At 45.0% G+C, this 144179-nt stretch overlaps 2 protein-coding genes and 1 long non-coding RNA gene across 4 annotated transcripts; all 3 read right to left on the reverse strand.

Moving 5' to 3' along the window:
* Window positions 1-227: 227 nt before the first annotated feature.
* SRPRB (SRP receptor subunit beta) lies at window positions 228-14577 on the reverse strand. The gene is made up of 7 exons (XM_084846954.1): window positions 14358-14577; window positions 11142-11236; window positions 10587-10664; window positions 7482-7564; window positions 5116-5252; window positions 3851-3905; window positions 228-2362 (listed from the first exon to the last, which is right to left on the reverse strand). The coding sequence occupies exons 1-7, from the start codon at window positions 14491-14493 to the stop codon at window positions 2146-2148; spliced, it is 801 nt and encodes a 266-aa protein (XP_084703080.1). The 5' UTR covers window positions 14494-14577; the 3' UTR covers window positions 228-2145.
* A 3693-nt stretch (window positions 14578-18270) lies between these two features.
* Window positions 18271-29854, reverse strand: LOC146351259 (uncharacterized). The gene is made up of 6 exons (XR_014789564.1): window positions 29732-29854; window positions 29336-29438; window positions 20745-20809; window positions 19522-19706; window positions 18971-19154; window positions 18271-18525 (listed from the first exon to the last, which is right to left on the reverse strand). It is a non-coding gene; the product is annotated as an uncharacterized LOC146351259 (long non-coding RNA).
* An 11387-nt stretch (window positions 29855-41241) lies between these two features.
* On the reverse strand, window positions 41242-91578 carry TF (transferrin). Of its 2 annotated transcripts, none has more exons than XM_084846953.1 (17): window positions 91454-91578; window positions 84968-85134; window positions 83914-84025; window positions 82807-82995; window positions 81009-81141; window positions 79407-79462; window positions 77184-77356; window positions 73090-73267; window positions 69438-69589; window positions 66623-66713; window positions 63910-63954; window positions 63045-63209; window positions 60855-61011; window positions 54904-54968; window positions 53657-53841; window positions 53110-53251; window positions 41242-41478 (listed from the first exon to the last, which is right to left on the reverse strand). In XM_084846953.1, exons 1-17 carry the CDS (start codon window positions 91494-91496, stop codon window positions 41438-41440), a joined length of 2094 nt encoding a protein of 697 aa, XP_084703079.1. In that variant the 5' UTR covers window positions 91497-91578; the 3' UTR covers window positions 41242-41437. The 2 variants fall into 2 exon arrangements, with proteins under 2 accessions (XP_084703079.1, XP_084703078.1); XM_084846952.1 differs by having other exon boundaries at window positions 53110-53293.
* Between the last annotated feature and the right edge of the window lie 52601 nt (window positions 91579-144179).

Consider the following 144179-nt stretch of genomic DNA (forward strand, 5'->3'; position numbering starts at 1 on the left):
TACCTCAACATAAGTCTCTACAACATCAGTGCTGCTTTCATGTATGCGGTTTAGTGTCTAAAAATGTGTGTTATTCAAACATGTTAGGACATCTTGTAGCTGTACAAACCTTTTGTAGCAAGAGTAATAAGATCCTCTCAAAAGCACAAAGCCCTGTGTTTGAAAGTGACTCTGGACGCAACGCTCCTTCACATTTGTAGAAATTATTAATGATGACAATAAGGGATATCTGAGGTGCATTAGAGAAATGCCAGCCAAAGGTTAGTCAAACAACTTTATTTATAGATACCTGCAAATAATAATTTAAAAGAGAGGGACGCATACATCTTTATAGCTTGTGAATGCAATCCGTGCAAGACAGCTTCTTGCCTCTTGAGCCATGATCATGGCAAGTATACAAGGTCTGAATCTTTTCCTACTGTTGTGTGGATCTGGCAAGAGGCTCATGAGGGGAACTGCACTTCAAAGCAGAAGAGCGCAATACCAACACCATTCCAGAGCTCAAACAGATTTGGAGGTGGGATCATGCTGCTCTATGCCCCAACTTGGTTTCTCAAAAGTACAATGCCAATTCTCAGTAAGTCCACAGTGTGGAGCAAATCATGGAAGGTTTGCCAAGCCACTAACAATGAACACAAATATGAATTTTGCTGGATGTACATAAAACCTTAGGGCTGTTTCACACAATATAAAAAAGGTATTTTTGCAGCAAGTTCAATGAATAGGCATGGCCTGTGAACATGTGGGTAAGAAAACATCCAGAAGCAGAAAATGGATATGGTAGTTGCAGACACATATCTCCCACCCAAGCAGTAGTGTTCACTGCTGGGATATGCAATCCATATGCAGCAAACATCTTTCATATTTATGAAGAAGTTCTACATCCGGTTTGTGACATGTTGAAGAAATTCTAAGTAACACCTTTCTGTTGTAAAAATAAGGGTATATAGCAAAGTACATTGTTTAACATGAATGTTATTTAGAATGGCTGTGTCTGGTTTGATAGTCAAGCACAGTTCTGACAGTTGTCCTTTCTAATAATAACTCAATTTTTTATTGCAAAAGCACCTTCTGGCATATGGGGGACCGACAGATCTTAAATTAAGGCACTGAGGGGAGACGCAAGTCCACCATGGTGTAGCACATCCAGAATGCAAAAACATCACATACTCAACATCCCCTTTGCTTATGGTTTATGTGGGAATGTTACTTTCGCAAATGCCAAAGGAATCAAGCATAAAAAGAGAAGGGACTCTGACCACATGTGCATCAGCCACAGAATAGGGGAGAGTCTGTCAGACAGACATTTCAAATATAGTAATATTAACCAAGCAATATGTAATATATCACATCATTTCCATCCTCCCTGTCTAGAAGTGCATGGAAACAGAACCTAAAAACATTCTCATCGGCTACTTGGATTTCCTGGCTCGCTGCAGCAGTTATTCAGGAACAGTTCACAGAAGCACCACAAGCTACAAGCCAAACGGGAATAGCAATGCTACACATTGCACACACAGTCAGCCCCCGCTGAGGCATCTTAATGGCTAGCAGCACATAGTTTTCACAAGAGCTCACACCACGACAGAGAAGAAAAAAGATTCCAATCATTCCACAGCACTGAAATGCTTCCCAGACAATAAAAAGGAGAAGAAAATAAGATGAGATGAATGGGCAAGTAAGTATTCTCCATGCATGAGAATACCAATGGAAGGCAAGCAGAAGTAGAGAAATTCTGAACACAGAACAATAGTCTGGAATAACTCCTCTCGTATCTTGCAATTTTGATCCAAGACAGAACCCCGCATTTAAAGCCTCCCTAGACATGACATAGTAGGAAAATGGTTGAGGGGAGCAAGAATGAGACATACAAAAGAGACTGCACTTCGCTGGGATATGTTTGGAGGACAGGTATCCTTCAACAGAGCAATACTGTAACAATGAAGTGCAAGCAGAAACACTCCAAAGCAGGATACAGAATGACCTTGCCATTGTTACTGTTCTGATTGCTCCCCTTAACGCCCCCTGCCGCCCCCCATCTAGGCTGTTTCTGAGAACTTAAGCCCTTCCCCTATTAGACATTGTGTACCATTCCAATTCATACTGTTTTCCCAGTGGCTGCCTTTGCTGCCTCCCTCCTTATGCTCATGCAATTTTTGCTAGCCATTTTTCCAAGTCCTCAATGTCAGCACTGCCCTCTTCTCCCTTGCTTCCTCTGGCACTGCATTCAACAAATTCCACTTTCATGGGCAGTTGAGAGAAGTCAAACTCCTTGCCCTTCTTCCCAAGCTGAGAGGCAGATCCAGAGTTTGAACCATCCAATGTGCTTGGGGCAGCTGAGAGAGTCATTCGTAAAGTATTGCTGTTGGAGAAGAGAGAATACGTTTAGAACAATAGAACTAGTCTCTGCAAAATCAGAGGCCAACATTGTGTGCAACCCACATTGCATTTAGAGATATGCAAGTTAAATTAGCAATGATGATGTTCCTACTTCAAGAGATGCCCTGCTTTACTAGATCAGAGAAATTTGTGGTCAAAACTTACAGAAATTTAGCAAAAGCAATCCATAATTACATTACATGTAAACTTCTTAAAGATATTGACTACCCAAGAGTCTTAGCTCATCAGTGAAGTAAGCTGCATTTTACAGAAAGAAAAGCATGGGAAAAACAACCATTCAACCATTTCCCCTGAGCTCCATGTTTGTAATACGTTGGCAGTTCTGCTGATAAACACAAGACTATGATGATGCAGGTATTGGTTTAAGGATCAGTTTTATCCTCCTACTTGTATGGATAAAAGTGTCTAAACACATAAGCACACAAGCCCAGGAAACACAAGTAACTATTTTACACACATACAAGTGTTTAGAATTCTACATTGTATTTTATTTTTTATGTTTTTGTTTTTTGTTCAAAAACTTGATACTGTTTGATGAACAGCGATTGGGGGTAATAGGCATGTGAGACTGGGAAAGCACTCTTGATTCTCAACCTTATGGTATCCCTCCAACTCATTTAAGCTGCTATCTTCACTGGTCAAAACCAGAAGTCTACTCTGCTAAAGATGAAAATATATTTTCAGTAATGCAATTAAAAATTACCAAACCAGCACCAGGTACCACCAGGTAACTGAAGTGTAACAGAGCTAATGCAGATTTTTTACATGCCCAACCGAAGTTACATTACTACCCCCTGCTGGCCATCAGAGGGAAATCAGCAGCAATTAATCTGTTGCCAAACTAAAAAATATGAGATGTTTCTGAAATAGATCTTACAATAATCTGAGGATAATCTGAATTATTTGATACCCATGAACTGATTTGATTAAACCAGCTCCAATGTTGCCATTCAGCAATCCTCCTTGCTTCATGCATCAAACTGAGGGTCCATAGTTCAGTGGTAGAGTACATGCTTGGCATGTAGAAGATCCCAGGTCCCAGCATCTCCAGGTAGGGCTGGAAAAAATCCTGCATGAGACCATGGGGAGCCACTGCCAGTCAGTGTTGACAATACTGGGCTGGATGGACCCATGGTCTGACTCAGTATAAGGCAGGTTCCGATGTTCCTAAACAGTTAGGAAATTCTCACCAGGCAGAACTACCAGTAGTATGGGCTTTGCACCTCTTGGCAAATGATTGGCTTGGTGTTCCTTCACTTTTTGCCACCTCATTCCAATCAACTGTGAAGCATATGGAGATAATATGGAAGTAATGGCAGGTGTGGGCAGGAACCCTGAACACCAGGAGAGATCCACCAATGAGATTTGACAAACCAATCCTTGCAACTGCCCAGAGAGCTTCGGCTATTGGGCAGTATAGAAATGAAATGAAATAACTAAATAAACTTACAGTTCTCTTTCCAGCTGCTGCTGTATGAGCTTGGAAGATTTTGCCATTGTAACATCTAAAGAATGAATAAAGGAAAATATTTTCACATTATACTGCATACGTGTTAGACAGAGGACAATGCAACACCCTTGGGCTATTTTGGCACTGAATATTTCACACAGATTGCCTGCAAACTGTGATATACTTTTTTTTGCTACTGGACACTCTTAATTTAACTGTACAAACTGTTCAAACGAAAACAGATTCAGTAGTTCTATGAAGGGGAAATGACAGAGTGAGAGACAACTGACACTTCCAAGGAAAGAAAGGAACTACTTTAAAAAATCCTTGTAAGCTTAGCAAAAGGTCACCGAAAGTGAAGAGCTCAGGGAGGGGAACAAATGGCAGCAAAAACCAACTTCCACATAACACTTGCAAGCCATTCCTTTTCCTAAATGTAACAGCACCTTAGGCCACATTCATCGTATTGGAGTCCTGATGCCATTGTTCAGTGGTTTCTGGAATACACAGGATATGGCTTAAGGATCACTGCAAACACCTTCAGCATTCAAAGCCAGACCCAGCCAACACTCAAGTGCTGAAAAAGCAGCAGCCACAGACACTGTTGCACCACTTCTTAGTTTAACTGCTGCATATCAAAACTGTCCTGTGCAAGAACTTCAGTACTGCTCCAGAATTTGGGGCAGGGTCCCTTCACACTTGCACAGAATCCTTTGAATGTTTATGGGCTACAGTAGTTGCAGACAGATAAAAATGGGGAACTGATCACTTCTCAAATCAGCTGACTTTGCCCTAACTCCCTGCAAACCCTCATACGTAAGGAATGAATGCTTCAGTGGCCTCACATGCTTCAGCTGCAACGACTCAATTCAAAAATCTTATCCATAGATCAGGCTGCCAAACATTTCTGTCTACTGAAGTGAACAGCAGACTACCAAATGGTCGTCTCCCATCAGTGTTGCAATCAACTTAAGAAAGGAAGATAAAAGCATCCTGCTGTTACAACTGGAGCTAGGAAGAGCTAGAGAGAGGATGCCTCTGCTGGAAAATTACTGGCTGTAGCTTCCTGCAGCCTCCTGCTTTGCAGCAGCCTGGGTATCTACTCAATATGAGATATCATGGGTTCCTTTGGGTACAACATAACTGCGACATGTGCAGATACTCCACATTTTAGGCAAGGAAGATATGAGAAAATGCTCATCTCTAAAAGAGTTTAACCAACATGCAAGTGGTCACAACTTTGTTTCCAGGTGGATATGCAGTACCTTGCTTGTTGCATGCTATTAGCAGGGGAGGTGAATTTTTCAACACCACATTATCGATCAGGAGCTGGTACAGGAATTCTGCCACATCTTTCATTTCCCGCTGGAATGCTACACTATCCACAACAAATACAATTGCCCTGTGCACACACAAAAAACATACAGTACATGATCTTAAATGGCAAAGTCCTTCAGCTGACAGCATCAGATGACAGTGTGAACAGATGACCTCCATGAAACACGTAACTGCATGCAAGCAGCATTGAAATGTTACTCTAAGCACAAGGTCTGATACTGTCCCTGGAAACACCTCCAAACTGATGCCAAAATAAGTTAATTACACAATGATCCTAGCCATGTTTAATCAGAAGACAGACGTTTTTCTGGTCAATGGGACTTATTCTCTAATAACTAGGTTTATGACTGTAGCCTTAGATGCATCGTGTCTGGGAACAGAAATGTTTATGCATATATTACCTCTTTTTTTCTTATTTCAACTTAAGAAGGTTTGCTGTATTTGCATCATGTTGAAAGCATAAATGAGCACCATCAAGAGTTTATCAAGGGTCTTTGTGTGTAAAGTTGTTCTACGTGAAGTTTCTACAAGAGCATACAAGTGTATGCATTTTTTTTGTACTAAGGGTCTCTGGATGAGCAAAAGTCTTAGCTGCATCTGTAGTCTTAAGAGAATGAATTGTAAGATTACAGGAGGCGCTGCTCGACCAGTTCAGCCAAAGCCACCAAACTAGCAGTTGTAGAGTTCTCAGTTCTCTAGAGCTTTCCTGAATTAACAGAGAGACTGGTTGAGCAAATATCACATTCTAGATCAGGGATACACAACTCAAATTACTCAGAGGTCTGTTTTTATATTTTTGCTAACTCAGGAGGGCTGCACCACCACATTATCAATAGGAAAGCATTTGTGTTACAATTCAGTGCATTCTTTAACACATTCTCTGTACGGCCCCTTTTTCTCTCTGCACCTCAAGAGTGTGTAAATTCTGCAGCATTACAGGTCTCTCGGAACACCTCTGTTATTAACCCTCTCATATTTTCTCTCTCCACTCCATAACATTCTCGTCATTCTCTGCACAAGTCTCTTCCGCATTCTTTTCTACTCCTTATTTTACCCTCTGTGCCCCATCTCAGTTCCCCCATTTCATTTTAAATGCAGTCTATTTTTTTCTTTGTTCCCTCCCCAACCTTATTTCCACACATCTTTGCCAAGTTCAGCAGCAAAGCCTACCAAGATTTAACTGTCCTAGCAATTCACACACGTTAAGCAGTCTCAGACACATGCAACCTGTGCTGACTAGCCACCATTTATTTATTTATTTATTTATTTATTTATTTATTTCTATACCGCCCAATAGCCGAAGCTCTCTGGGCGGTTCACAAAAACTAAAACCAAACAACACACAATAAAACAATTTAAAATATATAGAACATTAAACCATGAGCTTGAAAAACTGGCACCAACTCCTCCATGCCCCTCTGAATCCAGGCTGTGGAGGTGTAATGCAGATGTAGTGACTTGTGCATCCTCCCATCCCAAACCCCACTTTTGAAAGGCTTGGAAGGGCCTTAGATGATTCACAAAGATAAGGGAAAGAAACACTAACAATGAGTATTTGGAATTCTCCCAGAGTGTTGCAAATACACAGGAATGGGTGTGCAACAGGTCTACAGATCTTACGTTGCCTAGCCCTACTCTAGATTGTTTCTGAAGTGGCTCCTGGCCCTCACTGGAGCATTACATATTCTATAAAACAAGGGATTCTAATGTCACATTCCCTCAAAAGTAATCTATTGGGGGCCAAATGTCACTGATGGGCAAGACCAAAGCCAGCGGTGGGCAGGGGCAGAGCCAAAAGTAGGCAAGGCCACCTCCTTTCTCCCTCTTCCCCTGCCACTCTCTTTTCTTTCTTCCCCTCTTCCTCCCCACCCAGTGGGCTGCTGGAGGAGGGACAAATCCCTCTTCCCGGATGTCTTAACCAATCGCTTGCAGGAGGTGTCTGAAATTAGGCTAAGGCCCATGTGTGGCCCAGGTTGCTCCCCACTCCTAAAATTAAACCTCCATGGAAATTGGTCTCTCCTCAGAAAAGCTCCTACCAGTCTCAAATATTTCCTGTCTAACCAGCTTAATTTCTTATACGATTTTTGTTAAAAAGAAGCCTACTGCCTTTCCTTCACCCAACCGGCCAGGCAGAAAGGTTCAAAGCAAAGGAGGCACACAAATGAGCTCCACAAACTACTTCATTAGGTGCCTACATTTATTTACAGCAATCCCACAAAATGCTCCATCTCAAGTAGTGCTCTTTTGGGTTACAATCTGAAAGCAACCAAGCATCCAAACCTCTAGTACTTACCGAGCTGCAGCCTTGAACCTATCCAAGAACTGGAACCGCAAGCTCTCATGGCCTGGAAGGTCAATTAAAGTCACATTTGTGCTCTGTAGGAAAAAAAACCCAGTAAATATCTTGATGAACATCTAATGAGACAGACATGGTTCTTTTAGACTGAAGATCACAGTCAGCCTACCATATTCTGCTTCGGTCCATAAGTTCTTTTTACCTTCACATTATTATCAATTTCAGTTTTTTCCAAGTTTTTAATGTACATACATTTTTATAGGCCTAGTAAAGGCAAGAAACTGTTATAAACTGACATATTTAATTTTTTATCCCATCAACCAAACCTCAAGAGACTGAGAAGCAGCTAACCTAGGAACAATGATACAAGTAGATAATGATAGCCACTAACTCAGTTTACAAAATAACGATACGAGTCTCCAGATTATATGGCTCTACTGGTTCAACTCACAACCAATTGAAGTGCCTCACCCAACAGATGTATATATATGAAGAAAATGACTAGTCACAGATGCTGTAGAAGCAGCTAAGCATGTAGCAGAATCCTAGGATGTTGATGACTTAGATGAAACTAGAACATTTGAAGATAGCAGGACGAAAAATGATATATATTTTTCTAGGAAGACAAACACAAAATGCCAGAACTGAAAGAGAGAAATTACTTTTATATCCTGCCTCCCATCAAGGAACTCAAGGCAGCATACATAGGGCTTCCAGATAATCCACCATCTAGGCACTCACCAGACACAGACCTGCTTAGCTTTAGCAAGGTTGCTGCATCAGATGCCCTCGGACCACACTTATGACTTCAACACAGTTTCAAACATGATTAAACTCTCAAACCTCAGAAAAGGCTTCTGTCATAAAGAGAGACCAATTCCTCTTGGCCAACAACTTTATCACCACTGCGGTTGATAGTCTAAAGGCACCTGACAAAGTCTCAAAAAAATAAACAGGGGTTACACCACCTTCTACAGCTCTGCAGAAAATAGGCAATCTCTTCACACTTATAGGACTGGTTCACACTTGCCGGTGGCCTGAAAACAAGCGTGTGTGGAATCTCTGATGGGCTCACAGCTGGGCCACTATTTGTGTGAACTGGCTTCAAGAGGGGTGGGGGACTTGTATATTCAACCACTGCAATTTCAGTGACTGCAAGGGCTTGTCAATGTGCCAATGAGAAAAGGGAAATTACAACATGGGGCTATATATACAACAGCCCTACACAGAGGAACCATTGCTATGAAACTGGCCATGTACGCTGCTGGAGCTGTTCATGTTGTGGCCAAAGGAAAGTGTGAACCAATCACAGTAGTGGCCTACCTATGCCATAAATTGAGTGAGGTAGAGTCTATTAAGAAAACACCATCATATTGTTTTTTTCATGCATTCTGTAAGTGTCCCATTATATTATATATAAAATATATATATTTATATAAAAATTACTATACAGTTATACATCAATTATAGGCATGAATCCAGAAAGTCTGTTAAGCTATATATGCTATCAGAGTTTTTACTAATAAATTAACCAATTCAAATATTACATCTCAATACAGATTGTATTTGCAAACAGGCATCTCCCCAAATACTAATAATACAACAAGGTGGGCAACTGATACAATAGTTTCAAAATAATTTGGACATGATCCGTTCCCCCTCATGAGTGCAAAGATGCATCTGCAGGAGAAGATACCCATCAAGTGTTACTGAGCCCTTTCCCCTGCCCTTCAGCAAAGCACCCAGCAACAGCCATCTTACATGGCTGTCATGGAGCATGAGTAGCCTGCATGCCAGGTCCTGGGAAAGAATGGGGTCAATGGATCCCTCTATGGCAGGTTTGGAAAGGTCTGGCATATAAAGTAATGGCCAAGCACATCACCAAGGGCTAGAAAGAAGTAGGGATGGGGGAGAATTTCTCCCCGAAACTTCGGGGGGCCGAGTGCCAACGTGTTCGGCCCCCCGAAGTAGTTTCGGGGAGAAATTCGCCCCCCCCACCCGGGACGGGACTTACCTTTCCCGAATGTCCCTCCCGGCGCCGGGTCCCGGCGGCGGTTCATCAGGTCTTCGTCAGGGGTGGGGGCGGCAGCCGGTCTTTCGACCGGCTGCCACCGCCACCATTACAATAAAAGTAAAAAAAAAACGCCCCCGTGATAGGCTACATGACGATTACCGTAGCCTATCACGGCTAGATCTGCAAAGTCAGCCGTGATAGGCTACGTAAATCGTCACGTAGCCTATCACGGGTGACTTAAAAAAAAAAAAAAAAGCGCGTACGCAAATGGCGGCCCCCATAGGGAGCCGCCATTCGCGTTCCTTATTTGGTCGCTGTAGTCTACGTAAAGATTACGTAGGCTACGGCGAAAATAAGGGCAACGCTATTTGCGTTGCCCTTATTTTCGCCGTAGTCTACGTAAAGATTTACGTAGACTACAGTGACCAAATAAGGAACGCGAATGGCAGCTCCCTATGGGGGCCGCCATTTGCGTACGCGCGTTTGTTTTTTTTTTTTAAGTCACCCATGATAGGCCAGGTGACGATTAACGTAGCCTATCACGGCTGACTTTGCAGATCTAGCCGTGATAGGCTATGTTAATCGTCACGTAGCCTATCACGGGGGCGTCTTTTTTTTAAAAAAAACTTTTTATTTCGCGGCCGGGCGAGGCGCCTCCTCCCCGGCCTGAATTTCAGCCAGGCGAGGCAGGAAGCATCCCCCCCGGCCTGAATTTCGGCCGGGCGAGGCGGGAAGCCTCCCCCCCCCCCGGCCTGAACTTCGGGGGGAGCAGCGAAGCGCCTCCCCCCCACCGCGAACAAGCTGCGAGACCAGGTAAGTGGCTTTCGTGCACTCCTAGAAAGAAGTGGGAGTGGCTTCAAAATGCAATTGTGGGTGGAAGTTCACTTTCAGTTTTTTCAGAGAAAGTATTAAGCTAAGCTTATAAAAAAACAGCTTACAAAAAAGCAGCTTACATAGGCAGAGACTAGGACTTCTGTTTTAACTCTTTACAAATTATTAAGTCAAAAACTTTTAATCAATTGTTACAGCCAGGAAATCTGTATGATAAGAATATTATAGAACACAAGACATGACATCTCCATTCTTACCTTGTCATTTTTTACTCTGTACAAGGCAGAGCTATCTGTTATGGAAGTCTGCGTATTTCGGAAATTTGCTGTTAACAGCTATGAAAATTAGAAGAAAGCAAAGAAAAGTGAAATATTCCAGGACTAATTAAAATTATTTGCCTGTCATCTAAACCCCAAGTGAACATTAGAAAAATACATTTCTTTTTCAAATAATTGTCTCTAGAATTTAAATTAGCCACTTAACAAAACTCATCCACAAAGGAACAAGTCACTAATCACCCCTCTGAGAGAGGGAACACTTTTGACAAACATTTTTACAAATTTAACGTGCACACCTAATCTATGTTGCCCATTACTGAGCTACATTTAAAACTAAAATCTATAATTTAATACTCCATGCTTCTATTGTCACTTCATAAGGACACATAATGTTTTTTCAAATCTTACATCTCAGATTGCTTTAAAAACAAGAGGAGACTAACGTAAGGAGCTCTCCCTTCTAACAATATAGAAACAACAACGATATAGAAGTCTGGGAAATGATCAAAAAGAAATTGAGAAGAACTCACATACCCTAACGAACAGAAGAGTTTTCCCTGACTCACACAGACCCACCAGAAGCACTGCTCTCCGACTGCTCTTTCTGGTCTGGAAAAGTTTCCAAATCACTACAAGGAGAGAGAAAAATTAGGAGTCTATTTATGGTTATACTCAAGGCTATTCATAATTTTGCCACCCATAACTAAGGTGTTTTACACACGCATCCTCTAACTAGGTCTAGAACTAAAGTCACTTCCAGTTTTGTACAAAAAGTGTAAGTTATGATTTTTTGGTCATGATGCGTGAATTTTTCCCATAAGCACATCTCCTGTCTTTGACGCAGGAAGTTAATTTATCAGAATAATGTATGCATGAATACAAATAAGATGAGGCTTCCTGGTAGAATTTGCCTCTTTCAACTTTCTAGGTAGCTTTCTCATACTAAGCCTTGCCTGTCTCTCTTAAAATCCCATTCTCCAGCTTTGGAGACACATGCAGCCCAATACTACACACATTTACTCGGAAGCAAGTCCCACTGTATTCAATGGGGCCTACCTCCTAATAAGCATGTTTGGGAATGAAGCCCAAGTAATATATCACATCTTTCTACCCTGCGGCTGCTTACAAAATTTTATAAGAGTTTAAAACAAAAAGAATTACAATTCAAACAAAGACAAAAACATTAAATACAGAGAAGAGTAGCAGTAGCAAGTTAACAGCTCCTCCAAAATAACATGTAAGCCAACTGTCAAGCATAACCTCTTGCCAAACCTACCCACCAAAATTCTCTGCCATATGGATCTACCCCCTTCTCACTGAGGGCTCACCCACCAACCAATTCTTCCACCTCTGTTCTTTCCAGAGGGCAACAAAATCCTCAAACTAGGCCCCAGACTAAACAAAAGGGAAACAGGACGACAGAGGTACAGCCCTTGCTTCACCCTGAAGCAACAACCCCAAAACAGAAAACCATTGTCAGTGTCAACCCACTGGTGGCCAACCACCACTCCCAGCAAATAAAAATATCTGGGCCCCCTGAAAGTAGTTGCCTAGCCATCTCAGCAAATGGGGCCGATTTCAGAGAGTAACACTGGGTGACCATACCTCAGCCCCTTGGCAATTGAGCTATAGGGTTCCGCAGGGTACCATCTTGTCCCCAATGTTAACATCTATATGAAGCCGCTGGGAGCAGTCATTAGGGGATTTGGAGCCAAGTGCCATCAGTATGCCAATGACACACAGCTCTATCGCCCTGTGACATCTGAATCAGGAGGGGCTGTGCAAGCCTTGGACCAGTGCCTGAACTCAGTAATAGGCTGGATGAGGGCCAAAAAACTGAAACAGAATCCTGGCAAGATGGAAGCACTGTGGGTGAGTGGTTCCAGAGCCTGGGAGATAGGCTCATTGCCTGTTCTGGATGGGGTTGGACTCCCTCTGAAAGATCAGGTCCATAGCTTGAGGGTACTCCTAGATCCATCATTGTCGCTAGAGGCCCAAGTGGCCATGGCAGCTCGGAGTGCCTTTTGCCAGCTTCAGCTGGTTCGCCAGCTACAGCCTCTCCTGGGCAGGGATAGCTTGGCCACAGTGGTACAGGTGCTAGTAACCTCAAGACTGGATTACGGCAATGTACTCTATGTGGAATTGCCCTTAAGGCTGCTTCGGAAACTGGAGCTAGTGCAGAACGCAGCAGCTCGGCTGTTGCCAGGAGCTGCCCCTTTTCAGCATGTGACTCCTTTGCTGAGGGAACCGCACTGGCTGCTTATCCGCAACTGGGCCAGCTTTAAGGTTTTAGTACTAGTGCACAAAGCCCTACACAACTTGGGACCAGGATTCCTGAAAGAGCTCCTTCTCCCTTACCAACCTGCCCGGTCACTAAGGTCATCGGAAGGTTGCTCCTGCTGGTTCCACATGGACCTATGGTCCAACTGGAGTACACCAGGAGATGAGACCAATGTGGTAGCCCCCTCTCTTTGGGACTCCCTGCCCCTGGAGGTTAGGCAGGCACCAACACTGTGTTGTTTCCAGTGCCTCCTGAAAACAGCAGTTCCAGGAGGCATTCCTAAATTGACCAGTCATGGTTTCTATTGGCATTCTGTTTTTAAAAAGCATGATTTTAAGGTGGTGTTTAACCTTTTTATTCTTTCACTGTTTTATCTTGTGTGTTCAGCACCTCAAAATCTGTTTTAGATATAGAGTGGTATACAAATACTGTAAGTAAGTAAGTGAATGAATGAATGAATGAATGAATAAATAAATAAATAAATAAATAAATAAAATCAACCTTGGTGGCACTTCTAAAAGCCCACCAATAACTCCTTGTTCTCTCTAGTATGACAGGGAGGGAAAAGCCCCCCCCCCTCACACACACACACACACACACACCTCCAAATGGTCCTGTTGCTGCTCTCTAAATGCATGCTAACAGACTAAAGGTGAAATGCTATGTATGTTTAGACAGACATAAGTCCTACAACTCCCAGCATTCCCCAGCCAGCCATGGGGAACACTGGGAGTTGTAGGACTTTTCCCCCCATCTAAACATGCATTGCATTTCACCCTAAGGGATGAATCAGGAAGTCCTCACTTCAAATCTTGCCAGTGCTATGAGCTTTCTATGTGCTCTTACACAAACCACTCTCTCTCCCTCCCTCTCCCACAGCCACAGGCCCACTTCTGTACTACTAGGATAATAATATTAACCTACTTTACAAGGTTGTTGTAAGAGTTAATGAAATGCATGTGAAATCCTTTGACGACTCTAAATTTTAAAGCATGACCACAATAATCTCAACATTAAATAGAAGAGAAACTATAGAGCTGAAAAATTTGGCTCTGCAGAGCGCAACTGCGCTATAATCGCTAGGGAAAAAAGGACTTAGCCAGTACATTCTTTGGAAAAGTCACAGCATGGAGTAAGGGCGATTCCCACAAGATAACAGCAAGAACTACTTTTTCATGGATGAGAGCTGAGCTCTGAGCCTTTAAGGAGCTGCAAAAAGGGCAGCTGTTCAACAGGTGCGTCTTTTCCCAGCATGAAGATGCCGCGATACAAACGCTACACCCGCCGAACGCCTGCCTGCCAGGCAGCTCTTCTAGTCACCGAGCTGGGCGAGAGCTCTGCGACCGGAGAGGATCCCCTGGTAAGCCGGGCTCCCCTTCGGGCAGCGCCCGTCCCTTCCCTGCCACCTCTCCCGGCTGAAAGAGTCCGCCAAGCGGGACTAGGGCGTGAGGGGAAGCGCCGAAACCCACGCAGAGCCACGACGACGAGCACGGCCACCGCCACCGAGACCAGGAGCTGGAGCCGCGCCGCGTCCTGGGCCGGCAGCGGAGCGTCCTGGGGAGGGGGCGACCCTTCGCGCGCCGCCGTCACTTCCACGGTATTCATCTCGACCCGCCGGCCTCGCGCGGCAACCGACTACGGGTGACGTGACGACGTGTCCTTGCCGGGGACCGTCACCTTCCGTTCTCCACGCGCAGCGGCTGCCGGGACGCACGTTCGTCTCCCAGGTGCTTCATGGGGATTGTAGTTCGCTACTCCCGGGCACTCTTCCTCAGCCTTGCACCCTCTGGATGTGTTGAACTACAACTCCCAGGATGACAGATAAGCTTGCCGGGAGATGCTGGGAGTTGTAGTCCAACACATCTGGAGGGCACCAGGTTGGGGAAGTCTTGTTTACATACATCTCCCAACTGAGGAATCATAGGGTTGGAAGGGGCCTGCAAGACCATCGAGTCCAACCCCCTCCCCCAATGCAGGAAGCCTGATTCCCAGGCGGGGGCCCATCCAAGTACTAACCAGGGCTGACCCTGCTTGGCTGACGAGATCAGACGAGATCAGGCGCATCCAGCCCTTTGCTCGATGAGAACGCTTCAGGTGCCAGATGCATTGGGCTGTAGTCCTTGAAAGCTTCTGCCCGACTAAATACGTTAGTCTTGGGTAAGGTGCTGTGGAACTAATTTAAGCGTTGCTACAACACTCCGGCTCCCCTCAAATGTGAACATTGCCACACCAACTTTCGCTTGCCCTATAGCAGTCGTGGCACCCTTTCGCTTGCCCTATAGCAGTCGTGGGCACCTTGTGGCCCTCCAGAAGTTTAGCCTACAACCCATGATCCCTCACCAAGGGCTATGCTGGCTAGGACTGATAGGAGTTGTAGCCCCCCCCCCCCCCGCAAAAAAAAAAACCTGGAGGGCCACAAGTCATATGCCCTCTTTCACAGCCTTCCCCAACCTGGTAATCCAACACACCTGGCGGGCACAAGGCTGGGGAAAACACTCAGGCCCAAAGGTCATGAAATGAGGAAATATTCAGGACTGTTTACTGTTGATCTGAAACTGGGCATTATTTAGTCAGAACCCAAAAGGAGTCTTGAGCATGAAACTACAATTTTTCCTGATCCACAGCCTGCAGTGTTTTTATTAGGAGCAACCAAAATGTCACATAATAGTGAGCAAGTCACTTTGAGACTGCTTTTTGTAGTGAGAAGCAACACATAAATGTTATTATTCTTATTATTATCATTATTATTTTTAATAACAACAACAATAATAATAGCACACCTTATGGCTACAACATCCAGCCATTTCCCCCTCCCCCTTCCCAACACTCCCAGCTCCATTAATATCCAGCCTGAAGAAGGATCCTGGTTTGCTCATATTGTGACATTTTGGGTGGTCCTAACTTGTAATAATTCAGCAGTGTGTGAACCAAGAACTACCGGAAGTACAAGCTGGGTTTCGAAGAGGCAGAGGAACTAGAGATCAAATTGCCAACATTCGCTGGATCATGGAGAAAGCAAGAGAATTCCAGAAAAACGTCTATTTCTGCTTCATTGACTACGGTAAATTGTGTTTGATTGTGTGGATCACAACAAACTGTGGCAAATTCTTAAAGAGATGGGAGTACCAGACCACCTTACCTGTCTCCTGAGAAACCTGTACGAGGGTCAAGAAGCAACAGTGAGAACCGGACATGGAACAACCGATTGGTTCAAAATTGGGAAAGGAGTACGACCAGGCATTGTCGCCCTGCTTATTTAATTTATATGCAGAGTACATCATGAGAAACGCCGAGTTGGATGAATCACAGGTCGGAATTAAGATTGCCGGGAGAATTATCAACAACCTCAGATACGCAGACGATACCACCCTAATGGCAGAAAGTGAAGAGGATCTAAAGAGCCTCTTGTTGAGGGTGAAAGTGGAGAGTGAAAAAGCTGGTTTGAAACTCTACATTAAAAAAACTAAGATCATGGCATCTGGCCCCATCACTTCCTGGCATATGGAGCGGGAAGAAATGGAAGCAGTGACAGATTTTACTTTCTTGGGCTCCAAGATCACCGCAGACGGTAACTGTAGCCATGAAATTACAAGACGCTTGCTCCTTGGGAGGAAAGCTATGGCAAACCTAGACAGCATAGTAAGAAGCAGAGACATCACCTTGCAGACAAAGATTCGTATAATCAAAGCTATGGTTTTCCCAGTAGCAACGTATGGCTGTGAGAGATGGACTATAAGGAAGGCTGAGTGCTGAAGAATTGATGCTTTCGAACTGTGATGCTGGAGAAGACTCTTACGAGTGCCCTGGACTGCAAGGAGGTCAAATGAGTCAATCCTAAAGGAAATCAACCCTGAGTGCTCATTGGAAGGACAGATACTGAAGCTGAAGCTCAAATATTTTGGCCACCTAATGCGAAGAAAAAACTCACTGGAAAAGACCCTGATGCTGGGAAAGATTGAAGGCAAAAGGAAAAGGGGACAGCAGAGGATGAGATGGCTAGATAGCATCACCGATGCAATGAATATGAACTTGAGCACGCTCCGGGAGAGAGCGGAGGACAGGAAGGCCTGGCGTGCTATGGTCCATGGGGTCACGAAGAGTCGGACATGACTTAACGATTGAACAACAACAACAACAACAACAAACTTGTAATAAAAGTATTGCTGAATTATGAATTTTGGACCTATTATGGACCAATGCAACGTCCTTCGTTTTTTGTGTACAGTTTGGCAGTTAGTGGCAATTGCTTTAGGGCTCAATCGAGGCTAGGTGATAATTCAATATAACATTGCCGCATGGGGTGTAAAGATAGATAAATATCTGTTGTGCATCTAATCAGACAGTCAGATTGTATATATGCATTTATGGGAGAATGGGTAAGAGTGTGAATGAGAGATTGTGGGTGAAAGGGGTGGGAGAGCAGTATATATGATGTATGAGATAGCTGGCTCACTTTCAAGTAATCTTTGCCCTGGATTGGATGCATTGGTTGTCTTTTAGGCTACAGACTCTCATCCTTCGTGTTTCTCACCTGTAAAATGAATAGTGTTTCTATAATTTCTTCTAAATGCTTAATTTCTTAATAATAATAATAATAATAATAATAATAATAATACCAATACCAATACCAGAGGTAAAGCAGAAGTGAGAAAACCCAGACCAGGGAGCTCTTGCTATCAGCTCCTGAAGGGACCATCAATGGCCTGAAAGGTCTGTTACACCTGTGTACCCTGAGGGAAGGCAGAACAGAAGAAACCCAGGCCCCAGAGACCTTCAGCTGGCCTGAGAGAACTCTATTCTGGTGTTTGTTTGCTGGGTGGGGGTGATTGGTAACATTTGGTTGTTTGTTCCCATGTTTAAAATGTGTAAATCATCTTGGATTCCTTGGCAGAAAGGGGGTCTGGAAATGGGTTAAATAAATAAATATGATTAATTTGGAAGGTTAATACTCTTGTGAGAGGTTCTAACAGCCTGATTGTCTATTTTATTGTATTTTAAATATATTGTAAGCTGGGTCTACTCTAACATTGGCTACTACGTATGAGCTTGAATTCAGACAAACAACCGTGCAACTAGTGCTGTACAACCCAAGAAAGGTTTAGACATATATTTCTTAAACAACACCCCCCTTCCCCAAGGACACATGGCTAATTTGTTTTGAAGTGGAGAGGAATTTCAAAAGCAGTTTACGATATGTCATGGAGGTCTGCTGTGGAGCAACAGAAAAGTTAAGAAGTTGTATTAGGCATGCCCAAGCCCTTGGGTGAACCTACATCAGTCTTTGGATCCCAGCAACTATTTTCAGCCTTGGTAGAATGTGAAGGTACTCTGTTGTAAAATGCTAATACATGAAGGCAAATACTAAAATAATCAGCCATCATAGAAAACAGGAAGGAGTAAGTTAACTTAAGTTAACTTTATTTTTTATTTTGCATCAGTGACACCAGGAGTTACAAAGCCATATGCAGAAAAGCTTGAACATTTTGTTGTGGTGTTATGGAGAAAAGAGTAAGTCGGACAGATCCCCAAGTCCAGACAAGAAAGAATGAAGCATCCAATTTTTCTGTTTCTTTGCAAGGAATTGCAGTCCATCTGATTAGTCATCTAGATGGGTGAAGGTACAGGCCTTAAGGAGTGCTGTCATGGAAAAACAGAAAGAAAGAAAACACTGAGGATCAGTGGATCAAAACAAATAAACTCTATCAATGTTCTGTAAGATGAGAAAAGGCCTAGAATCCATTTTACCCCCTGGAAATTTGCATAGGAGCCTTTGCACTACTAGCAACTCAAGCCTCAGCTAGAATCACTCCTAGAGTTGAACAGGAGAATAGAGAGCAGGAAAATGATTTTGTTGTTGTTGTTGTGACCAGTTATATTTCATATTCACCCCAAATAGGTCAGAGGTATGGGTCCTTGATACTTACCTTGTGGCATCACTTAAAATACCCTTTAAACTAAGATGTAGAAAGAAGGATGTAGAAGTATATAACCGTTTGCTTTACACTGTAAGAGAATCATGTCTAGACCCAATTTATGCCTATGAAGCGGACTGTTGCCTGTGTTCTCTCTGTGTGATTGGTACCTGAAGGTGAGCACTTCTTGAGTCCATCAACAGAATCCAGGTATTTCTGGCCAAGATAGCTCTTGTGGGTCGTTCCTACTGGAACAGCTAAGCACAGGGTGCCATCTTTGAACAAACTATCTTTGGCTTCCGATTGGAACAACTGGAATTCATCTTTTCGTGATCCAGTTCTTCCGAACAACCTCTGCAATAAATGAACAAAAACAGAATTCAGTTAGCTATCAGTTACGTTTACCTACCTCTTTGTAAAAAGATTGTAGTGGCCACATCCCATTCAACTTCTATGTCAATAGTTTCACTACTGTACTCTTTTCACTGACCATTTCTTAATGATTTAACTACCCCAACTCTTCCCTTGTTCGCTTTTGTGTGCCGTTTTCGCCAGGAATTTTGTTGTTGTTAGGTTACTTTAGGTACGTCTTCTTGAGCTGATGTAATATTTTAAAAAATTATATACTATTTTAAAAAATAATTTATCCTGTCATTCTATTAAACATATCAACATCCATTTAATTTAGCATGATCCGGGGCGTCCCTAGTTCAAGTCTCACCTGTTGTGCAAGCAGTACATCCCAGACATCACTTGCTCTTTCAGGACGTGTTACTACTCCATGAGTGGGAACTGTGGCCAGACCGCATCTTAGGAATTCAGAAACTGTGCGACGTTCACCACTGGTACTCAGCAGCACAAAATCATCAGGCCCATAGTCACCTATCCAAGCAGGTTTGTTGGGCCCTGCAAAAAAGAACATACAAGATTATAAGGCTTTTGACAAGAAGAAGAAATCACTCTATTCCTATTCTTGTATTCTCCACATGAGCGCTAACGCACAGAGGAGGGAGTAGGACCATGGCTGCTGGCCCCATCCCTGACATCGCAAGCCCCATGGACCATGCACCACACATTGGCATGAACGCTGCACCTATTTCTGTGTTCATGCAAGAGGGAACCCTGATTACCCAGTGTTCTGGCTGATGCAGGGGGCATCATCAGCACGGCGTTGCTATGAACACTGGAAGGGTGGCTGGGGACCTTGCTACATTCTGTGTAGTTTGGTGTGCTATCATTTCCTTCTCAGCCTGGCAGCTAGCAGAACAGTGCATCCTGGAGAAGCTAGTTGACATTACAGCCAAGTATACGTAAATGATCTACTGGCATGACATGACCATTCAATTGTTCTGTATCTGTCATTTGTGTTTTGACTTCTGCTTTCTAATTCTGCTTGCTTTTAAATCACAGTTCTTTTACATTATAGCCCTTTGTAATAGAGTAGACTTGAGCACCATTTTCTTGGTGGAAAGGCAAGGTATAAATTCGATGGATGGATAGATAGACTGACTATGAACACCAAAACTTCTGACAGTGGTTTTCAGACTGATATTTCCCAGCAGCCCTCCACCAGACAATGACAACCGTTAAAGGGATCTGTGGTGCTAGGCTGTATTTTGATGGTGGCTGGGCGCCTGGGCATGTTGAGACTAGCAATACTAATGTTGAGACTAACAATAATACAGAGCCTAGCAGCAAAACAAATTCCTACAAATGCATGCTCCCATGTTCTAGTGTAGCTCAGCCAGTAGCTAAGCCTAAGTAACTAAGCCTACAACTGAAGCAACCTCATCACGCTTCCCTCTCAATCTTCTGTTGTTTCCCCAGTGTCTCATTTTAGATTGTAATCTCAGGGCACTGCCCTGTCCTCTTTCTTGTACTCTGTAAAGTACCATGCACGCTGCTGGCATTACATAAATTAAATACATAAATAACATAACTTACCTTCTGTGTTATCTGAGACTGTGGTATGTTTAACAAAGGTTACATCTCCCGACTCAATCAAACACCTAGAAAATACAACAAAAAGGATGGGCTATGCAGCACTCATTAGTTTCTGGTCTGTACGAGACTGTAAATTCTTTATTTTCCTTCTCGTACTTCAGTTATGTTGAAATTGATTCAAAATATGCAAAGACAGGTGAAAGACAGAAGTACTCCTTTCACTTGTAACTTGTATGATTCAGCGATCATGGGCCAGTTTGCACGTCACAATAAACTGTACTGAAAATAAGCCCTGGTGGGTGAGTTGTTCAATCGCTAACCCATGTTACTCCCAACAGATGGTCAGGTGCTCTGTGGCTTGCCGTGGCTTGTTTCTCCCTTCACACACTATGCTGAGGAAACCACACCAGATTTGAACGTCATGACAAGACACCCTGAAACAAATAAGGATGACAATCTACCATGAGTTGTCGTATCATGCGAACCAGGTCACTATTTTAATTTAATGAGAGGTATAAACATCTGTGAGCAGCGGTTCAATTCTATATTGTTGATATTACTGTGATATGCTGGTGACTGCTTTCCAAATGCCAGCCTGAACACATATTTTAATAGCAATGTGGGAAGTACAGACTAGCAGTGAAGTGCATATTATTTCATAGAATCATAATAATAGGGCTGGAAGATGGCCTACAAGACCATCGAGTCCAACCCCCTGCTCAATGCAGGAATTCAAGTCAGCATCCCTGACAGATGGCTGTCCAGCCTCATCTTGAATGCCTCCAGTGTGGGAGAGCCCACGACCTCCCTAGGTCATTGGTTCCATTGTCGTATTGCTCTAACAGTCAGGAAGTTTCTCCTGATGCTCAGCCAGAATCTGGCTTCCTGTAACTTGAGCCCATTATTCCGTGTCCTGCATTCTGGGATGATCGAGAAGAGATCCTGGCCTTCCTCTCTGTGACAACCTTTCAAGTACTTGAAGAGCGCTATCATATCTCCCCTCAGTCTTCTCTTCTCAAGGCTAAACATGCCCAGTTCTTTCAGTCTCTCTTCATAGGGCTTTGTTTCCAGTCCCCTGATCATCTTTGTTGCCCTCCTCTGAACCCTCTCCAGCTTGTCTGCATCCTTCTTACAGTGCAGTGCCCAGAACTGGACACAGTACTCCAGATGAGGCCTAACCAGTGCTGAGTAGAGGGGAACTAGTACTTCCCGGGATTTGGAAGCTATGCTTCTATTAATGCAGCCCAAAAGAGCATTTGCCTTTTTTGCAGCCACATCACATTGTTGGCTCATATTCAGCTTGTGATCGACAACAATTCCAAGATCCTTCTCACTCGTAGTGTTGTTGAGCCATGTATCCCCCATCTTGTAACTGTGCATTTGGTTTCTTTTTTCTAGGTGCAGAACTTGGCATTTATCCCTGTTCAATGTCATTCTGTTGTCTTCTGCCCAGCGCTCCAGTCTATCAAGATCACTTTGAATTTTGTTTCTGTCTTCCAGGGTATTAGCTATCCCTCCCAATTTTGTGTCATCTGCAAATCTGATCAGCATTCTCTGCACCTCCTCCTCCAAGTCATTAATCAAAATGTTAAAGAGCACTGGGCCCAGGACTGGGCCCTGCAGTACCCCGCTCATTACCTCTCCCAGTTTGAGAAGGTCCCATTGATAAGCACTCTTTGAGTCTGATTCTGTAGCCAACTGTGGATCCAGCTGATCTTTGTTTCATCTAGCCCACTTTGAGCTAGTTTGCTCATCAGGATATCATGGGGCACATTGTTGAAAGCTTTGCTGAAGTCGAGGTATATTATGTCCACAGCATTCCCACAGTCCACAAGGGAGGTTACTTGATCAAAAAATGAGATCAGATTCGTCTGGCAGGACTTGTTCTTGACAAATCCATGTTGGCTTCAAGTAATCACTGTGTTGTTTTCAAGGTGCTTACAGATGGATCACTTTATAATCTGCTCCAGAATTTCCCCAGGGATTGATGTCAGACTGACTGCTCTGTAGTTCCCAGGTTCCTCCTTTTTACCCTTTTTGAAGATAGGGACAACATGAGCCCTCCTCAAGTCATCTGGCACTTCACCCATCCTCCATGATTTCTCAAAGATAATAGCCAGTGGCTCTGAGAGTTCTTCTGCCAGTTCCTTTATTAGTCTAGGGTGCAGTTCATCCGGCCCTGGAGATTTGAACTCATTCAAAGTAATTAGGTGTTCCTTGACCATATGCCTATCGATCTTAAGCTGCAATCCTGCCCCTTCAGCCTGTACTTCGCCTTTGCCAGGGGCTCATAGACCCTCTTTCGGGAGAAGACTGAGCCAAAGTAGGAATTGAGCACTTCTGCCTTTTCATTGTCAGCTGTTATCATTTTGCCATCCTTATTTAATAGTTGAACAACCATTTCTTTCCTCTGCCTTTTACTACGCACATATCTGAAGAAAGCCTTTTTGTTGCTTTTAGCATCCCTCGCTAATGTCAGCTCGTTCTCAGCTTTAGCCATCCCTGCAATTCTGTGCTACCTGCCTGTACTCTTCCTTTGTTGCTTGGCCTTCTGTCCACTTCCTATATGTGTCCTTTTTTGTTTTCAGGTAATCTCTAAGCTTTTTGTGAAGCCACATTGGCTTTTTTTGTTGTCTTCCACCTTTTTTTCTTGTTGGAATTGTTTGTAATTGTGCCTTGAGAATTTCCTTTTGTAAAAGCTCCCACCCATCTTGGACTCCTTTTCTCGTTAGCGTCGCTTGCCATGGGACCTTACTGATCATTGTTCTGAGTTTATTAAAATCAGCTTTCCTAAAATCCAGGGTACGCGTTTGGCTACACTCGGCTTTTTCTTCCTTTAGAACCAAGAACTCAAGTATGACATGGTCACTTTCTCCCAGAGTTCCTGTAACTGCTACTTTATCCACTAGGTGGATTTAAGCCACTAGGTGGAGTAGGGACTGCATTTGAAACAGGATCCCATCCATGTGGTTGCATGGAAAGGTTTGCTCACTGGTTTTGTGTTTTGGCCAAACTAACTGAAGTACTGAGCTGCGGTTAGCTGTGTTTGTCCCTGTTGTGGAATCATTCCCCAAACCAGCAATCGCTTGTGACCCTCAGGGCCAGAAAGGTTTTTATACCCCTGCACTAAAGGACATTGAACATTTCTTGTGAAAGAGCAAGTAGCCGTGGAAGCTGGTGGCTCCAATGTCAGTGGAATGGGTTTCAGTCAGAACTCTAAAGGAGCTAACCAGGGGTAAAGTTTGTGAACTTTAAACCTTGTGAAAGTTTAAAGTTCACAAAATGAAATGGGAGCATTGAAAGACAGCTGTGCTAATGTCACAGATGATGGCTTGTCATTAAACTGATGGTTTGTCATTATATGCAAACAGCCCCTGAATGATGGGAAAAGATTCACACTCTTTTGCAATATATTCTGCTTCAATTTGTTGAGAATCATATTGATCGATTGATTGATATTTATCAAAATATTTATAGATCACATTTTATCCATATGGCCTCAAGGCAGTGTACAATGCATATATTAAAACCATTTAGAACACAGCAAAGATTAAAAACAGAATACTAAAAACCTCCAAAATAATAAAACCAGGTGTTAGCCCTTTAAAACCCAGAACCGCTGAGAAGAACAGGAATGTCCTTATACCCACCAGAAGCTAAACATATTGGGAGGGGCTTATCTAACCTCCCTAGGGAGTTCCAAAATTGAGATGCTGTCACAAAAAAGTCCCTGTCCCAGGTTCCTACCAACCTATTCTCTTTCAGTCGTGGGACATGTAACACATCCTTGGATGAAGATCATAAGCAGGTTCATATGAGAGGAGTCAGTCTTTCAGATATCCTGGCCTGAAGCCATTTAGGGCTTTATAAGTAAGAAACAGAACTTTGAATTGGGCCTGGAAACAGAACCAGTGCAAGTGATGTAGGACCAGTATAATATGGTCTATAAAGTGCACACCAGAAAGCATTCTGGCTGCAACATTTTGCACCAGCAGCAGTTTCCAAATACTCTTCAAGGGGAAACCCACTTGGAACATGTTGAAGTAGCTGGGCAAGGAGTGACTAAGGCATGTGTCACTGTGGCCACATCTGTCTTCTTTGGGAAGGGGCACAACTGGCACACCAGCTGAACCTGGGCAAAGGCACTCCTGGCCATGGCCACCATCGAGGAAAAGAGTGAGAACGAGGAACACTTCCAAGCTGCATACCTGTACCTTCAAAGGGCACGCAACCCAGAACAGGTTGACCTCCCAATCCCAGATCAAACTGTCTATTATGTACTGGTTATCAAGATCTCTGTCTTGCAAAAGCTTAGCCTCATCCTGTAAGCCCACATCCAATCCATTATGCAATCCAGGCAACAGTTCAGGATTTCCTCAGCCTCCTTGGCATCACTTGAAAAGGAGAAGTACAGCTAGGTATCATCAGCATAATGATGAGACCCAACCCCATGATCTCTCTCATGGACTTCACATAGACGTTAAAGAGCAAATGTGATCAAACCCCACAGGCCAATGGCCAAAGGGCCAAGCAATAATCCCTCAACACCACCTTCTGGGAACATTATGCCAGATAGGATTGGAGCCAATGCAAAGGGCTCCCTCATGTCCCATATTAGCCAAATGCCCAAGAAAATGCCATGGTCGATGGTATCAAATACTGCTTAGAGGTCCAGAACTCCCCCTGTCCAGTTCCTAGTGTAGGTCATCCACCAAGGTGACAGAGGCTGCTTCAGTCCCCAAACCAGGCCTGAACCCAGACTGGAAAGGATTCAAATAATCAGTTTTATCCAAGAAAACCTGGAGCTGTGGTGCCATCACACACAGAGACACTGGCATTAGGACTTTATTCAAAAGAGGAAGACTGGAGACTGACTGATCATTATCCAGCATGATGAGATAGAGTGATGGCTTCTTCAATGATGGCCTCACAACCACCTTTTTTAGGGAAGTGGGAATGGAGCCTTCCCTCATACAAGCATTTACAACTTCCACAGCCCAGTTGGCCAGTCCCTCTCTGGCAGCATTTATCAGCCAGGATGATGGACACAGGGCCAATAGGCAGGTAGCAGGCTGGTTTCACCCCTCCCAATAACGTGTCCATGTCTTCAGATCCATGTTGGATCAGTTTACAGGAATGTATTACTGTTTGTTTGTTTATTGCATTTATATCCTGCCTTTTTTCCTCTTACAAGGAACTCAAGGTGGCTTACATTATCCTCCTCTCCATTTTATCCTCACAACAACAACCCTGTGAAGTAGTTGGGCTGAGAATCTTTGACTGGCCCAAAGTCACCCAGTGAGCTTCCATGGCCAAGTGGGGACTAGAAGCCGGATCTCCTGGCTCCCAGTCCAACACTGTTACCACTACACCACACTGGCTCTCTATATGTTTAGCTTTCCTACTCTCCATACAATGTTGTAATACTTAGGGCCAATTTATATTACCATTCCAGTCCACAGCCATTGTGGTTTTTATTCATCCTGTGCTGAATTGCAGCTGTGTTGCCACAAGCCAAGTCAGTTGTGTGACCAGAGGCATGACATACTGGAGTCAGCAGCACAGATTATTTCACCCTCTCCATCCCAAATGCTCAAAAAGCTGCAGTCATCATGGTCAAGCAGGCAGGGCCAGCCTGAGGCATTTTGGGGCATGAGGCAGAAAATCTAGATGGCCCCCTGACATAGACACACACATACTCAAAACACCAGTGGAAGCTTTCCTTTTGGAGTGAATACATAGAAGCTTTGGCTTGGGGAAATTTATATCGGGACCACAATGTGAGGGGAAAGTGTGGCCCCCCCTCCACAGTCGCCACAATTCTGATTCTGATCTCCCCCCTTGCACTGCTGCTTATTTACATTTTAAGAACTAGATGTGTTAATTGCAATTGTGCTATTAACTGGGGCTGTGCACCGACCCTCCGCTTCGGATACTGATTCAGACCTTCCAAATCAGCCCCGCTTTGCTTTGGATCAGTTCGGACCCCATCCACTTTGACTTGGATCTGAATCTGAAGCGAGATTCGAATATCCAAATCACTCGTTTTGGGCGTTTTCCCATTGTCTTGCATTGGAAAACACAAAAGGCCGTAACTGTTTCAGTTTTCATAATAAGTACAGTAGGGAGGGCGGAGAAATCCACCATAGACTCCAGTGAGGCCGGATTCTTTAGAATCCAGTCCCCCAGAGTCCGTGGCAGAATGGACTGCTCCCCCCACACCACCCTGCGAAGCCCGGTCAGGATGGACCCTACCTGGTGCCGGCCAGTCCGGGTCCGTCATCTTTGCTCCGCAGCCATCTGCTGCCGGGCTGCGGATGCAAATGGCATCCGGCTTAGCAGACGCCACTTGCGTCCCTGCCCTTATGTAAATATTTACGTTTCATACACCCCAGTTTCATACACCCCTAAAATACAGGAAATTTGGGGGCTCTCAGCCCCCATGGAGGGGATCCTACCTGCCACATGTCAGACAGTTTGGCTTAGTAGCTTTTGCGGTAGGCGCAGGTGAAATTTGATTTTTTCAAGGAAAACTCTTGAGGCAAAGAGCTATAACTTTTCACAGGCTGTACAGAGATGCATGAAATTTGGAGACCCCTCTGGCCCCATAGAGGGGATGTTGTTGTTCAGTCATTCAGTCCCACCTGCCAAATTTCAGACAGTTTGGCACAATAGTTTTTGTGCTAGGTGCAGGTAAAGTGTGTTTTTCTCATTAACTCAAACCAAACTCAGAAGAGATAATAATCAGAGAAGTTAGGTGTTGAAGCAGAGGAGGTCACTCTCCCTAATCTCTGCTGTAGGTTTCTTTGAAATGCAAATAACCCCTCTCCCCTAGTTGTTGTTGTTGTTCAGTCGTTCAGTCGTGTCCGACTCTTCGTGACCCCATGGACCATAGCACGCCAGGCCTTCCTGTCCTGCGCTCTCTCCCGGAGCGTGCTCAAGTTCATATTCATTGCATCCGTGATGCTATCTAGCCATCTCATCCTCTGCCGTCCCCTTCTCCTTTTGCCTTCAGTCTTTCCCAGCATCAGGGTCTTTTCCAGGGAGTTTTCTCTTCGCATTAGGTGGCCAAAATATTGGAGCTTCAGCTTCATTATCTGTCCTTCCAATGAGCACTCCCCTAGTACTACTTTTCTATTCAGCTCCACAGTGGATGACCTCAGGCTCTCTTTGGCAGAATTTGGAATGCACGTTACCTGGGAAAACACTGGCAGGCAGGCTGGCAGAGTCAGTTTTGTAGTAATGTCCTTTTTTTTTAGCCCACACAAAATGAATATTTTATATTTATTTTATATTTTAATAATAAAAATTAGCCATGCCACACCTGCCAAAGTTCAGATAGTTTTTAATTAAAGAAATGATGCAAGTGAACTGAAGGGACTGAGAGCGTAGCAAAGTGCACATCATTATCCAGTTTATATTTATATATGCAGCTGGTGATCTGGTTGGGCACTGGAAACCTCCACCGTGTGGACCCATACTTCCCCCACCCCATCTCCTCCATGGTGGCCTGCCTAAGCCTCTTGGGAGTGAGAGATGGAGAGCTTGCAGGAGTTCCAGCACTACCAGCCTTCTGCTTGCCCCTGCCACCTACCTGCTGGGATGTGGGGGCCTCTTCCTTGAGCAAGACCGACTAGTACTGCCTCCTTAAGTGCGGAAGCAGGCTGCTGGTGGTATAGTGCCCTGGCTGTTTCCCCCTGCTCAGAGACACCTTGGAGTGGCAGCAGACAGCACTAGGATCCGCTCCCACCTCAAAGAGGTCCCACACGATGCTGCCCTGATGTTTCTGTGCAGACAGAGACTGCCTGCCTTGAGTCTCGGGGGTCACCACAAGAGCAAGGGTGAACAATGAAAGAGGGGTCGGGTGCTGGAGCCTCTGCCTGCTGCTCATCCTCCCCCACACTCTGGAGGATCTCCTCCTCTTCATCCTCCACCACGCTGAGGACATCAGACACCTCTGACATAATTGGAATGTTCAATGAAATTTAACAGAACCCTATCTACTCCAACACACACACACACACTGAGTATAACGCAGAATACATAAGAGTATATTCGTGGCTTGTGCAAAAGAAAACACCATCGAGTGAGTATATATGGTGTAAGGCACCTGCAGCGACGTGCAAAAAGTAATTAAAGGGACCAGTTGCTGTTTAAGGTACAGTCTTAGCTATATCTGTGAAATCAAATACCAATTGATATGAGGGAAATACATAAATATAATGGCTGGAAAAAAGACGAAAAAGAAACTTAATTACAGAAAAACTGACAGCTCTAACTTGTCATTTAGGCCCTTTGGGGCCATAGAATTTTTATGTATATATCCAGAAGGCTTCCCTCTTAGCCAATGTCTCTGTCAGCACAGTACATTTAAAAGGAATCTGTTGTATATGTTCCAAAGCAAAAAAAAAAATGAATCAGGTAGATGACTTGATTGCATGAAGTGGGGAGCTTCCAAGTTCTGGGTGCATATTTTTCTTTTATATTCAGTAATCCTTAGCCTGAGCAGTCTGGAAGTTTGACCCACATATAACTTAGGGCAAGGACACATGACGTAAATGACATGATCCAAACTGCAATTAGTAACTGACCTTAAAGTGTATTTCTTTTTGTCCACTGGATTGCAGAAGTCCTTGATCTGTCAGAGATTGTGGACAGCACATCCAGTATCCACACTTACAATGGCCGCTGACACTGTGAGCACAGGAAATGGCTGTGAGCAACGCTGGCTGGGGAATGCTGGCAGTTCTAGGACTTTTTTCTGTTAAACATGCATAGGATTGTGCCCTTAGTGTCTAAAGGCTCGCAACTCAATGGCTTCATTTCTTTAAAAAAAAAAAAAAAGGAAAGAAAAGAGGGTGCCATAAAGATCGCACTATTTTAAAGGTTTGCAATGGAAAAGGGGCCTCTCTAATTACTCCTCGCAGCACGCGCCCCCTGCAAAGTTCCTTTGATTTTCCACTTTCTGCAAGCCTACATTCACTTACCCAGCAGTCCAGTGGACAGTGTGGCTTGGAGGACAAGTTTCATGGTATTTCTTCCCCCCTCTGGAGGCTCTCAGATAGGCGTTGCAGTTGTATCTGTCAGACTGTTTCCAAACATCTGTGAAGGCTTCTGACTCAGCTGCCTTGCCTTTTTATAGAGAGAGTGGACTCTGCAGTGTTAGCAGAAGCAGTGACCCAACAGTGTTTGTTCTTCCTTTTTTCCCAGTAGCTCCTGGTTTCCCCAACCACCCCCTTTTGCAGGAAGAATTTCACTTTGGCACTGAATTCACAAAGTCATGCAAGCAGGCATGAATGGGAACAGCCAAAAATGTTTGCTGGTGAGGAACTAACATCAAGGGGTTGAGTATTTCCACCTACTTCACCCACCACTTTCGATGGGATAAAGCTCCCTGAAGACCAGTGCCGGGGGGGGGGGGGACTGTTTGCTGGAGAGGAACAAACATCAAGGGATTTCCACCTGCCTCACCCCACCCCACCCATTGCCTTGAAGCCTGAAAAAACCTGCTCTCTGAAGACCAGGGCTGGAAGGAGGGCCTGCTGGAGAGAGGCTGAGTAATATTAAAACTCTGTGGATATGTGGAGTTTGAAGAAGGACTGGAAATCTCCACCTCCCCAGTTGAGAGATAGGGAAGGAACTATGAGAGGAGATGCAGGTGGGAGCTGGGAGAGAAGGAGGCTGCCACAAGTGAGAGGTGCAATAGCCAACCTGTGCTTTAGGCTAACTGTGGAGAAGCCTCATGTGGAATGCAGATCTATTTATATTTGTTAATATTTTTGTATTTTGCTTTATTCTGTCTCCTGTTTAGTGCTCAGCTGTTGAATTAGTTTAGCTTATTTGTAATGTCTTACTGAATATTATATATATTGATATTCCTACTATGTATCTGTGATTATGGTGATTTGTAATTGTTTCTACTGTATTCTTTGAATACCATTATATTTTTTGCTGTTTGATGTCCTGTAAGGTATATTTATTTTTGTTCATTTGTTATGTTGTGAGCTGCTGTTTTGCCAAGAGGCAAAGGTTCTTTTAGGATTCAGAAGCAATAAACACACAAGTGGATAGAAGTTAAGGATTTTATTAAAGAGCAGGCAAAATGATACAGAGAAACACAAGATACTGACACTGAGCAAGATAGGTTACTTCCCTATTCAGTTGTTGGACACTGCAGGTGAACGACAATGGAGAGACCCCAGTCAAATGGCCGGCACACAGCATGCCCATGGTCCAGGTCTGCATCACTGTGGGCACCTCTCTAGTGACTTTTATACCTGAGTTCTCCTGTTGCTATTTGCAGGTTTGAGGAGCACCCTAATTAATCACACCTGGGATGATGGTCAGATTCTGAGGTCTCATGATGTTCATACATTCTTGTACCACCCAAAAGATAAGCTAAAGTAAGTGGATAGTGGCCAACCTAATTGATTCAAGGTTGTATGCTCCCAAGCAGACAACTGATCTTGGAAAGTAAAGCCCCCAGCCTAGAGGCTTGAAAGCTCTTAAGGGCACAGGGGCGGCAGGTTTTTAAGGTTCTCCAGGAGATTCAGCTATGCAAGGAACAATTGTGGCACACACTCTCCTATCTCCTCAAAATATAATGGTCTTCTGATGCATTTCCTGTACAACTGCTTTGGGCACTATTTTGTGGAAAAGCAGCATACAAATAAAAGATGAAGAAGGGTTTAAAAGGTTTCAAATGGGAAATCCCATGTCATTTTAATGCCTACTTTACCTAAGAGACTGTTAAATTGACAGGAACACATTCCTCACATATTCCACCTTCATTCCGCATTGTTGCAAAGGTGAACTACAGAATAGCCTGCTGGAGCTGACTCTGAAATTTGGCAACAATCCTACTTTGTTTAAAATGAATGTATGTGCTGCCATCTAGGTTTATAAGAACAGGATTGTAGCCTAAATCCTATACCCACTACTGACTGCAGAAGCCAAACAGGCATCAGTCAGGGATGCTGTAGTTCCATCCTGCATTGCATCGAGCTTGCATTGAGCAAGGTGTTGGACTAGACCCGAGATCTTCAACATAGTGCCCATGGGCACCAATGTGCCCGCAGACCTCTCTTGGTGCTGGCCAGGCTCCCTGCCCCTAAAAAAAAGAGATTTTTTTAAATTAAAAAAGAACACATTTTAACGGGCATCACCACTTTGCCTTCTGTGAAATGGGTATTTTGTTGTGCTTTGTGGAGACAAATATGTGATTTGGCATTTGGGCACAGACTCCACCTCTGTCTTATATTCAGTTCCTTGGCCAAGTTACTTTTCTTTTAACCTCATCACTTTGCCTTCTGGGAAATGGGTGTTTTGCGACTGGTCACATCCACTATGACAGCCATTTTGTGAATAGGCAAGCCCTTCCCACAGGAGCCTACCAGCACAAAAAGCTTAGGGACTCCTGGAATGGATCACCTCCAAGGTCCCTTCACTCTAGGGTTCTAGTTTTTTTCCCATCGTTCTCCCTCCCTCTCTCTTTGTTAGAGCAGTAATATTCTCCTTAATCTACCATTATAATAAGCAACTGGAAGGTGGTGTATGTAACGGCAAACGAACATGGAGAAACAGGTGGAACTTGCTGCTATAGCAGATTGCCTAGAAACCTGATTAGACTGTGAACTAAAAATACCTTAGGGCCTGAAGAAAAGGGCACAAGGCTTTGAAAACACTGGAATGAAAAGTCCGTCACACCTCTGGATTTGATTCAAATGAGAAACCAACGCACAAACAACCATGAGACTAAGGGCCGATCTACATTGCGCCCGCCATTGCGATGAATTTGGTGTCCCATCGGGTTAAACGCTCTCGCATTAAAACGTGATTATTCACACTCACCCATTTTCCCCGTTGCAGTGCCTCATCGAATGCGTGAGCTTGGTTCACACTTGAGCGCTGTGCTGTTTTCCTGCTGTTTTCCTGCGCGCGCTTGTCTGATCTCGGATGCTAAGTGAGGTCGGCCCCGGTCAGTAGTTGGATGGGCGACCGCCTGGGAATCAGGCTTCCTGCATTGAGCAGGGAGTTGTTCTATCCCTTCAAATGAGACTAAGTTTTACCCCCTCCTATCCCCCACTCAGGATTTTTTTTTTAAAATTAAGGCGTTATCCTCGCAGTATCGGGGCTTCTCCACCATGTTTTTTTCCTAATTGAAGCATGATCTTAGAAGATCATGCCTGAATTAGACAAAAAAAAAACATCGTGCCCACTGACAAGACTCCTGGATCTGCTCCTCCTCTTCACCTTTGTAACCTGCTTCTTCTCCTGCCTCTCACTCTGGCCCAGACAACAGTGGTGTGTGAAGCAGGAGCAGTAGATGCCACTGCCTGCATGCTCAGTAGCCCTCTTTCTGGCAAGCAAGCAGGTGGTAGCCATGAGGAAGAGGAGTGGGCAACAGTGCTAGTGAGGAGGTGGATTCACAAAGAGAATGGGGCCTGTTGAGGTTGTCTTGCCCAAGGGCCCTCCAAAGCTCGGAGCCAGCACTGAACAAGATGGCATACACACACCATTTCACCTACAGAAGCTGACTGGCCTGGCCGTTGAACGGGGGGAAGGTCAGTTCTCCAGGAATCAACCTTGGAGTGCAAGCTCCAAACTCTTCCCAGAAAACCTCATATCCTATGGCCATCTAGTTGCTGACTAGCAGCCCTAGGATTGCTCCCTTATAGTTTTAATATATATTTAGATACATTTAGATAACCAGATATCCACATATCAACCTATTTTGCCCATTTTACAGCTGGGGAGACATAGCTTGTAAAATTATTAAGGAAATGGTGTTAACCAGACGGGGCTACAAAACCCTTGGACCTGTTCCCTCTGCTGCAGATTCTCTGTTAAAGGAATGGAGAGTTCAAACAAAAATTACTCAGTTCCTCACAGAGAAGGGAAGGGGGGGTGATGTTGGAAGACAAGAAGCCACACTCTCCAGATCCCCCAGATTCTAAATTGGATTGGGCCTTGAATCTTAAAGGGAACCTCTAGGTTTATGAGAGGACTTTGGCTCTGTCAGCCTTGCAGCTGAGCAGACTCTCCCTAAGAGTTTAGTATTACATGGGCTAAATCAGTCCCCTGATGGGTTTAACCAGTCTTCTGACAAGTCCTCTGACAAGTTTAACCAGTTAGAGGAACTAATGTTAAGGGAAATCTCAGAGTTGGCCTCAAGCAGGGGAAAAGTAAAGGAGAAAGAGTCCCCAGTTCAGCTGTACATGATAAATGAAGAAGGTACCCCAATTGTAGGGTATCTTGTTACGCTAACTGAGGAGATTGAACACATAAAATCTTACCTGGCTGAGTTCAATAAACTTCCAACTATTTTGGCAGAAATTTATAAAAATGGTTAGCTAAGATCTGATAAAGAGGCGTTTGGTGACTAATATTAACAGACCTCCTACAAGTGGCATAAATATGCTGAAACAGAAGGTGTGCAGCAAGGATGGTAGCAAAAGGCAGACCACAATTATGAAGAGCAAAAATAAATAAATTTATTTATTTATTTATTACATTTATATCCCGCCCTTTCCCCTTTTTAAGGAACTCAAGGTGATGTAGATAATCCTCTTCATCTCCATTTTAGCCTCACAACAACAACCCTGTGAGGTAGGTTGGGCTGAGAGTCTGTGACTGGCCCAAAGCCAGCTCATTACAAAATAAGAAACTTCTCAAATTACTTGATAATAACCCAAAATTGAAATCCAACCAGAGAATTAAGAAGCCTTCAACGAGAAGGGAAGTAAACCAGAATAATATCAAATCCCACTCTGATATTGCAATGGGGATTTTAACCCAGCCCCCTGCACATACATCAGCTCAGATGCAGGGGATCCATGGGCTTACGTCTTGTCAGAAACTAAAACACCTCAGAAGACGACTGTAAGAGAGTGTACCTGGATATTAGTCCTGAACTGACAAAAAATAGTTTTATCAAACTACTCCAAGCCAGCAGAGCTCTTGCAAAATGAGCAAAAATTACATCTCCTGAAACTCCTGGAAATGGCTCTCCTGGGTTTCCTTTCAACAGAGGACTTGGTATGGGTAGAGTACTTATGCTTCAATGGCTCTCGTGCTCATGCAGTGGTTCCATTCTGCAAGTGGAGTTCTGCCAAGATGGTGTATGAATGTAGGGATCTATCACACAAGAGTGGTATATCAGTCTCTAGATTATTTGAGAATTGGGTTTCTCCTCTCCCTCTGGGCACCCATCTGGTAGTACATACAAAAAAGCACTCGAGTTGAGGAAGTGCTTAACCATAAAAATCTAATTATCTTGATAGTGTTGGGGATAAATCTTCCATTTGTAAAGATTTGGGCAACCCAGAATTAATGGAGCCTCAATGTCTTGTTGCCCTCAGACAACAGCTAACATCATACAAGGGGGATGAATTTTTTGACGTTGAGGAGCGGAAACTGTTAGAGTCCTCCTGCGCTCTGCACAAAATGAAATTGTTAATAGACTCGATCTCCTAAAATCGCACTTGACAAGTATGAAGTTCAGGCAAAGAGGTCCATGTGGACAAAGGGAGGCCTGCTGGACCCCTGAGAGTTCTGCAATAGCCCATCAAGTAAACTACATTGGAACATGGGAGTGCACTGAGCCGGGATCTCTGGATGAGAAGATATGCCCTCCATAGCACCAGGTTGGTGCAGAAATAAATCCACTCTTATGCAGACTTGATCCCAAATGTACCCTCAAAGATCTTGTTCCCCACCAGTTACCGTAAAAACAGCAACTATGACATTGTTGACCTGTCATCATCAATACACCTGTATGCCAGTTCATGGGAAAAACCCAAACGTGAAAAAAACTTATAATAATGCCTCTGCCACTAACATGGCATCTACATTCCTAAGAGCTTCTGCGTCTCTGGAAAACATGCAAAATCAACCACTGGCACAACATATTTCTTCCCAAACTTCCTAAGTTTGAGAAATGGTCCTACAATATCAATTTCCCTATTAAGGGCATTGGCTGTAAAGGAGCTTTGATCTTCTCAGCTCCCTTCGCAATCTTTTGACTCACATCACAGGACTTACAGTACTCAGTAATCTCTTTAGCAATATGTTAGACCAATAGCAATTGGCAGCCAAACATTTACACGTTTTACCAGTTCCCATATGCCCAGCTTGGTACATGTTGAGCTAATTTTAACAACTGTTGTCTGTATGACTGTGGGACAATCAGCTGTTTTTCAGCCTCACAACTCTCCCCTCTATTTTTTGGCAACCATTTCCTATATAACAGACCATTCTCCCAAAGGATTTGTACTTTTTGGTCTTCACTAAATGAGGATTCCTGTGCTTGTGCTCTCAATAGTTCCAAATTCTTATAACTCCTGACAGCGTTTTAGAATTCACTGTCAACTTGAGCTGGACTATTTGAAACAACTAAATCCAAGTATCAATTCCTGGCATTTCACCTTGGTTGCTAGGCCACAGCTCCACTGACAAGTCTGTCTTTCACACTGTCACCAACTCCCTTTTTCTCTGTTAACACAGAACACTCTTCTTCACTCCTTTTTGGGACCTGGTAACAATGTATATTTGCCTCTCATGAGACATAATAACTTTCCCCAAAATAAATGGTTCACATTGCTCAGAATTAACCCCTACTTCAAATTCTCCCTCAGAATCTCTCCAGGCTACTCTACTCTTACTTTTGCCAAAGGTTTTTGAACAGGTTCCCTCTTATACCTTTAATTTTAATGGTTTTCTGAGGTAAAATATTCACAGGATTAACTAGATCTAAATGTATTAAGGAAATTTCAGCACCAGTGTTAAGTACAGCTATATATTCATTTCCATTTATGGTCACTTTCTCCCTGAAAGTGTCATCAAATTCATCTACTTGATTCCACTTCAGCATATAACAAAGTGAAACCTCAGCTTGCTCTGTTTCTGCGTTCCTCTGTATTTAAACACACCTGACTGAGGTGGATTTTTCTTTCTTCTCACCCAGTCTTGGACAATTTTGTAACACTATTGTACTCTCTTTCCTGTCACCTCCTGTGACTACAAGAGTCTCTGTCTCTTTATTATTCAGTGGGTTATGATTAAATAAAAACCCTTTATCCAGATCCCTTTATTTCAGATCCGACAGCTCTACCACCACTTGTGATGTTCCTTCCGGGGTTATACCTTTTCCAGCTTCCACCTGTTGAAACTGAAAACCCCTCAGGACGTCTGCCTCCGCTTTGGTCAGTTGTCATCACTGACACACAAAGCTTCAGCCCTTTTCCTCCGGGTCAAAGGGACACCCAATATGATTAATTGGTTTCTTCTACCCAATACAGGGGACGTAACAAGGAAACAGGTTGTTTTTAAAACAATCCGGTAGCATAATAAAACAAACCAACACATGGGATTTTGTATTTATAATAAAACAGATAACGTTTATTGAACACAAAAAGATACACACACACACACTATTATTAATACATCTATGCTTAGTTCTAACCTTCTTACCTACTCTACCCCATCTAAATCCTGTTCCCCAAATCCCATTCACTAGATGTATACTCCCTCAATCACTAATCCCTATCTGGCCGCTTATCTGTCAGTTCACCTATCTTTAAACCTCTGAAACTCTAACTCACAAGCCCTCCCACCTTTCACTCACTCTCTGACACTCTTTTATGTTGTGCCATGGTTTATTAAATCCAGAATTTGCTTCTTTTAAAATGTTGTAGTTATTTTAACATGGTGTTTTATTCTTTTATCTTTGTTGTTCGCCATACTGAAATCTTTTTGATGTGGAGCAGTATATAAATATTGTAAATAAATAAATAAATAAATAAATAAATAAATAAATTCTATTAACTCTGACTTATCTGGATCACATTTTGCAAATTCCCACACATACATTTATTTTTAACAAGTATATGTTACAGTGGCCTACTACATCTTGTGGTAGTAAATTCCAGAGTTTGACTATGCGCTGTGTGAAGTACTTCCTCTCATCTGTCTGGAATCTCCCACCAATCAGCTTCATGGGATAACCGCGGGTTCTGGTATTATGAGGGAAGGAGAAAAATGTCTCCCTATCCACATTCCCCACACCATGCATAAATTTGTACACCTCTCTCATTTCTCCGCTTACTCGCCTTTTTCCAGGATAAACAATCCCAGCTCATTCATGTGCAACAATGGTATTTACTCTATATATACACACACCCCACCAGTTAATTCCTTATCTGTGAAATGGGAATTCTATTAGCCTACTGTGTGAATTGAGACACCTCCTTACCCCAGGACCAATTCCTATTCCACCAGTAGCCAACATAATGGGTAGAACTGCCACCACTTCCTCTCAGGAAAGGCACATTGAGCTAGGAGAGCTGTGAGCAACCCAACAGATCTTCTGGTAGAAAGAAGTGCTTATTTAAGTACTTCTCCTGTTCCACTATTGCTCGCATAGCATAGACAAATCAGGTAAGACACACAGGGAGTAGAGCTGCAGAGCTTATCCAAACAGCTAAGAACCCATATGACCAATTAGAAAAGAGTTGTTTTAGGATAGGATTCAGGAAAGTAAGAAGAGGGAGCATGTGATGGACTCAGCACAGCATGCTACAAAAAGAAAGCATTCTGGCCATATAGTTGACCATCTGGCAGCTAAGAAGCACAGAGTTGCATCATACTCAAAACTCAAGAGAGCTCCATTAATATCCAGCCTGATGAAGAGTTCTGCTGAAACCCAAATGTTAGCTCACTATTTTGTGACATTTTGGGTGGTCCTAACTTGTAATAAAAGTATTGCCAAAATATGGATTTTGGATCTTTTATTATGGACCAATGCAGCATCCTTTGCTTTTTGTGTAATTTGGCAGTAAGTGGCAATTGCTTTAAGGAATTTTCTCTTCTGCTACAGATGATAAATTAGCTTAGCAAAGCTAAGAATACTGTGTTATTGCCAATTGCTGTTGTTGTGAATGGTCATTATGCTTATGTTGTATAATGTATACATTTAAGCTTTGCCTAAAAATGTCACACACAGTACCTCTTGCATTTCATGGCCTTTGGGCCCCATCATTCCCATTTTTCCCTCTATACCCATGTATGTATTCTGTGTGTGTGCCTCTCCCCAAGCAGGCTCTTATCTCCAATCAGCTGATCGGAAATACATATGAAAATTCTCTCCTCCTCAGCTGATCTGCATGGATCAGCTGAAGAGGAGGGCTGGGAAGGTTTGTGTGTAAATGAATGCTGTCTGTGAGCTTTTTTACATAAGGCTGCCAATTGCTGTATGTACTTTTAGTTTCATCACAGAACTGAGATCCTCTAGGTGGCGATGTGCCATAGTGGAATAGCACAAGTACAGAAGTAGGAAAATACCCTTTCTTTCACTTTCAGAAATAATACCCTATTTTCCCCACTCTAACACGCCCCCCCCCCCCGGAAAGTGCTCTTAAAAAACAGTGGAACTGGAGGATCTATGACATCTTTATGTCATCTAGAGAACCTGTAAACAACCATGAGTAAGGAATTACAAGTGCACAATAAATGCCTTGTATAGAAAAGCTCTGTGTTTCTGTGTGAATGATGTGAGAGAGAGTGGGGTGGCCATGACCATGGCCATGTTGGGCTCTGGCCATGTCCACTGCTGGCATGCAGCTTCCCAGGCAGCTTCCCAGGCCTTGGGTCAAAAAAGGTTCCCAGCATGTGTTTCAAAGTTCATGGATTGCACCTTATAGAATCAGACACTCTGCTTTATTTTTTAAAAAAGTTTAAGTTTTATTTAAACAACAGCTCTCTCTCAAGCTGTGGCTCTCCTTCTGCAGGCCAGAAGCAGTGGGTGTTGCCCTTAACTACTTCCTGGTTGCTCCCAGGAAGCACAACCCTTTCAGGCTGAACCCAGTAGTCCCTTCTCTTCTGAGAAATAAAATAAAATAAAAATAGTAAATAGTAAATAAAATAAGATAAAAAATAAACCAGAACTTTATACATAGTCTTTCAGATGTGTAGGCCTCTTAATAACTCGCCCACTTTGAGTATATCTGGGTTCAGTGATAATATCCTTTGAAAAAATGTTATGCTCCCCTGTAGACCCCGGCTGTCCATTAATTGGACAAAATCTGAATTAATGCCTGTGGGTAGTTTCAAGTTACCCAGACTAATGGGCAATTTTGTTGGTGCTCGGAAGTGATAATTCAATATAATATAATTCAATATAAAGGACTGTTAGACCTGTGTACCATGAGGGAAGGCAGAAGAGGAGAAACCCAGCCCCGGGTGTTCATACCATCAGCTCCTGAAGAAACCTTCAGTCTGCCTGAGAGAACTCTATTCTGGTGTTTGTTTGCGGGGTGGGGGTGATTGGTAACATTTGGTTGCTTGTTTCAGTGTTTAAAATTTGTAAACCACCTTGGGTTCCTTGGAAGAAAGAGGGTCTAGAAATGGATTACATAAGCAAATATTCATTTGGAATGTTTATACTCTTGTCTTCTAATCAAAGGTCTTGAGGCAGCTTACAATACATTTAAAATACAATAAAATTGGCAATCCAGACATTAGAGTCTCTCGCAAGGCAGGGCTTGATGCTGCTGCTGCCTCTCACAGCTCCTGGCAGCAGATGCAGGAGGCACCAGGGGCCTGAACAGGCCTAAGACTCTGGAGAGCTATTGTCAATCAGAGTAGACAATAGCAAGATAGATGAACAAATAGCCTGACTTGGATAAAACAGCTTCCTATGTTCCTACAAACCTCCCCTCCATCTTCAGATGTTCCAACTCTATATGGCTTAGCTTGCTGTGTTGGCTGGGGTTACCTGCTTGAGTTATGCACTTGTAGTTCTTGCTTTACTCTTGTAGCACAGTTGGAGTCTCGATTTGTAAAGGTGAGCTGGTAGCCTGTATGGGTATTGTAAACTCATGGAATAGCTGTACACCTTAGATGACATGATGCAGCCTGCCCCAACCTGGTGCCCTCCTGGGAGTTGTAGTCCAACACATCTGGAGAGCATGAGGCTGGGGAATGCTGAGTATTTTGCAAGTTCCACCCTGAATGCATGGGCCCCACCCCTTTACCCCTGTGATCTCTGCCCCTGGGCACGTTAGCCCCACCTTTTGCTTCCAGAAGTTAATCTAACTTAAGCCCCATTCATTTCAATGGGTCTGCTCTAAGTAGACTGACATTGACTACATGAGCTTGAATACATACAACCGTGCAACTAGTGCTAAACAACCCAAGGAAGCTTTAGACATATATTTCTTAAACAACAAGACCCTCCCTCAGCGACACATGGCTTCATTGTACTGACACCAAGAGGAATTCAAAAGCAGTTTATGATATGCCATAGAGGTCTGCTGTTGAGAAAGAGAAAAGTTAAAAAGTTGTACTAGGCATGCCAAAGCCCTTGGATGCACCTACATTTGTCTTTGGATCCCAGCAGCTATTTTCAGTTTTGGTAGAATGTGAAGGTACTACGTTGTAAAATGCTAATACATGAAGGCAAATACTAAAATAATCAGTCATCACAGAAAACAGGAAGGAGTAAGTTGTGTTAGCTTTATTTATGTTTTTGCACTAGTGACACCAAGGAGTTACAAAGCCATATGCAGAAAAGCTTGAACACTTTGTTGTGGTGTTATGGAAAAAAGAGTAAGTCAGACAGATCCCCAAGTTCGGACAAGAAAGAATGAAGCATCCAATTTTTCTGTTTCTTTGCAAGGAGTTGCAGTCCCATCTGATTAGTCATCTAGATGGGTGAAGGTACAGGCCTTAAGGAGTGCTGTCATGGAAAAACAGAAAGAAAGAAAACATTGAGGATCAGTGGACCAAAACAAATAAACTCTACCAATGTTCTGTAAGATGAGAAAATGCCTAGAATCCATTTTACCCCCTGGAAATTTGCATAGGAGCCTTTGCACTACTGGCAACTCAAGCCTCAGCTAGAATCAATTCTAGAGTTGAATAGGAGAATAGAGAGAATCCTCCCCTCAAACATTCTAGATGCTGCGCATGAACAGAAAAGGCTTCCTGTGACCGGAAGTTAATGAGGGGAAACTTTATTGATATAAAAATAAATAAAATGGGAAGGAGGAGGTGGCGGCGGCAAGAGAATGTCGGTGAATTACATGGTGGAGCTGTTGTCTTACTCTGATAAGGGCAAGTGCAGCTTCCCGGATGTGAGAGAAGAGACCCCACAGTTGCCATGGAAACCTTTCAGGGCCCCCTCTGCCCCTCCCCTCCCCACCCCCCTAAGTGAATGTGAGGGGGGGAATATGGTTCACTAATGAATAGAACACCATCACCCCCCTCCTCAGAAAAAGAAATAAATGGCAATAATGCAAATTGGAATGTATAGCAAACCACCCCACCCCACAGTGCCCCTGATCTCCTCATCCTCCTACCTTTAAACTATCCCCACCCCTCAAGAAAAGGATTCCTCTTTCCTCCTCTATCTCTCAGAGGGCGCCCTGGCACCCACACCCAACTGTTTTTTTCTGCCCCCCACCTCCTCTGTCCCTTTCCCTTTAGGGTTGGGATCTTTGGTCCCCCATCAACACCCCATTGTTGCTGCTTCCCCAGTTCCTGTTCCCAAGTGTCGCTATTTGCAATGGCCACCCTAAAACAATGTTAAAATAATAATATTTGCTGAAGACAAGTGCACAGGCTGAGAAGCAGGAGCCCCCATGAGGGCACCACCTCCTTTTGGCTCTGCTCCAGCCTAGACTTGGAATGTGCATGGAGCAGAACCAACTAAGCTAAGCCAAGCTGCTGCTTCTTCCAAGGAGTGCATCACCTGCATCATCTGCTGGTACAGTGACTTAAAAATCCAACTCCTTTCAGACTTCCCAACGGGTGGGATTACCTTATTGCCCTGCACTACCCAGAATTGCAATTTGCAGTACGTTTCGCCCTCAGACTACTAGTGCCCATGGTGACATGGGCTTTACATGGGGTTTAGAGAATACAACAGGAGACAGTGAACATAGAGAAAAAGAAGGCACTAGTCATCTCTGCATTTGAAAAGGGATGTTATATTGGTGCAGTGAGGAACACAACATGTTTAGATCTCTTGTGGTATTTTTCTATGGCAGCCTTCCCCAAACTCATGCCCCTCAGATGTGCTGAACTATGACTCCCATCATGCCAGCCGACATGGCCATGGTAGTGACATGGTGTGATTTTATTTTTCCTATTTTTTCATGTTGTCTTCCTTATATCTCCTCACATCCACATATATTTCCCTTAAACAGTTAAGTTTATATCTTACTTCTAATATCTTATCACTTTTATTAATTTCTCTCATTTCTTAAATCCACCTTTACTTGATTTTTGTTAATAAAGATTGCTACTTTCTATAACTTCTCTTTCTGCTCCTAGTAGATAACCTTGTACACTTCAGGCACCACAATCTACTCTTGTTTTCTTTGCAATGTAACAAACGTGGTGTGGGGGAAAAAATAGAATGCAAAGTTTGACCCTGAATACAAGCCTGAATTGTAAACATCCTGAAATGTATTTTGTAACCCAAAACATTTAAGTGTCCATTGAGAACATTATGAAATGTGAAAAGGTTAACTTTTAACCATTCCATGTCATGTGCATATGAAGTATTCTAGCCCAGGTCAGGAAGGGGAAGTGTGAATGGAGAATGAATAGCTTTATTGCAGGAAGGCCAAACAGGGGTGCTCTGGTATGTGCTGAAGATTGCCAAAGTATCAGTTATAGAAGATGGAAATGGGCCAATAAAAGAGGAGGATGGCACGTTCTGACCACAGAAACAACCTTGAGAAATGTTGGAGAGTTGGAAAGAGATGTCAATCTGTCAGTAACGTCAGTCCTGGAACTGGGAACATGATGTATTATCAACAAAGAGCATACTGAACCCCTCTTTGATCTCATGAGCCCCAACGAGGGAAAAGGGTATAAAACCCCTGAATCTGCCATTGTTCAGTGTGGTTGCATCTGGATCATTTGTATGTGTGCACATACCAACAGTACCCTCAATACACAGGACACGTATCAAGTGCTCTGGCCAAGTACTTGGTAACGGGTGGTGAGTATGTGTTGGGTAAAATTCAGAGAAAGGATTTTACCGTCCAGGGCTTAAATAAGTCACAGTTATCTTTGTTCTGACATACTTAACCATTTGGGTTTGGGATATAAGACAGCAGGCTTGGGCTTGGCTGACACTGTATCACCGTTGCCTCAGTGGGCCATTTGCGGTATAGACCGATCTGGAGCTGAGCAATAAACAGGGACTAACTGTATATTTAGTCATTTAATGCACCACATTTGGGTAACTAAGCTCTTACCTAAGAGGTGTGCAACCTCATAAGCCTCAGAGAGCATACAACTCTCTGGGGAGGTTCTACTTTTGCTTATTTCTTTTATTCAATAAATCTCCTTTTCTTTCATCTACATTGGTTGTGTGCGTGTTCTTCTCCACCTCATAAGATCCCAAACGTCTCAGCCTGATCAACTGAGTGGTCCTGAGTAAATTGAAATCCATATTTCACAGTAGCAGGGGATGATGGAGGGTTGTAATCCAGCACATCAGAGTACACTAGGTTGGGGAAGGCTATTCTATGGAACTATCCTAAAGTATGTTGCACTTTGAAAGACCACCCCTTGTCATACTTTCCCCATTTGGAGCAACACCCAATTCCTTTTCCTACCCCATTTTTTAAAAAACATATTTTTCCTTTAAAAAAAATGTATTTGTCTTGTAACACACACTTCCATACCAGTGGGACTCCTCTTTTTAACCTCCAGTGAGTAGAGGACCAGGCGCAGGCTACTCTAGAACAATCAGAAAGCGATACACAAAAAGGAAAAGAGGCTGTGGAAGGACAAGACTCTCCAGTGGTGGTGACCTGCAAGGTGTGTGCAATGTCTGTTTTCTTGCCTGAGAACAACATGGCCTACATGTGCAACAAGTGCAAGTTGATCACGCTGCTGGAATAAAAAGTAAGTGGACTGGAGCGGCGACTGTCGACCCTCCGGGGAATAAGAGAACACGAAGAGTTCTTGGACAGAATGGGGGAAATACAGCAGCAGAGCAACAGCAAGCTGAGGCAGAAGTGGGAAATGCTGAGGTGAGGAAAAATGCAGTAGACGACACTCCTTGGAAAAGGGTGACAGTTAGGAGCAGAAGAACTAGAAGCCACTCTGCACCAGTGGAGGCAGTGGAGCTATGGAACCATTTTCAGGTACTTGAGGATGAGACTATCGCAAAGACCCATGGACTCACCAGGTATGCTGTCTCCTGGGGGGAAGGATTAGAGACGTGACTGAAGGGTTGCCTGCACTCAAAGTCCACTGACAGGTATCCCTTTCTTCTCATCCATGTGGGAACAAATGATACTGCCAAGCGGAGCTACAAAGAAATCATGTCAGATTTTGAAGCTTTGGGAAGGAACCCCAAGAACTTTGGGGCCCAGATAGTTTTCTCATCCATCCTTCCAGTAGTTAGAAGAGGGATAGAAAGGGAAAGAAAAATACTCTGGGTGAATGACTGACCATGAAGGTGGTGCCAACGAGAAGGATTTGGATTCTGGGACCACAGGCTATACTTCCTGGAAGATGGACTGTTGGCAAGGGACGAGTTGCACCTCACAAAGGCTGGGAAGAATGTGTTTGGTCACAGCATGAAGAACTTTATCAGGAGGGCTTTAAATTGAATCCTACAGGGAAGGGAGATGTAAAGTTGGGGGTAACAATGGACAAAGGCTCATGCACCGCAACAGAGAGAACAGCTCTAATAGCACCCAATAATAGTCTTCACAAACATGTAGGAAGAAAGCCAGACCATGAAGCACATGGTCTTCAATGTCTATATACTAATGACCAGGCTATGGGAAACAAACAGAACGAACTTGAACACTTAATACAGGAGGGAAATTATCTCTTGATAGGTGTAACTGGTGGAATGACTCTCTTGACTGGAATACAGCAATTGAAAGATATAACTTGTTAAAAAAGAACAGGAGGAACAGAAAGGGAGGTGAGATTGTACAATATGTGAAAAATACATATCTCTCCACAGAAATACAGGAGGATGAGCTTGGTAGCCCCATCGAGAGCATCTGGGTTAAAATAAATGAAGCAAAGAATAAAAGGAACATGGTGGTCAGAGTCTACTACCAGCCACCCAATCAAGGAGAAGACGAGGATGAAACTTTGAAAAGCAAATAGCCAATGTTTCAAGGAAGCATGATGTAGTAGTAATGGGGGACTTCAATTTCCCCAATATTTGCTGAGAGACAAATTCTGCAAAACATGGCCCCTCCAAGAAATTCCTGACTTGTGTTACTGCTAACTTCCTCCTACAGAAAGTGGAGGAAGGAACTAGAGGATCGGCTATCCTTGACTTGAGTTGATCCTAACCAACAGAGATGATAAATTCGCAGTTACAGGAACTCTGGGGTAAAGTGACCATGTTATACTTGAGTTCTTGGTTCTAAAGGAAGCAAAAGCCGAGTGTAGCCAAACGTGTACCCTGGATTTTAGGAAAGCTGATTTTAATAAACTCAGAACAATGATCAGTAAGGTCCCATGGCAAGTGACTCTAACAAGGAGTTCAAGATGGGTGGGAGTTTTTTAAAAAAGGAAATCCTAAAGGCACAATTACGAACAATTCCAACAAGAAAAAATGGCGGAAGACAACAGAAGAAGCCAATGTGGCTTCACAAAAAGCTTAGAGATGACCTGAAAACAAAAAAGGACACATATAGGAAGTGGAAGGAAGGCCAAGCTACAAAGGAAGAGTACAGGCAGGTAGCACAGAATTGCAGGGATGGCATCAGGAAGGCTAAAGCTGAGAACGAGCTGAGGTTAGCGAGGGATGCTAAAAGCCACAAAAAGGCTTTCTTCAGATATGTGCATAGTAAAAGACAGAGGAAAGAAATGGTGGTTCAGCTAATAAATAAGGATGGCAAAATGATAACAGATGACAATGAAAAGGCAGAAGTGCTCAATTCCTACTTTGGCTCAGTCTTCTCCCAAAAGAGGGTCTATGAGCCCCTGGCAAAGGCGAAGTACAGGCTGAAGGGCCTGGAGTGCAGCTTGAGATCAATAGGCATATGGTCAAGGAACACCTAATTACTTTGAATGAGTTCAAATCTCCAGGGCCAGATGAACTGCACCCTAGAGTAATAAAGGAACTGGCAGAAGAACTCTCAGAGCTACTGGCTATTCTCTTTGAGAAATCATGGAGGACGGGGGAAGTGCCAGAGGACTGGAGGAGGGCTAAAGTTGTCCCTATCTTCGAAAAGGGTAAAAAGGAGGAACCTGGGAACTACAGAGCAGTCAGTCTGACATCAATCCCTGGGAAAATTGTGGAGCAGATGATAAAGCAATCCATCTGCAAGCACCTTGAAAACAATGCAGTGATTACTTGAAGCCAACATGGATTTGTCAAGAACAAATCCTGCCACACAAATCTGATCTCATTTTTTGATCAGGTAACCTCCCTTGTGGACTGTGGGAATGCTGTGGACATAATATATCTCGACTTCAGCAAAGCTTTCAACAAAGTGCCCCATGATATCCTGATGAGCTCAGCTAACTAGCTCAAATTGGGCTAGATGAAACAACTATCAGGTGGATTCACAGTTGGCTACAGAATCAGACTCAAAGAGTGCTTATCAATGGGATCTTCTCAAACTGGGGAGAGGTAATGAGCAGGGTACCGCAGTGCCCAGTTCTGGGCCCAGTGCTCTTCAACATTTTGATTAATGACTTGGAGGAGGAGGTGCAAGGAATGCTGATCAAATTTGCAGATGACACAAAATTGGGCGGGATAGCTAATACCCTGGAAAACAGAAACAAAATTCAAAGTGATCTGGATAGACTGGAGCGCTGGGCAGAGAAAACAACAGAATGACATTTAACAGGGATAAATGCCAAGTTCTGCACCTAGGAAAAAGAAACCAAATGCACAGTTACAAGGTGGGGGATACATGGCTCAACAATACTACAAGCAAGAAGGATCTTGGAATTGTTGTCGATCACAAGCTGAATATGAGCCAACAATGTGATGTGGCTGCAAAAAAGGCAAATGCTCTTTTAGGCTCATTGGAAGGACAGATACTGAAACTGAAGCTCAAATATTTTGCCCACCTAATGCGAAGAGAAAACTCTCTGGAAAAGACCCTGATGCTGGGAAAGACTGAAGGCAAAAGGAGAAGGGGACGGCAGAGGATGAGATGGCTAGATAGCATCACTGATGCAATGAATATGGACTTGAGCACGCTCCGGGAGAGAGCGCAGGACAGGAAGGTCTGGCGTGCTATGGTCCATGGGGTCACGAAGAGTCAGACATGACTGAACGACTGAACAACAAATAGAAGCATAGCTTCCAAATCCCGGAAACTACTAGTTCCCCTCTACTGGTTCCCCAGCACTGGTTAGGCCTCATCTGGAGTACTGTGTCTAGTTCTGGGCACCGTACTTTAAGAAGGATGCAGAGAAAACTGGAAGGGGTTCAAAGGAGGGCAACAAAGATGATCAGGGGACTGGAAACAAAGCCCTATGAGGAGAGACTGAAAGAACTGGGCATGTTTAGCCTTGAGAAGAGGGAGATATGATAGCGCTCTTCAAGTACTTGAAAGGTTGTCACAGAGAGGAAGGCCAGGATCTCTTCTCCATCATCACAGAGTGCAGGACACGGAATAATGGGCTCAAGTTACAGGAAGCCAGATTCCGGCTGAACATCAGGAACAACTTCCTGACTGAGCAATACGACAATGGAACCAATTACCTGGGGAGGTGGTGGGCTCTCCCACACTGGAGGCATTCAAGACAAGGCTGGACAGCCATCTGTCAGGGATGCTCTGACTTAGATTCCTGCATTGAGCAGGCGGTTGGACTCGATGGTCTTGTAGGCCCCTTCCAACGCTACTATACTATGATTCTATGATTCCTCTTTTGTCACAAGTTTGCTAATCCTTCACCTCCTTCTTTAAGTGAAACATATACTATGGACGATCCTATCAGGACAATCCAGTATAGTTTGTTGTAGTTACATCATCATCATCATTATCATTATCATTATTATTATTATTATTATTATTATTATTATATATTTATATCCTGCCTTTTTCCCAATACTGGGACTCAAGGCGGCCTTACAACATTAAAACTGCTACAATTAAAACCTATAAATAGAAATATAAATACAACTGTATAAAAGTTAAAAATATAATTAAATCATCAATATTAAAATTGTAAAGATATTAAAACATTAAAAGACAACCAAAACAACAAAAATGATATCCATATGTCACATTTCCCCAGGTCCAGACTAGTTATCCCCAAAGGCCTGCTAGAACAAAAAAGTTTTTGCATGCCTGCAAAAACGTATCAAGGAGGGTGCCACTCTCGCCTCCCTGAGAAGGGAGTTCTAGAGCCTTGGGGAAGCCACCAAGAAGGCCCTCTCCCACGTTCCCACCAGGCATGCCTGTGATGGTGGCGAGATGGTGAGAAGGGTCTCCCCTGACGATCTCAGGGCACAAGTAGGCTCGTAAGAGAGAATACGGTCTTTCAGATAACCTGGATCCGAGCCGTATACGGCTTTATAGGACATAACCAGCACTTTGAATTGTGCCCGGAAACAGACTGGGAGCCAATGAAGCTGTTTTAACAGGGGAGTTGTATGTTCCCTGTAACCAGCCCCAGACAGCAGTCTGGCTGCGGTTCTTTGAACCAGCTGAAGTTTTCGAACACTCTTCTGAGGCAGCCCCACATAGAGCGTGTTACAGTAATCCAAACGGGATTTAACTAAGGCATGTGTCACTGTGGCCAAGTCAGACATCTCAAAGAATGGGTGCAGCTGGCGCACTAGCTTTAACTGTGCAAGTGCACTCCTGGCCACCACTGAAACTTGGGCATCCAGGCAGGGGTGGACGAAAGTCACTTACCTGTCGTCAAAGCTTGTTCGCGGTGGGGGGGAGGCGCTTCGCTGCTCCCCCCGCAAAGTTCAGGCCGGGGGGGGGAGGCTTCCCGCCTCGCCTGGCCGAAATTCAGGCCAGGGGGGAGGCTTCCCGCCTCGCCCGGCCGAAATTCAGACCGGGGAGGAGGCTTCCCGCCTCTCCCGGCCACGAACTCCAAAGTTCTTTTTTAAAAAAAAAAAAAACGCCCCCGTGATAGGCTATGTGACGATTAACGTAGCCTATCACGGCTAGATCTGCAAAGTCAGCCATGATAGGCTACGTCAATCGCCACGTAGCCTATCACGGGTGACTAAAAAAAAAAAAAAAGCGCGTACGCTAATGGCGGCCCCCATAGGGAGCCGCCATTCGCGTTCCTTATTTGGTCGCTGTAGTCTACGTAAATCTTTACGTAGACTACGGCGAAAATAAGGGCAACGCAAATAACATCCTCTGAGTCCAGGTTAGGCTTTTTCAGGAGTGGTCTAATTACCACCTCTTTTAAAGTGGCAGGCACCACTCCCTCTCTCAAGGAGGAATTTACAACCTCCTGGACCCAGCCGGACATCCCCTCCTTGTTTGATTTAATAAGCCATGAAGGGCAAGGGTCAAGCACACAAGTGGTCAATTGGACTTGGCCAAGCACCTTGTCTGCATCCTCAGGCCTCAGTAACTGAAACTCATCCAATAAAACTGGACCAGACAGTTCTCTGAACGCCTCTACCAATGGAACTGCATTAATGGTGTTGTCCAATTCATGACGAATCTGAGTGACTTATATCTTCAAAGTGCCGTGCAAACTCGTCACAGCATGCTACTGAGGGTTCCACCATCTCTCTCCCTGGGCCAGAATGTAACAGGCCGCGAACCACTCGGAAAATCTCTGCTGGACGACACTGAGAAGATGCAATGCTGGTGGAAAAGAACTGTCTGTTTGCCACCCTCACCGCCACAGAGTAGGCTTGATAGTGGGCTCCTACCTGTGTTCAGTCAGACTCAGCACGAGTTTTCCTCCACCTGCGTTCTAGCCGTCTCCCCTCTTGCTTCATTGCCTTCAGCTCAGGTGTATACCAAGGAGCTGGCCGGGCTCTGCTCAGAGGGAGAGGGCGCTTGGGCGCAATCGTGTCAACTGCCCTAGTCATCTCTGCATTCCACAGAGCAACCTGGGCTTCGACAGGAGCACCAGCCATACCAGCAGGAAAATCCCCCAGAGCCCTCTGGAATCCATCAGAATCCATTAATCTCCGGGGGCGGGCCATTTTAATAGGTCCCCCACCCTTGCAGAGGGGGAAGGCTGCCAGGAGTCTAAACCTCAGCAGGAAGTGATCTGTCTGTGACAAAGGGACAGATGTTAATTCCTCCACTTTCAGATCACCATCTTCCTGCCCCGTCGAGAAAACCAGATCAAGCGTGTGTCCTTTTATAGGTGTTGGGCCGATAACATGTTGGGACAGCCCCATGGTTGTCATGGTGGCCATGAAGTCCTGAGCCACCCCGGATACAGCGGCCTTGGCATGGAAGTTGAGATCCCCCAGGACCATCATCCTAGGGGTCCTCAACACCAAGGGTTCTTTGTCCTTTATCATGCCTGTCTTTGCCCAAAACGTTCCCTTGAGATCTCCGATTTTCTTGAAAAGATCTCTAGTCTTTCCCATTCTATTGTTTTCCTCGATTTCTTTGCATTGTTCATTTAAGAAGGCCTTCTTGTCTCTCCTTGCTCTTCTCTGGAACTCTGCATTCAGTTGGATATATCTTCCCCTTTCTCCTTTGCTTTTCACTTCCCTTCTTTCCTCAGCTACTTGTAAACCTCATCAGACAGCCACTTGGCTTTCTTGCATTTCTTTTTCTTTGGGATGGATTTCGTCGCTGCCTCCTGAACAATGTTACAGACCTCCGTCCATAGTTCCTCAGGCACTCTGTCTATCAGGTCTAATCCCTGAAATCTATTCCTCACCTCCACTGTATATTCATAAGGGATATGATTTAGGTCATACCTGAATGGTTTAGTGGTTTTCCCTATGTTCTTCAATTTAAGCCAAAATTTTGCAACAAGAAGCTCATGATCTGAGCCACAGTCAGCTCCAGGTCTTGTTTTTACTGACTGTATAGAGCTTCTCCATCTTTGGCTGCAAAGTACATAATCAATCTGATTTCGATATTGACCATCTGGTGATGTCCATGTGTAGAGTCGCCTCTTGTGCTGTTGGAAAAGAGTGTTTGCTATGATCAGCGTGTTCTCTTGGCAAAACTCTATGAGCCTTTGTCCTGCTTCGTTTTGTACACCAAGGCCATGCTTGCCTGTTATCCTGGTGATTTCTTGACTTCCTACTTTAGCATTCCAATCCCTTATGATGAAGAGGACATCTTTTTTTGGTGTTAGTTTTAGAAGGTGTTGTAGGTTTTCATAGAACCAATCAACCTCAGCTTCTTCGGCCTCAGTGGTTGGGGCATAGACTTGAATTACTGTGATGTTGAATGGTTTGCCTTGGATTCGTACTGAGATCATACTATCATTTCTGAGACTGTACCCCAGTACTGCTTTTCCCACTCTTTTATTGACTATGAGTGCTACTCCATTTCTTCTAAGGGATTCTTGCTCACAGTCGTAGATAAAATGGTCACCTGAATTAAATTCGCCCATGCTTGTCCATTTTAGTTCGCTGATTCCCAAGATGTCGATGTTCAATCTTGCCATCTCATGTTTGACCACCTCCAGCTTACCTTGATTCATTGATCTGACATTCCAGGTTCCTAAACAATATTGTTCTTTACAGCATCGGATTTTCTTTTCACCACCAGACACATCCACAGCTGAGTGTCCTTTCGGCTTTGGCCCAGCCGCTTCACTCTTTCTGGCGCTATTTGGAAATACCCTCTGCTCTTCCCCAGTAGTATATTGGACACCTTCCGACCTGAGGGGCTCATCTTCCAGTGTCATCTCTTTTAGCCTTGTGATACATGCCATGGGGTTTTCTTGGCAAGAATACTGGAGTGGGTTGCCATTTCTTTCTCCAGTGGACCACATTTTGTCAGAACTCTCTGCCATGACCTGTCCATCTTGGGTGGCCCTGCACGGCATAGCTTATGGCTTCACTGAGTTACGCAAGCTCCTTCGCTACAACAAGGCAATGATCCATGAAGGGGTCAATGGTGTTAGGAATGTTCAAAAACTGTGCCAGGATTATACCACTCACGTCCCGTGTGCAAAATTGTTCCAGAATGTGAAGGAGCACGCATGGTTGAGATTCACAAGATTAATTGACAAGCCAAAATTCAATTTAAAAAGCAACTTACAAATGCTGTGAAACCTCAACACCATCACCCCAAATAGGTCACAGGTATTGGTCCTTTAAACTAAGATGTAGAAAGAAGGATGTAGAAGTATATAACCGTTTGCTTTACACTGTAAGAGAATCATGTCTAGACTCAATTTATGCCTATGAAGTGGACTGTTGCCAGTCCTCTCTGTGCATGATTGGTACCTGAAGGTGAGCACTGCTTGAGTCCATCAACAGAATCCAGGTATTTCTGGCCAAGATAGCTCTTGTAGGTTGTTCCTACTGGAACAGCTAAGCACAGGGTACCATCTTTGAACAAACTATCTTTGGCTTCCGATTGGAACAACTGGAATTCATCTTTTCGTGATCCAGTTGTTCCGAACAACCTCTGCAATAAATGAGCAAAAACAGAATTCAGTTAGCTATCAGTTACATTTACCTACCTCTTTGTAAAAAGATTGTAGTGGCCACATCCCATTCAACTTCTATGTCAATAGTTTCACTACTGTACTCTTTTCACTGACCATTTCTTAATGATTTAACTACCCCGACTCTTCCCTTGTTCGCTTTTGTGTGCCGTTTTCGCCAGGAATTTTGTTGCTGTTAGGTTACTTTAGGTACTTCTTCTTGAGCTGATGTAATAATTTTAAAAATATCTATTTAAAAAAATAATTTATCCTGCCTTTCTATTAAACATATCAACATTCATTTAATTTAGCATGATCTGGGGCGTCCCTAGTTCAAGTCTCACCTGTTGTGCAAGCAGTACATCCCGGACTTCACTTGCTCTTTCAGGACGTGTTACTACTCCATGAGTGGGAACTGTGGCCAGACCGCATCTTAGGAATTCAGAAACTGCACAACGTTCACCATTGGTACTCAGCAACACAAAATCTTCAGGCCCATAGTTGCCTACCCAAGCAGGTTTGTTGGGCCCTGCAAAAAAGAACATACAAGATTATAAGGCTTTTGACAAGAAGAAGAAATGGCTCTATCCCTATTTGTGTATTCTCCGCATGAGCGCTAACGCACAGAGGAGGGAGTAGGACCATGTCTGCTGGCCCCATCCCTGACATCGCAAGCCCCATGGACCATGCACCACACATTGGCATGAATGTTGCACCTATTTCTGTGTTCATGCAACGGGGAACCCTAATTACCCAGTGTTCTGGCTGATGCAGGGGGCATCATCGGCATAGCGTTGCTATGGACACTGGAGGGGTGGCTGGGGACGTTGCTACATTCTGTGTAGTTTGGTGTGCTATAATTTCCTTCTCAGCCTGGCAGCTAGCAGAACAGCGCATCCTGGAGAAGCTAGTTGACATTACAGCCAAGTATAAACAATCTACTGGCATGGCAGGACCATTCAATTGCTCTGTATCTGTCATTCGTGTTTTGACTTCTGCTTTCTAATTCTGCTTGCTTTTAAATCACCGTTCTTTTACATTATAGCCCTTTGTAATAGAGTAGACTTGAGAGCCATTTTCTTGGTGGAAAGACAAGGTATAAATTGGACAGATGGATGGATAGACTGACTATGAACACCAAAACTTCTGACAGTGGTTTTCAGACTGATATTTCCCAGCAGCCCTCCACCAGACAATGACAACAGTTAAAGGGATCTGTGATGCTAGGCTCTATTTTGATGATGCCTGGGTGCCTGGGCATGTTGAGACTAGCAATAACAACGTTGAGACTAACAATAACACAGAACCCTGTCAGCAAAACAAATTCCTACAAATGCATGTTCCCATGTTCTAGTGTAGCTCAGCCTGTAACTAAGCCTAAATAACTAAGCCTACAACTGAAGCAACCTCATCATGCTTCCCTGTACATCCCTGCTGACATTTCCAGATCAATCTTCTGTTGTTTCCCCAGTGTCTCATTTTAGATTGTAATCTCCTCAGGGCAAGGCCCTGTTTTCTTTCTTGTACTCTGTAAAGCACCATGCACACTGGTGGCACTATATAAATTAAATACATAGATAACATGACATACCTTCTGTGTTGTCCATGACTGTGGTATGTTTAACAAAGGCTACATCTCCTACCTCAATCAAACACCTAGAAAATAAAATAAAAAGGATGGGCTATGCAGCACTCGTTAGTTCCTGCTCTCTATGAGACTTTAAATTCCTTATTTTTCCTTCAAATACTTTAGTTATGTTGAAATTGATTCAAAAAGTACAAAGAGAGGTAAAAGACAGAAGTACTCTGAAAGCTTTATTTACGATCAACTGACCACCAGCAAAAGACACAAAAATACATAACAATAAAATACATTCTACATCATAAAATTAAGTTACAGTGCCATAGAGGATATAGTTAAAATAACAACATTCAAAAATTTGATTCAGCAATCATGGGCCAGTTCGCACGTCACAATAAACTGTACTGAAAATAAGCCTCGCTGGGTGGGTTGTTCAATCGCTAACCCATGTTACTCCCAACAGATGGTCGGGTGTGCTGTGGCTTGCCGTGGCTTGTTTCTCCCTTGGTCCTCCTGCCTGCTCCTGACACATGTCCCATGGGCCTTTGTGGCACAACATCAGCTGCCTACTATGCTACTCCACTAAGTTTTGTAGGATTTTTTTTTCACTTTCAGGGAGATTTGCACAGATTTAACTTTTTTAACTTTCGGGGAGATTTGCACAAATTTGCTAAAACCCAGTAGTTACTTCAAATAAGCACAGTACTTACTGCGAATTTAGGCAAATCTCCGAGAAATTTTCTTTAAAATCCCCTAGGTTGGGAAACAAGGTTGTGGCTATCTAATTGACAAGTGTCATTTCAAGATGTAATAGAGAAGGGATATAATTTTGCTGTGCTGCTATACTAACAACTGTACTACTCAAGAATGTAAATAGCAGGCAGGCAAATCTGTGCACTTGCACAAAAAAGCCAGCCTGAACAACCCAATAATAAGCCATGCTTTCTCAGGGTGGCTTGTGCATGGTTAACAAACCACACTGAGGAAGTCACACCAGATTCGGATATCAAGACAAGCCACCCTAAAACAAACAAGGAGGACAACCTACTGTGGGTTGTCGTATCATGTGAACCAGATCATTATTTTAAGTTAATGAGATGTAACAGCTGTGATCGTCAGTTCAATTCTATATTGTTGATATTATTGCAATATGCTGGTGACTGCTTTCCAAATGCCAGCCTGAACACATACTTTAATAGCAATGTGGGAAGTACAGACTAAGGCTTTCTTCACATGGAGCTTTTATCCTGCGACTGCTCCTTCATGGAGGTTTGTGGGCTTTTTACATGATGCTATGAACCTCCAAGGCATCCCTGCACTAAATGCCCTTCGTTCCATTTTTAAATAGATCACAGATAATCAGCTACCAAATTACCCCATTGTGTTCTGCTTAAGTCCCCTCCATGAAAAGAGGGAAAGCAGCAAGAAGAGGAGTGACATCAATGAAAGATAGGGATGGTGCGGGCACCCAATTCAGTCCAGGAATCCAGCTGACCCCCTCCTGCTCACACCCCTGAGCCCTGCTCACCGAGCCCCTGCCCCTGCTTGCCCCCTGCCTCTGCTTGCCCCCTGCCTATGCTCAGCGAATGGCCTGCACTCACCCCAGCAGCAGTGTCGAGCTTCACAGTCACCAATTATTGAAAAATAAAATGGCAATTGCAAAAATGTGCATATTTGCACACACGCGAAAATGCGCATTTTTGAGAATGCACATTTTTGTGTATGTGCGAAAATACACATTTCCCCCAAAATGCATATTTTTGCACACACACTGTGTGCCTTTGCAAAAATGCACATTTTCATGCATACAAATTATGTGCATTTTTGTACTCGCCATTTTTTAAAATATGTGCGGAGCTCAACAAGGCTGCTGGGGTGATTGCGGGCTGCTCGCCAAGCATTGGAGGGGCTCAAGCGTGGTCCAGGGACCAGCGAGTGGTGTCAGAGGCTGGACAGGAGTCCCGAGAACCCAGACGGAGGTGAGTTAGCACATCCCTAATGAAAAATAATGGAAGACTCAGATACGGGGAGAAGGCAGGGGAAAGGGGAGGGGGAAAGGAAGCATGTGAAAAAGGGAGTCATCACGATCCTGCATTTAAAACGGAAGTAGAAAGCCCCACTTTAAATGCAGGATTTTAGGCTGGTGTAGAGATGCCCTAGAAGTGGAGTGCATATTATTTAGACCACTAGGTGGAGTAGGGACTACATTTGAAACAGGATTTGCAAGAGCTCAGCTTGGAACCTATCTTTCAAGGCATTGCCCTGGAACATATGATATCATCATCATCATCATCATCAAGTTCCTCTGCATGTGCAGAGTCCCTGGCAAATAAGAACATAGGAAGAGCCCTGCTGGATCAGACCAAGGGTCCATCCAGTCCAGCATTCCATTCACACAGTGGCCAAGCAGCTGTCGACCAGGAACCCACAAGCAGGACACAAGTGCAACAGCACATGATCGCAGCCAGATTGCTCATACCAAAGATGGGGGCAGGGGAGAATTCTAGGTCAACTTTAGGACTGGGATTTGTCAGTTTAGAAATTAAACATTACTGGTGAGGCTCATATACTGCACAAGATTCTGAATCTTGGGTATTTTTGAAAATGTTTTTGTTTTAACAATTTTGTTCAAGCGTGGGAAACAAACAGAATGAACTTGAATTCTTAATACAGGAGGGAAATTATGACTTGATAGGTGTAACAGAGACTTGGTGGGATGACTCCCATGACTGGAATACAGCAATTGAAGGATATAACTTGTTCAAAAAGAGCAGGAGGAACAGAAAGGGAGGTGGGGTTGCACTATATGTGAAAAATACATATATCTCCACAGAAATACAGGAGGATGAGCTTGGTAGCCCCATCGAGAGCATCTGGGTTAAAATAAATGGAGCAAAGAATAAAAGGAACATGGTGGTCAGAGTCTACTACCAGCCACCCAATCAAGGAGAAGACAAGGATGAAACTTTTGAAAAGCAAATAGCCAATGTTTCAAGGAAGCATGATGTAGTAGCAATGGGGGACTTCAATTTCCCCGTTATTTGCTGGGAGACAAATTCTTCAAAACATGGCCCCTCCAAGAAATTCCTGACTTGTGTTACTGCTAACTTCCTCCTACAGAAAGTGGAGGAAGGAACTAGAGGATCGGCTATCCTTGACTTGATCCTAACCAACAGAGATGACTTAGTGGATAAAGTAGCAGTTATGGTAACTCTGGGGGAAAGTGACCATGTTATACTTGAGTTCTTGATTCTAAAGGAAGCAAAAGCCGAGTGTAGCCAAACGCGTATCCTGGATTTTAGGAAAGCTGATTTTAATAAACTCAGAACAATGATCAGTAAGGTCCCATGGCAAGAGACTCTGATGAGAAAAGGAGTCCAAGATGAGTGGGAGTTTTTTAAAAAAGGAAATCCTAAAGGCACAATTACGAACAATTCCAACAAGAAAAAATGGCGGAAGACAACAGAAGAAGCCAATGTGGCTTCACAAAAAGCTTAGAGATGACCTGAAAACAAAAAAGGACACATATAGGAAGTGGAAGGAAGGCCAAGCTACAAAGGTACAGGCAGGTAGCACAGAATTGCAGGGATGGCATCAGGAAGGCTAAAGCTGAGAACGAGCTGAGGTTAGCGAGGGATGCTAAAAACAACAAAAAGGCTTTCTTCAGATATGTGCATAGTAAAAGACAGAGGAAAGAAATGGTGGTTCAGCTATTAAATAAGGACGGCAAAATGATAACAGATGACAGTGAAAAGGCAGAAGTGCTCAATTTCTACTTTGGCTCAGTCTTCTCCCAAAAGAGGGTCTATGAGCCCCTGGCAAAGGCAAAGTACAGGCTGAAGGGGTAGCTTGAGATCAATAGGCATATGGTCAAGGAACACCTAATTACTTTGAATGAGTTCAAATCTCCAGGGCCGGATGAACTGCACCCTAGAGTAATAAAGGAACTGGCAGAAGAACTCTCAGAGCTACTGGCTATTCTCTTTGAGAAATCATGGAGGACGGGGGAAGTGCCAGAGGACTGGAGGAGGGCTAAAGTTGTCCCTATCTTCAAAAAGGGTAAAAAGGAGGAACCTGGGAACTACAGAGCAGTCAGTCTGACATCAATCCCTGGGAAAATTGTGGAGCAGATGATAAAGCAATACATCTGTAAGCACCTTGAAAACAATGCAGTGATTACTCGAAGCCAACATAGATTTGTCAAGAACAAATCCTGCCACACAAATCTGATCTCATTTTTTGATCAGGTAACCTCCCTTGTGGACTGTGGGAATGCTGTGGACATAATATACCTCGACTTCAGCAAAGCTTTCAACAAAGTGCCCCATGATATCCTGATGAGCAAACTAGCTCAAATTGGGCTAGATGAAACAACTATCAGGTGAATTCACAGCTGGCTACAGAATGAGACTCAAACAGTGCTTATCAATGGGATCTTCTCCAACTGGGGAGAGGTAACGAGTGGGGTACCGCAGTGCCCAGTCCTGGGCCCAGTGCTCTTCAGCATTTTTATTAATGACTTGGAGGGGGAGGTGCAGGGAATGCTTATTAGATTTGCAGATGACACAAAATTGGGCAGGATAGCTAATACTTTGGAAGACAAGATACAAAATTCAAAGTGATCTCAATAGGCTGGAGCACTGGGCAGAAAACTACAGAATGACATTTAATAGGGACAAATGCCAAGTTCTGCACCTAGGAAAAGAAACCAAATGCATGGTTACAAGATGGGTGATAACTGGCTCAACAATACTACAAGTGAGAAGGGTCTTGGAATTGTTGTAGATCGTAAGCTGAATATAAGCCAACGGTGTGATGCGGCTGCAAAAAAGGCAAATGCTATGTTGGGCTGTATTACTAGAAGTATAGCTTCCAAATCACATGAAGTACTAGTTCCCCTCTACTCAGCGCTGGTTAGGCCTCATCTGGAGTACTGTGTCCAATTTTGGGCAGTGGGCACCACACTTTAAGAAGGATGCAGACAAACTGGAGAGGGTTCAGAGGAGGGCAACAAAGATGATCAGAGGACTGGAAACAAAGCCCTATGAGGAGAGACTGAAAGAACTGGGCATGTTTAGCCCTGAGAAGGGAAGACTGAGGGGAGATAGTATAGCACTGTTCAAGTACTTGAAAGGTTGTCACAGAGAGGGAGGCCATGATCTCTTCTCAATCATTCCAGAGTGCAGGACACAGAATAATGGGCTCAAGTTACAGGAAGCCAGATTCCGGCTGAACATCAGGAAAAACGTCCTGACTGTTTGAGCAATACGACAATGGAGCCAATTACCTAGAGAGGTAGGGGGCTCTCCCACACTGGAGGAATTCAAAATGAAGCTGGACAGCCATCTGTCAGGGATGCTTTGACTTAGATTCCTGCACTGAGGAAGGGGTTGGTCTCAATGGTCTTATAGGCCCCTTCCAACCCTTCTATTCTATGATTCTAAGATGGGGGGAAAAAAACTGTTGGAGGGGGAAGGGTGGACAGATAGAGACAATATATTGGGTGGTTTAGAGATGCAGCCCTATAAAAATTTCCCTTAGGAGGCCTTGGGGAATAGTTTTGTTCACAGTTATTTGAGGGGCAGGAAGATCTTTCCTCCAGCTCTGATTGGTTTGCTATTGGGGGGAGAGGGGTTCCCTTTTTTCCCCCTGCAGCATGTTGATTGACTGATTTCCATGAATCATCTGGAGCTGCTTGCTCTTAGGGTATCTCTCAGGTGCACCTGGTCTCTCAGCTGGGGCAGAGGATGGAGGCCATGGCCTTGGGGTCCCTTTCAGCTCCCATGATTGTATGATATTTAGGTCTGCCGTTGCAACCATTGAGAGCTGCGCATGGTGGTTAACATCCACAGGCAGGCGACTTGAACTGCAAGGGTGGGGGGGATGTGATAAATGTGGTGCTTCTCATTCCTCCATCGCCTCCCAAAGAATAGTTTGGTTTTAATACCCAAGTTACCTACCGGAAAGCACCATTGTAGCCATAGTATATCTCATTGCTGTTCGGTTTGCACTTGTTTCTGTCAGAGATGCTCCCTTCACCGCCACTGCCCTTGCACAGCTTGCAGAGCGGAGAGTCAGGCGGCGCTCCTGGTGCACAGCTTTCGCGGAAGAATTTACCTGGCATGGGAACAGAGAACAGCCATTTTGACTTCCTCTCTTTCTGTTCTTGTAAGCCAACTTAGTGGTATATTTCCAGTGAAACTGAATTATCAATATTGACACAAAAAGGATATTTGGAAAGGTATTTGGGTATTTGGTCCCAAACCCAAGAAACTGGTGTCGGCAAGCAAGCAAGCTCACTAGAAAGGTATCAGCGTACTAGAAATGTTGTCTTTTCACGATGGTTTATCACCCATCTAGTTTACCAGCACAAAGTAAGGAAACAGAACTAATTGATCGGTGTTCTCCAAGCAGCAATGACAAAAACACACACAGGTGTACCCAGTCATATAAGGTGGCAAGCTGGAATGGCAGCGTCCCAACACGCCATCCTTGCTGAGCATCACAAGAGATTCAGCTCCTGGGTCGTGTGTGTGCGCACCAAATGGCCACATGGAATAATAGTGGCAGGGCCTGAGAACATGAAGATGAGGGCAAGAAGGGCGGTGCACAAGGTAGTGGGGAGGAAATACCCCACCTTTCTGCTGCTGCCATCTGAAGTATACAATCCCGCTACTCTCTAGTGTAGTCTTGTGTATGGAATGCACGTGCCATACACTAGTCTTGTGTATGGCATGTGCCAAATGACAGACAAACTAATAATAATAATAATTTTCTGCTATCCTGGTTGTGAATGTAGCTTCAAATATGACCATAGCTCAGTGGAAGAGTCCCTGCTTTGCAGGCACAAGGGTCAGGCTCAGTCCCTGGCATTCTCCACTTAAAAGTGTCAGGTAGGAAGAGACCTCTGCCTGAGGCTCTGGACATCCACTCCCCATCAGAGTGGATAATACAAATAGTCTGACCCAGTGGAGGCTGGTGGCTCCAGTTTTGGTGGGGCTAAGCATCCATTCCAGGTTTCAGTTGGAACCAGTCGGAACCAGCCAGAATTCTAAAGCAGCTATCCAAGGTGCTGAACCTATTGTGGAGGATAGGGTTCAGCACACTGGGTAGCTCATTTAGAGTTCTGGCTGGTTCAGACTGAAACCCAGAATGGAATTACTGTCCCACCAAAGTCAGAGCCACCAGCCTCCACTGGTCTGACAGGGTATAAGGCTGCTTCCTATGTTCCTAGGACTGCAGCATTATCCTCACATGTGTAGAATGAGTAGCCCCACCCTACAGCTGCTATTTGCTCCATGAGGACAATCTCATAGGCACTTGAATGCAGGAAAAAATGGCTCCAGGGGCCAATTTAGATCAAGAAAACAGGATGTGTGCGCGCGCGCGCAGGGGGGAGTTAATTCTCCCTCCGTCAACACCATGGTCCCAGTCCAACCACCACCACCACCCCATGTGACTGTTTTAGCCTTTTTTAACAGATCCAGTCATTGTGTCTTATTTGGCTTCGAGTTGCTGAGTAGCTCATATCTAAGGTCTTACACCGCAATCCTAAACACATCTACTCAGAAGCAACCTGACTGAGTTCCATGGGACTTGCTCCCAGATAAGTGTTACAAGATTGCGGCTTTAATGCATTTCACATAAGCACATTACCTTGCTCAAAAGCCAAAGGGGAGAAGCCCAAACTGAATATTATTCAGCTCTGTCTGTATATTGACTTTGAATGTATCGCTCACTTTTCAAGCATAGGTCCTTCCAGACAAGGCTTTGATTGTGCAATTGCACTGCTTCAAACACTGAATTTTAGAGGGAGTGGGCACAGACAGTGTTGTCTTCCATTTGTAAAAAAAAACAAAAAACACCCCATGTTTTCCCACTGCTGCTTTTGTCTTTTTTCTTACCACAAAAATCCATTAAGGAGGGGAAGAGGGAAGAGAGGCACAACGACTTTTGATTGGTAGTACAAGGAGTTGCCTGTCTAGGCACACCCTAGGTGGCTTTGGACCAATCACTATCTTACCCTAATCAAGCTCACAGAGTTGCTGTGTAGATTAAAGAGGGGATATGTGTTCCGCCTGGAATCCTTGCAAGAAGGGTGAGATCGTAATGTACAAAACAAACAAACAAACAAACACGAGGCCACTCACCAAAGTCACAACTACGATTATTCTCTCGGTAAATCAAGCCCATGGGGATGTTCCAGCCAGCAGTTCTATCAATGCCAGTGTGGCAGGACAGCTTTCCTTTCAGAGTGTACCATGTGATGCCCGTATTGGTCTTCTTGGCAACAGCTACAGCAACGTAGCCTTTAACTGGAGACAGATAAAGGCAGCAAAATCAATCAAATGAGAACCCAAATTAGTTAATGAGTAGGGGGCAGACACACCCCTGTGAGCCCCTCACATGTTGGGTGAACACATGAGGGGGCTTATATGTAACCCTCTACTCTTATATTTGAAAGATCTGCATATGGGTAACGTAAAAATCCTTTGTTCATGGACCAGCTAGAAAACTGGCTTTGCCAGCGGATGTAGCCATCTTGAATTGGGAAGGCAGCATGTCTTCCATTGTGTGTGGTTTCCCCGCCCCAACAGATGGGGAGACAGTGGGATTTGAGAAAGAGTTGGCAATTTCTCAGATCAAAGCTTAAGTGCTAGATGATATCTTCAGTGCCAGTGGCCAAGATCACATTAGGCAGACTGAGGCCACTGACTGGGGCGGCAGGTGCTGGTGGACAGCAGTGGAGCCCCCCTCCCTCCGGCCATTCCTCCAGAGCCCCCCACCAATTCCCCTTAGTTGGAGGACAGCACTGTGTATGCCACAAGGCTGGTTCTGCCTCCGCCCCCCAAGCTAGCCTGATGGCTTCAGGTGCAGTGGAGGATGCTGTCCCATCACCAGTGTTGAAGTAAGACTCAACTGCACATGGAATGGGGTGGGGGGCACCATCTTGTGCTTTGCCTCAGGCAGAAAAATGACTTAGGCCAACCTTGTGTGTGTCCCATCATTACCCACCTGTTGATGGTCTTTCTGGATGGGTGCATATCTCAGTGTCGGGACCTACAAGGAGAACAAGAAAGAGACTTTGAAGACAATACTTCAGACCCAGCCTGCCCAGTTTTTTCACCATGCTGTGAGAGCAATGCAAGTAAGGCCTCTTGTGGACACAGACCCAAGGGACAAAAGCACATTCTGAAAACATAAAATAAAGGGAGACACAGGCAGAAAATGCCTGGCACACCTGCAGGGTAAACCACTCTAATTGGTGCAGGGGGGCAGGATGGGGAGAGACAAGCGATTTGCACACAAGGCTCCCTTACCATCTGGCCCTTTGCAATTCTGCAATGAGCCCTATTAATCTTACCCATTTTCCTTCAGCCAGCCTCAGATCTGTCTTAGTGAGATTTGGCAACCAGGAGGGATGTGAGGAAGGGTACAAACCTGCACCTAGCTAAGCTTCCAGGACCTTCTCTGGAAGACATGTGCCCTGGATTTCAGACTGATCTTTCTGACATTACAAGCCATTTTCTTGTAATGTGTGCATGGGAATATAATGTATAAATATAACTTCTTCATAAGCCATCTGGAATTAGGAGTGAGCAGTGAAGTAGCCAACTTTGCTGATGACACCAAATTATTTAGAGAAGTCAAAACAAAAAGGGGTTGTGAAGAAGTCCAAAAGGGTCTCTCCAAACTGAGAATGAGCATTAAAATGCACACATGGTTCAAAGTAAAAAAGTATAAAGTGATGCATGTTGGGGCACAAAATCCCCACTTCATGTACATGCTGATGGGGTATGAGCTGAGCTGGCAGTGACTGCCCAAGAAAGAGATCTTGGGGCTGTGGTGGACAGCTCAATAAATGTGTCGACCCACTGTGCAGCTGCTGTGGAAAAGGCAAATACCATATTGGGCATAATTAGAAAAGGAATTGAAAATAAAACTGCCAAGATCATACTGCTCTTATTCCAGGGGTGGGCAATTCCAGGGGTCCAAGGACCAATTCCCCACCTAGATCCCACTGGGGGCTGCATCCCAGCCACTGAATTTACCACCACTGAATTTACCACCATGCAGCAGTGTGACAGCAAAAAAAGGTCCTGATTTTTCCCTTTTTTGCTGCTGCACCACTAAATTTCAGCAGCAATCTGCAACTTGTTAAGGGAAAAATCTGCCCTTTGGAGCTGAATTGTGGTGACAAATTTGGCAGCAGCGGGGTGGGGGGGGGAATGTGGCCCACTCCTGCCTTATACAAATCTATGGTGTGACACACTTGGATCACTGTGTACAGTTGTGATTAGCTCATTTAAAAAAGGATATTGTATAGTTGGAAAAAGTGCAGGGAAAGGAATTAAAAGGACCAAGGGATGGAGCTACCCTCCGATGAGGAAAGGTTAGGACATCTGGGACTGTTTAGCTTAGAAACAAGGTGAGTATGGGGAGACATGAGAGAGGTGTCCAAAATCATGCATCATGTAGAGAAAGTGGATAGGGAGACATTTTCCGCCTCCCTCATAATGCTAGAATGTGAGGTCACTCCATAAAGCTGAATGGTGGGAGATAAAAAGACGTTGTTTTCCGGGCCAAATTCAAGGTGTTGGTTTTGACTTTTAAAACCCTATATGGTTCCGGCCCAGCCTATCTTAAGGAGCGCCTCCAGCAACACCAGACAGGCCGCTTAACAAGATCAGCCTCGGATGGCCTTCTCTCTGTCCCATCAGCCAGGACAGCTAGACTGGTGGGGACGAGGGAGAGGGCCTTCTCTGTGGTGGCCCCCACTCTGTGGAACTCCCTCCCTAGGGAACTCCGTCATGCCCCCTCTTTAATGAGCTTCTGTCGTGCATTAAAAGTGTGGTTGTTCAGGCAGGCATTTGGGGTGGGTTAGGGTATTTTTTTTAAAAAAAATTTATGGTAAAATTTTATTGTTTTAAATTGTTTTATGGTGAGTTGTACATCGTCCAGAGTGGCTGGGTGACCAGTCAGATGGGCGATTAATAAATTTAATAAATAAATAAATAAATAAAAAGAAGTACTTCTTCACCCAGCACATACCTAAACTGTGGAATTCGCTATCACAAGATGTCCTGATGGCCACCAATTTGGAGGGTTTTAAGTGGGGATTAGACACATTCACGGAGGAGAGAGCTCTCAATGGTTACTAGTCACGATGGCTGTATGTTACCGGCAGCATCAGAGGCAGGATGCCTGTGGGGACCATGACTAGGAGGGTGCTTCCCACAAGGCTCTGATTGGCCCCAGTGTGCACAGAGTGCTGGAGTAGAGAGCTTTTGGTCTGATTCAGCATGGCTGCTCTCATGCTCATAATGTCAGAAGCAGCCCTCACCATGACAGCATGGGCATGTTTGTGAGTAAAAACCTATGACTGTGTGTATGTCAAAGAATAAGTGACTAGGAGCCCATGCATACACACATAGGTTTTGCATGGTTTGCTGTTGACCGTTGGCAATGCCACCTTCTGCCCAAACAAATGATCTCTAATCCTTGTTCGAATGAATTCTATGCAGGACCAGGACCAAAAGACTCCAGTCACTAGCCCTTTTAGAATCCAAACTATGTAAGAGCACCCACCCCATCGAGCTCTATGCTTCCCCCAGTCTGAAGGCTAGAGTTCAGAGTTGAGGGTCCATCAGAGCTTATTTCTAGCTGTGTGCATCTGACAGCCAGTGCTGTCAGCCATTTGAGTCAAACAGCCATTTTTCATACTTACTGTAGACTTCTGCCAGGACTGGCACCAAGCCACACTTTCCTGCAGTGTAGATGTGTCCTCCATCCAAGCTGATAGCATCGGCCTCACCTTTCTGAAAAGAAAATCATATATACTAATAGCAAACTCATTCCCTGAGTGTGGATCTTAACATAACCAAGATGGCATCATCCACTCACAAGACGGAGGTATAAGCAGACTTGGGAGAACCCAAGGTCTGCAGAAGAGAAACAAAATATTGAGGGAAAAGGCCTAAAATGGGGGGGGGGGTAAAGGAGCCAATGCAGACTGAACATGCTCAATGGGGACAGAATGCTGGCTGACCATTGGCGGAACAAAACAAAAAATTGGGGGAGGAAGAAGGAGGGAATGGAAAAGGGCAAGGCTGCCTGGAACCCTGAACTTGCAGGTCCCACTTGTATCTGTTTTGAGAACTTGTTAAAAGAAAAGAGAGAGAAGGCTTGATCATCATTCCCTCTGTTCCTGATTCAAGTCTTCCTGTGCTTGTGGAGTTGTAGCCAAAACAACACCACCCATGTAGCAGCAGACTCAGAGTAAAGCTGAGGTTTGCAGGTGGCCCAAAATCTTTGGGAAACAAATCATAGGGGAGGAACTCCCAGAACATAGCACAGAATGTTGATGGATTAAGTGGCCAGGGAGGGCGGGGGGAATGACAACTGGGAGGAGGGAGGTATGGAATGGAATGGCTGGAAAGGGAAGAGGGAGGGATTTATAGATATAAAAAGGGTAGAATAAACCTGGTCTGTTGGAGGGGGGGGGCAGGGTGGAGGGGGAACGTAACAGAGTGGCAGAAACCCTAAACAGAAGCAGTATGCACAGCAGCATTTTGATTCAGAACTCATGCCAGTTGGCTTTAAAAAGAAAACCCGCAAAACTCCCACTGTGGGAATCCATAGGAATTTCTCTGCTTAAATGAAGGTGACCCAGCAAGATCACAAGACTGCCTGCTTATTTCAATTGGGCTTTCATGGAAGAATTTCCTCACAGACTGCCCTGATTCTCCATGTATTTTCTGCAACTTGATATCTAAGAGTCGCCAAGAATGGCAACTCTCCTGCTTCATTTTTCTGACCTCTGAATGAATCATGCCCAGTACCCTTGTCTCTGCTCCGACTTCTTTGTATGCTTTTGCATTGCTAAAGCAATCTATGAGGCTCACTAGGGATGGACGGACTCACCTCCATCCATGCTTATTTCTGTCTGCTTCATTTTTTCTGACCTCTGAATGAATCATGCCCAGTACCATTGTCTCTGCTTTAACTCCTCTATATGCTTTTGCATTGATAAGGCAATCTATGAGGCTAACTAGTGATGGATGGACTCACCACCATCCGCGCTCATCGGTCGCTCGCTGAACCACATCCGCCACCCACTCCCACTCGCTGCGCAGCGTTCGCTGTTGGAGGGTGCAGTGAGCAGCTGATTAGCGCTGTGGGGCTGCCTGTCCCCATAGTGAGCTGAGCTGTGATTATGCAAAATAGCAGGGAATAGGGGAAAATGGGGGATGGGGTCAAGTTAAAGCCTCCCCCCGCCCATCCAGCATTGGTGTCCATGATTGCTGGGAGTCTATGGTGTAAAACAGTTAAATTCTCATAATTTAAAGTCAACTAAACCCTTGGGGCTCATCATTTATCTCTCAGTGTTTCAGGCATTGAGAATGGAAGCTGACGAATAAATCGCATTGTAATATTAACACTACATACAACTTTTTGGCAGTCTCCTGGCTATCTGGATGGAAAACCCATTGAATTGAATGGCTCACCCTTTCCTGCTGCCTCTTGTTCACCAAAGCCAGCCTCAACTGGATCAGCAAGGGCTGCAGCTGAAGGGCTCTCCCCCCCCCCCCGCCTCCATGTGTGCAACTCAGTATTGCCCTTGTAAAAGCAAGCAGTAACACTTTTCTCATTTGACTATACACTGGGATTCAGTAGAAAAGGGAGCAGAATGGTGGAGGGGCAGGTGGTCAAAGGGGGCATGAGAGGAGACACTCCCACTGGATCCTCATCAGTAGTGATGTCAATACCACACCACCCAACACAAAGCGGGATGTAGCATGATGGCAGGAATAGACGGGGAGGTGATGGTGATTTCACTGTGTGACCACAAAAAATACCACATTTTCCCCATTCCAAAATAACACAGGGAAAAGGGGGTGATGACACATGACAGCAGCTGCATGGTAATGACATCATGTAAAGCACATGGGAAAAATCATGAGCAAAGAAAGATGACTGCATGGGAGAAAAAACCTGTGAAGAAGCCCTGGATCAATCCTGAAATATATTACTTCAACATCCCTCCCCAAAGTACTGGGATTGGAAAAGTCCCAGTAAAACCATTCACTGTGATTAGAAGCTAGAGCTGCCAGTCACAAAACTACACCCCCTTCTCTTTCTCTCCCTCTCCCCACCCTGGTGTTTTCCTTTATGGAGAGCTTGGAAAGAAATATATACATTTGTGGAGATACATGCACTGTCTGTGTCTCTGCATCCCTCTGAAGCCCAAATCTTCAGGAGTGTTCAGATTCGGTCTGCTTTGGAGCAGCCTCGCTTTGAGTCGGACATGTCCCAAATCTGCCCGAAACTGCCAGATTTGGTTCTGGATTTGGGATTCATCCAAATCCAATGTGCACCATGAATAGACGGACAGACAGACAGACAGACAGACAGACATGCTATAAACCCCATGAACCAAAACCACACCAGATGGAAGCAAGGAAGAAGTGCAGACATGGCCTCCATCACTGTTCCCAATGGAAAGGTACAAGAAGAAGCCACATGCAACTTTAAAGCCTTACCAAGATCTTGACAATGCAATCTTCCGTAGTTTCAGCCACAGCACAGTCAATGGCACCGCCGCTCAGTCCGCTCCACAAGTCACACTTTGTCTGCTCAGCCTTGCCCACTGCACACCACACAATCTTGTTTGATGCAACAGGAGGACCTCTGTCTATGGCAACAGAAAGTGGAAACTCAATTAACCAGGCACTCAGATGCCCCACCATGCTGCAAACTAGAGGGACGCCACTAACTTCATAACCATTGCATGCACCAGCTCTATAGTATTTAGGTCAAAATTGACTTGAATGCTACATGGAAGGCCGGCAAAGCATGATATTTATTCATGGGGAAAGGAGACAAACTGATGAACAGTCCTTTAAAATTTGAACAAGGCATCACTTTTCTTTTGGAAGCAATGACAAATCAGGCTTGAAATATCACTTGGTCCTCTGGTGTTGGCAGTAGCAGGGAAGTAGTAGTAACAGTAATTTTGAATAAGAGGTTGCAAATGGACATGCTAAAATGAATGTTCTCATCAAAAGATATTTACAAATACACAAAAAGATGAAGAGATATTTAGCCCTATTGAATTCTGGGCAATATGATCGGGTGGGCTCTGAGACAGCACCCCCAGCTGAGGAAAGATCTATTTTCATTCTATGATAGCTATACCAAGAGTCTTTCCAGAAAAATAAGTAACAACCCCCTGCAAGGGATTCAAATGTCTTCCCTGCAGATAGCACTTTAGCTACAAGGATATTTCTCTTGCCAGCCATTCAAATCACAATATTTTGCTGTTGGGAAAATGTAATACTACCTCATGCGAGCTCTCATTGCTCCTCCAAGAACTGTGTGGAATGGTGTGCGAGTGTCACAGGCACCTATTGGCAAGTAACTGGAATATCAATAGCAGCCAGTGACTCTTCTTTATTTATGCCTATACTGCTTTGTCATCTTTTTAAAAGTGTTGTCTGTTTTGGTTATTACTTTACTGGTAGCTGAATCCTTCCCCATTGTACCACCCAATGGGGAAGCATTCAGTATCACTCATCTGGCCCTTAAAAAAATTAATTCACCAAGGCTGGTGAATTAAAAATAATTCACCAGCCTTGAATTATTTATTACCTACCAGGTGCTCTAAGTACAAACAGAGGTGGGTTTGCATCTGTGAAAAAGTCCGCATGAGTCAGGTCTTGCAATTAGTATGAAGGCTTTTAGATATGGTTTTGTGATTATGTTGTATGCTACTCTGGGTACTTTTAGTAGAAGAGTGGGACATTTATATATTTATTATTATTTGATGATGATGATGATGATGATGATAAAGCAAAAGCTTCAGCAAATGGCAGGGCACTTATCCTCTGAAATGTGTTGGGCTGCTCTTGGTCAGATGGATCATAAAAAGGGGGAAATTTCATTGGTAGGTCCCCATAGTTCAATCATTTATATCTTTTAAAAAATTGTCCCTAGCCAGGAGCCTTACTTTAACCAAATTATATAGCCCAGACATAAAAAGTCATTCTGATTCTACGATTTCCCCTCTATATATGTTTCAGAATGCAGCAGTCAATAAAAGTTGCATTTAAGCCAGTATTTGAAAGACTGCATTGTCCCATATGAGCCTGCCCAGATTTTCAGCAGAGGTTCTTCTCTCAGTCCCACCACCATCTGAGGCACATTTGGTGTAGTTACGAGAGAGAGCCTTCACACAACACGCTAACCCACACTCAGTGGTTAAGTATGGGTGAAGCTTGTTAACCACCCTGAACAACCCAACAACAAACCATGGGTTCTCAAGGTGGTTTCTCTGAGAAAAATAAGCCACACCGCATAGTTAACAAGCCACCCTGTGGAAGGTGTCCTAGGTTCAGACAACACACTAACCCACAGTTCAACAAACAACACATGGTTCAACAACAACCCACACTCAACCACTGAGTGTGGGTTAGCATGTTGTGCAAACCCAGGGCGTGTTTCCACGCTATCGGCTTCACTTTGTCTGCAACTTTGTTGCGATGTTTCCCTGATCGCAGCTTCTCCTTTTCCAGTTTCCACAGTGCTTAAAGTCCCGGGTTATTATCACTGTAGCCTGGGGCTCTGTGCTGTTTCCACTGAGCTCTAATCAAATTATTTTCTTGATGGCTGGCTGAAGTCTGAGTGGAGTCTGGGTTGGGTCTGATTACCTCATCAGTGTTCCCACCTCCTCGGCTGTGTTTCTGGGACAACGGAAGAAGCTGCTAATGGAGGAGTACCGGATTTTTTTAAAGGAATCAGCTTTGCTGTGAAGAGAGGCTTTCCCCTCTCCCCTCTTTCTCCTTTCCCTTGAAAGTCCAGATGCACCTTCAGGAGCAAGCCTCATTGAGCACAATGGGAGTTACTTCCAAGTAGACACACATATGCTTGTGCTGGGAAAGGGGGGGAGAACACAAAGAGGGAAACCAGCCCCCATTTTAAACCAGAGGACCTAACTGACCAACAGGAGCTACTTCTGACAAGAGAGTAATGGGTTTGTTGGGGGAAAGAGTAGTAGAGACAAAGACGGAATCCAGCCCCCATTGTAACCCGCTGGATAGCTATAACGAAGCTGTGAAGTACTTTCTTCCTAAGGCAATTCATAAGAGCATCACTTGGTCACTTAAACGCATTTAGGGAATTGGGCTTTTAGGTGTGCCCTTTCAACTGAGGGGGAATCTCAGCCTCATCCACCACAATGAGAGTTGCTTCTGAGAAGACACTAATGGGTCTGTTGTGGGAAAGAGAGTGAAACCAGCCCGCATTTAAATGCACAGGATCTCTATATGGAAGCTGTGAATGAGTTACATCCTAAGGCAATGGACCGAAGCCTCAAGATCGCACTTCCGTGGTCATTGAGAGGGCAAGCCTCATTCAGCACAATGAGAGAAAACACCCCTTGACTCGGGTCATGGGCTCTGTTCTAGTGCATATTTTCAATTATGTTTTAAAAGTTGGTCCCTCAGCATCCTGCTCCAAAATGGCAAAGAAACTTCCGGAAAACAGGGATAGAAAGGGTTGGGTCACTGACGTCAGAGTGACAGACCTACATGCCCCATGGGCAGGACTATGATACCAGACCCAGTGCAATTGTGGAAACAGGTCAGTTACAGAGCCGCAGTAAGCTAGAAAAGTCGGACTATAAGCAGTCTCAGAAGAAGCAGTTTTTCAACAATAAAATGCGGGGCTGATGCTGAATGGCCATGATGTCATGGAAACACAGAGACCTCACCGCGCAGCCAGATTGGAGTAAATCGCTGTTGGAAACACAGCCCCAGTCAGTGGCTGCTCCCAGACTCTGGAACTCCCTGCCGAGGGAGGCCAGGTTGGCTCCCTTTTGTTGTCCTTCAGTTGAATATGTTTTTATTCAGGGAGGCCTTTGGCAGGTAAGCTGGTTTGCTGGTGAAGGGTTTTTTTTAACTGTTTGGGTGTTGTTATTGCTTTTTATGGATGTGTTTTAATTTTACTATGTCTCCTTTTAGTTGAATTTTACTATTGTGCTATTTTGAGTGGAATGGCAGGATATACATTTAATTAATTAATAAAAAATTAATAATATCACTGACAGTAAACTCAGTTTCATGGTTTCTAATGCTTTCTTCCCATTTGCTGATGTATATCATTTGGCTCATCCATGGCACCCGATTCCCTCCTTACCTCTTCTGAGGTTCAAAATTGCGGTATAGTACTCAATGCCCAGGTAGAGTATAGTACCCAGTAAGTCAGGAACACGGACAAGCTTGACAGCAGAGTCCTTAAACAACAGATCTTTGACAGTACCACTAGGAGGCCCCAAAAGTCGGCACTCTGCTCGTTGGTGCTTCTCATATTGTTCCTAGGATAGGAGAAAAATGATTAAGAACTTAAGAAGAACCATGCTGGATCGGACTAATGGTCCATCTAGTCCAGCATCCTGTTCACACAGTAGCCACCCAGCTGTCCACAGGAAACCCACAAGCAGGATATGAGTGCAACAGCATCCTCCTGCCTATGTTACCCAGCAGCTGGTATACATAGGGTTACTGCCTCTGATACTAGATTCACAGAAGAGTGAAAATAAATAAGAAAAAACTGAAGACAGGTTGAACAAATGGGACGGTAAAGAAAGGAAGAGTAAACTGGAGAGAGAAAGAAACTAGGGAAAGCAAAGCACTCTGTCTCATCCCCCCCTCTTGTACGCAGTTCTATTTCTGTCCACACAGTCTCCTATGGGTTTGCCACACCTTCTGAGGTTGTGAATTAGATAAGGAGGTCAAAGAGTTTCTGGGAGCTCACTGGCAGATATACCGAGTATATTATTATATACTGTTAAATGGGCTTATGTGATAGATACGGATGGGTGCCAAAGATAGAGATCAAGTTGCTTTAAAAAAAAAAAAAAAAGGATCATGCTCAAACTAGGGATTTGGAGGAATCCATTTGGATTGGAGCTTGGTGAATTTTCAGCTCGCTCATCCACAAGCCGGCCCAACTCACCACTCAGCAAGTCAGGCCAGCTCACGGATTACAGGGGGCATTTGTGCAAATCACAATTTGTGCAAAATCGTGGCCATAAATACTGCAATTTCCACAAAATTGCAGGCATAAATGGTTTAATCTGCACAAATTAAACCATTGCTGTCCACAATTTTGTGCAAATTGCGATTTGCGCAAATAAAAAACCCCTGATAAAGTTCCTAGGTTTCAGGAACTAACCCATGGCTCAGCTCACAAAGGCAAGTTGTGGGGATCTGTTGGGCCAAAAAGGGCTAGATTTCCCAATAATGGACAACCCTAGGTCAAACCGGTCTTCATAATTGTTATAGTTATGATGCAGTATAAAAAAGAAAATAATTGCAGCATATGCTGTAATGCCTCTGTTCTTGGTCTCCAACTGAGGCATTATAATGCACTTAAAGCACACTACTTTTTTGCAATTTATTCTTGAATGTATCCAAAAATGGGCCTGCATGTTTTCTGTCCCCCCAAAAGAGGAGAGGGGTAGCACAAGAATAATGAAGAAACAAAAAAGGGGGGATCAACAATGACAAAAAAACACTGGAATACTTTCAGAAAGGTCCTTGTTTGGGGTGGATTCTAGTGCAAATCCGGCCAATGACTGGCAGGATTTTGAATTTCTTTTAAAAATCCCACAGTGGATCCGGGTAGATCAGTGTGCATCTACATTGGTTGAATACTGTAAAGTAGGACATATACCTAGAGGATTGAGGATTAAAAAGAACCCAGGTGTTTTTGTGTCCTTCAAAGCATTGTTGCGCACACTGCATATTATACTTGTGCTTGAGGACATGAGTGTGTGTACAGTATATGTTTACTTGAAGTAAAAGTCTTCATCATTTGATTAATTAGTGTTTATATATCTATGCACCTTTTGTTTTTGCATAATATAATTGTTCTTATGGCTTATTATTATTATTATATTTATACCCCGCCTTTTTCCCAGTACTGGGACACAAGGCAGCTTACAAAAATTTAAACATATACAATTAAAACATATGAAAATGTACAAAAGTTAAAATATAAATTAAACAACAATACAATTAAAATTATATGAAAACATTAAAACAGCATTGGTTTGTTCTGTTTGTGTCTTCAGTTGAAGGACCTCTTCCTTTTGTTCAGCACTAGACTCACCTGCAGGAGCTCAAGCAGGTCAAATCCCTCTCTTCCCCTCCATTTTCCTTTTTATTTTCCATTGGTTCAGCTGTCCTCAACCTAATTGCTAGACTCACAAAGGGTGCTTCCAGACAAGGCTTTTATTATGCAACTCCCCTGCCTCATTCACAGAATGTTACAGGAGGGCCACGCGTAGTTATCTTCTACTTATAACCCTCCTATGTTTTCCCACTGTATCTTCTGTTATTTTTCTTATCGCAGGGCATTCATTAAGGAGGGAAAGATGGAATAACTGCTAGCAGTCCTCCATCTGGAGGCATGTGCAGTCTGCCTGACTTCCAGTTCTTTTAGACCCCTTTTGGAGCTCTCATGAAGAAAGAATGGAGACATTCAGACTTTTAGTATAGCTCTGATTGGGCAGCAGCAGTATGTTGTGTCCCCCCCCCACACACACACACAGCCGGTAACAGTAAATACAACATTTCCTGTCTTTAGTATACTGTGTGAACCCAGACAATGAGATGGATTACTCTAGTTAGCATTTTCTTTTCCCTATGACCTCAACATTCCATAGGTCCTGGATGTTCACTGGTCCTGGAAGCTATTTTTGTGATGGTGGGTTGTTTCTTCTTAATTTTCATGGAGTGTATGTCTGCATTTACAAAAATTATATTCTTTGGTGAGTACATTACAGGACGTGGGGGCTGATTCACTTCCAGACTAAGAAGCAATCACTCAATAAGCAATCATTTGGTGGGTTACCCATTTTTCATGGCCCATGCCTCATTGTCTGCAAGTTTTCCAACATGTGCAACATGCAATGATTTACATGCATATAGAATATTCCTCCATGGATGCATCTCACTTACATCATTACAATTTCCCTTAACTCTGACAATTTTGTTGGATATTAACGCTGGAGCTCAGAGCTTGATAATTATTATTCACCACCAAGTAGACACAGCACTGGAAATGAAAGGAGCCTCCTTCAACATGTCCTCTGTCTGATTATGGGAAATCTGAACTGGACCAGGGGAACTTGAAAATAATTGGCTTCTTTTTTATCAGCTTCTTTGCAACAGTCAAATCAGAGATAATATTTCTATCTTTGTGATATTTCCCATTTTTGTTATATATTATTATGGGTCTGCGGTTAGTCTGCATGATCCCTCAAGGATCTCCCAAACTCTGTGCTGTCTGGTTGTGAAAAGAGATTGTTAGAATGGGTCAAACTGGCTGGGCAAGTTTTGCCTGGCAAATTCCCTGAGGAGTGGGTGTCCTTAGAGATGGCCAGATATAAACTATTCTGGAAGGGGAGGTACCTTTCTCTTCCCTAGCCCTAAGGAATGTGCAAATTTGTGAAGAGGACAGTAGAAGCAAGCAAGCTAAGTGTGTGTGTGTGTGTGTGTGTGTGTGGATTGCAGGAAGTCAAGTCTCCTTCACACTGAGCTTCTATCCTGTGACTGAGATTGCTCCTTCACAGAAGTTTGCAGGCTCTTTACATGACACTGTGATCATTCAAGATGTCTCCTGCTCTAAATGCCCTTTGTCTCATTTTTAAATACATTGCAGATAATGAGCTATCAAATTACCCCTGCTGTGTTCTGCTTCAGTTTCCTCCGTGAAAAGAGTAAAAGCAGCAAGAAGAGGAGCGAGATCAATGAAAGATAATGGAAGACTCAGATACAGGGAGATGGAGGGGGGGAAGAGGAAGGGGGAAAGGAAGCACATGAAAAAGTCTGTGCTGGAAGTGGATCTCAAAAGGAGGCACAGAGCTGAGTTGCTCTCTGTAAGAAATCCTATGGAACTAAGCGTTCCCTAGAAATCTGATGAGGAACAGGAATAGGTTGGAGTGTTAATGCTGTGGACACTCCCATTATACTCAGCCTGGAATATATGTAAATGAACCTTATATCACATATATGTCACAAGTCTCCAGTGACCTCCTTCTAAGGAAACTCAACCCTGAGTAAGTGCTGCAACTCCTGAAACTTCTCACCTCTTGGAACTGGGGTGCATAACAATATTTTCCTGCTAGTGGGCATCATATATTATTCTGCTTTTAATCCTCCATACATTTTGGTTTGGAATTATTTCTCTCTGATCCCTGTTTAAACAAAAAACCCAGAAGATACCTGCGCATTTGAGAGAAGTGTCCAGATCTCATCCACCCGACCGTCGACACTTCGTGCCACAACAGCATGAGCAGGAACTCTACCCAGGAAACAGTGTCTATACTCTTCAATAGGCCTCTTGGTGCCATCATCACAGAGCAGTTCATACTGGTTCCGTTCGGCTGGACTGAGAGCTGCGAGGAATAAAGAGTGACAGTAAGATGTAAAGCCAGAAAGTAAGACAGGTTTTACCTAGAGCTGCTAGAAAATTGGAGGTGAGAAAATGAGAAGCCATGACCAATAATGAAAAACAATGTAGGTGAAAAGTCATAATCACATGACACATTCTCCCAATGGAGCTATGTAAACAGTGGAGTCCCACAGGGTTCTGTACTGGGACCAATGCTTTTCAATTTATTCATAAATGATCTGGAATTAGGGGTGAGCAGTGAATGGGCCAAGTTTGCTGATGACACCAAATTGGGGGGGGGGGGTAAAACAAAAAGGGATTGTGAGGATCTCTGAAAGTATCTATCCAAACTTGGAGAATGGGCATCCAAATGGAAAATGTGGTTCAATGTGAGCAAGTGTAAAGTGATACACGTTGGGGCAAAAAATCCCAACTTCAAGTATAAGCTGATGGATCTGAGCTAGCGGTGGCTGAGCAAGAAAGAGATCTTGGGATTATGGTGGATGGCTTGATGAAAATGTTGACCCAGTGTGTGGCTGCTGTGAAAAAGGCAAATTCCATGTTAGGCATAATTAGGACAGAAATTGAAAATAAAATAAATAAGGGGATCATACTCCTCCTATACAAATCTTTGGTGCAACCACACTTAGGCTGGTGTACAGCACACCTAAAAAAGGACATTGTAGAGTTGGAAAAAGTGGATATGATGGGGCATTTATGTCAGCTGCATTAACAGGTCTAGTTTTTTTATCAAAATTGTTTTTAGCTTTTTCAATTGTTTTAAATTTTGAATATTGAAATTTATGCTGTACTTATTATTGTGAATTCTTGTGAACTTCAGAGAGCTTCAGTTCTTGGGAGGTATAGAAATGGAAATAATGATGATGATGATGATGATGATACTAATGTTATTATGTCTACTGAGAAGTAAGTTCCATTGAGTTCGATGGGACCTACTCTCAGGCATGTGGGTACAGGATTGCAGTCCCAGATACTGCATGTTGTTGTGTTTCTCAAAAGACACAAAGCATGGTGGGTTTCTTCTAGGGTTGTTTGTTTGTATGGCCGTTTGGCCCTAAAAAGAGCCCCAACCTCAAGATGGATCTTAACAGTTAGTCAGCCTTCCCTAACCTAGTGCCCTCCAGACATGTTGAACTACAACTCCCATCATCCCAGCAGGACTGATGGGATTTGTAGTCCAACACATCTGGAGGTGCCAGAGTGGTGAAGGCTGCAGTGGTGACGTAAAGTGCCTGCCATTGGGGTCACTGTTACAGTGGGAGCAACAGCACTCTTCACCTCTGACCATGGATGGTCCAGCAGGTGTGGTGTTTCTTCCTCTGTGCATACCCCACCCATCAGTATGACCTGTATGTAATAAAGTGTGACAGCTCAGTGGATGGGGGGCTTATGGAATAGCAGTAGCTCACCCTTGAAAAGAAGCAGAACTTAATCTTGCCCGTTATTTGCAACCTAAGAATTGTAAGGTGCCTCAAAAATAATCTCACGGAAGCCTCTATATGGCAACAGGGCTCACTACTACTAATATTCACTACTATTGGTATAATAAAGAGGCAAAAGGACAACTGAAATAAGGATTGTGAGCAACTAACCAGTTAGACAGGGTCACATAGACTTAAGCCCGTTTGATCATACACTGTTGTTCAACTGAAATATAACTAGTTGGCACCTCTGAGCCCGAGCATTTCACCTACAGCTGTTGTATTTTTTAGTCAGTCTGAGATTATTCCAGCCTCAGGTGCCACCATGCACCAACACAGTTCTGTGAATGCCAATGGCATGCACAGAATGACAGCCAGTGTAGTTTTTTGCATACCATGGTGAGGGCAGTCTCAGCTCTTGCTACCCTGTGGAAAAAGCCAGTGCATGTAGATTTCTGCACACACCATGGGATAATCATACAACTACCTCAGCATGTGGAACTCAACACAGGTTGACTCAAAAATATGAATTCTATCTGCACAAAAAGTCATGAGAATGAGCACTGTATGATACTAGGAACTGATAGGCTAGACGTTACCCTGGTTCCTTACCTAATACAGTTGCGTCTTTCACAAAAGCCACGTCTCCATCTCCAGATTTCAGACAGCTTGAAGAACAAGTGGATGTGGAAATATTAGAACACTTATATTTTTGCATTTTGTTCTGCACTGTCTCCCCTTCTACACTCGCACCCCTGCTGCTCATCCAAAGGAGCAGAACAAAGGCTACAGATCCTGAGCACACGAAGTGCTGTGGCTTAACTTTGTTCAATACCAACACAGCAGTGTTATGGTGGTCCTCATGTGGAGAATTTCACAAATCATATTACACAGATAAGGCACGGTTGGTATTAGGCATGGCCAAGTATTGGAAAAGAGTGGCAAGAGTGTGGGAGAATAGGTAAGGTGTGAAGCTAAGATGGTTCTGGAAAGGCTTACCTGAAGAAGTGGTTCCCAAGGAGAGATTTAAAGGGCCACAGGAAATGGAATAACACACTACAAGTTCAGTGTTCCCAAACAGGCATCATAGCTAACATTTACAATAAAAGTCACCTTCCCACATGGTAGAACTTTACACTGCCATGTAGAAATGTTTAACCCATTTCTTGCCACTCATGATAATCAGGATGAAACATATTTTTCCTTATATAACAGAATGTAAAGGAGGTAATAAAAACCTGAGGAGATTGCAAATCACTGCCTTCCACACCAGTTCAATGCAGCACACAAGGCCACTGAGGGCCTTTCACACAGTCATGTTTTGCACAATAGATGCGCATTCGGCCATGTGTTGCTACTACACAAACTTCAAGTCTTTCCTCAAGTCCACACTTCTGCTGTAAGGACTTTGCAGCTCTCTACACTAGGGATGGGGAACATTTTCCCCACCAAAGAATGAACTGGCTCCGGGCAAGCATGTCAGAGGCTTCCGCCCAAAGTGGGTGGGGGCCCCGTCACTGCTGTCATGTGCCCCCAGATGGAGCGCCTTGAAGTGGCGGCTCCCACACAGGCTGTCTGTCATCTTTGCTCTCAGCTTCCCAAAAGGGAAGATGAGGGGCAAAAGGCGAGGGGCAAGTGAAGCGGCCTGAGCTGCTACCTCAAGGAGTGTTCCTTGAGGTGGAGGCTCAGTCAGAAGCCAGCTTTGCTCACCCCTCGACTTTCCTGACAGAGCAGGGGTGAAGATCCCCTTTTAGCCTGAGGGCCAAATTCCATTTTGGAGAATCTCGTGAGGCCACCTTCCAGTGGTGGGTGGGGCTAAAGGCAAAAGGGGCAGGGCCAAAATGTCAAAACTGGCATTGTATTCTAGCTTAAAGCTCTGACTGCTATAAGTGAGGGGAGGCATTTCAGTGCACGGCTGGCCTCCCTACCCCACAAGAAAGTGGCATTTCCAAAGGAGATGGGAGGGAGCTGGCTGTCACGTGCAGCTACTGAGCCCAAGCCAAATAGGGAAAAATATAAAGTGGAAGTCAAATCCAGGTAATGCTGCCTCTGGAAAATTTCAGTGCTCAGGAAATTGGGCAGCAAGAAACAATACTTTGTGCAAAAGGTTCTCGGGTTGCATTTTTACACCATCATATTTATATAGTCATATTTATGATGAAGCATTTATTAGGATTATGCAGAGAAGTCAACACAAAAACACATGCTACTCACTCCAAAGAGCCTGAATATCCAGCGTAGGGATCATTCTGGCTACATTTCTCAGCTCCTTTCCCAGCACATAAGCGGCACAGATTTGGTTCTTTGGCACCTGGGACACAGCTTGCTGAGAAAAACCTGGCTACAGCTGTAAAAGAAAAAAAGCACACAGGTAAATCATTGGCAGCTTCTTTCCCATTAAATCACACTCTTGTATCAGTCCACATCAGGGATTGATCAGCCACACAAATGTCTCAAACAGTCCCTATTAATACCTTTTGCTTTAATGGATTGCTATCTGGCAATATAAATTGCAGACATGGGGTGGGGGGTGTTCCAATCTGGATCAGGACCACAGTGGGGGAGATCCACCATGTTAGGGTCCCAGTCTAGATCTGGGCCCCTGCACCTATTCTAGAGGAGGGATGGGCAGAAAATACATCTCCAGATGTTTTGAACTTCAACTCCCATAAGTCCCTGCCAGCATAGCCAGTGGCTAGTAATGCTGGGGGTTGAATGCCAAAACATCTGGAGATCTTTCAGCCTGAGAGCCAAATTCTGTTTTGGAGAAGCTCTTAGGGGCCACATTCCAATGGTAGGTGGGAGTGGACTATAGGCAAAAGGGGGCAGGGCCAAAATACCAAAAGTACCAGCATAGTTTAGCTTAAAGCTCTCACTGCCAGTAACTCAGCCTTAGGAGAGGCATTTCAGCTTTTTAGAATAGGGGAAAGACCACAGAAGAGCAGGGAAACCACCGAACTATTGGCAGTTGTGGGGGGGAGTGGTTGAGCCTGGGGAATAGGGCACAACCCTCTGGGGAACCACAGAGGGCCAGATTGGAAACCCAAGTGGTCCAAACTTGGCCCACAAGCCGGAGGTTCAAAAACCTTGCTCTAGAGTAAAAAAAGAAAGAAGAGATATCGCTGTTTGCTACATCTTTAAAGTAATGTGAGCTTAGGGTATTGGACTTATCAATATTTTCAAGAGTGACAGTGGCACGCACCCTTTGGGAGGAAGCAGGCACAGCACAACATCTAGGAGGGGAACCTCAGGGTCCCCTGTGATGTCACAGAACATACTGGGCCACAAGTTGTGGCTCATATGCCACTGCACTGCCAACCGCTGCATGCAAGGTGAGAGTGGCAACCTAGCAGCCACTGCAGCATTGTAAGGGGACCCAGGGTGCACTTCTCAGGTCATGCCCTGCAGCCCCCTGGGACAGCAAAATCTGTTGGGTTAACCCTGCTTTTATCCTTGGAACACTTGAACAGTGGGTATGTAAGAAGGGATTACAGGGAGTGTTCCACTTCAGTAGGGATGGGGGAGAAATTTATCCAGTTCACATTTTAATACAAACTTTCCTAATTTCGCACATTTGAATCACTCTGTGACATGAAACTCATCCATCGTTCAAAATCCTCACTTTTCCAAATTTTGCAATGGAGTTCAATCAAAAAATGTGTAAAAAATGCATATATTAGAAAAAAATAATGTTATAATATGCATTAGATTAGGAAACCTGCTGGCGAAAAAATGTGTATATTAAGCAAAAATGCATACAAAAATGCACATATTAGGAGAAATACATGAAAGCCACAAGCATTTTTGTGTGCAACCTTTGAAATGCACATTTTCCAAAACACCAAAGAAACCCCACAAAACAAAATTTATTCTTTAACAACAACAACAACAACACAGATTAACCTGGCTTCTCTTCTGGAATTTATCAGAAGGTCTGATGAGCATGAACTTCTCCCAGGCATTTCTTGCTCACTCAGTAGCATTGCTGTCTTCGCCATCATGTGTCTCTTACCTTTCTCTACTGGTTCTGTTTCTGCTCCAGCCCATTCAATGTAGCCTTTATCCAGAAGCCTCCCCACTGGAATAGCCCAGCCTGCAGATCTGCCCAAGCCAGTGTGGCAAGATTTCTTCCCTCTGAGATCAGCAAGAGAAGAGACAGTTCCTTTCTTCACAACAGCCAGGGCAAAGTAGCTGGAAGTATCTGACAGGGAAAGCAAGAGAAAAGTCAAATCTCAGCCTGTGTGGCAGTGAGGAGCTGTGGGCCTGTGACCAATTCCAAAGTAGTCTTTTTCAGAGCTCAAGGACAAATCATGAATACAAACTAGAGCTTCCGCCACCCCTCAGTGTTGCCCGCTGATGATGTGTCATGCTGGTTTTGTGCAGTTTAGTCAGCGCCGTTGCCCTCAGGTTGCACCCCTGGGGCCGTCGGTTGAGATCCCACCCTCCTACAGGCAGAAGGAGCAAGAGCCTGAACTACGGAGCAGGACTGCATCCCTGAGCAGTAGTGCCCATGCTTTCAGGCACGAGGTCAATGCAGTGGAGGCTGGCGGCTCCGATGTCAGTGGGGCAGTGAATCTGCTCCGGGTTTCTGTCAGAACCCTAAAGGAGCTATCCCAGGTGCAGAGCCCCACTGGCATCAGAGCCATCAGCCTCCACTGGGTCAGTCCCTGAGAGCCCCAGTTAAAAGGCTCTCAGGAGAGTCCTGTTTGAAGCCCTGGGGAGCTACCGCTGGCCACTGTAGACAAGACTGGGCTGGCTTGACCCAAGAGAAGGGAGCTCCATGTGTTACTGTCCCCTCCCCTGATCTTGCTGCTGTTGTCAGTTCAGTTCATGTTAGCATTGTCACCAATTCACATCCCCAGTGGAGGCTGGTGGCTCTGATGTCGGTGTGGAGGGGAATCTGCTCCTGGTTTCAGTCACAACCAGTCAGAACTGTAAAGGAGCTATCCCAGGTACAGAAGCACCTTGAATAGCTCCTTTAGAGTTCTGAGTGAAACCTGGAGTGGATTCACCACCCCACTGGCATCGAAGCCACCAGCGTCCACTGAGCATCCCTTTGATGCAATATCCATTCTTGGGACTGAGGTGGGTCCTCAGAGTGGGACCTGTTCAAATTTACCTCCTTGATCTGTGTGATAAACTTCAGCCACAACAGGCTTCAGGTTGTAGGGCTGAAGGCCTGCATCAAAAATATGACCACCATCTAGAGTGGTGGCTTCAGCCTCAGAGTCCTGGAAACACACAACAGCAAACAAACAAATAAATAAACAAATAAATAAATAAATGCGAATACCCTCCTTCTACCTCTTGGACGTAGAAGTGACATGAATGAAAGGGGCTAGACCAACCTTCCCCAACCCGGCTCTCTGCAAATATGTTCAACTCCTCCAGGTCCCATCATCCCATCCAGCATACCCAACCATCGGTGGTGATGGAAACTGACATCTGACACATCTGGAGGAATCCCAGTTGGGGAAGTCCGGGCTAGATGGACAGTTGCACAGCTGGGACCAGAAATTAATGCCACTCCCTTCTCTTTAGCACTCTTCCTTGCAGTGCCAAAGTCCAAAAGGAACCGTAGAGCAATCGTGAACTGAGAACTGGACCCAGGGGTGGGGTGGGGGGCAGATGTCAATAAGCACTTTCTTTAGCAGTGTGGTAGCCTGGCATTTTGCTTTATGTTGCCTCCTGGCCAATATTGTATTGATCTCACTACTAAAACTGTCTTCTGGCAAGTTACCAGTACTGGGATCTGAAAAGCCAATAAGGGTGCACTCCTATGCTTATTTAGACAGAATAAGTCCTACAACTCCCAGCATGTCCCAGCCATGCTGGGAGTTGTAAGACTCTTTCCGTCTAAAGAAGCATAGGATTGCAACCTAAATAGATAAAGACTATTTTACTATTGACACCATCCTGATCCTATCAGTCTCTGCCAGCCTCTCCCATGTCCAGCCACATTCTTCCAAACTCTGCTCCCAATCCACCAAGTTATATCCCATGGCCTTGCTCACTTCTTACTCCATGCCTTCCTCCAGAGCAGGCACAAGTATCTTTAAATCAACCATTCTCTGAACAGTTGACAGATCCACCAGTGAAAGTTTAGTTTGTCTTGCACACTGAACTCAGGCATGTTCCCCAGTATTCATGTCTGGCTTCCACAGGTCACTTACTGCAATGGCCTTTATGCAATCAGTATGAGTAGACTTCATCACACAGCTGAACGGTGGCAAGTTCACAGATTGTTGGTTGCCAAAGCACTCCTGCAGCTTTGCACATTTTGCTTGCTCAGCAGGCGATCTTGTGCACCATCTTACTGGGGAAGTTGCAAGACACAGCGCTGTGGATGAAATGAAAGAGAGGTAATGAAGTGACATCATCAACCGTAAACCATGATCACCCCATCATGCCCATAATTACAAGCGATCCCATCCACGCCATTGCATGGAAAGGTTTGCTCACTGGTTTTGTGTTATTAGGCCAAGCTAACTGAAGTTCTGAGTTGCAGTTAGCTCTGCTTGTCCCCATTGCGGAATCATCCCCCAATCAGCAATCACTTGTGGCCCTTGGGGCCAGAACGTTTTTCATCCCTGCACTAAGGGACATTGAACATTTCTTATGAAAGGACAATTAACATGGTGGCTCCGATGTCAGTGGGGCGGTAAATCCAGCCCTGGTTTCCATCAGAACTCCTTGCTTTCATACCTTGGATAGCTCCTTTAGAGTTCTGACTGGTTCTGACTGAAACCCGGAGTAGATCCATTGCCCTACTGACATCAGAGCCACTAGCCTCCGCTGACAATTACAAAAAAATTAAAGTTCACAAAAGGACTGGGAGCACTGAAAGACAGCTGTGCCAATGTCCCAAATGATGGGTTGTCATTACATGCGAACAGACCCTGAATAATGGGGAAAGAATCACACTCTTTAGCAATATATTGCGCTTCAAATGGTTGAGAGAACTGTATTAATTGATTGCTATTTATCAAATTATTTATAGATCACATTTTCTCGATAAGGCCCTCAAGGCAGTGTACAATACAAATATTAAAACAATTTAAAACACAGCAAAGATTAAAAACAGAATACTAAAAACCTTCAAAATAATAAAGCCAGGTGCCAGCCCTTTAGAACCAACAACCACTGAGCAGAACAGTTTATACCCAAACTTATTGGGAGGGGCTTATCTAACCTCCCTAGGGAGTTCCAAAATTGGGGCATTTCCACAACAAAAGTCCCTGTCCCAGGTTCCTACCAACCTAATCACTTTCAAAGGCAGGCCATGTAACAGGTCCTCAGATGTAGATATGAGAGGAGTCAGTCTTTCAGATATCTTGGCCTGAAGCCATTTAGGGCTTTATAAGTAATAAACAGAACTTTGAATTGGGCCTGGAAACACCAGCTGAAACTGAGCAAAGGCACTCCTGGCTATGGCCACCATTGAGGGGAAAAGTGAGAACCAGGAACACTCCCAGGTTGCATATCTGATCCTTCAAAGGGCACGCAACCCAGAACAGGTTGTTCTCCCAATCCCAGATCAAACTGTCTACTGTCTACTACTTATCAAGATCTCTGTCTTGCAAAGGCTTCGCCTCATCCTGTTAGCCCACATCCAATGCATTATATAATCCAGGGCCCCATCTACATGAGCCTTTTACTCTGGGGCAGCTGCAAGTCGAGGTCCCTCGGGATTGATGACACAGTTACCACTTTGCAGCCATCCATGGTTTTCTCCCAGAAACTACGGATTTTGGAGGTGGCCTTTTGCTGCAATCTTTTGGGTTTGTTGTGGGCCATCTGTCCCTTCCCCGAACGAACTTCGCATTTTGCAGTGGGCATGTTATAGGCATGCGTAGTGCTTGTGTCGCTCTGTGACACCCCTTTATCCTCCACGTCCCTTCGCAGCTGCGCAGTTACAGAGGCACAGAGAGGCGTTTTCGGTTATTTCATCACACTTTCGCACATTTTTGCAGCTTTGTTCTTTGCAACAGTTGCTTTTGGACTCAGTGACCAAAGGCCAGCGGGGGGTGGGGTCTTGGGGGAGGACCATCTTCATTCCAGCCACTATTTTGGAGCAATGGGTAGGCACGTACCGCTCACGCTTGTGAGTGCGAATCATCGCGAGAGTCTCAGGCTGGGGAGCTGACAAACAGATGGCGTGGAAATGAAGGAGCACAGAACAACCAATTTTTAACTAATGACAGAGGGAAAGACACAACAGACCCCCTAAAATACAAAACAGCCAATGTAGTGTTGCACCCCCACACTCACGGGGCTGCGCAGCTGCACATTTAAGTATAATGGCCAAAAAAAGGGCACTGCGAGTCTGTTAGGGAAGCGCACAGTAAATTGCAAGTGTACTACAGGGGATGCTAGTTCGAAGCCACATTGCTGCGCAGTTGCGACAGGGTGTGTGGGGGGGAAGCAGCGCCATGTAGATGGGGCCGAGGCAACAGTTCAGGATTTCCTCAGCCTCCTTGGCATCAGTTGAAAAGGAGAAGTAGAGCTAGGTATCATCAGCATATTGATGAGACCCAACCCCCATGATCTCTCTCAGAGGCTTTATACAGATGTTAAAGAGGAAATGTGATCAAACCCCACAGGCCAATGGCCAAAGGGCCAAGCAATAATCCCCCAACACCACCTTCTGGGAACATTTAACCAGATAAGACTGGAAACAATGCAAAGGCTCCCTTGTGTCCTATACTAGCCAAATGCCCAGAAAAAATGCCATGGCCGATGGTATCAAATGCTGCTTAGAGGTCCAGAACTCCCCCTGTCCAGTTCCTAGCATAGGTCATCCACCAAGGTGACAGAGGCTGTTTGGTCCCCAAACCAGGCCTGAACCCAGACTGGAAAGGATTCAAATAATCAGTTTTATCCAAGAAAACCTGGAGCTGTGGTGCCATCACACACAGAGACACTGGCATTAGGACTCTATTCAAAAGAGGAAGACTGGAGACTGGCTGATCATTATCCAGCATGATGTGATAGAGTGATGATGGCCTCACAACCACCTTTTTTAGGGAAGTGGGAACGGAGCCTTCCCTCATACAAGCATTTACAACATCCATAGCCCAGTTGGCCAAACCTCTGTGGCAGCTTTTATCAGCCGGGATGGACACGGGTCCAATACATAGGTAGTAGGCTGGTTTCATCCCTCCCAATAACATCTCCACATCTTCAGAAAACTCACATCATTGGATCAGTTGTTCTGGTTTCAACAGCTAGATTTATGGCAAAGTCAGACAGAGTAGGAAAATGCTCTGGTGATAAATATGTGTCATTTAGACCATTGTGGGAGGTTCACAGCTGCTGCTAGGTACCTACATCCTCAGCTATACATCCTTTAGTTGCTGGTGCCTTGCTGCGCAAGTAGTCAAGATTTCTCTAAGATATGCACTTTTCAGTTAATCTCTACAGATTCTACCATCTGTACTCTCTTTCCTAGCCAATAGGCAAGAGTCTGTCTCCAGGTCTTCCACTGCATCATACTGGCCCCCAAGACAGAAAGAAGATGCTAACATGGTTTACAGGAATGTTTGACCATTTGTTTAGCTTTCCTACTCTCTGCACAACATTGTAATACTTAGAGCCAATTTATATTACCCTTTCAGTTGTTGCAGTTTTTATTCATCCTGTGCTGAATTGCAGCTGTGTTGCCACAAGCCAAGTCAGTTGTGTGACCAGAGGCATCACATCCTGGAGTCAGCAGCACAGATTATTTCACCCTCTCCATCCCAAATACTCAAAAAGCTGCAGTCATCATAGTCAAGCAGGCAGGGCCAGCCTGAGGCATTTTGGGGCATGAGGCAGAAAATCTAGATCCCCCCCCCCCTCGACATAGACAGACGCACACTTGAAACACCAGTGCAAGCTTTCTTTTGGGGGTGAATACATAGCAGCTTTGGGTTGGGGAAATTTACATCAGGATCACAACATGGGGGGAACGTGTTGACCCCCCCCTTCCCCAGCTACAATTCTGACTGCTTATTTACATTTTAAGAACTAGGCATGTTAATTTTAGACATGCTATTAACATCATGTCTAGCACAGCCCTAATGAGGGGAAGGGCTGTAGCTCAGTGGTAGAACACATGTTTTTCAGGCAAGAAGGTCCGTCCCAGGTTCAATCCCTGGCATCTCCAGCGAGGGCTAGGAATAGGGGTGTCTGTCACTGGGAAATTCAATTCTTTTTTTAAATCAACATATTTCCATGGCAGGTATGACTCACTTTGCATTTGCAAGCTGAGCCGCAGGCTTTTGTCCGAACTCTGGCAACTTTATTTGCACATTTTCCCACTGCAGGTTCCACAATTTACACAAATTTCTGAGCAAGTTGCACAAATTTGACCATAATTTGCGTGAATTGCTCAGAAATTTGCACAAGTTGCAGAACCGGGAGGGGGAGGAGGAATGCAGAAATGCCCAGAAAATCCATGAACTGGCCCAACTCAGTGCTGACCAAGTCAGGCACCACAGCGGGAACTGAAATGAAGTCAGGGAGCTGAACAGAGGAAAATTCATTGAACTCTACCCCACAAACGGATCTCTCTCTGGCTAGGAAAGACTCCTGCCTGTAACCCTGGAGAGCCCCTTCCAGTCAGCGGAGACATTACTAAGCTAGATGGACCAATAGTCTAACTCACTCAGTCTGCTTCTTCTGGTCCTAATTAGCATGGGGGAGCATCCACCTGCAGGCTCCCCCCCCCCCCGCCGCCCGCAGAAGACTTATTTAAAATGGCCGAGGACTGCACCACAGCACTACCACGTTCTGGCACAGAGCCCATGCATTCAATGGGACTTGAGAACTTCCTGGTAGATTGTGTAAGTCTCCTGCTCTGTTGCCCTTAATCATATCCTGCTTAATAATACCCTGTCCTGCCTTGATGAGCCCATGGTGAAAACCTGCATTCCACTGCAGGGATGGCTTTTGAGGAAGTATCAGAAGCCGAACCAGGCTTTCAACACAACTGTGGCAATGCAGTGAAAGTCATCACAGCATAACTTTAAAAACCTGGGTCTGCTGCAGGCTGAAAGAGTTGTGTGAATGGCCCTTTGTTTTCAACAAAAGCAACAGTTTAAAGTTGCCTGTTGAGGCAGAAGGGTTTTATTCTGAATTCCTCAAATTCTATTTAACTGTCTGAGGGAAGCTGTGTTACTGGGTCATGGTGCAGATTGTTTCTCCAGACAGACAGCTCCTAGCACTGCCAGTCAAAAGACATTGTGCAGCTATTCCATCTCTCCCTCTTTAAGGGAGTTTCTTTGATTTTTTTTAAAGATGGAAGAAGCAGAGGGAAAACATGGGAGGGTTACAGTAATGGAAGACAAGGATGGTGTAGTGGTGAGAGTGCTGGACTGGGAGCTGGGAGATCCGGGTTCTAGTCCCCACTCGGCCATGGAAGCCCACTGGGTGACTTTGGGCCAGTCACAGACTCTCAGCCCAACCCACCTCACAGGGTTGTTGTTGTGAGGATAAAATGGAGGAGGAGGATCGTTGTGTGAGCCGCCTTGGGTTCCTTAAGGAGGAAAAAAGGCAGGATATAAATGTAATAAATAAATAAATAAATATCTGGACCTCCTATAAAAGTCTATGAATGCGGGAGGGTGATACCATAAAAGCACCATAAAAGCTTCATCTGGAAGTACCTCAAGTTATCACTCCTAGCACTTATAGGGACTGAGAATCTTTTTAACTGAAACTACACATTACAGATCTTCCCAGCCTCATGTTTGTAATGCTACTGGAGTAGCAGGGAATTTGCAGAGGGGCTTAGCTGTCAGGAGGAGGCTGTCTAACCCTTTCTCAGACTTGCCCATTCTCTCCTGCAACTCCCCCCTCCCCAACCCAGCTATTTTTAAACTTTTTTCCTCACAACCAGGGAAATAGTTTGGAGATATTTGCAGGGGGTGGCAAACTTATCTCCCACCCACCAGTTCTCTCTTACAGATGCCCTTTACCTCACATTAACATTACCTTCAAAGCATATATTTCTCAAGGTAATGTATAGTCCCACCCTAATTTTCCTTGTCCTAATTTAGCTTCCCCCCTGCCCTTTCTGGACTACACAGTTGCTCACACCAATGGATAACTCATTCTGCCTTACCTCAGTTTTCGCTGCACTTAGCACAAGCTTAACTATATTTATAGTTAAGTACTGTCAGCCTCTCTAGCTTAAAGTTCAGTATGTGCTTAAACCCAGGCTTGTTCATCAGTTAGACCACAGTTTGGAGGTAAGCAAGGTGTTGGGGCCAAGCCCTCAACCATTGGGGTGACAAAAAGCCTCAAAGCAAACAAGGAGTTCCATTGTTTTTCCTAAGCATAAAATTTAGGGTACAGCTCTATGTATGTTTAGACAGAAAAAAAGTCCTATAACTCCCAACATTCCCTAGGCAGCAATGCTGGCTGGGGAATGCTGGGAGTTATAGGACTTTATTTTCTGTGTAAACATACATAGGATTGTGCCCTTAGTGTCTAAAGGCTTGCAACTCAGTGGCTTTATTTCTTTAAAAAAGAGTGCCATAAATAAAGATCGCACTGTTTTAAAGGTTTGCCTTTCTATGTGCAATGGAAAGGTGCCTCTCTAATTACTCCTTGCAGCATGCCCCCCTGCAAAGTTCCTTTGATTTTCCGCTTTCTGCAAGCCTCTGTTCACTTACCCAACAGTCCAATGGACAATGTAGCTTGGAGGACAAGTTTCATGATGTTTCTTCCCCCCTCCAGAGGCTCTCAGATAGGTGTTGCAGTGGTGTCTGTCACAGACTACTTCCAAAAGTCTGTGAAGGCTTTTGACTCAGCTGCCTTGCCTTTTTATAGAGAGAGTGGACTCTGCAGTGTTAGCACAAGCAGTGACCCAACGGTATTTGTCCTTCCTTGTTTCCCAATAGCTCCTGGCTTCCCCCACCCCTCTAACCACCCCCATTTGCAGGAAGAATTTCACTTTGGCACTGAATTCACAAAGTCATGCAAGCAGACATGGATGGGAACAGGCAAAAGTGTTTAAAAGGTTTCAAATGGGAAATCCCCCCATCATTTTAATTCCTCCTTTACCTGAAAGACTGTTAAATTGACAGGAACACATTCCTCACATATTCCTCCTTCATTCCCTATTATTGCAAAGGCAAACTCAGAAGAGCCTGCTGGAGCTGACTCTGAAATTTGGCAACAATCCTGCTTGGTTTAAAATGAATGTGTGTGATGCTATTGAGTTCTATAAGAACAGGATTGTAACCTAAATCCTATACCCACACTTGGTGCTGGCCAGGCTCCCTGCTCCCCCCCTCCTGATTTAAATTTTAACGGGGAGCATCACCACTTTGCCTTCTGTGAAATGGGTATGTTGTTGTGCTTTGTGGAGACAAATATGTAATTTGGCATTTGGACACAGATTCCACTTCTGTCTTGTATTCAGTTTATTGGCCAAGTTACTTGTCCCTGATCCTCATCAGTTTGCTTTTTGTGAAATGGGCATTGGAGGAGAGAACTGTGGGTTCAAAAGAGTGGTTCCGTGTTGGGGAGCTGAAACACCCTCTCTGCCTTGTACTGGGGCAAGTTACTTTTCTTTAGCCTCATCACTTTGCCTTCTGGGAAACACCACCTTCACTGGTGTTTTGTGATTGGCCACATCTGCTATGGCAGCCATTTTGTGAACAGGCAAGCCCTTCCCATAGAAGCCCAATGGCGCAAAAAAAGTTGGGGGTGCCTGGAATAGATCACCTCCAACGTCCCTTCCAACTCTAGGGGTCTAGCTTTCCCCCCTTGTTCTCCCTCCCTCCTTGTTAGAGTATTAATATTCTCCTTAACTTTGGGCTTCTTCACATGGAGCTTTTATCCTGCTACTGAGAATGGTTACTCACAGATGTTTGCAGGTCTTTTCGATGACATCATGAACTTTCAGGGCATCTCCTGCACCAAATGACCTTTATTCCATTTTCAAAAAGATCAGAGATAATGAGCTATCAAATTACAGCGTTTGAGTTCCCTCCATGAAAAGAGGAAAAGCCACAATAAGAGGAGCTAGACCACAGCACCATCTAGCAGCTGCATAATGAAACATATAGAAGACTCAGATAAGGGGGAAAGGAGGGGAAAGGAAGCGCATGTAATGGGAGTCCGTCATGATCCTGCATTTAAAACGGAAGCAGTTTTAAATGCGTTTTAAATGTTTTTAATGTGGGATTTTAGGCTGGTGTAGAGATGCTCTTTTCCTACCATTATAGAAAGCAACTGGAAGGTGGTGTATGTAACGGCAAACAAACATGGAAAAACAGATGGAACTTGCTGCTATAGCAGCTCAGGATAGACTATGGTCTAAAAGTACCTTAGGGCTTGAAGGAAAGGGCGCAAAGTTTTGAAGGCACTGGAATGAAAAGTCCATCATGCCTCTGGATTTGATTCAAATCAGAAACCAACGCACAAACAACGATGAGACTAACATAATGGATTACAACTGAAGGCTAATATATGCTTTTCCTTTGTGCAGAGTAACTTCCAAATGTTTAGCCATTTTAATCAGTTGCAGCAAAAACAACGGGTGTTTCAGATGAGGCTTTTAACATGCAATTGTCCTGCCTCATTCATGAAATTTTACTGGGGGTCCAGACATTGGTGTCATCCAGTCATAACCCTCCCGTTTTTTTCCCAACGCTGATTCTTTTTTTCTTACTGTAGAAGAAGAAAAAGAAGAAAAGATGGGATAGCTGCATGGTGCCTTCTGATGGTTAGCACTAAGACACCTAACAAGCACCTAAAGAGTCTTATAGCATCTTAAAGACTAATAAATGAATTGTGGCCTGAGCTTTTGTGGACTAGAGTCTACTTCGTCGCTGTTTACATTTTGGGGGTGGGGAGGTTTAATCCTCTCCTTCTGTTGTTGCAGTAGTCCCACTCTGAACTGGGCCAATGCCCACTTACACTAGAGTAAATAAAAAGCTAACCCTCAGCTACACACTTCTGGTGCATTTCCTCTACAGCTGCTTTGGGCACAATTTTCTGGAAAAGCAGCATACAAATAAAAGATGAAGAAGTGTTTAAAGGGTTTCAATTGGGAAATCCCATGACATTTTAATGCCACCTTTACCTAAAAGACTGTTAAATTGACAGGAACACATTCCTCACATATTCCTCCTTCATTCCCCATTGCTGCAAAGGTAAACTACAGAAGAGCCTGCCGGAGCTGACTCTGAAATTTGGCAACAATCCTACTTTGTTTAAAATGAATGTATGTGCTGCCATTGAGGATGATAAGAACAGGATTCTAGCCTAAATCCTATACCCACTACTGACTGCAGATGCTAAACAGGCATCAGTCAGGGGTGCTGTAGTTCCATCCTGCATTGCATCAAGCTTGCATCGAGCAAGGTATTGGATGGACTAGATCCGAGATCCTCAACATAGTGCCCATGGGCACCAATGTGCCCGCAGACATCTCTCTTGGTGCTGGCCAGGATCCCTGCCCCTCCTGATTTAAAAAAAGAGGAGATTTTGAATCTGTGAGTCTTCAAATTTTTGAATCTTCAAAGATCATGCCTGAATTAGAAAAAAAATTGCGGAGAAGCCACGATTCTTCGAAGAAAAAACGCCTTAATTAAAAAAAAAAAAACCAGCCGAAGCGGGTGATAGAAGGGGGTAAAACTTAGTCTCATTTGAAGGGATAGAACAACCCCCTGCTCAATGCAGAAAGCCTGATTCCCAGGCGGTCGCCCATCCAACTACTGACCAGGGCCAACCCTGCTTAGCTTGCAAGATCAGACACGCACACGCACATCCAGCCCTTTGCTTGTTGCTGAGGAAACACTGAGTGCTGAGGAACCTATGCGATCAGTAGCCGGAAGATGACATGGGGCCATCGAGAGCTGTGATTGGACAGGAGGGAATTACAAACACCAGACAGGCAGGGGAGGGGACTACAACCAGATACACTTGCGAAGGCGGAAAATCAGAGCACATTAAGGGGAAATACCGGGATATCAGGGTATTGAAAGCGGGAGCACAGAAGCAGGCAATTCTGGTTCCAATTCGAGGCGGGTACTGGGTAGTGTGAAAGACAGGCGGTGAAACCTCACTGGAAGCAAAAAAACCTGTAAGTGTAGATCAGCCCTATGTCGTCCCATATGAGCCTGCCCATATTGTAAGATCTTCAGGAGAGGTCCTTTTTTCTGTCCTGCCAACATAAACAAACATGTTTGGTGGGAACATCAGAGAAGCCATTCTTATTAGCTGCTCCCAGGTTCCAGAACACCTTGCTAAAGGAGGCCCATTTAACCTGTCCCTGATGATGCCCCATCACCAGACAAAGACATTTTGATTCAGACAGGCCTTGGGCCTCAAAAGCTGACTTGTTATGGCCATTGTAAATGTGTTGCAAGCAATTGCTTTAACAGGATGTTTTCACTGATTTTACTGCTGTGTTTTACCCACCTTGTATTTGTTTTTTACCTGGTGTTTTATTGCTGTCAGCCACCTTGAGACCATTTGATGGAAAGGTGGGATACAAATTTTACAAATAAATATTAAACGGATGGCCTTCAGACTACCTCATGATCAGGCTGGCTTCCTGAACTAACTGATACATAGTCCAAGAGCCAAAACAGACATTACTTTAATTCTGGATCTAGCAGCTACATCTTTTTTTCTTCCATTTTTTCTCTATAGTAGGTGCAGGGGTTCCAGTCTGAACTGGGACTCTACTGTGAGGCGTAGGGGGTCTTTAAAGATCTGGATCAGCCCCAATGTGTCTATTTAGAGTAACAATGGGAAAAAAGATATAGCTGCTAGACACAGATTTAAAGTAACATCTGTTTTGGCCCTGAGGAGAGGGTGGGATCATCCCCTACAAGTTTTAAATGGCTCATGCCTACTCTCACAAGTATCAGGTGGAAAAGATACTGAGGTAATGGAGAAGGTAGGTGGCTTTCCCTGGGACTTCCCATGCTGAGCCATGGGCACAGGAAGCTGCTTCTTGTGTAAGAAAGCCACTCAGAAACTATTTCTCTGATGGGGTCATCCAGTGCAAAGGCTTGCTGCATCATACAAATGAAACTGTACCAATTTTAGGAGTGGGAAGGGGGGCTTCTCTTTCTCAGTCAAGTTAAAGGTGCTGTGGTATGTGCATTTCTTTAGCAACTCCTTTTATTTTTGTCCACCAAGTGATTCCCATGATTCATGAAGTCATTAAAAAGGCAGAGAGAGAAAAGATGGTGGTTTGGATCAAATAAAAGGGGGAAATATGTGGACTGGTGACATTCCATGTCAAACGTCTTGCAGTCAAGATATCTATCACATGCCGTATGAATAGGACAGTTGTGGGAAGGCATTCCTCTTTAGAAACAATGGAAGGCTTGGTTTGGTCCAAAAGGGAAGGACTCTAATCCACCCAGTCAGGTGACCGAGAGCCATTACTCACTGTACAAAAGGACAGAGAACACAACATGTGATCATGAGATTGTTATGTGCAAAATACATTTATTTGAAGCACAGATGTCAAGGGAACCTCCTTCGGTGTTAGTGTACGAAGGAGCCTTAGGTTGCAGATATAAACATACTTGCTTGATCCACTCAAGTCAATTAGGTCAGGCAGGGCCAGCCAAGTCATTCTGCTGCCTGAGGTGAAGAACAAGATCAGGGCCAATGTCAAGGGTCAGCATGGTTGGGCCCCTGCACACCCTAGCGGAGTGCCCACTGACAAGACCCCTGGATCTGCTCCTCTTCACCGTTGCAACCTGCTTCTTCTCCTGCCTCTCACTCTGGCCCAGACAACAGTGGTGTGTGAAGCAGGAGCAGTAGATGCCACTGCCTGCATGCTCAGTAGCCCTCTTTCTGGCAAGCAAGCAGGTGGTAGCCATGAGGAAGAGGAGTGGGCGACAGTGCTGGTGAGGAGGTGGACTCACCAAGGGAATGGGGCCTGTTGAGGCAAGGGGCCTCCAAAGCTCGGAGCCAGCACTGAACAAGATGGCATACACACACCATTTCACCTACAGAAGCTGACTGGCCTGGTCGTTGAATCTTATTTCGACACTGGTGATGGGACAGCATCCTCCGCTTCACCTGCGAGCATCAAACTAGATTAGGAGGTCCAGGACAGGCTGCCTGGATCACACATGTCTGTCCTCCAACAAAGGGGAACACCCAGAAAGGAACAGCCAGTGGGGCCCTGCCACTGTCCCTTGCACACCACCCAGCATCTGCAGCAGAGGCAACCACCTCACACTGCCTAATGGTAGAAGTCAGGGATTCTTAACTTTGTTCTATTCTTGACAAACCATTGTTTTGTTAGAACTGACTTTCTGGGAGCAGCTGCTATGTGGGCAGCTCTCTGAATGGCCTCCAAGTTAAAATTCAACTTCTTCTGCACTCTGGAGAAGCTAAACTGAACATGAAAGTTTAAGTGTTCTTAGTTAATGGGAAGCCTTGCTATATTTGTGCCTGCTCCATGTCCTGATTGACAAATGTCCCAGTGACACAAAACATGCACAAAGCTAGTGAGGCCTATCCACCAACTAGCAACATTTCCCCTTTCCCTTCACCCCATGCATTCAGTACAGCTGATTCAGAATACAGAAGACATTGAAATTTAATTTTAAATTTATCACCATTAGCTCTGGAAAATACCTGTCAGCAGGGACATATTCAATGATTGCTAACATTTATTTTTCAAAGTTGCTAACTTTAAAAAATACAAAATGGCCTGGGCGCAGAAATAGGCCACAGAGGGAGCAATCCTATGGCCACTAGTCAGCAGCTAGACAGCCATAGGATGTGTGGTTTTCTGGGAACCGACCTCAAAGCCAAGGTCAGTTCCCAGAGAACAGACCTTCCCCCCGTTCCGCGCTGCCTGCAGGCAGAGCGGAACAGCCCTGTGCTCCGTGCTTGCAAGAGGAGGGTGGAGCAGCCAAAACGGGGCGTTCCGGGGGGGTGTTCCAGGGTGGGGAGGGCGGAAATGCCGGTACAACACATCCTATGTGTCATCCGGCAGCCTCCTCCCCTGCTCCAACCTCCCAATGTATAGCCACAAATGCAAGGCAGGAGAAGCACAAAGGGAACAATCCCCTACGTGCTTCTCCTGTCCTGCAATGGATAGGTGGTCGTGTCCGCGTTTGGAAGCGGCCGCCTTTCTGCATAGGATTGCACCCTTAAGATATCACAGGTACTCACCAATAGGTACCTATTAAAATTGTGCAGCCATATTCCTCATGGCTCTCACAAAAGGAATGGTTGTGCCAGCCTGTGGGGAAATCACAATTGCTCAGAAATTCCTAGGGATGTACGAAAGGGACTTACCTTGTCCCGCAGCTTGCTTCGCGGTGGGGGGGAAGCGCTTCGCTTCTCCCCCCGAAATTCAGGGGCTTCTCCCCCCGAAATTATTTAAAGATAAATAAATCTTTACGTAGACTACCGTGATCAAATAAGGAACGCAAATGGCGGCGCCCATAGGGCGCCGCCATTTGCATACGCGCTTTTTTTTTTTTCAAAGTCACCCGTGATAGGCTACGTAACGATTTACGTAGCCTATCATGGCTGACTTTGGAAATCTAGCCGTGATAGGCTATGTTAATCGTTACGTAGCCTATCACGGGTTTGTTTGTTTTTTTTAACTTTACTTTGTAATGGCGGCGGCGGAGGCCGGTCAGAAGACCGGCTGCCGCCCCAGCCCCCGACGAAAAGCCAACGAACCGCCGCCGGGACCTGCCGCCGGGAGGGACATTTGCCAAAGGTAAGTCCCATCCCGGGGGGGGGGGATAATTTCACTGCCAATTTCGGGGGGCCGAATGCGTTGGCACACGGCCCCCCGAAGATTCGGGGAGAAATTCTCCGCCATCCCTAGAAATTCCGCATTATTGATTTACTGGGAAAATGCAGTTTTTCCACAATAGAAGCTTCCTCTGAAGAAGCCTCATTTAGAATGGCTGAATGTGTGCTGAGCAATTAAACCACTACTTCATCTGCAAAACAGTGCAGATATCTCTGCATATTTCACAATGCTAAAGGTAGTGCATAAGCCTGGGCTGTGTTTCCAATAGTGATTTACTCCAACCTGGCTGCATGGTGAGGTCTCTGTGTTTCCATGACATCATGGCCATTCAGCATCAGCCCCGCACTTTATTGCTGAAGAACCGCTTCTTCTGAGACTGCTTATAGTCCGACTTTTCCAGCTTACTGCAGCTCTGTTACTGACCTGTTTCCACAATCGCACTGGGTCTGGTATCATAGTCCTGCCCATGGGGCGTGTAGCCCAGCCTTTGTAGGTGTGTCGCTCTGACCTCAGTGACCCAACCCTTTCCCTCCCTGCTTTCTGGAAGTTTCATTGCCGTTCTGGAGCAGGATGCCGAGGGACCAACTTTTAAAACATCATTGAAAATAAGCACTAGCACAGAGCCCATGACCCCAGTCAAGAGGTGTTTTCTCCCCTTGTGCTGAATGAGGCTTGCCCTCTCAATGACCACAGAAATAACAGAGAAGCCCCTCAATTGACAAGGCACATATCAAAGCCCAATTCCTTAAATGCGATTAAGTGCGATCTCGAGGCTTCAGTCCATTGCCTTAGGATGTAACTCATTAACAGTTTCCACACAGAGATCCTGTGCGTTAAAATGGGAGCTGCTTTCGGTCTCTTTCCCACAACTAACCCATTAGTGTCTCCTCAGAAGCAACTCTCATTGTGGTGGATGAGGCTGAGATTCCCCCTCAGTTGAAAGGGCACACCTTAAAGCCCAATTCTTTAAATGTGTTTAAGCGACCAAGCGAGGCTCCAATGAATTGCCTTAGGAAGAAAGTACTTCACAGCTTCGTTATAGCTATGCAGCGGGTTACAATGGGGGCTGGAGCCCATCTTTGTGTTTACTGCTCTCTTTCCCCCAACAAACCCATTACTCTCTTGTCAGAAGTAAGTCTCATTGTGGTCAATGAGGTCCTCTGGTTTAAAATGCGGGCTGGTTTCCCTTTTTGTGTTCTCCCCCCCCCCTTTCCCAGCACAAGCATATGTGTGTCTACTTGGAAGTAACTCCAATTGTGCTCAATGAGGCTTGCTCCTGAAATTCAGGTGCATCTGGACTTTAAGGGGAAAGGAGAAAGGGGGGAGAGGGGAAAGCCTATCTTCACAGCAAAGCTGATTCCTTTTTAAGAATCCGGTACTCCTCCATTAGCTTCTCCTTCCATTGTCCTGGAAACACGGCCGAGGAGGTGGGAACACGGATGAGGTAATCAGACCCAACCCAGACTCCACCCAGCCGTCAAGAAAATAATTCGATTAGAGCTAGGTGGAAAGAGCTCAGAACCCCAGGCTACAGTGATGATAAGCCAGGTCTTTAAGGGCTGTGGAAATAGGAAAAGGAGAAGATGTGATAGGGGAAACATTGCAACAAAGTTGAAAACAAATTGAAGCCCATAGCGTGGAAACGCGCCCCTGCTCTAAAACTAGTTTTATATAGCGAAACTGTTAACATGTTCTGACATAACTCGAAATCATATCTATTTCATTAGACATGAGTCACATTCATATGGTGAACTATTGCAGCATACAAAAGTTCATCCTGTTTCAGAAATAGCAAAGAACTGGAAATTCAGTTTTGCAACCATCATCAGGCTATTAGGAATGTGTAAATATTTCTTGCTCTGAAGAGGAACACTCCCATGTCAAAATAAGAAGTAGAAGTTAAAAACAAAACACATAATATTTCCCAGCCTCTAAGTGTAATAGTTTACCAACATAGATTGCAGGTTATATACATGCTGGAGCAAGCACTGACCTTTTTTTTTAAAATGACTAAGCACTAGCCACATAAAGTGGTTTGTAAACAAAGTTCTCATTGTGTCTCTTTATGTTTCTTTGTTTGTTTGTTTAATATACTGCCCAAGTGGCAGATACCTCCAGTGCAGTTTACACTCATTAAAAAAGCAAAATAATAAGATAACAACCAAACAATACAACAATGAAAATGACAAAATATTAAAAATATTAAAAATATTCGAGCCAACACTAAAGTTAATAATCAGAGGGATAGATTAAAGAATAAATGCCTGCTGGGAGAGGGAGGTCTTAACCTGGCATCTAAATGTATACAGTGAAGGCGTCAGACAGACTTCCATGGGAAGGGCACTCCACAGACTGGGTGGCAGAGGGGGACTACACAGAAGGCTTCTTCCCTGGTAGCCACTCATTCCACCATTGTAGATGTTGGCACCCAGAGAACAGCCTTTGAAGATGGTCTTAGCAATTGTATAGAAGCTAATTATTAGGAGATGGTGTCTTGATTTGAAAATATCCATAGTGTTGAATGGGAATGCCATTAGAGCTTGAGGAAGGTAACTCTCGACAGCAGCTACAGGGAGGGACACTGTGTGTGTGTGTGTGCGCGCGCGCGCGCGTGTCCACATGTAAGGAAACAGGAGGTTTGTAGTTTTGGGAACAGTGAAAGAAAGAGCAGTGAGTGCCATATAGGCTAGCCTTCACCAGCCTGGCCCCCTCCAGATGTGTTGGAAAACAACTCCCATCTTCTCCAGCCAGCATGGGAGTTGTGATGATGGGAGGTCACTTTCTGGGGAACTTATGTGGAGTAGTGGAACTACCGCTTCACGGTGTACCCATGCTGCTTACCTCTCCCTGTAAATAAAGCAAATATTTTTAATAGCCATACGTCTCCTCCGAAGGTAGAACTGCCCTGGAACTCCTCACCACTTGGGGAAGTGCAGAGCATGTGGCAATATGAAAAGGGCAAAGCTTAACCTCATGATAATGCACTAATCCATGTGCCTGTTTCATACCTCTGTGGAACAGCTGTGGAGAAGGGGAAGTATTCATCATTCTCTGTTAGAATACTTTCCCCTTCTTTGTGGAAAGAAATAACTCAGGGTTGAAATGGCATAATTCTTCCCCTAAAATTAGGGCGGAGGGAGACCACTCATGAACAATGGGGTGGCCATCGGAGGAAAGGCCTGGCAAGAGGGGCTTCACCCCAAAGGTGGGCGGCAAAACGATGCTGTGGTACCTCCTGAATTTAAATGGGGTGTGAACAGGATGGGCACAAAGACCTTTCGATGCAGAGAGGTCAGGAGGACCAGTAGACACAATCCTAATCCCTCCCCACATCTTGATTGTTCCCAGTTCTAGGACAGCTTCTGTCAAAGTGACAGGCATTGAACTAGTTTTAATAGAAACAGCCCCAAGACCAGGTTCCCCCATCTCTTGGCAGACACCGTCAACATGAAGTTAATAAACTGCAGCATGCTGTTTGCTCCCTGCTGTGATGAGAATGAGCTGAAGCAACCAGAGAAGGGGGAAATGCTGGTGCCCGCTGAACCAATATTTGCATGCAAATATTGCCCAACGTACAAACCACCAGAGCAAACAAAGAGGACTGTGTCTGCTTGAGATATCACCCCCTTCTCTTCCCAGCATCCCCAACTACATATTGGGGCCCATTTGACCAAAGCTGCTTAATCCTAGAGGGTACTAGGCTGCCATTTTCTTCTTCTGGCAGGCCTCCTGTGCTATTCACAGCCACGTGACTGGCTGAAATCTAAGAGGTGAAGCTTTCCCTACTGCTGCTTCTCCGTCCAATGAAAAGTTTCCCATCTCCATCACATAGCTATTAAAAGGTACAAGAGCCCTCCCCCCAAAAAAGGGGTGGTGGTAACCCTACATCGGGGTCCCCAACACAGGGATCACAAAGCTTTCAATTTCCTGCCCCCTTCAAACAAAAATGTAAAATAAAAATCTTGGGAAATGTTTGGGCAGTCTTCTTTCTCTCCCTTTCTAGCCTCTACCCTTGCTCCGTCTCCCCCCTCTACAACTTTGGCTTGCTATTTCCCACTCCCTCTCAGCCTCTAGTCTTGCTATTTACCTCACCCTCTTTAGCTCTGTTTCTCCAGCTCCTAGCCTCTAGCCTTACTCTTTCTACAACCCTTTGCCTCTCTCCCAGCCTTCAGCTTCACTATTTATCTCTCCATCTCTTTACCATGCCATTTCTCCCCGCTCTTAGCCTCTAGCCTTGCTCTTTCTCTCCCTTCTACCCCTTTGCCTTGCTGTTTCCCCTCCCTTCCATCTACTAGCCTCACTATTTCTCTCCCCACCACACACACACACACACACACCACCTCTTTAGCTCACTTTGGACTACCCATGGCAGCCATCATGTGACTAGCCACATCCTCTGTGGGAGCCATTTTGTAGTGGTGCCCACAGGAGTTTTTCAAATTCCCAAATGTGCCCACAGGTCCAAAAAGGTTGGGATCCCTGCCCCAAATTATAAAGTCATGTTAAGATTGACTTTTGAATGTCAGGAGCGTCCTGCTGTGATATCAATTAGCAGTGACACATTTTGGCCCTGCAATTTAACCCTGGGCAGGCACAATTTGCTCCCTCTTATTTCTGAAGCCATTTTGGATATATTGTAGCATCCTGCACACTGACCTTTCCCCAAATCGCCTAGTCTGGACAAGCATTTCTTTTTGCCAAGCCATTCATCCTGCATCTGCTTTCTCTCCGTATCTTCAGAGATGGGTCTGTGAGTCCTGTGACTTAGCATGTAAGGGGAAAGTGGTTTTGTAAAAATATGAGACATTTAAGAAAAGTGTGAACAAATATGGTGACCCTCAAAGGGTTCACAGCCATTTGACAGAATTGATCCTTCCTTCCTTCCTTCCTTCCTTCCTTCATTTATTTGATGTATATCCCCCAGTTCCACCAAAAAGAATGGTGCTCAGTGTGGCTAACGGTAATAAAACTGAAATAAAAATAAGCTTATTTACAACAATCATAGAAACAAATAGCTTATAATCACAATTAAAAAACACAACAATAAAGCAGCACCCAACCTGCTTCAGAAATAGACCAGTTTACATGCAAAAGGCCTGCTCAAATAAAAATGTCTTTGCCTGCTGGTGGAAGGGCAGCAGATCCAACCTAGCCTCCCTCCGCAGGGAGTTCCAGAGCCTTGCAGCAGCCACCAAGACGTCCTTCTCTCTTCTTATTCTTTGTTCTCTCTGCCTGCTGTTATAAACAATACCATCTAATCCAGACACTCCTATTATTTTCTGGAGGGAAGGAGAGAGAGATGGAGGTTGAGGGGTATGGTTTGGCTTGTTCATTTATCTGTGAGCTCCACAGTGGTATTAATTCTACAGTAATTTCCTAACGTACTTTCTCCTTTTATATATCTCCTGTTTATATCTACTAACTCAATAGTTGGCTTTTCTTGCCTTAAATTAAAAACCATTAATAATAATCAAGTTGGTTTTTTAAAATTAACAGTTAATATTCTGAAATTGCAAGATATATTTATGGGTTTCCAGTTCACTGTTTTGTTTTGTTCTTATTCTAGCTGCTGTTATTACATTCCCAACAAGGTCTTGGACTTGTTTTACCTTTTTGCAAGCCCAATAAAAACAAAAAGTTGAAAATTTAAATAAATACATATCTAATTATAACAAGTTATTATTTATCTAATACAAGATTCATTGTAATACTGAAAAGCAGAGAGAGAGAGAGAGTTATCCTTCAGTTATCAAAATTAATAAACGTTCTAAAAAAACATTATTTATTCGGTTTTCCACCCCTTAATTTAACAATTTCAATCAATTTAGGGAGCAGTCCTATACTCTCTAAAAGGCTGGCAGAGCAGTCACTGAATACAGCAGACTTCCCTCTCCACCAGAGTTAGGGGTGGGATGAGCAATGAAGTTTCCTTCTGCAAACTTCCTTAAGTTAACTTATCTTAACATCCAAGCCATGATATCTGTTAATGGATGTGACTATTGCCACCAGCTGAAGCTGGCCTTTTCTATCACCTTCTATGATATCACTGGGGTCCTTTTAGTTTACCCACTTTTTACTTCAGCATCCCAGGGTGGGTTACTTGGTAACCAAATTAAATGTGTGTCTAATCGCTCCAGCCGTACCACAGGGGGCCAACCCACATGGGGCTTTTACTCCATTTCTACTGCACCCCCAAGATGATCGTGGCAGATGACACGCCCTCTCCATAGCAGGCGCACTTTTTTCAAGTTTTAAAAACCGCGTTATTGCAAACTCATTTCATAACAAATTTTCCCGTCATGGCAGCTTCAGTGAGGTTTGGGTGTCCGCGTGACCTGAACTGCCTTCAGTGTGGGCTGGGGGAGAGCAGTGCTGATTGGCCAAAGGGTAAGTGGCGTCATTAAAGGGTGGACCTGAACGGGTGTAAGAGGCAAGGGCAGATGTTTGTGGAACATGTCCACTCGGCAGTAACTCCTCCACTGCATTTTATGAGCACACGAGCGAGGGAGGGGGGAAGCCTGTTGATTCAAAGCTGCACACCTACAAACAAGCACAGCTACAAAAGGGTGGAGGCACTTCATTGAGCCCACGCCCCGGGGGGGGGGGCTGTTGATTGGGCAGTTAATATACACCAAAGACAAGGTGCTGGTCACTCTCCCTCCTTGCCAGCTCCGTGCTCTCTGCTCTCAGTGCCTCTTGTTCATTCTGCTCAGTCTCCGGGTGGTGGCTGCCTGCCTGCCCACCTGCCTCATAAATGTGTGTGTGTGTATGGAGTTTTTTTTCATGAACTTCTACTCATAAGTAAGTCTTCTGTTGCATTTCATTGAACACATGAGGGAGGAGGGGAGGGGGAGCAAGCCTCCACTCACTGGCTGCCCCACACCTACACAATTGATGACATTCATTTCTACTCGCATGACTGCACCCAACCAACCTTGAACTTATGTGGCTTCAGTTCCCATTTGCCTTGCAAAAGCGGGTTTTCTTTGGAGGAATACAGCACTATACTGGGTTGCGTGTGCCATAGAAAGAGCTAATTTAATTCTGTGAAAATCCAGATTTTGCCCAAATTGCCTCAGAAAGCATCTCCATTTAGATCAGACCTGGGACTAAAAGAATCCACTCTAAAATACACACACACAAAAGCAGTAGATGTCACTATCTACTGCAGCCTTGCTCAATCTAGTGTCCTCCAGCTGTGTTGGACAACAACTCCCAGCATCCCCCAGCCAGCATGTTGGGGAACATACCAAACTGGGGAACGCTGATTTGCTGGGTTTAAGTGTAATTGGGCTCTCATGGGGGAAAGACCTGTCTGGGCTACCAAGTGGCATTCTGGAGCTTTTTAATCTAATTTTTAACCCACACAACAAATCTAAAAGGCCACATACAATTTTTTAGTAATTAGGCTAAAAGGGCAAAGGCATTAATGTGGGGCAAGATAAAATTAGATATAGCCCCCCGCCAATGATAATACACCAGTTTACTTAACCAAGAAGTTACATTAATTAGCAAACACAAACATAATTTTGCAGACAAGGAATTTTAAAATATTTATTTATTTATTTACTAATATTTATATATCACTTAATCTAAAAACATGTCTAAGCAATTAACAAATACATATTAAAAATACATTTAAATACACTATTTAAGCACTTTTTAAAGGATTTGAAAAGGATTCTAGCTTCATATTCTAGCTATACTGTAGCTGGCATAATAGACTGGTAGATTATCTCTTGAGTAGGGCTTTTTCCTGCTTCCTACCCAAAAATTGAAAAATATTCACGTATGCACAGAAATAGCATGAGAGTTGCTTGAAGGCATATTAAGTATCTTGTAAAAATACTCCCAGAAAAAAAGACCCAGAGAAAAGATGGCTAGAATATGCCATTTATCTCAATGCATATCTGAAAAATATTATCTTTAAAATGTAAGCTAGTTGGAGAAAACTTCCAGGCTTTCAAAATAAGCAATAAAATAGATGGTGGAGATGCAATGAGTGATAAGCCCCATAAGCCACAAATAGAAGTGTATTCACAAACAAATCATGACCTATAAAAATCCTCTGAACAAAGCTATCAATTTGATCTGTGGGAGAATTTCCAAATTGTAGCCATGTTAGTGTGTTGCAGAAAAACAAACAGAGTCTTGTGGCACAAAGACTAACACATTTATTCTGGCAAATTTATTATGCCAGAATAAATGTGTTAAGTCTTTAAGATGCCACAAGTCTCTTTTTTATCTGTGCAAGAATCATTCAAGAATGTCACAACCAAAAAGTAAAGCAAGAGAGGATGTTCTATCCTTTGAATGGAGAGGTGCCCAACTGGATCTCCTGTGACTAAGACTGGTCTTGAAGGGTTTGTAGTATTTTCAAGATTATAAATAAAATAAACGAATACAGGGCCAATCTACACTTATGGGTTTTCTCGCTTCCAATGAGGTTTCACCACGCGTCTTTCACACTACGCAGTACCCACCTCGAATTGGAACCAGAATTTCCTGCTTCTGTGCTCCCGCTTTCAATACCCTGATATCCTGGTATTTCCCCTTAATGTGCTCTGATTTTCCGCCTTTGCAACCGTATCTGGTCATAGTCCCCTCCTCTGCCTGTCTGGTGTTTGTATTTCCCTCTTGTCCAATCACAGGTCTCGATGGCCCCATGTCATCATGGGGCCGTCAAGAGCTGTGAGTGTGGTGGGTTGGAATCAGCAGAAACAGGAAGAGTTTCTGATCCTCCAATGAGAGCCTCTGTCTTTAAGAGCAGGAAAACAGCACAGCGCTGGAGTGTGAACCAAGCTCGCACATTCGATGAAGCACCACAATGGGGAAAATGGGTGAGTGTGGATAATCATGTTTTAATGTGAGAGTGTTTAACCCGACAGGACACCGAATTCATTGCGATGGCGGGCGCAATGTAGATCGGCCCACAGTGAACCACAGAGACTGAATTATTAAGAACAAACTTACTTAGCAGTGAGCAGCTACTAAACTACATACATAATTGAAAGTAGTCAGATCCCCTTAGCAACCTTTCCTTAGCAACTTTTCCCTGCTGGTGTCACCCAGAACTGATCCCCCCCCCCATACAACCATTTTTAAATCACTTTAGTTCCTACTCACATTACAGGGTTGTCCCCATCCCACTGACTGGTCATTGTCATGGCATCAATATATCCTGCAGTTGTCTAGGATTGGTATTCCCATGTCCCTGAAGCTCAGATTCTAGGTGACAGTGGGTGGAGCCTGGAAACAAAGGGGTGGTGCCTACCAGCTCACCAGGGCTGGAGAATCAGAGAATTCCAATACAGGGGGCAGAGGAGATGACATCAGCATTCCTGCTAATAAAAAATTGTTGGTGCTATCTCCTGCAAACCCTGGTCCACTACACCACTGAATAGGAGAAGGACTTAGTTGTGCTTCATGTGGGCTGAGGATGGCACCTACCTGGTTTTGTGTGGGTAGAACTTGGTTGAACCTGGTCCTTGGGGTAGAGCCTGATGGACACAATGGGGAAAAGTGGATGGCTAAAACCTGTAATGCTAAGCAGAAGCTCGCTCTCTCCTCTATGGTTTTGGCCACTCACCTTGATACATTTCACCAATATCAAAAAAAAAACAACCCTGCAATGTCTGCCTATTAGCTATGGAGCCATTTTCAAGGTTTTGCTACTGACATTCAAAGTCCTAAATAACTCGGGAGCAGGATACCTAGCCAATCATTTTCCCCTCTATATACCAAATTGATCCTTGAGATCTTTGAAGGAGGCTTTATTGATTGTCCCACAACCAACAGTGTGTCATCAAATAAAAGCACATAAGTGGGGCTTCTTGGTAGTGGCACCCACCTTTTGGAATGCTCTTCCACATGTGGTCCAAGAGGCGGAAAATGTGGCACGCTTTAGATGCCTCTTGAATTTGTTTATTCAGGCTTTTCCTGACTTATAATTGCAGTGCTCTGTTTTACTGTTTTTGTAAAATTGTAAATGTATTTATTATTGTTTTAACATTGTTTTTTTCCATTGTATTTTATGTATTTTGTATGTCGATTGCTTACAGATCTTATGATATCAAGTGGTGTATAAATAGTTCAATAAATAAATTAAATATTAATAAATAATGCTGACATAAAGGATGATAAAGGATGGGCAGGATAGCTAATACTTTGGAAGACAGAAACAAAATTCAAAGTGATCTGGATAGACTGGAGCGCTGGGCAGAAAACAACAGAATGACATTTAATAGGGATAAATGCCAAGTTCTGCACCTAGGAAAAAGAAACCAAATGCACAGTTACAAGATGAGGGATACACGGCTCAATAACACTACAAGCGAGAAGGATCTTGGAATTGTTGCAGATCACAAGCTGAATATGAGCCAACACTGTGATGTGGCTGCAAAAAAGGCCAATGCTCTTTTGGGCTGCGTTCATAGAAGCATAGCTTCCAAATCCCGGGAAGTACTAGTTCCCCTCTACTCAGCACTGGTTAGGCCTCATCTGGAGTACTGTGTCCAATTCTGGGCACCACACTTTAAGAAGGATGCAGACAAACTGGAGAGGGTTCAGAGGGGGGCAACAAAGATGATCAGGGGACTGGAAACAAAGCCCTATGAGGAGAGACTGAAAGAACTGGGCATGTTTAGCTTTGAGAAGAGAAGACTGAGGGGAGATATGATAGCGCTCTTCAAGTACTTGAAAGGTTGTCACAGAGAGAAAGGCCAGGATCTCTTCTCGGTCATCCCAGAGTGCAGGACACAGAATAATGGGCTCAAGTGACAGGAAGCCAGATTCCAGTTGAACATCAGGAAAAACTTCCTGACTGTTAGAGCAATGCGACAATGGAACCAATGACCTAGGGAGGTAGTGGGCTCTCCCACACTGGAGGCATTCAAGACGATGCTGGACAGCCATCTGCCAGGGATGCTCTGACTTGGATTCCTGCATTGGGCAGGGTGTTGGACTCGATGGCCTTGTAGGCCCCTTCCAAGCCTACTATTCAATGATTCAATGATTCAATGATTCTATATAGCATTTACATGAACTACAGGAGGAAGAAGCAGGACCCCATTTCCAGGTGAAAAATAGTCATGATAGTGATTGGAGAACTTTTCCCAAGAAGAACAGAGACATCTTTTCATTGCCCAGATGCATCATACCAAAATTTACAGAATTTGCCCAGATCCAAACAGAGGCTCAAGTTCAAATCCACCTTCAAAGTTGATGCCACGGGGCAAGTCACTTCCTCCTCAGCTATAAAATAGCAGTAATAGTACTGACTTATGCCACAGGGTTGTCAGGATGAATAAAGAAAGGAACTCTTGTTAATCGACCCTGATCATTATGTATTTGTGTAATTTGTGGGCTAAGGCATAATAACCATCTGAAAGAGCTAGAGTTTTGTGAAAACAAGTTCCTGAGACGTATATTGGCAGCACCCCCAGGGACCCCAACTCCCTTCCTTAGGGTAAAGACAGATTTCTTGTCAGTAGAAGCTAGAGCTCAGAAGGGAGCCCTTTTGTATCACAAGAAAGCCTTGGATATGCCTGAGGATCACCTCCCCAAACTTTGCTTGCGAGAACAAATGAAGAAGGGAGGCTGAGCCAGTCATGTCTAGAGCTGTTAGTCTAAAAATCTACCACCTGATATTTTCACAATTCCTGGAGGCAAAACAAGTAGAGAGATTGGATATATGAGCTGAATAATAATCAAGACTTAGAGCTTATCAAACTTCCACATTTTTTTAATGGTACTGTTTGTTTAAAATGGATCATGAAAGAACCCAATATCAACAAACTCTCACTTGTGCTTCATTGAGAATTTCATTTACAGAATTACGTTTTCAAACTATGCCTGCAGCATTCTTGGATGGAAGATATAGGCAAATTCTAAGAAATCTATGGCTCTGTATGCAGTCTGGGAGAAGGAGAGGATATCTCACATTATTTATTGCACTGCCCTTTATATCAAAACCTAGGGACAGCTTCTTGGGAGAGGTTTTGGCATCTTTGCAGGATAAAGATATCTATGTGAAGATTTATGGGTTACTGTAAGATTGTGATCCTTATATTACATAATATACAGCTTTGTTTGCTAAGGCTGCAAAACATATTCACTCATATACACACAGTCACTCTGAACGCTATTGCAGTTGACTGTGCAGGCGATATGTTAACCTGACTCACATTTTATGTTCTGTTATTACATGATGTTTAAGTTATGTTGTTTGTAATGACTATTAGTCACATACAATAAAAGGTTTGACTGACTGACATGTATTTATGAGTGTATTTATTTATCAAGGCGCATTTAAGGCTACGCCTTCATAAAACAACATACAAAAAGAAGTGAGAGACAAGGTACAACTGAAAAGAGATCACATCAGAACACATATACAGATTACTTTGCAAAGCAGCTCTGGAGACATAAACTATGGCATCAATCAAAGGCAGCCATGATGTGGAGGGTCTTCAAGGTCCACCTAAATGCTGGTGTACAAGGGGCAAGGAGTAAGTACGTTAGAGTTCCGTAGATTTGGGGCCACCGCTGAAAAGGCATTAGCCTAACAGCAAATACTCAAGAAGAACCCCAAGACAGATCTTAGCATATATATGTAGGATTATATGAGTGAAAGCGGTCCTTCAGATAACCTGACTCCAAGCTGTTAAGCAGGACTGGCCCAAAACATTTTCTGCCTGAGGCCAAAGTACAAATTGATACTTTCCCCACCACTACCTGCCTGCCCCCTGATTCCATGTAGAAAAGCCAACCAGACTGGCACTTGAATCTTGTTCCAACACTGGCAACAAGACACCGTCCTCCACTGCACCTGAGGAAAACAGGGTAGCTTAGGAGGTGCAAGGCAGTCATGTGGCACATACAGCTATGTCCATTCCATGCTCTTCAGCATCTGTCAACTGAGGCGGCCACCTCACTCTGCCTGATGGTAGGGCCAGCCCTGCTGTTAAGAACTTCAAGGGTTAAGACAAGCACTTTAATTTGAGCCAGGAAACATACCGGTAGCCAGTGCCTTGGGGATAAAGCGATCTTTGGGGATAAAATGGGACTGCCTTCGAAAAATGTTCTGAAACTTCAGCTGGTCCAAATGCTGCAGCCAGCACTCCCATGTTACAACAGCTTCACTGGCTGTCTGTTTCTGGGCAGAATTCAAAGTGCCGGTTATGACTTATAATATAAAGCCCTAAACAGCTTGGGACCAGTGGGGTGTCTCCATGAACGATTTACTCCAAGCTGGATGCGTTTGGAGGTTGTTAGGGATAGATGACGTCATGGCCATCCAGCAGCCGCCCCGGAGCTTATCAGGGAAAAACCGGATTTCCTGAGACTGCTTAAAGTCCTATTCTTTTCCTTAAGTCAGGTTCTCCTCAGTATAGTTGCTATGTGCCCCAACCCCAGCATTTACCTTGGGTATACTAGCCCTGCCCAGGAGTGTGCATTTCACCGTGGCCCTGGTCAAGGAGTATTTCCTGTGTGTTCCCATCCCTGCACAAACCAATTAGTGTCTATTCAGAAGTAATTTGCATTGTAGTCAATGAGGCTTGACCCCTGAATGCGCACATCAGAATTTACAGAGATCCCCCCGCCCCCGCCAATTGAAATAGCACATTTTAAAGCACTAATTCCCTAAAGGCTGTAAAGCACTTTCTCGAAGCTGCAATTCTCCATTGTTTGGTTTATTGCCATTTGGAAGTAACTACTTCCATCTTCGATCATCCTGATCCTGTGCAGCATTGGATTAGAAAGGAGGCTGGTTTCCCATCCGTCCCCCCCCCCCCCGTTTTTCTCAGCACAAACATATGTGTGTCTACTTGGGAGTAACTCCCATTGTAGTCTATGAGGCTTGTCCCCAAACTGCGCACTCCCAAGACTCCCATGAATCGAAATAATGCATTTAGAGAGCCTTAATGTCAAAGCTTCGAAGCGTTGAAGCTTTGATTGTTCACAGCAGGGCAGCTAGAACACGGTGCTCCTTTTATGATTGTTGGGGGGTGGGGGAGAGAAAAAGGGTGCTTTCTGTGGGTTCAAGGGAGGAAACCTCCCAGGATTTTATCAAAGGAGAAAAGGGGGAGAGACTGGAAAGGGGGGGAGCCTCTCTTATTAGTTGAGCAGCCCCTGCCAGTCAGATGACGATTACTCCAGCCACCACCCCCCCACAACCCAGGAGTATGTTCTGTGAAGTGACACTCACTTGTGGAGCCCTGGACAGACCAAAGCCGGCTCCTTGAAAAATCCAGGTAAGCCCCAATTGGCTTCTCCTTTCATCTCTTTCCATTGTCATGGAGAAACCCCCCCAGGCTACCTGAAAAACAGCCTTCTCCCATATGAGCCGGCCCAGATCTTAGGATCTTCTAGAGAGGCCCTTCTTTCAAGACTGCCACTACCAGAGGTGTGTTTGGTGGCAATGTGAGAGAGGGCCTTCTTGGTGGCTGCTCGCAGGCTGTGGAACTCCTTGCCAAGAGATGTTAGGTTTGCTCCCTCTTTGCTGTCCTTCTGCCGACAGGCAAAGACCTTTTTATTCAAGCAGGCCTTTGGCGTGTCAGCGGGTCTGTTGGGTTGGGTGCTATTTTTATCCTCTTGTTGTTGTGTTTTTAATTGTTTTAATTGTGCTTTAATGTATTTGCTTATTATTGTTTTTATCAAGTTTTATTAGTGATTATAAGCTGCCTTGAGTGCCATTTTTGGTAGAAAGGTTGGGTACAAACCAAATAAATACATGAATCTCAAATAGAATTCATGCCATTTTTCCTGACATGTTTCTGTGCCTTTAGCAGCTTCATAACAGGCAGAAATTCAACACATGTAATTTTCCTCAGCACAGAGATGCAAGGAAGGGATTTCTGCCTGTGCAACACCTATTAAATACACAGTTTTCCTATCAAAAAGAGAGGGGGGATGGTAAGCCTAAGTCATTTTCCCATATAAAAGACATTTATTGATTTGATTTGATTTGATTTATACCCTGCCTTTCTACCAAAAGATGGCACTCAAGGTGGCTTACAAAACAATTTAAAATAGATTAAAACAATAAACACATTAAAATGCAACAAAAACATAACAATTACAGAATAAAAACAGCACCCAACTTTGAATTGTGCCCGGGAACAAACCTGTATCCTGTGAAGCTGCTGTAACAAGGAAGTCCCATGTTCCCTGTAACTGGTCCTGGTCAACAATCTGGCTGCAGCATTCTGGACCAGCTGAAGCTTCTGAACAGTTTTGAAAGGTGGCCCCACATAGAGCATGTTGCAGTGGTCCAAATGGGATGTAACTAAGGCATACGTGAACATGGCCAGATCAAACGTCTCTAGGAACGGGTGCAGTTGGCACATTAGCCTCAGCTGTGCAAATGCACTCTTGGACACATTGACTTGGTTTGTGATCACTGCAGGCCACTGTGTGTTAGGTGAGTTTTGAATATTCAAGCTGTGACTGTGGCTTGTCGTGCCATCCAAACCCAGCAAGGTTGAGTTGTTGGCATGGTTAACCAACCAACCAGAACCCATGGGCTGTTTAAGGGTTATGGGTTCAACATGGCTGCCCACACATGCTGCAGCTCACCATGGCTTAAATAAGCTATGGTGGCCTGCTTGATCATGCAAACCAGCCCATTGTGTGGATGGGAAGGGATACTGGAAGGCAAAATACTTGAACAGGAATTTACAGTGTTAAAGGGTAAAAGTTTGTTAGCTCCACTTCATAGAACTGATACAATTTTTCTTGTGAATAGCAGCTGGTTCTCCTCTATAAAGGGACAGCTTATTTTACCAGCTGAGCACACTTCAGCTTGAGAAAAGTTCCTTTCATCACGATGGCATGGCACTGGAAAGCAAGTGAGAATTTGGAACAAGGAAGTCAGGCTATTTCTAGATGAATAGCAGCACCACAGGGGATGCTCCTAATGAGGAAGTTCACAGATGGAGAATAAGGAGCGGGAGCTCTGGGGGTAGCCCTTTGTCCTGGCACCATCACTGTGCTGATTTGATGTTCTGTTCACATGGCTGCGCCTAGACTGGACAAGGCCCAGATTCTCATTAGAAGAGTGAAGTCGAGTGTTCTCAATCAAAGACAGAATCCAAGGAATATATAAATTGTCCTTGGACCTCTGCATTTAAAATGAATACTTAGCACATCTGAAGCTTAACTGAATTTTTTTTTTTGCCAGCTCATTGATTAATTCCATTTGTTTATTGTTCACATTTTTGTCTTACCATTTCTCCAGTGACCTCAGTGATGTTACGTAAGGTTTTTCCCATCCCCTTTTATCCTCACATCAATCCTGTGAGGTAGGTTAGGCTGAGAGTAGGGCCGGCCCCACTATTAGACAGAGTGTGGTGTCCACCTCAGGTGGTGGATGATGCTGGGGGCAGGGAGCGGCAGGGAAGTTCAGAGGGCAGAACCGCGTGTGTCATGTGGCCTACCCTGAGCCAGAGGACACTGTCCCATTGCCCTTGTAGAAAGTACAATTCAGCTGCCAGTCTAGTCAGCTTCTATATGTGGAATGGGGGGGGACTGCATATGAGCGCCAGGTGTCCTACTTTACAGAGGAACGTCCGCTCTTTTGGAGAGCTGGTAAAGGAAAGTCCTCTATCTGAAGGGGTCCTCTATTTGATAGGCTGTTCAATCCAAGGCTAATTTAAAGTCAAAGAGCCCTAAGAAGGGGAGAACAGGGGCCTAGAAGTTGCCCATCCATATTTAGCACCTGGACAGCAAATTGAGCAGACACATAGATCACCTGTTCAGTCTTCTTTGCTATGGTGAGATGTCTTGTATTTCTATCTAAATAACACAGCTGTTACACTTACTGTGAGCTGTTTTTCCCTGACTTCTGGAGTAGCTCCAATAGGCATGGGTTAGCCACAGGTTCCCTGTTGATATGCAGAACTTCCAAAATTTTCAAAAAGTACAAAGTCCCTGCCTCCTTGATTCCTCCTCCTGCAGGATAACCTCAGTCCAGGAACCTGCCAAGTCTAGGAGAAACCCACTCCAACAGGAGACAAAAGAACAACCCAAAGCAGAGCATGATGCCCTGCTCCCTGCTCACAATCAAGGGAGCCAGACCCCATCAGGAGACAGAGACTACAATTAAGGGCACAGTAGCAAAACTTGTATTGATTAACCCTTAACTTTAAATAAGAAACGTAGATAGCAGCAAAGGTGACAACCAAGAGAAAAAATGTAGCATAAGACATGCATGAAATGGAACATATCCACCAAAGTGGAACAGTATTCATGATCCCTACCAGCCACCCTATAGTAACAGACAGGCAGGACTGGAGCTACTCTGGGAGAAGTCAGGGAAAAACAGCTTATGGTAAGTGTAACAGCTGTGTTTTCCCCTGACTTCTCCCTACAAGGTCCAGTAGGTATGGGACATACCAAAGCTACAGCAAATATGGGCGGGACAGAGAGATAACCCAATCCAGGCAGGTAGTGCCCTGGTCGCAAGACCTAGCAAGTAACAGCCTGGAGAACTGTTCAGCTGAAGGCTGCCTGTGCACCAGCCCACTCCTGGATACTGTAGTGGGAAATAACAGAGTGGTCTGAAGCCCAGGTGGCTGCTCTACATACCTCCTCCCAGGAAGCCCAAGACTGAAGGGCCTATGCAGCAGCCACACCTCTAGTAGGGTGAGCCATCACATTTGTGGGTAGAGAGATTTGCAAGGACATGTAAACTTCCGCTATGTAGGCCTTGATCCATTTGGCTATAGTGGGTGCTGAGGCTTGTCTACCTGTCTTATTGCACCCAAAAATAACAAACAGAGCCTGGTCTATTCTAAAGGGTCTGCTCTGTTAATGTAGACTTTCAAAACCCAACACAGGTCTAGGGAATGCCAAGCTTTCTTGGCCAGAAGCTGTGGGTTAGGAAAGAACAAAGGCAGAACTATCTCCTGTTCCCTATGACAGCATGAATTAAACTTGGGGCGGAAGCCCAGGTCAAGTCGTAGGACAACTCTACTGGGGAAAAATTGGCACAGTGTGGACAACACGGACAGTGCTCCCAACTTGGATGCTCTTCTGGCTGATGTGATAGCAACCAAAAAGGCAGTTTTTAGGAAAAGAAAATAAAGTGGCAGTTTCCTGAGCAGTTCAAAAGGAGGTAGAGTGAGAGCCTTGAGAACAAGAGTGAGATTCCAACTAGGGAACCTATGCACCATGGGAGGGGCAAGTTGGGAACAGCCCCTAAGGAATCTGGTGATGCGAGGGTCAGAAGTGATACCCTGTGGGGCATTGCAGGCCAGCACACTAGCAATGGCCACACCTGCCATCTGAGCGTACTACGTTTAAGGCCTTTATCCAAGCCAGATTGTAGGAAATCTAACAGCACCAGTACGGACACCTGGCGGGGGTCAAGGGATTTCTCTGTACACCCGATGATGAAAACCCTCCACATGGCCCCATAAATCCTGGTGGTGGCAGGGGTTCTAAAACTACATAGGGTGTTGATGACCCTCCCTGAGTAGCCTAATGCATCTAACTTGTCCCACTCAACCTCCAGGCTGCCAGGCTTAGGAACCCCGGATTGGGATGCAGGATGGGGCCCTGAGAGAGGAGATCCCTGAAACTGGGAAGGTGGAACAGAGGTCCCACTGCTAGCCTGAGGAGGCAAGGGAACACAGTCTCTGGGGCCAGTAAGAGGCAATGAGGATGATCTCTGCACCCTGAAATTCCACCTGAGCTAGGACCTGAGATATGATAGCCAGAGGAAGGAAGACATACAGCAGACCCTTTGGCCATTTTGTGACTAGAGCACGAGTCCCCTGAGTCCCCTGGTCCCAATGCCTGCTGAAGAATGCTGGGACCTTTGTGTTCAGGGCTGAGGCAAAAAGGTCAAGGCATGGATTTCTGAAGTGTCGCCTTACTAATTCGAACATTCTGGGATGGAGAGCCCATTCATTCAGATCTAGTCTCTGTCTGCTTAGCCAGTCCACCTGAATGTTCTGAGTGCTTCTTACATGCACGGCGGGATGGAGAGAATATTATTTTCGGCCCATTCAAGAGGAGTTGCCTCCTTCTGTAAGGGCACCAATCTGGAATCGCCTTGGTGATTGAGGTAGGCCACCACAGCTGTGTTGTCTGATTGGATCAGGACATGGTGGCCCCTGATCAGATGTGCCACTGCTTGGAGGGCAAGATGAACGGCACATAGCTGTAAGATATTTATGTGGAGGTTCCTCTCCTGTAAGTTCCATAAACCCTGAGTGGAAAATGAGCTGCACACAGCACCCCACCCTGCCAGGGAGGCATCCGTTGTTATTACAATTCTGTTTGGAACTGCAAGAGGACACCCTTCTCTTCGGGCTAGAGTCAAGAGCCACTATTGCAGGGATTGGTGAGCCCCCTGTGACAGGTTCAGACAGTGAATCCGGAGAGAAGCTGCAGTCTCATCCTGGTAGGGGTCCAGAAAGTTGAGCAGTGGTCGAAGGTGGAATATTGCCCAGGGAACAATACCTAGGCAGGAGATCGGTAGGCCCAGGATGCGCAAAAGCTTGAGAAGAGGTAGGTGGTGAGATGACTGTGCCTCTCTCAGGGCTTGTAACAGTGTCAACTCCCTGTGAGGGGCTAGACACGTGAAGAACTCCACCATGTTCAAAAACACCCCAAGGTGACTTTTCTTGTGGCTGATTAGGAAGCCCATCCGCATCAAGTGCCCCACTGTCTGATTCAGTGCCAAGCTGCCTCCTGATGGGAGGGGGCTACCACTAGCAGATCGTCGAGATACGTGTAAATAGCCACCCTCTATTCTCTGAGGATGGCCACCACTGCCACCAGGACTTTGGTGGAAACTTTGCGACTGGAGGAGAGATCAAATAGAAGTGCCTGGTACTGCCAGTGTTGACCCTGAACGCAGAATCTGAGGAATCATCTGTGATGCTTGTGAATGGCGATGTGGAGATATGCATCTTGTAGGTCCACTAAGGTGAGGAAGGAACCCAGTGAGATGGCCTGGACAATGGTGGATAGCGTCTCCATGTGAAACCTTTTGAGTGTCAGGAAGAAGTTGAGTTCCTTGAGATTTAGGATCAAGCACATCCCCCCATCCCTTTTTTGGACAGGGAACACAGTTGAGTAGAACCCTTTCTGTGTCTGGCACGGGCTCTATCGCGTTGGCGTCTCTTAAGCTCCTTAAGCATGACAAGATACATTTGGCTCCTTCTCAATCTTCTGGAAGGAAGGAGGACAGGAACCGGCCTTGAGGTTTCAGTGAGAATTCCAGAGCATAATCCCTCCCCACTGTATCTAGGAGCACGCTGTCCTGTGATATGCTCACCTAGGCCTGGACAAACAGGGTTAGCCGGCCTCCCACTGGCCCTCCCCAGATGGGGACGGCATGGTAGTCCTTCTTAGGCGGGAATGGCTTTTTTGTCTCATGACCAGGCCTGCTGGAGCCCCTGTTGAATTTGGGGTTGAAACCTCCATGAGATCTGTGAGACTGGGCTCACTGTCTTGGCACCCAGTTGAAGCAATGGTGGCCATGGGACAAAGGTCTGTTGTGGTGAAAGGACTGGTTCAGTGAGTTTGTTTTTCTCTGATAGGTCCTGCAGGAATTTATCCAGTGATGACCCAAAGAGCTGACCCCCTTCAAAAGGAAGCACATAATATTGGCCTTAGACACGTGATCCAACTGCCAGTTCTTTGGACAGTGGTGCCTTCTAGCTGCCATGTTCAGACCCGCAGCTTTGGCAGATAAGGTGATGGAATGTAAACACATGTCTGCCAGGAAGGCCAGAGACATGGAGATCTTGGTAAAGGTGGATGCTGGGGCCTGTTCTGGTGGGATGACTTCCTTCAAGCCATCCAGCCAGGAGAGGGCAGATCTAGCAAAGTATGAACCTGCAATACCTGCCCGGAGAGAGAGCGTCACAGCTTCAAAACTGCATTTGATCAAGGCTTCTAGCTTCTGATCCTGAGCGTCCTTGAGAGGAGCCTCCGCAGCAGAAAGAACTGCTATGTTCTTGCTCAGGGTGACAGCTGCCACATCCACCAGAGCTGTGGAAAGAAGGGGCTCCTTACTTCTGGTTAGGTGGTAAAGCAAAAGCCACAATTTTGGAGGCCTGAAGATCTTGGAAGGATCTTGCCATTCCTGTGAGATCAGTTTCTCAAAGTTGGGATACAATGGAAAGGCAGAAGAGGTGCTAGGGGCTGAAAAGCGGTATTTGTCAGTGGTGGCTGCCCCGTCCTCCTCTGATGTGCCCTCTTGGGCTCCACCCATCTTCTGTGACACCTTGGCAATCATACGTTGAAGAAAGGCCCATCCCCAGCCCCACCCCAAATGGTACCTACAGTGCAACATAAAGGTCCCCACTAAGAGCTTCCTTGGAATCTCATGTCTGTGTGTGGTATGTTCTTAGATTTAGGTATTACTTGTGTAGGTCTGCATATCTGAAATTTAGGACACCAAAAAAGAAACAATGCACTCAGTTTACCCATTGCGACACAACCTTGGCAATGCTTGGCACAACAGCCACCCTGCACAGCAGTGGGTATTCTCTGTGCAACTTCCTGGTACCTGCCAGTAATGACTATTTTGCAATATTGGAATCAAACGTTTCAGATAGTTACAGGGGTGTTGCTAGGTTCTTAAAAGATCCGGGGCACAGGCCTGTAACACAAATTTGCATATACAGGGTGGCCCAAAAGTAGGTATACAGTTGTTTAGAATGTTGATGGGAGCAGGAGAGAATTTTCAGTCTTCCAGTACTGCTTTAGAATCCACTTTCTTTGTTCTTGACTCAAGTTCGCTGCCATCATTCACAATATCAGTAAAAAAAAAATAACTAAACAACTGTATACCTACTTAAGGTATACTCCCCTCACTTACTACACGTAACTGATTTAACTGTCACTCACTCTTCCCAACTGTCATTCTGATGCCATCCACACATCTTCTATTCACACATTCTCTCCCTCTCCCATCAACATTCAAAACAAAAGTATACCTACTTTTGGGCCACTCTGTATGTGTGTGTGTGTGTGTGTGTGTGTATGTATGTATGTATGTATATGTATATATATATATATATATATGTGTATGTATGTGTGTATGTTTGTGTTTGTGTGTGTGTGTGTGTATATATATATACACACATACATACATGCATACATACACACACACACACGAGTCTAAGCGCACATCTAGTGTGTGTGTGTGTGTGTGCTTGCGTGTGTGCATAGATTACATACATACATAAGAAGTCTGCACTGACACCCCCCCCCCCCGCCTTCAACTCAGACCCCGATTCAGCATTTTGGAAAACATCCCATTTCTGCTTGGGCCAATTTGTAGTCAGACCACATTAGCTCAGCACCAAACCTGAGTCAATGTTTGGAAAAATGAGTCTTTATGCTTCCTGTTACTATAATGGGAAATTAGAAAAAAATGGTAAAGGCATAGTAGCCCCCTAGAAGGGGATTATTTATTTATTTATTTATTTATTAAATTTATTAATTGCCCATCTGACTGGTCACCCAGCCACTCTGGGCGATGTACAACCCACCATAAACAATTTAAAACAATAAAATTTTACCATAAATTTTTTTTTAAAAAAATACCCTAACCTACCCCAAATGCCTGCCTGAACAACCATGTTTTTAATGCACGACGGAAGCTCATTAAAGAGGGGGCATGACGGAGTTCCCTAGGGAGGGAGTTCCACAGAGTGGGGGCCACCACAGAGAAGGCCCTCTCCCTCGTCCCCACCAGTCTAGCTGTCCTGGCTGATGGGACAGAGAGAAGGCCATCCGAGGCTGATCTTGTTAAGCGGCCTGTCTGGTGTTGCTGGAGGCGCTCCTTAAGATAGGCTGGGCCGGAACCATATAGGGTTTTAAAGGTCAAAACCAACACCTTGAATTTGGCCCGGAAAACAACTGGTAACCAGTGCAACTCCTTCAGCACTGGAGTGATGTGATCTCGCCGGCGGCTGCCTTTAATCAGGCGAGCCGCCGCGTTCTGTACCAGCTGCAGTTTCCGAACCGTCTTCAAGGGTAACCCCACGTAGAGCGCATTACAGTAGTCTAAACGAGAGGAGACCAGGGCATGTACTACCGATGGGAGCAGATGGTCGGGAAGGTAGGGGCGCAGCCGCCGTATCAGATGGAGTTGATACAGCGCTGTCCGGCTCACAGCTGACACCTGAGCCTCCATGGACAGCTGGGAGTCCAAAATGACCCCCAGGCTGCGGACCTGGTCTTTCAAGGGTAGCTGTACCCCATTCAACACCAGGTCAACATCCCCCAGCCTCCTCTTGTCTCCCACCAAAAGTACCTCGGTCTTGTCAGGGTTGAGCTTCAGCTTATTCCTCCCCATCCAGCCACTCACCGTCTCCAGACATTTGGACAGGGATTCTACGGCCAACCTTGGTGAAGATTTGAATGAGAGGTAGAGCTGAGTGATTTGAATGAGAGGTAGAGCTTGATGACACTGCACCCCAAACCTCCTGATGATAGCCCCCAGTGGCTTCACATAGATGTTAAATAGCATCGGGGAGAGGATGGAACCCTGTGGCACCCCACAAGTAAGTGGCCACGGGTCCGAAACCTCCTCTCCCAGTGCTACCCTCTGGTACCTGCCAGAGAGGAAGGACTGGAACCACCGCAATACGGTGTCTCCAATGCCCAACCCCTCCAGGCGGTCCAGGAGGATACCGTGGTCAACGGTATCAAAAGCCGCTGAGAGGTCGAGGAGAACAAGGAAGGAGCATTCACCCCTATCCAGAGCCCTCCTCATATCATCCACCAAGGCGACCAAGGCCATTTCTGTCCCATGCCCAGGCCTGAAGCCCGACTGAAATGGGTCTAGATAATCAGTTTCTTCCAAGTGTGCCTTCAACTGCACCGCCACCACCCGCTCAATCACCTTGCCCAAAAATGGCAGATTTGAGACTGGGCGAAAGTTGTTCAGAACTTGAGGATCCAAGGAGGGCTTCTTTAAGAGCGGTCTTATCACTGCCTCCTTGAGGGCTGATGGCATCACTCCCTCCTCAAGGGAGGCGTTCACCACCGCCTTGATCCCCTCACCCAGTCTCTCTCTGCAGCTCATAATGAGCCAAGATGGGCAAGGATCAAGTAAGCAGGTGGTTGGCCTTACAGATGAAAGCACCTTGTCCACTTCATCAGGAGGAAGAAGCTGGAACCGATCCCACAAAACCGGTTTGCCACAGGCCGCCTCTTGCTCACTAACTGTATCCACAGTGTGCAGAGTAACACACCTAATCTGATCAATTTTATCTGCAAAGTGCCTTGCCAAAGCCTCACAGGAGGCCTTAGGATGCTCCAGTGGTTCCGGAGCCACAGGACCAACCAGGCTCCGGACCACTTGGAACAGCCTCCTGGGGCAGCACTCTGCAGACGCGATGGAGGCAGCATAATATTCCTTTTTTGCTGCCTTCACCGCCACGTGATAGGCTGAAGATATAGCTCTAGCCTGTGTCTGATCGTCTTTGGAGCGAGACTTCCGCCACCGGCGCTCTAGCCGTCTCACCTCCTGTTTCAGAGCTCGTAACCGCGGATTGAACCATGGTGCAGTCCGAGCCCTGTTCAGGGGGAGAGGGCGTTTCGGAGCCACCCTATCTAATGCCCCAGTGATTGCGGCATTCCAGCCACCCACCAGGGTCTTGACCAAGTGGCCGTTGGCATGCCCCAGAGAATCCCCAAGCGCGTTCAGGAATCCATTTGGATCCATAAGACGCCTGGGGCGGACCATTTTAATGGGTCCTCCACCCCTGCGGAGGGGTTGTGGAACCGAGAAGTCCAACATCACCAGATAGTGATCTGACCATGACAAGGGGGTGGTGGATATACCCCCAACTTCCAGATCACTCCCCACTTCTCCAGAAACAAACACAAGGTCTAGTGCATGACCAGCTACATGGGTGGGCCCAGTTAGAATATGGTGCAGCTCCCAGGAGGCCATGGTCTCCATGAAGTCCCGAGGTGCTCCTGTGAGGATGGCCTCCGAATATACGTTGAAGTCCCCCAACACCAGTAAGTTAGGGTACTGTACACGCACATCAGAGACCACCTCAAGCACCTCGGCCAGGGAGTCAGTCATGCAGCGGGGTGGACGGTACACGAGCAGAATCCCCAGACTGCCCTTCGGGCCCAACCTCCAGTACATGCACTCAACAACCTTGGTCTCCCGGAGAGGGGGTCATGGGAAGACCAAGGACTCTCGGTAGATAACAGCCACTCCCCCTCCCCGATCCCCAGCCCTCGGCTGCTGTGCATACGAAAATCCAGCTGGACACATGGCTGCAAGGGTTGGAGCAGCAGCCTCGGCCAGCCAGGTCTCCGTAATACATGCCAGGTCTGCACCCTCATCCAGGATCATGTCATGGATGAGGGAGGTTTTCTGGGTAACAGACCTGGCATTGCAGAGCAGCAAACGAAGGCCAGAAGATGGGGTCACGCCTCCCCCAGCCATCCTTTGGCTCTGGACAGGCCCGGAGCAGGGGACAGATACTACACATCTCTCCCTTGTTCCCCTTAGCTGGCATGGCCTGCCCCTAGCGCTCCGCCAGCGCCTGCCGCCCAGCCTCGGTATGTTCTGGCCCCCAACACTCCCCCCACTGCCTCCATCAGGTGGACACATGCCCCCTCGCTCCCGCCTATCAGGCAGGCTACCCACCCCTAAAAACACAACAAAATCCCCCCCAACAAAATAAAACAAACAAACAAAACAATTAAAATCCCCTTAAAAATGCCAGGCAGGAGTCCACAGGGAAGGCCTGGTGGCGGTGGTAGCGGCGACGGCGGCAGCAGGCCCAGCGGCTGCAAGCACGCCTCTTCCCCGGTGGTGGTGGTGGTGGTGGTGGCTTCTCCTGCAGGCCCTGGCTCTCCCAGGCCACCTCAGCCAGCCAGCTTATGTAGCCCCTCCAGGGAGGGGCAGGTGGAGCAGCACAGCTGGCTCGGTACCTGGGGGCCTGGTCCTGCAGGGACTGGCGGTCTGCCAGGCAGAAGTCCACAAGAAAGGCCTGGTGGTGGTGGCAGCGGCGGCGGCGGCAGGCCCAGCGGCGGCGGCAGCAGGCCCAGCGGCGGCAAGCACGCCTCTTCCCCGGTGGTGGTGGCTTCTCCTGCAGGCCCTGGCTCTCCCAGGCCACCTCAGCCAGCCAGCTTATGTAGCCCCTCCAGGGAGGGGCAGGTGGAGCAGCACAGCTGGCTCGGTACCTGGGGGCCTGGTCCTGCAGGGACTGGCGGTCTGCCAGGCAGAAGTCCACAAGGAAGGCCTGGTGGTGGTGGCAGCGGCGGCGGCAGCAGGCCCAGCGGCGGCGGCAGCAGGCCCAGCGGCGGCGGCAGCAGGCCCAGCGGCGGCAAGCACGCCTCTTCCCCGGTGGTGGTGGCTTCTCCTGCAGGCCCTGGCTCTCCCAGGCCACCTCAGCCAGCCAGCTTATGTAGCCTCTCCAGGGAGGGGCAGGTGGAGCAACACAGCTGGCTCAGTACCTGGGGGCCTGGTCCTGCAGGGACTGGCGGTCTGCCAGGCAGAAGTCCACAAGGAAAGCCTGGTGGTGGTGGCAGCGGCGGCGGCAGCAGGCCCAGCGGCGGCAAGCACGCCTCTTCCCCGGTGGTGGTGGTGGTGGTGGTGGTGGTGGCTTCTCCTGCAGGCCCTGGCTCTCCCAGGCCACCTCAGCCAGCCAGCTTATGTAGCCCCTCCAGGGAGGGGCAGGTGGAGCAGCACAGCTGGCTCGGTACCTGGGGGCCTGGTCCTGCAGGGACTGGCGGTCTGTCAGGCAGAAGTCCACAAGGAAGGCCTGGTGGTGGTGGCAGCGGCGGCGGCAGCAGGCCCAGCAGCGGCAGCAGCAGGCCCAGCGGCGGCAAGCACGCCTCTTCCCCGGTGGTGGTGGTGGTGGTGGTGGTGGTGGCTTCTCCTGCAGGCCCTGGCTGATTACACCTGCCCAATGTCAGAAAAACAGGTGCAGGGTTTATATTTTGATTTTCTTTTAAAGGGAACTGCCAATAACATTTTAATTCCTTGGAAGAATTGGATAAAAATTTCAGGATTCATTGCCCCACCAGAGGAGATCATGTCTGCTAAATTTCAGAATGCTAGCCACAAGGGGTTTTGTGCAAGGCTTGACATTTTGAGGTCTCCAAAAGAGGACATAGTTATTTCCCTATGTTTTCTTGTGGACCATTGTTCTGAAAATTACAGACAGCCTACAGTTGTCCCTAAGGAAGAAAGCAGCAAAGTTTCAGAAGGATAGGTGCAGCAGTTCATGTGGAAGGGGAGTTCTCCAATTTGGAAGAGGGAGTGATTTGCTTTCCCTTCCATTCACCCCTTCCCCAACAGTTTTTGGGTGAATTTGTATGAAAATGCACAGGTCATTAAAGGTGTCCCCCAGGCAAGAAACCTGCAAAGTTTCTGAAGGATATACATGCATTCTAATTTAGAATGACCAGAATGTATTTACATTTCACCAATGTTAGCATCAGGGGAACATGGGTGGGAAGGTACTATTGCACTAATGTCCTGCTTGTGGGTTTCCTATGGGCATCTGGTTGCCACTGTGTGAACAGAATGCTGGACTAGATGGACCTTGGTCTGATGCAGCACGGCTCTTGTTGTGTTCTTAAATATAGAGTGTCTTTGAGCATATTCAGAATGTTTTTCTTTCACCACTGTGCACTTATATCTTCCCCCTACTAATTCTATTACCCTCCATGCAACTATCCCTCATCCTACCATTCTCCAGCAACTCTTCATAAAAACAGATGTCTTGTTTTGTGCAGCTCTCCTCTACCTCCTCCTAGTTATGCACAAGCACTCGGGGACTCGTAAGAGTCTTCTCCAGCACCACAGTTCGAAAGCATCATTTCTTCGGCACTCAGCCTTCCTTATAGTCCAGCTCTCACAGCCATACGTTATTACTGGGAAAACCATAGCTTTGATTAGACGGAACTTTGTCGGCAAGGTGATGTCTCTGCTTCTTACTATGCTGTCTAGGTTTGCCATAGCTTTCCTCCCAAGGAGCAAGCATCTTTTAATTTCATGGCTACAGTCACTGTCTGCGGTGATCTTGGAGCCCAAGAAAATAAAATCTGTCATAGCTTCCATTTCTTCCCCTTCTATATGCCAGGAAGTGAGGGGGCCGGATGCCATGATCTTGGTTTTTTTAATGTTGAGTTTCAAACCAGCTTTTGCACTCTCCTCTTTCACCCTCAACAAGAGGCTCTTTAGATCCTCTTCACTTTCTGCCATTAGGGTGGTATCGTCTGCCTATCTGAGGTTGTTGATAATTCTCCCAGCAATCTTAATTCCGACCTGTGATTCATCCAACCCGGCGTTTCTCATGATGTACTCTGCATATAAGTTAAATAAGCAGGGTGACAATATGCAGCCTTGTCGTACTCCTTTCCCAATTTTGAACCAATCGGTTGTTCCATGTCTGGTTCTTACTGTTGCTTCTTGACCCTCGTACAGGTTTCTCAGGAGACAGGTAAGGTGGTCTGGTACTCCCATCACTTTAAGAATTTGCCACAGTTTGTTGTGATCCACACAATCAAAGGCTTTAGTGTAGTCAATGAAGCAGAAATAGACGTTTTTCTGGAATTCTCTTGCTTTCTCCATGATCCAGCGAATGTTGGCGATTTGATCTCTAGTTCCTCTGCCTCTTCGAAACCTAGCTTGTACTTCCAGTAGTTCTCGGTTTGCATACTGCTGAAGCCTAGCTTGTAGGATTTTGAGCATAACCTTGCTGGCATGTGAAATGAGCGCAATTGTGCGGTAGTATGAACACTCTTTGGCGTTGCCCTTCTTTGGAATTGGAATGTAAACTGACCTTTTCCAGTCTTGCAGCCACTGTTGAGTGTTCCAAATTTGTTGGCATATTGAGTGCAGCACTTTAACAGCATCATATTTTTGGATTTTAAATAGCTCAGCTGGAATACTGTCATCTCCGCTAGCTTTGTTGTTACTAATGCTTCCAAAGGCCCACTTGACTTCACCCTCGAGGATGTCCGGCTCAAGTTCAGTGACCGCACTATCTTGGCTATCAGGGACATTCAGATCTTTCCTGTATAGTTCTTCTGTGTATTCTTTCCACCTCTTCTTAATCTCATCTGCTTCTGTTAGGTCCCTGCCTTCTTTGTCCTTTATCATGCCCGTCTTTGCACAAAACGTTCCCTTGAGATCTCCAATTTTATTGAAGAGATCTCTAGTCTTTCCCATTCTGTTGTTTTCCTCGATTTCCTTGCATTGTTCATTTAAGAAGGCCTTCTTGTCTCTCCTTGCTATTCTCTGGAACTCTGCATTCAGTTGGATATATCTTCCCCTTTCTCCCTTGCTTTTCACTTCCCTTCTTTCCTCAGCTACTTGTAAAGCCTCATCAGACAGCCACTTGGCTTTCTTGCATTTCTTTTTCTTTGGGATGGATTTCGTTGCTGCCTCCTGAACAATCTTACGGACCTCCATCCATAGTTCCTCAGGCACTCTGTCTATCAGGTCTAATCCCTGAAATCTATTCCTCACCTCCACTGTATATTCATCAGGGATATGATTTAGGTCATACCTGAATGGTTTAGTGGTTTCCCCAAGTTCTTCAGCTGAAATTTTGCAACAAGAAGCTCATGATCTGAGCCACAGTCAGCTCCAGGTCGTGTTTTTACTGACTGTATAGAGCTTCTCCATCTTTGGCTGCAAAGGACATAATCAATCTGATTTCGATATTGACCATCTGGTGATGTCCATGTGTAGAGTCGCCTCTTGTGCTGTTGGAAAAGAGTTTGCGATGATCAGCGTGTTCTCTTGGCAAAACTCTATTAGCTTTTGTCCTGCTTCAATTTGTACACCAAGGCCATGCCTGCCTGTTATCCCGGTGATTTCTTGACTTTCTACTTTAGCATTCCAATCCCCTATGATGAAAAGGACATCTTTTTTTGGTGTTAGTTCTAGAAGGTGTTGTAGGTCTTCATAGAACCGATCAACCTCAGCTTCTTCGGCATCAGTGGTTGGGGCATAGACTTGAATTACTGTGATGTTGAATGGTTTGCCTTGGAATCGTACTGAGATCATTCTATCATTTTTAAGATTGTACCCCAGTACTGCTTTTCCCACCCTTTTGTTGACTATGAGTGCTACTCCATTTCTTCTAAGGGATTCTCGCCCACAATGGTAGATATGATGGTCACCTGAATTAAATTCGCCCATGCCTGTCCATTTGAGTTCACTGATTCCCAAGATGTTGATGTTCAATCTTGCCATCTCATGTTTGACCACCTCCAGCTTACCTTGATTCATTGATCTGACATTCCAGGTTCCTAAACAATATTGTTCTTTACAGCATCGGATTTTCTTTTCACCACCAGACACATCCACAGCTGAGTGTCCTTTTGGCTTTGGCCCAGCCGCTTCACTCTTTCTGGCACTACTTGGAAATACCCTCTGCTCTTCCCCAGTAGCATATTGGACACCTTCCGACCTGAGGGGCTCATCTTCCGGCGTCATCTCTTTTAGCCTTGTGATACGTTCCATGGGGTTTTCTTGGCAAGAATACTGGAATGGGTTGCCATTTCCTTCTCCAGTGGACCACATTTTGTCAGAACTCTCTGCCATGACCTGTCCGTCTTGGGTGGCCCTGCACGGCATAGCTTATGGCTTCACTGAGTTACGCAAGCCCCTTCGCCACAACAAGGCAGTGATCCATGAAGGGGAGGCATACATAGGATTGCATAAATTAGCAATATTTATCTCCCCTCCACTTAAGAAACAAACAAAAAACCCTATTTTTTAATTAAAGTTTTCTGTTCATAGGAACACAGGAAGCTGCCTTATACTGAGTCAGACCCTGCGTCCATCTAGCCCAGAATTGTTGACACTGACTGGCAGCAGCAGCTCTCCAAAGTTTCAGGCAGGATTCTTTCGTAGACCTACCTGGAGATGGTGGAGATTGAACCTGGGAGACTGAACCTTCTGCATGCCAAGCATGTGCTCTACCACTGAGCTACAGCCCTTCCTATTGCTGGATAATTGCAACTGACAAACAAAACAGCCCCAGATTTGTTTCTCTGCAACCATGTGAACTCACTCTTCTCATTTGAGTGAGGAGAAGGAGAAAACCCAACCCTCTTGTCTGTTTATACAAAGTCAAATACAGTTCAGAACTTCTCTTGCCCATGAAAGAGAATTCTTTTTAAGAATTCCCTAAGATATGCTCTGGGTGGAAGAAAGGGAGAGAGAGAGAGAGAGAGAGAGAAAGAAAGAAAGAAAGAAAGAACAGGGGAGGGGAGGGGAGGGGAGGGGATGGAAAAGAAAAGAAGAATGGTGATTGGAAATGTGCGTGGGGGTGGGGGGTAGAGAGAATTCCCTAAGCCAAGTGGATCCTTTCAGAGAGGTAGTACTTCAGAGGAACATAGGAGGCTTTGCAGGGTTTCAAGGATTGCACATACTTAAATGAACTTTATGAGGTGAGGTGGCTGAGGGCTTTTTCTAGCATTTTTAAAACCGTAAAACCTATTTAAAGGCCCCAGCAGATCATGACGCCACATAGTCCTAACCCTCCCTTTGGGATTATTTGAGTCCTACAGCTATTTAGGCGAAATTAAAGTGGAGTGGGAGAAAGAAGTTTGTGGAGGCTGATTGGCTCTTTTGCTGTACTGAAGCTACTACACTTCTGTAGAAGCCAACGGTTCCAGTTTGGGGCAGTAAAATCAGATGCAGTGTGAAATACCAGTATTTTACATGGAGCTCTTTCTTCCCTTCCCTCTCCCTCTTCAAATTTCATTGCAGGCAAGCTCCCAACAGTGGGCATGTAAGAGCAGAAAAGTAGGGGGAGAGAGGTTTTTTGCACCTCAAAAAAACCCTACACCAGAGATTAGGGATAGTGACCTCCTGATGGTCACCTTAAACACCTTCTGATTAGGATCTCTAATCCCCTGGGTGACTTGACAGTTTTTACTTTTCATTTTAGACTTTGAGAAAAGGAAAGATTACGCATGGCTAGTGCAAAAGCCACAGGACCTAACTGTCTGAAATTTGGTAGGCTTAGTCAGCTCCATGGGGCCTGCTAGGTCCCCAAATTCCATGAATTTATGTGTAAGCACAAAAAAATTATAGCTCTTTACTTTGACAGATTTTCTTGGAAAACAAATTTTACCTGTGGCTAGCACAAAAGCCACTATGCCTAACAGTCTGACATTTGGCAGGCTCAGTCATCTCTATAGGGGCTGCCAGGTCACCAAATTCATGCACGTATGTGGAGCACAAAAAAAATATACCACTTTGCTTTGAGACATTTTCTTGAAAATAGCAAACGTTACCTGTGACTAGCACAGAGGTCCCCCTTCATGGATCACTGCCTTGTTGTGGCAAAGGGGCTTGTGTAAAGCCATAAGCTATGCCGTGCAGGGCCACCCAAGACAGACAGGTCATGGCAGAGAGTTCTGACAAATGTGGTCCACTGGAGAAGGAAATGGCAACCCACTCCAGTATTCTTGCCAAGAAAACCCCATGGAACGTATCACAAGGCTAAAAGAGATGACACCGGAAGATGAGCCCCTCAGGTCGGAAGGTGTCCAATATACTACTGGGGAAGAGCAGAGGGTATCTCCAAGTAGCGCCAGAAAGAGTGAAGCGGCTGGGCCAAAGCCGAAAGGACACTCAGCTGTGGATGTGTCTGGTGGTGAAAAGAAAATCTGATGCTGTAAAGAACAATATTGTTTAGGAACATGGAATGTAAGATCAATGTATCAAGGTAAGCTGGAGGTGGTCAAACATGAGATGGCAAGATTGAACATTGACATCTTGGGAATCAGCGAACTAAAATGGACAAGCATGGGAGAATTTAATTCAGGTGACCATTATATCTACTACTGTGGGCAAGAATCCCTTAGAAGAAATGGAGTAGCACTCATAGTCAACAAAAGGGTGGGAAAAGCAGTACTCAGGTACAATCTCAAAAACGATAGAATGATCTCAGTACGAATCCAAGGCAAACCATTCAACGTCACAGTAATTCAAGTCTATGCCCCAACCACTGAGGCCGAAGAAGCTGAGGTTGATCGGTTCTATGAAGACCTACAACACCTTCTAGAACTAACACCAAAAAAAGATGTCCTTTTCATCATAGGGGATTGGAATGCCAAAGCAGGAAGTAAAGAAATAACTGGGATAACAGGCAAGCATGGCCTTGCTGTACAAAATGAGGCAGGACAAAGGGTAATAGAGTTTTGTCAAGAGAACATGCTGATCATAGCAAACACTCTTTTCCAACAGCACAAGAGGCGACTCTACACATGGACATCACCAGATGGTCAATAGCGAAATCAGATTGATTATGTACTTTGCAGCCAAAGATGGTGAAGCTCTATACAGTCAGTAAAAACAAGACCTGGAGCTGACTGTGGCTCAGATCATGAGCTTCTTGTTGCAAAATTTCGGCTTAAATTGAAGAACGTAGGGAAAACCACTAAACCATTCAGGTATGACCTAAATCATATCCCTGATGAATATACAGTGGAGGTGAGGAATAGATTTCAGGGATTAGACCTGATAGACAGAGTGCCTGAGGAACTATGGACGGAGGTCCGTAACATTGTTCAGGAGGCATCAACGAAATCCATCCCAAAGAAAAAGAAATGCAAGAAAGCCAAGTGGCTGTCTGATGAGGCTTTACAAGTAGCTCACGAAAGAAGGGAAGCGAAAAGCAAGGGAGAAAGGGGAAGATATACCCAACTGAATGCAGAGTTCCAGAGAATAGCAAGGAGAGACAAGAAGGCCTTCTTAAATGAACAATGCAAGGAAATCGAGGAAAACAACAGAATGGGAAAGACTAGAGATCTTTTCAAGAAAATCGGAGATATCAAGGGAACGTTTTGTGAAAAGACGGGCATGATAAAGGACAAAGAAGGCAACAGAAGCAGATGAGATTAAGAAGAGGTGGAAAGAATACACAGAAGAACTATACAGGAAAGATCTTAATGTCCCTGATAGCCATGATAGTGCGGTCACTGAACTTGAGCCGGACATCCTCGAGAGTGAAGTCAAGTGGGCCTTAGGAAGCATTAGTTACAAAAAGCTAGCGGAGATGACAGTATTCCAGCTGAGCTATTTAAAATCCGAAAATATGATGCTGTTAAAGTGCTGCACTCAATATGCCAGCACATTTGGAACACTCAACAGTGGCCACAAGACTGGAAAAGGTCAGTTTACGTTCCAATTCCAAAGAAGGGCAATGCCAAAGAGTGTTCATACTACCGTACAATTGCGCTCATTTCACATGCCTGCAAGGTTATGTTCAAAATCCTACAAGCTAGGCTTCAGCAGTATGCGAACCGAGAACTACCAGAAGTACAAGCTGGGTTTCGAAGAGGCAGAGGAACTAGAGATCAAATCGCCAACATTCGCTGGATCATGGAGAAAGCAAGAGAATTCCAGAAAAACGTCTATTTCTGCTTCATTGACTATGCTAAAGCCTTTGATTGTGTGGATCACAACAAACTGGCAAATTCTTAAAGAGATGGGAGTTCCAGACCACCTTACCTGTCTCCTGAGAAACCTGTACGAGGGTCAAGAAGCAACAGTAAGAACCAGACATGGAACAACCGAGTGGTTCAAAATTGGGAAAGGAGTACGACAAGGCTGCATATTGTCGCCCTGCTTATTTAACTTATATGTAGAGTACATCATGAGAAACACCGGGTTGGATGAATCACAGGTCGGAATTAAGATTGCCGGGAGAATTATCAACAACCTCAGATACGCAGACAATACCACCCTAATGGCAGAAAGCAAAGAGGATCTGAAGAGCCTCTTGTTGAGGGTGAAAGTGAAGAGTGCAAAAGCTGGTTTGAAACTCAACATTAAAAAAACGAAGATCATGGCATCTGGCCCCATCACTTCCTGGCATATAGAAGGGGAAGAAATGGAAGCAGTGACAGATTTTATTTTCTTGGGCTCCAAGATCATCACAGATGGTGACTGTAGCCATGAAATTACAAGATGCTTGCTCCTTGGGAGGAAAGCTATGGCAAACCTTGACAGCATAGTAAGAAGCAGAGACATCACCTTGCCGACAAAGATTCGTATAATCAAAGCTATGGTTTTCTCAGTAGTAATGTATGGCTGTGAGAGCTGGACTATAAGGAAGGCTGAGCGCCGAAGAATTGATGCTTTCGAACTGTGGTGCTGGAGAAGACTCTTACGAGTCCCCTGGACTGCAAGGAGGTCAAATCAGTCAATCCTAAAGGAAATCAACCCTGAGTGCTCATTGGAAGGACAGATACTGAAGCTGAAGCTCAAATATTTTTGGCCACCTAATGCGAAGAGAAAACTCACTGGAAAAGACCCTGATGTTGGGAAAGACTGAAGGCAAAAGGAGAAGGAGACGGCAGAGGATGAGATGGCTAGATAGCATCACCGACGCAATGAATATGAACTTGAGCACACTCGGGGAGAGAGCACAGGTCAGGAAGGCCTGGCGTGCTATGGTCCATTGGGTCACGAAGAGTCGGACACGACTTAACGACTGAACAACAACAAGCACAAAAGCCACTAGACATAACTACCTGAAATTTGGCAGGTTCCATCAGCTCCATGGGAGCTGCCAGAGTTCCAAATTCCATACACTTATGTGGAAGAACAAAGACATTATAGCTCTTTCTTTTGACACATTTTCTTGAAAAAAGTAAATTTTACCTGTGGCTAACACAAAAGCCACTATGCCTAGCTACCTTACACTTGGCAGGATCAATCATCTTTATAGGGGCTGCCAGGTCCCCAAATTCCATGTACGTATGTGGAAGCACCAAAAAAAATAGCTCTTTGCTTTGACACATTTTCTTGAAAATAGTAAATTTTACCTGTCACTAGCACAAAAGCCACTGGACCTTACTGCCTGAAATTTGACATATTCAATCAGCTCCATGGGGGATACCAACCAAGCCTCCAAATTTCATGCATTTATCATACAAACCCATAAAGTTATGGCTGTTTTTGTTTTCCAATGCAAGTCAATGGGAAAATGTTAAAAAATGGCAATTAGGACAGCTCAAAAGATCCAGGGCATAGCTCAAAAAAGATCTGGGGCCTATGCGCAAGTGAGCTACTTCTAAGGATGCTCCTGGATAGTTTTATAACATTAGTGGCCCCAGGTTGGGATTAGCACAAGACCAATAATTACATGCCAGACTCCTGCAGAAAGGCTTTTGCTGGGTCTTCACCTTGCTGTTCTTCTTGGTGTTTTCACCAGCAAGGCTGGATAAGCAGAAACAATCAATGGAGTTCTACTCTTGTGCAAGGAAAAAGGCCAGCAGAAAACTGTAGCACAGCGTAATAGGACCAACAGATCTTAACTACCTCCAGGAAAGTGAAAAGCGACATTTTTATTTTTATTTATTTGTATGGTTGAATAGAAATATGCAAATATATGTATCTTAAAAACAATAAAACAATCCATACATACATTTTAATAAAACAATAATGTAAATACAAAATACATTAATATAAGGAGCTATAATTATAACATTACTATATAAAGGGTAACATACATTACTCTTCGAAGTAAACACAGTATTGTTGAAATGTATACCAGAAATAATGGGAAAATGAATTAAAACTTGACTTTAACTCATCAAAGTAGACTGGATTACATACCATTAAGAGCACAAAAAGTAATAAATGGTGACCAATTAGCAATATAGCTATTCCATGTTTGCCTCCCTCTTTTTCTGCTTACACTTCTATGTAATTAGTAAATACAGCCACTGCAGCATAATCCCACAATTTTTAAATCCATTCTCATACAGAGGGTATCTTTTTGTTAATATGGGTATGGAAATGGGTGAGATTCTTAATTCAACCATAGCTCTGTACTACAGAAAACATCTCACACAGCCCGCTGCAATCATGTACACACATACAAGAGAGTTAGACCTACTGAACCCAGTGGAGCTTACTTCCAAGTAAACATGCATAGGGTTGGATTGCATGGCCATAATCCTATCCATGCCCCATGGAGATAAGCCCTATGGGACTCAGTAGAACTTACTTTTGAGTAAAAAGACTTTGAAGATTCATGTGCAATCATTACTGACAGGAAGAACTTTAGTCTCTGGAAAACCTTTACCTCCCTCATGCAGTTTGGGGGGCAGAAAAAGTAACATCTTTTAAATGCCTCCTGAAAACACACCTTTTCACACAGGCTTTCCCTGGGCTGTAACTACTGCTAAGTTTTATTTTGATTTTATGTGGTACTTATCTTTTATCTTCTTTTATACTGCTGTATATTTTATATCTTAACATTTTAATATGTGCCTGGGAGGACTATTGAGCAACTTAGGGGGTTGGGGAGGTGCCACCATAACTGTGGTCTCGGGCAGGGGGAGGTATGGCATTGGGGGATTAACAGGCCAGCTGAGGAGAAGAGGGGCTAGACACCTTACAGCTGTCCCTTCTTCTGGTTCTTCCCCCAACCTGATGGTTCTTGGCAGCCTTACCAGTCTGCCCTTGGGCCTGGTGGTGGTGCTGCTGAATGCCAGGTCAGCCCAAAATAAAATCTCCCTCATCCATGATTTGATTGTGGATGAGGGGGCTGACCTGGTATGTATTACTGAGACCTGGGTGGGGGAAATGGGAGGGGTCGCTCTCTCCCAGCTGTGCCCTCCTGGGTACTCAGTGCAGCACTAACACCGACTCGAGGGTCGGGGAGGGGGGTTGCAGTGGTCTATAGGAATTCAATCTCCCTCTCAAGGCTTCCTGCTCATTCGAGTGCAGATCTTGAGTGTTTGCACCTTGTGTTGGGTACCTGGAACAGATTAGGGATTCTGTTGGTATACCGCCCACCCCACTGCCCATCAGACTCCCTGCCTGAGCTGACGGAGGTGGTCTCGGACTTGGTGTTGAGGACCCCTAGGATGATGGTCCTGGGGGATCTCAACTTCCATGCTGAGGCTGCTGTATCCAGGGCGGCTCAGGACTTCATGGCCGCCATGACAACCATGGGGCTGTCCCAACATGTCATCGGCCCAACACATATAAAAGGACACACACTTGATCTGGTTTTCTCGACTGGGCAGGAGGATGGTGATCTGAAAGTGGAGGAATTAACATCGGTCCCTTTGTCATGGTCAGATCGCTGCCTGTTGAGGTTTAGACTCCTGGCAGCCTTGCCCCTCTGCAAGGGTGGGGGACGTATTAAAATGGTCCGCCCCCGGAGGCTAATGGATTCTGATGGATTCCAGAGAGCTCTGGGGGATTTTCCTGCTGGTATGGCTGGTGCTCCTGTCGAAGCCCAGGTTGCTCTGTGGAATACAGAGATGACTCGGGTGGTTGACACGATCGCACTCAAGCGCCCTCTCCCTCTGAGCAGAGCCTGGCCAGCTCCTTGGTATACAAATGAGCTGAGGGCAATGAAGCAAGAGGGGAGACGGCTAGAACGCAGGTGGAGGAAAACTCGTGCTGAGTCTGAGCGAACACAGGTAAGAGCCCACTATCAAGTGCACTCTGTGGCGGTGAGGGTGGCAAAGAGACAGTTCTTTTCCACCAGCATTGCATCTTTTCAGTGTCATCCAGCGGAGATTTTCCTAGTGGTTCATGGCCTGTTACATTCTGGGCCAGGGAGAGAGATAGTGGAACCCTCGGTGGCACAGGTGAGTTTGCAAGGCACTTTGAAGATAAAGTCGCTCAGATTCGTCATGAATTGGACACCACGATTAATGCAGTTCCATTGGTAGAGGCGTTCAGAGAACCGTCTGGTCCAGTTTTATTGGATGAGTTTCAGTTACTGAGGCCTGAGGATGCGGACAAGGTGCTTGGCCAAGTCCAATCGACCACTTGTGTGCTTGACCCTTGCCCTTCATGGCTTATTAAATCAAACAAGGAGGGGATGTCTGGCTGGGTCCAGGAGGTTGTAAATTCCTCCTTGAAAGAGGGAGTGGTGCCTGCCACTTTAAAAGAGGTGGTAATTTGACCACTCCTGAAAACGCCTAACCTGGACCCAGAGGACATTAACAATTATAGGCCAGTGGCCAACATCCCCTGCCTGGGCAAGCTGCTTGAGCAGGTGGTTGCAGGACAGCTCCAGGCACTGTTGAATGAAACGGATTATCGAGACCCATTTCAATCGGGCTTCAGGCCTGGTTTTGGAATGGAAACTGCCTTGGTCGCCCTGTGGGATGACCTCTGCCGGGAGAGGGACAGGGGGAGTGCGACCCTGTTGATTCTTCTGGACCTCTCAGCGGCTTTCGATACCATCGACCATGGTATCCTTCTGGATAGGTTGTCTGGGTTGGGAGTTGGAGGCACTGCACTGCAGTGGTTCTGCTCCTACTCGGATGGCGGATTCCAGAAGGTGGTGCTGGGGGATTATTGCTCTGTGCCATGGCAATTGGGCCATGGGGTTCCACAGGGCTCTATTTTATCCCCTATGCTGTTTAACATCTACATGAAACCGCTGGGGGAGGTTATCCGGAGGTGTGGGCTGAGGTGCCATCAATATGCGGATGACACCCAGCTCTACCTCTCTTTCTCATCAAATACAGGTGAGGCAGTGGCTGTTCTGAATCAATGCCTGGGCATGGCAATGGACTGGATGAGGGCCAATAAACTGAGACTCAATCCAGACAAGACAGAGGTACTGTTAGTGGGTGGTTCATCTGCCTGGCTAGGTGATATTCAACCTGTTCTGGAGGGGGTTGCACTCCCCCTAAAGGATCAGGTTCATAGTTTGGGGGTGCTGTTGGATCCAGAACTGTCATTTGAGGCGCAGGTGAACTCAGTAGCACGGAGCACTTTTTATCAGCTTAGGCTGGTATACCAACTACGCTCTTATCTGGACAGACATAGCCTAGCTACAGTTATCCATGCTCTGATAACTTCTCGTCTGGATTACTGCAATGCGTTATATGTGGGGCTGCCTTTGAAAATGGTCTGGAAACTTCAGCTGGTCCAAGATAGGGAAGCAAGATTGTTAACAGGGACTGGCCTGCGAGCTCATATTACAGCAGTACTTTTTCCGCTGCACTGGCTGCCAGTCCATTTCCAGGCCCGATTCAAAGTGCTGGTGTTAACATTCAAAGCCCTTAACAACTTGGGGCAAGGTTATCTGAAGGATCGCCTCCTCCCATATGTGCCTGCCCGGACCTTAAGATCATCGTCAGCAGCCCTTCTCCGTGAGTCCCTGCCAAAGGAAGTGAGGTGGGTGGCTACTAGGAGGAGGGCTTTTTCTGCTGTGGCAGCCCGGCTGTGGAATGAGCTCCCTAGTGAGGTTCGCCTGGCACCTACATTGTATTCCTTTCGGCGCCAGGTGAAGAGCTTTTTATTTTCCCAGGCATTTTAGCATTTTTGCTTTCTAGACTTTTAGCTTTGCTGTTTTAAATCTGTATTTTAAATTCCTGCACTGCTGCTAGGTTTTATTGTGGTTGTATTGTTATATTGTGGTTTTAATGTTCTATATATTTTAAATTGTTTTATTGTTGCTGTTTGGTTTTAATTTCTGTGAATCGCCCAGAGAGCTTCAGCTATTGGGTGGTATAGAAATGAAATGAAATGAAATAAATAAATACCTTTACACTTCTAAAAGTTTTATATTGTGTCTTGTCATGTTGTATTTTATGGTTTTAATTGTTAACTGCCCAAAGAGCCTCAAGTATCGGGCAGTATAAAAATGTAATTAAATAAATAAATAGTATACAAACAGATTGGAAATATGGAAGATATCTGTTTTAAACATATTCCAGTGTTTGGTGGAGCTTTCTCCAAACCAGCATCTTCCAGATATGTTGGATTACAACTCCCGTGCTGGCTGTGGATGATTGGAGTTGTTGTCTAACACATCTGGATAGCAGGAAGTTGAGGGGAAACAAGTCTGGTGAAATGCCCAGGATTCACTGAGCCCCATATGCACACAGAAAACATTTCTGCAAGCACTTGGGAAACTTGTCTATTTTCCTTTGCAGCTACACCCACGGTGCCTCATCAAGCTGCGCCAGTGGTCCTCTAATCTTTAGGAACAACTTGGGGGTGGAGGCACAAAGAGGTTTAGTGGGCAAAGGGGAGCTGAACGTCCCAGCGTATATGGCCTTTAAGATCCCAGCTAATGCAGCCTACCTGCCAGATGCTATTTTACAAATCCCCTAATCGATTTGCCTAGCCACCTTCTAAGTAAAAATGTATGGGATCAGGCAGGACCTGGAGGTGTTTTTAAGAACATTCTCTGTACAGCTTTGCTAAACGGAACTATTGTGGCCAGTTTGGAAACAACGGTTCTGTTTCTCTTTCCTGTGGAGAAATATTTCATGGAAGATTCTTAGGCCATGTCAGTTGTAGTCAACACCCACAAATTCAACACAGGAGGAAGGGGCACAGTGCAGTGTAGAACTAGACTTCTCCCATTAGGAACAGCATGGTGAAGGGCAACCCAGTGCATTCATTATTTCTGACAACATAATATCATGTGCTTTCATAAATCATGGATTTGCAAACGTACAGCAAAACATCCAGAAGTCTGCACTGGTTCAGCAACTCAGGACACTTCATATATATTATCTCAGTCATACTTAATAGCCTTCTCAGTTAGGCCACAGCTATCTCCATATTACAGATGGGCAGGGCTGAGGCTAAGGCTGAGAAATAGTGGTTTCCCAAGGCTGAAGTGAGATTTGAAACAGGATGTGTCTGGCTTTCTGCTCTTAGGCACTATGCCAGTGGGTTTAACTCCAGAAACTGGAGGATTGGTTAATGAGAGGCTCAAGGACTGCTCAACAAGAAGATCAGTAATGGCAGAGAAGCTTCCCTGAAAAACAGTTTGCCCACCATTACTGATCGAGCTAGTGGGAGTGTATCAGCCATATTCTAGGAAGCACTCTCAGTTTACACAACTGTTTCTTTGTTTAAGCTATGTGCATGCTGCTGTTCAGGGAGTCCTCACAAAGCAGTTTACTTAAAATTATTAAAATAATAAGCTTCAATTAAACAAAATATACTATAAAACAGAAAAGACAAGCAATGGGAGTAAGGAGACCTTTTGAAAGCCTGCTTTCTAGAGCTGAGCCAAAATTTCTCAGAACACATTTTTTGGGAGAATATTTCTGAGATTTCTCTATTTTTCACCCTCCTAGAAAAAGAAAAGACAACTTTGAAGAATTTTGTCCAAATATTCTCCACCATTTTTGTGTAACCCCCATTCTACCCTGCCCCCCCCCGTACCCCAGGACAACAATAAGTCCAGAGGATGCAAAATGGCTGCCAGGCTGCCAATGGAGTTGGTACTGCTGTCATTTGCAGTGGTAACAAAAACACATCTTCAGAAAAAAGGAAACAGCTGTGCCTAAGGAACTGCTGGAAAATTTCTCCTCCTCTTGGAGGACTTTGGTGAAATGGACCTCCTAGCTCTAGCTGTAGGATACTGGGAGTTATGGGCTAACACATCTGGAGGGCACCAAGTTGGGAGAAGGCTGGCATACTTTTTCGGCTGATAAACAGAGTGGAGGGCTTCAAGAGGCCAGTTGCTCACAGCTCTTTTTCCCTTCTTTGCAAGCTTCATTCTTAAATCAGGTTCTCTCTTTTCTCTGTAGCCCTGTAGTGGCAGTTGGGGGTGGGGAGGGGCCACCTTATCTAGGCAACCTGGGAGCTGGATGGTAAGAGCTCACCAAGCATTTTCTACAGCTGCTGCTTCCCTCTCCTCAGGGCAAAATGGGTCTTCAGAAGTCCCTGTGGAGACAGTTCCAGAACGGAGGGGCCAGGGCCAGTATCAAGGGTAGGCATGGTTGGGCACTTGCCCAGGGCATACATTCCAGCAGGGGCCACTGACAAGAGCCCCCTGGAGTTGCTTCTCCTCCTCATCATTGCAACCTGCTTATTCACCTGCTTCTTGCTCTGGCCCAGACAGCAGAAGTGGCAAGACAGAGGAGCAGCAGATACCACTGTCTATTTACTCATTGGCTGTCTGCCTATCAACTAAGCAAAGTGTACCAATGATGAGAAAGAGGATGAGAAGCAACAGCAGCTGGTGATAATGGCAGTGAGAAGGTAGACTCATGAAGGGAGGGGGCCCATTGAGGGTGTTTTGCCCAAGGGCCCTCAAAAACCTGGAGCCAGCACTGGGAAGGGCCACCATAGCTAGAACACTGGGAGCACAAGACAACTGTGAAGAAAACTGTGGCACAAGACAGCCGTGAAGCCCAAGAGGTTTGGTCAGCAACCCCTGTGAACTGACTATGCATCTTAGCATCACCACCACCACCACCACCACCCCCGCCACCACCAATATACTACAACAGCCTTCCCCAACCTAATGTTCTCCAGATGTTTTGGACTGCAACCCCCAGAATTCATGACTATTGACTGTGCTGGCTGGGGCTGATAAGAGCTGAAATCCCAAATATCTGGAGGGCACCAGGCTGGAGAAGGTTGGACTCCAGGGGTTCCTTGACAAATATGCCAATGTAGAAAGGCTACTCTGAAAACAGAACGTTTGAACAGCACTGCCCTGCACTGTAGCGCACCAGCTGAACTCAAAGGATAGCCTCCTGGCTGCTTTCTTATCCAGCTCAGAGCAACTGGACTACTGACTGGCTGAATCTGTCAATGTTTCTTAGCTTGACAGGTATGTTTGAATTTCTTGGATCCATACCTAGAGAATTCTGCTGCATCACCACCACTGATAACAATCCTTTGTTTTCTTTAAGCAAGAGAAGCAACAAGGGCTTAATCCTTGACATTCTCAGTAAAGTTTGACCTGCTGTTGAAAACAAGCTGTTTTGTAAGAATAAGGAAATAACAAGAAAATATTCTTGCCTCAGTCACTTTACCAAATTTTACACCTGCCAAGGGGACTTGTTTTCTGTTTTGATGTTAGTTGCTGCGATTGGACTGTATTGTACAAAGAACACTGCATGCTTGGCAGGGAGAAAGAATCTCTACATACACCCTTGATCTCTTAATTGCAAAGAAAACTAAGTTGTTCGCATGTGTTCTAGAATCCCCACAGCTGCGCCTTACTAGTTTCTGCTGAATTGGGAACCAAGAGTCTGCACTCTGCTGTGTGCTTAGTAGAGATTTGCGGCCCAGTCCTGTGTGCAAATAAGTTCTCAGGATGAGCTGCAACGGTTCCAGAAGTGTCCACAATGTGGGTGGAGAGAGGAATAGGCCTTGCAGTTAAACACTCTGGAAGATGTGTATAACTCCCTGTAGGAACAGGTCTGCAAACGGCCAGCATATTCTTGTGGTTAGAGTGTTGGACTGAACCGCTGAAGAATCAAGTTCAAATCATTGCTCCGCCTTGAGGCTCACTGAGTAACCTTGGGCAAGTCGCACTCAGCATAACCTATCTCACAGGGTTGTTGTGAGAAAAAAATGCAAGTACACCATGCCGACTGAGCTTCTTTGAGGAAGGCAGGGTGGGGATCTATGATAACAAATAACAACAATAGTAAAGGACGGTAGAATGAAATTGCATATCCAGGAGTCAAAGATTCCTAGAACCCCTCATGGAAAAACAAGATAGTGTTCTGCTTTGTGGAAGGGAATAATTGCCAGTGCACTGGTGGATTCCCTAGGTTGTCAACATTCAGCCAATTTACCTGAGAGCTTTCCTAGATGAGGTTGTTTAACCCGCAGTTGCCACATCTGCTTTTGTTGCAGAATTAAGATCAGATTTGTACACTAAGAGTATTTCATTTCCTGCCTTTTCTTATTTTCCGCTACATAACCTCTAGGTGGCATGGTGGTATAGTAGAGTACACTGGTGGGGACTTGTGCTTTGTTTCGTTTCAGAAAAAAATACTGGATTTTCTATGCTCTAAAAAACTCCATGAAAATGCTTTTAGAAAACAAAAGCAAAACTGGATGGTGATGATGTCATCTAAAGCACCCATAAACAATCATGACTGAGGAATCAGAAGCTCATAATAAAAGCCTTGTCTAGAAAAACTCACCATTTTGACAGGTTCACCTTCCTGATATGTCATTGCCCATATTAAAAAAAAAAACAAAAAACCCTGCCCTTTTAAAGAGATGGAAGAGTAGTGATAAAGGCATCTACACATATGGAGATTGTGCTACTCTTCTGTTCTTTTGAAACAAGTCTCACTGGTTCCTAGCGCTACCAGTGAGAAGGCATTGGGCAGCTATTCTGTATTTTCTCCTTAATAGATTTTCTATGGTAAGAAAGAAGATGGAAGAAGTGATGAAAAAGCATGGGAAGGTTACGATGGAAGACAACAGCATCTAGACCCCCGCCCCTAAAATTCAGTGCATGAGGCAGGATGACGCTGCGATAAAAGCCGCATCTACTTTGCAGGAGGAGGAAGAAGGCCGTTGTAGGTTCACTACTTCTGTTTGTGTGTAATATGTCATTAAATCCTGACAGGCATAGCAATAGCAGGGCTAGTTAAAAGTTGGCAACCCTAAAGGTGGGCATGAGCCTTAGTTGCAAAAAACAACACACTGAACATATGGACAGGGGACTGAGGTCATCCCCAGTGCCCCCTTCCCAACCTGCTCATGTTCAGAGAAGCCCCTGAACGGAACCTATCCACATATAGAGTTAATACATACATACACATATACATATATACAGTTCTATGTGCATTTTTATTTTATTTATTATTACGTTTTCCTCTTGCAAGGAGCTCAAGGTGGCTTTCATTGTCCTCCTCTTCTCTATTTAATCCTCACAACAACCCTGTGA

Source organism: Heloderma suspectum, chromosome 3 (assembly GCF_057233095.1).
Source record: "Heloderma suspectum isolate Gila_16-S chromosome 3, 16-S_ref, whole genome shotgun sequence".
Lineage (NCBI taxonomy): Eukaryota > Metazoa > Chordata > Lepidosauria > Squamata > Helodermatidae > Heloderma > Heloderma suspectum.

What these genes read in the sequence shown, in the direction of transcription:
- TF (XM_084846952.1), bottom strand. Translation starts at nt 91,496, where the DNA reads ATGAAACTTGTCCTCCAAGCTACATTGTCCATTGGACTGTTGG. An exon ending in ATTGCATAAAGGCCATTGCA is followed by an intron (nt 84,026 to 84,967) that starts GTAAGTGACCTG and finishes GTGTGTTTCCAG; the next exon opens with GACTCTGAGGCTGAAGCCAC. An exon ending in ATGTACTGCTTGCACAACAG is followed by an intron (nt 53,294 to 53,656) that starts GTGAGACTTGAA and finishes CATTTATTGCAG; the next exon opens with AGGTTGTTCGGAACAACTGG.
- SRPRB (XM_084846954.1), bottom strand. Translation starts at nt 14,493, where the DNA reads ATGAATACCGTGGAAGTGACGGCGGCGCGCGAAGGGTCGCCCCCTCCC. An exon ending in GCTCGTCGTCGTGGCTCTGC is followed by an intron (nt 11,237 to 14,357) that starts GTGGGTTTCGGC and finishes CTCTCCTTGTAG; the next exon opens with TGATTTGGAAACTTTTCCAG. An exon ending in AATAGCATGCAACAAGCAAG is followed by an intron (nt 3,906 to 5,115) that starts GTACTGCATATC and finishes TTCATTCTTTAG; the next exon opens with ATGTTACAATGGCAAAATCT.